The sequence below is a fragment of the Cnephaeus nilssonii genome (assembly GCF_951640355.1).
Source record: "Cnephaeus nilssonii genome assembly, chromosome: 13".
NCBI classification, from domain to species: domain Eukaryota; kingdom Metazoa; phylum Chordata; class Mammalia; order Chiroptera; family Vespertilionidae; genus Cnephaeus; species Cnephaeus nilssonii.
Genome location: NC_137084.1, coordinates 42,863,689 through 42,985,584, shown reverse-complemented (window position 1 = coordinate 42,985,584; position 121,896 = coordinate 42,863,689). Strand labels below are relative to the sequence as shown.

The 121,896-nt window shown below is 54.4% G+C and overlaps 2 protein-coding genes across 9 annotated transcripts; both read left to right on the top strand.

Moving 5' to 3' along the window:
* Nucleotides 1-348: 348 nt before the first annotated feature.
* On the top strand, nucleotides 349-29,227 carry STARD10 (StAR related lipid transfer domain containing 10). 2 transcript variants are annotated; one of them, XM_079789419.1, is made up of 7 exons: nucleotides 349-366; nucleotides 3,812-4,122; nucleotides 24,994-25,141; nucleotides 25,759-25,862; nucleotides 26,446-26,563; nucleotides 28,312-28,364; nucleotides 28,620-29,227. In XM_079789419.1, the coding sequence occupies exons 2-7, from the start codon at nucleotides 3,916-3,918 to the stop codon at nucleotides 28,863-28,865; spliced, it is 876 nt and encodes a 291-aa protein (XP_079645545.1). In that variant the 5' UTR covers nucleotides 349-366; nucleotides 3,812-3,915; the 3' UTR covers nucleotides 28,866-29,227. The 2 variants fall into 2 exon arrangements, with proteins under 2 accessions (XP_079645545.1, XP_079645544.1); XM_079789418.1 differs by lacking the exon at nucleotides 349-366 and adding an exon at nucleotides 3,267-3,442 and having other exon boundaries at nucleotides 28,620-29,226.
* A 1,752-nt stretch (nucleotides 29,228-30,979) lies between these two features.
* On the top strand, nucleotides 30,980-93,995 carry ARAP1 (ArfGAP with RhoGAP domain, ankyrin repeat and PH domain 1). Of its 7 annotated transcripts, none has more exons than XM_079787577.1 (35): nucleotides 30,980-31,115; nucleotides 48,256-48,335; nucleotides 53,768-54,305; nucleotides 65,853-66,016; nucleotides 66,630-66,697; nucleotides 67,308-67,435; nucleotides 67,593-67,703; nucleotides 68,078-68,147; nucleotides 68,440-68,560; nucleotides 68,963-69,165; nucleotides 69,642-69,748; nucleotides 72,479-72,678; nucleotides 74,455-74,540; nucleotides 75,805-75,987; nucleotides 77,102-77,276; nucleotides 78,481-78,615; nucleotides 80,750-80,885; nucleotides 81,151-81,253; nucleotides 82,028-82,223; nucleotides 82,448-82,499; nucleotides 82,589-82,752; nucleotides 82,886-83,098; nucleotides 83,436-83,541; nucleotides 83,924-84,071; nucleotides 84,160-84,246; nucleotides 84,329-84,397; nucleotides 84,697-84,814; nucleotides 86,181-86,294; nucleotides 86,530-86,675; nucleotides 87,176-87,208; nucleotides 90,703-90,785; nucleotides 91,598-91,648; nucleotides 91,834-91,897; nucleotides 93,018-93,167; nucleotides 93,405-93,995. In XM_079787577.1, exons 3-35 carry the CDS (start codon nucleotides 53,797-53,799, stop codon nucleotides 93,420-93,422), a joined length of 4,311 nt encoding a protein of 1,436 aa, XP_079643703.1. In that variant the 5' UTR covers nucleotides 30,980-31,115; nucleotides 48,256-48,335; nucleotides 53,768-53,796; the 3' UTR covers nucleotides 93,423-93,995. The 7 variants fall into 7 exon arrangements, with proteins under 7 accessions (XP_079643703.1, XP_079643702.1, XP_079643700.1 ...); XM_079787576.1 differs by having other exon boundaries at nucleotides 67,590-67,703; XM_079787574.1 differs by having other exon boundaries at nucleotides 67,548-67,703.
* Nucleotides 93,996-121,896: the final 27,901 nt, after the last annotated feature.

Here is a 121,896-nt window from a genome sequence, read left to right as displayed (position 1 = left end):
AGAAGGGACTGGGATGCAGAGCCTGTGGCCACCAGACTGTAAAGGACATGTCGTCCTCAAGGACAAACCAGCCCTGGGGGCCTTAGAGTGCTCTGCTCTGGGCCTTTCAGAGGGGCCTCTGGAACCACCTCTCTACTCTGCTACTTCCTGGTGACATCACACAGGTCATTGCACAATCTTCTAGAACAGTGCCCCCAGAATGCTGCCTCGTTGCCCTAGGCAACCTGGAAAATTTCTCCACCCAAACTGGCAGGCCCAGTTACCCCAGAGGAGGTGGTGGGGGTGGGGAGGAGTCAAGTGGGGGGGGGCCTTCTCCTCATGTCCCAGAGGGAGATCCAGGCAGCCATCCATATGTCTGACTAGATGGTGAGTAGGAGGGGGTACTCAGGAGCAAGTCAAGACTTGGGACCTGGGCAGGGTGGGGGCTGAATCTTGAGGCAGAGAGGGGGGTGGTGACTGTGCCAAGGTTACCCCCAGGGTAGTAAAAGGGGTGTCATATAATGGGGAACAGGAACAGAGTCTTGGGTTAAGAGCTGGTAGACCAAGATTATTTTTTTTAATATATCTTTTTATTGTTGACTAGAGGCCCTGTGGGGTGGTCCCTCAGCCCGGCCTGCACCCTCTCACAGTCCGGGACCCCTCGGGGGTTGTCCACCTGCAGCATGGAGTGGGCCTAAGCCGGCAGGCGGACATTCCCCGAGGGGTCCTTAGCGCTGCCACAGAAGCGGGAGAGGCTGCTGCCACCGCACCATGCTGCACTTGCCAGCCGAGCTGGCTTCTTCTGGCTGAGCGGCGCTCTCCCTGTGAGAGCGCACTGACCACCAGGGGCAGCTCCTGAGTTGAGCATCTGCCCCCTGGTGGTCAGTGTGCATCATAGCAACCGGTTGTTCTGCAGTTCAGCTGATTTACATATTAGGGTTTTATTATATAGGATTATATAGGATAGTAGAGACCAAGATTCTTTTTATATATATATATTTTATTGATTTTTACAGAGAGGAAGGGAGAGGGCTAGAGAGTTAGAAACATCAATGAGAGAGAAACATCAATCAGCTGCCTCCTGCACACCCCCTACTGGGGATGTGTCCACAACCAAGGTACATGCCCTTGACTGGAATCGAACCTGGGACCTTTCAGTCCACAGGCCAACGCTCTATCCACTGAGCCAAACCAGTTAGGGCTAGAGACCAAGATTCTTATCTCTACTTTGTCCCTTCTGGCTGGGCTAGGCCTTTGTTTCTCTATCTGTGCAGCGAGGAGCTGGGCCCAAATGACAGTAGTCTAAGGCAGTGGTTGGCAAACCGCACCTCGCGAGCCACATGCGGCTCTTTGGCCCCTTGAGTGTGGCTCTTCCACAAAATACCACGTGCGGGCGTGCACGTACAGTGCAATTGAAACTTCGTGGCCCATGCGCAGAAGTCGGTTTTCGGCCTGGTCGAGTCTAATTTGAAGAAGTGGCGTTAGAACACTCAAGGGGCCAAAGAGCCGCATGTGGCTCGCGAGCCGCAGTTTGCCCACCACTGGTCTAAGGTATTAGTTCAACCCAGTGGGGGAGTTGAAGGGAATGTTAGGGACCAGATCTTGGGTGACTCCAGGCAAGGGCCCCGCCCCTGCTCCACTGCCTTTCAGGGAGCAGTAAGCAGAGTCTGGTGTGACTTTCTTCAAATGACCCCCCGGGCCCCATTCACAGACCAGAGGTCCCCATATGGGCTCTGACTTGCTGTGTGATTCAGGAACGTCCCTGTGCCTCTAGGGGCCTGGGTTTCTCTCTGTGTGAGGGGCACATGTAAGACCCAGAGCACTCTGGGTAATCATTCCTCACTGCCAGGCTATGGGAAGCAGAGGTGGCTGAGTCCTGGGACTTCTTTTCAGACTCCTCCCCCAGGTGCCCCCCTCCCAGCCTTTCTGGGCTCACTCTCTGCCCTTGAGCAGACAGGACCCTTTTCTCTGCTGCTTGGGGGTACTTGAGACAGCATATGAATATCCTCAGGTGAGGATTAAATAACAACAACAACAACAATAATAATAATATATTTTTAAAATCTCAAAGTCCTATGCATGTCAGGACTACATTTGTGAACCCACAGTGACAATTCCTCATCTTTCTCTAGCGACTTTAGGAGAAGCTGTTCCATCCCAGAGCTCTAGGCTGCTGAGGCTAGGAGGCTATACATTCTGATTCCCGCATTTTACAGATAGGAAGCTAAGGCCCAGGGAGGATAGGGAAGCCAGAGCAGAGGAAGGAACCCTGGGACGGGAGGAGGTTGAGACAGGATGCCCATGTACTCACTGTGCAACACTGGGCACGTAGTGGGCACTTGTGGACCCTGTTAGCTGCCCACCAGGGGAACTCACCACGGGCCCTCCCTCCTTCTCTGTGGTCAAGGGCCAGTCCCCGGGGTCAGAGAATGTTCAGCCTTGGGCCCTCTGCCACACATGCTGGCCTGGCCTCAGGGAAGTTGAACTATTGGCCCCAGTGCACACAGAGCAACCGGAGGCAGAGCTGCACCAGGACCCAGAGGGAAGGTGGCTGGAAGGGGTGGTTGGAGTGCTGGTGGACGTATCTCCCCGCGGCTATGCAGCATGGCCAGCTCTGCTTAGGAAGGGACAGGGAGCCCCAGTGCTCTGGAGCCAGATGCTTTTGAGAGCCAAGTCTAGTCCACGGGAGATGGGTGGACACACACAGGGGTGCTCAGAGCGGGTGGTGATGGACAAGAGCCCGGGGATGGAGCCGTGTTACAGCTCCCAGCTGGGAGTGGAGATTTTGCCCAAGTCCTGCCAGCCTGTGAACCCTGTGGCTGGTGGTTGGTCAGGGATGCAAGCGGCGGGCAACTCTGAGTTGCTCTTGATTGTGGTAGGGTGTGCGTGCCCACCTTTGGGTCCCTGGGGTGTCGTTTGGAGGTGTCTCTGGGCTCTGGGGTCAGCGTGCCTGTGTGTGTAAGTAGGTTGTTGCAGAGGGGTGTACCTGTGAGTGTGGGAGGGGGGTGGAGAGAAGGGGTTCACAGTTAACTTCCAGAATTACTATTCTAGCAATCGCTCGCCCCTCCTATCAGAGCCCACTCTATCTTGGCCTCTCCCCGCCTGGTCCCCAAGCGCTGCCTGGAGACTGGTCCCTCCCGGGCCAGGTCCCTTCCCGGCGGGCGGGGCGGGCGCTAGGACCCTGCGGGCGGGGCGGGGCGGGGCTGGGAGCCGGTCCGCGGTCCCTCCGCAGCCTGGAAAATACCGAGCCCAGGCGAGCGGTGCCCCCGAGCCCCCAGTCTAGCCGGAGGGAGGGCGGCAGGGCGCGCGGGGCGGGGGCGCGGGGCGGCCCAGCCGTGGGACCCACTGCCCTTCCCCTCAGAGTCCCCGCGCGGCCCGGTCGCCGGGGCAGGGGCAGCGGCGGCGGCGGCGGCGGCGGCGCTCGCACCCCGGCCCGGCGGCCCCGGCGGAGCAGTGGGCACAGGTGAGCGGCGGCCCGGCGGCGCCCGCCCCGCGCCCCGCGCTCTCCCCGTGCCGGCGCCGCTGCCCGAGTGAGTTGAGCGGGTCCGGCCAGCTCTGCGCGGACACCGCCCGACTCTCCGCACTTCGGGTCCCGGCCTCCCGGGGACCCCTCGGGCTCTCGCGCGCCCCCCACCCCGGACACGCAGCCCCCACTCCCCGCCTCAGGGCGGTCTGGGGCGCCCCTTGGGTCTGCCCCGTGACTGCCCCAGGCCGATGGACCTCCCCAGGGGCCGGCCCCTGCCTCCCTCGAACTCTGCACCCGCCCAGGACCCCGGACAGCCCCACCCGCGCCCCCAGCGCTCTGACTCCGGTCCCCAAACCGGTCTTGCAGGTCCCAGGAAGGTGGCGTCAGCATCTGCAGCCGCGTCGACGTTGTCGGAGCCTCCGCGGAGGACCCAGGAGAGCCAGACGAGGACCAGGGCCCTGGGCCTCTCCATGGAGAAGTCTGCGGCCTCGACAGAGCCCCAGGGGCCGCGGCCAGTCCTGGGCCGCGACAGCGTCCAGGTGCCCGACGACCAGGACTTCCGCAGCTTCCGGTCAGAGTGTGAGGCCGAGGCGGGCTGGAACCTGACCTACAGCAAGGCCGGTGTGTCTGTGTGGGTGCAGGCTGTGGAGATGGATCGGACCCTGCACAAGATCAAGGTAGGGTTGGGTACCGCACGTGCAGCCTCACTACCTGGGACAGGGGTCTCCTGGGGCTCCCGCAGAGCCACAGACACCTGGTTGGGCATTTCAGTCTCTTGCCAGGAACTAGGTAGAGGCACAGTTTGTTCTGCAAGCCCCATTACACAGATGGGCCAACTGAGGCCTGGAGAAGGTGTGTGAGTCTGGCTCACTCTGCCAGAACCCAGGCTTCCTCTGCATGCCCCTGCCTGCCCCAGGGAGGTGATCTCCCTCAGGGACCCTTCTGCCCCCACAAGCCTTCCCCTCCTAACTGATGTGAGTCATTCAAGGTGGGAGACTGAGCCCTTCTCTTCCTAATTCCTGATTCTCTCAGCCTGAGCTGGGTCTCTTTCCCACGCTCTGCACACTTGGGTGCCAGGGATCTGATCCCTTCCTGCCTGGTGCCCTGCTCTTCCCCCTTCTGTCCCTGGCTGCTCCCTGAGTCTGCTGCAGGGACTCGGGATTGTGGCTGGCACATCTCAGAGGCAGGGCGTGGATGTCCCTGCCTTACGCAGGGCCAAGCTGGTTGGTGGGTTGGGAGAGGAGGGGGCCGAGGGAGGCAAGAAGAGGCAGGGCACATCAACCCCTTGACAGCCATCAACCCCATTCATTATAGCCCCATGATTCTTCTTTCTTTGCCTTGTCAGGGCAGGCTAAGGGTGTGGGACCCCGTGAGCTCATCTCCCTTGGGGGCCTAGATAGAGCAGAGGCTGGTGAAGACTCTGGTCTAGAGGCACCAGTCGCTACCCCTAGCACATCTGGCATTGTGTGAGTGCCGCATTTCCAGGGGGGTAGGGCTCCCTTCAGTGGGCTCCCGGCAGTAGGCTGTGCCCTCTCCCCTCCCTTCCCTCTCTCTTGCCTTCTCCTTCTGCTGTCCTTCTGGAACTGTGAAGATGTGGATTCCTGTTGCAAGGGTTGGTGGATCAGGGCACTGGACTCAGAGGGCCTCCTGCCCTCCCCCCACTCTGCCCCCACCCCCTTGCCTAGGCCCTGCTCTCAGACTTAGCTCAGGCACCGTGGCCTCACACCAGAGCCAGAGATGTCTGACATTCCGTCTCTGGCCCTGTACCTTTCTGCTTCCCTTTGTCTTAGTCATGTACAGCTTTGTCCATCTGTTCCCGTGTAGCCTTCTGGCTCACCCTTTCTGCCCTCTATCACTCTCTGCATCCTGCCTATCTGACTTTCGTTTTCTCTCGGAGTTCCCATATGTCTCCCCCTCTGGGACTCTGCCCAGACCTGAGGACGGTGGGCTAGGGGGCTTCCCTGGGGGCCTGACCTGTGTCTGAGCCTGAGGTGCAGGGAAGGGGAGGGCCGCTGGTATGTCCAAGCTTGGTGTTCACTGAAGACAGGGGATAGGTCCCAACCCAGTTTGTGTCCCCTGCACCCAGCACAGGCAGAGCAGGGATGTTGGCTGAATGAAGGATGGAAGGAAGAAAGGGAGGAACAAACTGAATGAAAGGTGAACAAGGTTGTTTTGAGAACAAGTTTGTTCTGACTGTGACCTGGGAGAGGCTGAAGGATGGCTGCACAGTGGGGTGGGGAAGTGTAGTTCCCCCACTGGGCTGGCTCTCCAGAGGGAAGGAAGGGAAAGATCTGAACGGAGGCTAGTACGCCCATCCTCTGTCAACAGGGTGGAGCTGCCTCCTCCATCTGGCTTGGTTAATGGATAAACCAGTCCCGTCCAGGACTGGGGGTGGTGGGTCTGGGGGCCAGACTGCTACAACGGACCTCTTGTGGCCACATCAGACTTGTCTTGTCTGGTAGTCTTCCTTGGGAGTGGAAGGGACTTGGAAAAACTGGGCTTGTGGGCGATGGTTAAGGCATACCCTCTCCCTGGCAGCCAGGACCCTGTCCCTTCTTCCCTCTCAGACTAAGCAGATATTGGAAGTGCCAGAGGGCTCCTGGCAATCCCTAGTTCATACTTCCCTCCCCCCTCCTCACTGAGATGCTAATGAGGACACTGAGGCCCAGAGAAGGACAGGGGCCAGCCCAGGGTCACCCAGCCAAGTGCCAACAGAGTGGAGCTTGGAACCTAGATTTCTAGCCTCCCAGCCTCGCCCTCTCTGTCTGATTTTTCTCCTTATTGCTGCCCTCTAGGTCTGCTCCCTCCAGTGGAGTGAAGGTTGGGATAGTAGGTGAGCAGAGCTGGGGCCCAGGGAGCAGTCTGGGGTCTTGATTATAGGCATCCTGTACCCCACTCCTGGTCCCCTCAGCACAGTCAGGTGGAGCTCTGGGAGATGGATGGGTGGAGGCCTCTGAGCTGCCCACTACCCACAATGTCAGGAATGCCATTTCTAAGAGCCCCTGCTTTGAACCAAGCATCTTTCTCTGTCATCTAATTTACCCTCAGGCTAGTCTTGGGCAGTAGTAGGCTTATCTCCATGCTACAAAGAAACTGAGGCTGAGAACAGTGCTATTACTTGCCTAAGGTCAGAGGGCAGCTGAGTGGAACCCAGGCCAGCCTGGCTCTAGAGTCTCTGCCCCTCTCCACTTGGGCTCACATCTTAGTCAATGTTATGGCTTTTGACCCCATCAACAACTCTTTGATGCCTTGGTGGCTCAGTTGGTTGGAGCATTGTTCTGTACACCAAAAGGTTGCGGGTTCGATTCCTGGTCAGGGTGCATACCTAGATTTCGGGTTCAATCCCCGGTAAGGATGTGAATGGGAGGCCACCGATGGATGTTTCTCACATCGATGTTTCTCCCTCTCTAAAAATCAATAAACACATATCCTCAGGTAAAGATGAAAAAAAAAAACAAAACTCTTTGAAGGACACAGTGTTCTCATCATCCCATTCTCCTTTGATGCAAGAAAAGCTGAGGCCAGAAAGGGGTGTGGCGTATTAAGGTCACACAGCAGGTCTGAAGCCACAGTCCCAGGGATGATTGGATCACTCCTGGAGGCTGGAACTCAATCACAGGTGTTTGTTGAACTTCCCCCTCCCCCACTCCTGCCCTAGCCTTCTGGGCCTGTCCCCTCTAGGAAAGAGCTGCTGCCCCCTGGACATGCCCTGTGCTTGTGATCACAGGGTGGGGGTGTGGATCCGGATCCGCCTATCTGTCTACCTGATTGATTTTCTCCGCCTCGTCTCCCTTCCCCCTGACTTATCTTCTCCCGCCTCTGTGTCCAGAGGTCCCTGATAGCCACTGTGGCACTGGGCCCAGCATTTGGTGCCAGGACAAAGGGAAGGGGCTGCTGGAGGCCACCTCCACCCTTTCCCTCCCTCCTGGCCTCCAGCCCAGCCTGGCCCCAGGCCTGCATTATGCCCTGGGTACTGGAGAGGAGGCAGACACTGCCTCCTGAGAGGAGACGTCCCGTCCCAGAGGCAGATACTGAACATGCATTTCTGGTCCAAGGCAGAGGGCAGCTTGGAACCTGAACCCAGGGCTCTCAGTGTCCAGGCCAGGCTCCCCTGTGGCTGCTATAGTGATGTGAGAAACGGGAACCCAGAAAGCCTGTCAGTCGTGCAAGCAGTGCCAGCTGGGCAAGAGGCTGGGGTGCTCCTGGCCACGGTGCCCTCCTCTGTGTGTGTGATGTGAACACAGTCCTGGCCCTCTCTGGGCTGTTTCTTTATCTGTGTCATGGAGCTGTCTCATGTCTGAACTCAGTGCTTGTGCTGGGCCCATGGGAACAGAATAAGGAACGGGGGACAGAAAGCAGGAGATGGCATGGCTGCGCAGCCCTGCCCTGGATGCTCATGTGCTTAGGTTCTCCCGTGCTGCTGTGTGGCTTGGCTAGCCATGTGAGAGGCAGAGGAAGAGACCTGGCCCGTGTCCGCAGAGGTTTCCAGACCCAGGAGGAGAGAGGATTGACAATTCCAGGTGACCCCTATCTACTCATGGGACAGATGTTCACAGGCAGACCACTGAGGCAGGGGTGGGCCGGATGGGAAGGGACCTTGAGGGGCTTGGTGGCTGGAGTAAGGCAGGGAGATCTCTTGCGGGGAGTGTTGCTGAGAACCTGAGGTTCCTGTTGCCACAGGAAGCTGGGCGGTGGCAGTGGGGACCTGTCTTCTCTGACTTCCTGCCCTATGGCTCCTCCCCTTTCCCTTTGGGGAAAGCTCCAGTGGCCCCTCACTGCCCTATCTCACTGTCCATCTGCTTCCACACCGCAGCCCTCCGCCTCCCCTCCCTGGGTTCCAAGCTCTCCAGCCAGTGCTCAGGCCTGTCCCCTCTCAGCACCTCATTCTCCCCCGCTTTGAAACGAGAGCTCAGGGGGTCATCTCAGGGATCTCCAAGGGCCCTTTTCACTCTCAACAGTCTGAAGGACTCAGAAGGTCAAGGGGAAGGTGGGGCAGGGCAGGGCCAGGTGTTTTGTCTTTCCACTGTGTCTTCGCAACGGTCCTGTGGCATGAGTCTTACTAAGCCCATCTGAACAGATGTAGAAACTGAGGCTCAGAGCAGGAACTTACTTGTGTAAGGCCCAACAGGAAGTGGTGGAAGCAGGATTAGAACACAGGTCCTTGGGCTCAAGGCTGAGACCTCTAAGGCTGAGATCTTTCTGCTCCCTTGGGCCTGAGTGTCTCCAGGACTCCATGGCTACTCATAACAACTCTCTGCTGACTTGGGTCTCGCTGTGCTGTTTCATTGTGGGAGGGCACCCTGGAGGGGGTCCAGCTGGGCAAGAGGCCAGTCCTTGCTATGTGACCTTGGGGTCATTTCACCTTTTAGAGTCAGTTTTCTTTTCTTTTTAAATATATTTTATTGATTTTTTTACAGATAGGAAGGGAGAGGGATAAGAGAGTTAGGAACATCAATGAGAGAGGAACATTGATCAGCTGCCTCCTGCACACCTCCTACCGGGGATGTGCCTGCAACCAAGGTACATGCCCTTGACCGGAATCGAACCTGGGACCTTTCAGTCCGCAGGCTGACGCTCTATCCACTGAGCCAAACCGGTCAGGGCTAGAGTCAGTTTTCTTATCTGTGGAGGCAGGGGAAGTTAATCTGGTTTTAGGGCTTTGGATTGGGTGAGTTCAGGTGCAGGGTGGGCCTTTGTCCCCTCTGGGGCTCCGTTTCCCCATTTCTACAGGAAGTTGCTGGGAAGGTGGTTTGTAGAGGCTGTGCTGGTCTTAGGCCATGGTGGTAGGGGGTCTGGACATGGAGTAAGGGCAGATAACTAAGGCCTTGTCAACCTGCCGGTGGGGGAGCTCAGAGAAGGGAATGGTCAGATGTGGCTGGAGGCTTTAGGGAAGGCTTCCTGGAGGAGGTGCCTGGGCTGGCCTGAGGCTGTAGGTGAGAGAGTATAGTCCAGAGTGGCCATAGGCAGATTGCTGTCCCTGCCTGGGCTTTAGCTTCCTCATCTGTCAAATGTGGATGGTAGTGCTGCCCTGCCTGTCTCAGGCACTTGATTCATTCACCCATACGTTTAGTGGTCGTTCACTGATAGCCTCTCTGCCTGGCCCTGTGCTGGAGGCTGGGGACAGAGAGGGGAATTAAACTTGAACCCTGCACTCAAGGAGCTCCCAGCTGGGTGCTGAGACAGACACTTGTTACAGGAGCTGTGGAGACCTGGAGGGAGACTCTGAACCAGCCTTGGAGGCCAGGGAAGGCTTCACAGAGGAGGAATGCTAAGGTCCGTGGTCGGCAAACTGCGGCTCGCGAGCCACATGCGGCTCTTTAGCCCCTTGAGTGTGGCTCTTCCACAAAATACTACAGCGTGGGCGAGTCTATTTTGAAGAAGTGACATTAGAAGAAGTTTTTGTTTTGTTAAATATATATTTTATTGCTTTTTCACAGAGAGGAAGGGAGAGGGACAGAGAGCCAGAAACATCGATGAGAGAGAAACATCGATCAGCTGCCTCCTGCACACCCCCTACTGGGGATGTGCCTGCAACCAAGGTACACGCCCTTGACCAGAATCGAACCCGGGACCTTCAGTCCGCAGGCCGACGCTCTATCCAGTGAGCCAAACCGGTCAGGGCAGAAGTTAAGTTTAAAAAAATTTGGCTCTCAAAAGAAATTTCAATCGTTGTACTGTTGATATTTGGCTCTGTTGACTAATGAGCTAGCCGACCACTGGCCTAGGCGATCCCTTGTGAACTGGGTAGAGAATGAGGCATATAAGTTTGATAGTGTTGGGAGCTGTCCTTGTGGAGGAACAGCTGTGCAAAGGCCTGGGGGCAGGGCAGTGCGTTAGAACTGTAGGTGTTCCGTGTGGGGCTTGGAGCTCAGGGGGGGCTGGAGGTGTTTAGGGAGCTAGACTAAAGGCCCTAGGACGTGGGTCCTGGAGGTCTTGAGGTGCCAGGGGAGGGTTTTAGATAATGCAGATGGTAGGAGGAGGCTTTTGCTATATTGTCTGGACTGAAGTGCTGAGGCCTGCAGGAAAGGAGGGACTGTGAAGAATGGAGCAAGGGGTTGTATGGATAATGAATGGGACATGGTGATTACAGAATAACCCTTTGCAATGTGCCAATTGTGGAGTGTTATTGTGGGGTGTGGATGTGCAGCCCCCTTGGTGCCTGCCCTGAGGATAAGGAACCTTGTGAGTGGGAGTGGGGTAGGGTAGGGTGGAGTGGGTGCCTCCAGTTAGTGTGTCCCTGGGATTAGAAGAGTCCCCAGCTCCCAAGCTGGCTCTGTGCCCTCCACGCCCAGCTCCCCAGGCTCTGGCTTTTAAACTTTAACGAGTCCGAGCCCCAGCTCAGTTTCCAGTCGAGAGTCTTTAAAGTTTCAGGAGATGAGAGAAAGGAGGGAGTCCTGGAGACAGATGGGTTTTATTTCTTCCCCTGCGTCCCCACGCCTGGCTAGGCCACCTGGAGCCAGGGCCCAGGCACCATGACCCCACACACCTGGCACTCTTCAGGGATCGGGGACCTCCCTGGGTCGCACTAGCCATTTCCCGAGGGACCAGTGGCCACAGGCCTGTGTGCCAGGTGCCACCGAGATAGACAGGGATAGAAACCCTATTGAGCCATGACCCCTGACCTGGGAAGATTAGAATGCTCCAGCAACAGGTGGGAGGAAGAATGCTCAGACCGGGTGCCTCCCCTTACCTCCTCGGCGTGCTTGGGCTGGCCCCTGGAGCTTCAGAAACACAGGCAGTGGAAGAAAGTAGTAGGCCCAGAAGTTAGTGGTAGGTCCCACGCCAAATGCAGGCTCCTCTTACTTGTCATTAAAGAGAGCCCGGGGCAGGTGGCACAGGGCAGCTGGAGCAGTTCTCTGTGGCTATAGCCTGTTGCCTCCCTGCCTCTGAGCCTGGGCTCCCTGGAGGCAGGTACTTGCTACCTCTGATGTCTTTAGAGCCCTTATGTTCTGGGGCAGGTGAACAATGCCTGCACATGTGCACCCCCAGCCCTGCCCCCATACCGGGGAGTTAGGGGGAGTGAGGACCCATGCAGTGTCCAGGCCATTTCATCTCATCCTGCATCTTCCCCTGGTTCCCAGAGGTTCCCCTCTACCATCTCCTGGAGTCCCCTCTCTGACTTTGGACCGTTTCAGATTGCCTGGGACCTGGTACTAGACCAGGGAGGGGATGACTCTGAAGGCAGAGGCTAGCCAGCCAGAGGGGATGGTGTTCCCTTGTGTGTCTCCGATATTCAGTCATTCAACACATGTTTATTGAGCACATCCTATATGCCAAGTTTTGTGTTATATCCAGGAATTTAGTGGTAAACCAGACAGATTATGCCCTGCTGTCTTGGGTTTATATCTTGAGGGGGAGATAAGCAAAATAGAAGCAAGCAAATAAGTAAATAGGATACCGGATGGTGGTTGTGTGTTATGAGGACAGGATAATCTGTTGGGGGTTGTCTGGCCTTCTTTTCGTGGGCCTTCTGCATGGAGCTGGATTGTGGGTGACTGCATGTCCTTATTGAATGCATGTGGATGCGCCTTTAAGGGTGTGTGTGTGCCTCTGAGTGTGAAACTGTATGCATGTTTCTGTGTCTGGTGTTACTCTGTGTGTGTGAGTCACTCCCCCTCACTGCAGCAGAGTTGTCTCTGATCCAATTATGTCTCCTCAGCTGTCTCCTGGCGCCTCCTGCCCCCTGCTCAGCTCCGACTCTGCCATGGTTTTCCTTCCCTGCCTCCATCCAGCCTCCTGGCCTGGCCTCTGGGCCTATCTCCAGGTCTTAGAGTCTCCCCTGTGTGTGTTTCCTATTCCTGTCTCAGATGGTTACTGAGCCTGCCTTACTGTTGCTACTTGTCTCTTTTCCTCATTTTTTTTTTCCTGTCCCAATTATTTATTCATTCAACAAACTTCTCTTGCCTCCCACTTACTCTGTCAACCACGATGCTGCTGCTGGGGACCAGAGATGGATCAGACTCAGGCCCTGCTCTCAAGTCCTAGTGGGAGACTGATGGAGACAGTGACAGCCCTCTGTGAGCACCCAGGCTGAGGGAGGCCAGGGGCTGGCAGCATGGTGGGTGGTGGCAGCGTCTGGGGGAGGGGGCTGGGGGGCCAGCAAGAGTCAGGCACCAAGCTGAGAAGGTCTTGGTGCGTCCCTCAGGGAAGCAGAGGGATGGGCTGAGAGTGAGAAAGGAGTGGAGGCAGAGCCGGAGTGAGGAGGACGTTGGAGTTAGGATTTGCCGAAGGCAGAGAGAGAGAGGCAGCAGCGTCTCTTAAGCTGGTCAGGGCCGTCATTAGCTCTGGGTTTCAGAAAGCTCCCTGGCTGCAGGGGACAGCTTGTCCTGGGAGCCGTGAGATGAGGATGTGGCTGCAGTACTCGAAGCGAGGATGGTGAGGCCGGTCTGGGTTTGGTGAAGAGGAGCTGTTGAGAAGGTCCTGACTGAGCGGAGTCCCAGGGATGGCAGTGAGGGATGAGTTTAGACCTTGCCTGGGTTCCAGGCACAGGAGCGGAGCAGAGCGGGGTGGGCATTGGGGTAGACAATACAACAGTGGTGGACATGGTGCGTATGAAGGTGTGTGGGCTGTCCAGGGGTGATGCCCAGGCGGCTGTTGAAGATGCAGTGTGGAGTTTATTGGAGGCCACTGTGGTCCCTGAAGCCCAGGGGGGGCGTTTATCCACTTTGCCTTTGTCTTGATGACTGTGTGTCAGGCCTGGCCCTGTTTGGTCTCACTGGTCTCCCATCACCCCCTCCCTTTTCTTCCAGGCCCACCCACACTCTGCTTCTTCTCAGCTCTCCCTCCTCTGTCTGGCTCCTCCATCTCCCCCAGGGCTGGAACAGCGTGGCGGGAGCTCCAGACCAGGAGGTCAGCTTCTGAGATGTCAGCAGGATGTTCCTGCTGCTGCAGAGCTGGGGCTTGCTGCTCATGAGCCTGGGGGTGGGGGTCCAGGGCGGCTGCTGGAGACGGGGGAGGGAGGAGGCGAGCAGCCATGAGTCATTTAGCCCTGGATGGAGAGCAGCAGAGGGCCCAGCGTGGTCTGCCTGAGCAGACTCAGGGAGCTCTGTCTAGGGGAGGCGTAGCAGCACCTCCACTCTCCACCACAATCTCAGAGGGGCCCCTTTTTTGGGGAGAAGATGGGTTGGGCATATCTGGTTTTAGATCTCCTCTTCAGAAGAGAGGGCACAGGACTCATCTGTCATTTTGCAGGTGGGAATACTGAGCCCGAAGGTGGGGGAAGGAGACCCTGTGTTGGGTGCACCACCCCACACGTGCTCTCGGTGTCCCTCCAGCTCCCCTCGCTGCAGGCAGAGCCACAGCCACAGCTCCTAGTGTGGCCCCCCAGAGACAGTCCTCCCCTGGCCAGGTGCTGGCCCACCTGGCATCCCTTGGGTCCCTCACAGAGCAGAGCCATGTTCTTGGGGAACAGCCTTGGGGGTGGACTTTGGGTCACAGTGGGTTCCAGGTTAGTTCCTCCACTTCACCTTTCTGAGTCACCATTTACAAATGGACATAATCTTCCCTCCTAGGTAATTGAGAGGATAGGATTCGATGAATTTGCTAAACCCCTAGCACAGAGCGTGGCACAGAGCTGGCATACCATTCACATTTGTTGAATGGATGAATGGATGAACAGTCTGAGGTACCCAAGGGACAGCTCCATTTCCTCCGCCTCCATCCTTCTCACTCAGGTTACCTCATGGAATTGCACGAGCCCTCTCCTTCCCCCAGCCCTTCCAGGCCGTTTCCAATCCCCAGGATCATACCAGCACCTCTGCCAGGAGCCTCTTCCCCATCCTTACATCTGGGTGCCATCTACTTTCTGTTCATCCATTAGGACTCCACTTAGGCGCCCCTCCCTGTACCTTCGTCCCCAGCTTCCCTCTGTCCCCGCCTTGACTGCCCAGGGTTGTCATGCCTATGCCGCAGCCTGAGGGTGGAAGGGCCCTGAGTCCCCTCTGGCTCCACTCCCAGCATGGCCACACGACTGGAGCATGTCCAAGGTAACTCAGCACCAGCATGGGCAACCTCAGACACCATCTCAGCTGAGTCCCGGCTTCCTTGTCCAGGGGACTAGAACCTTGGGATTCTGGACAACACTCTTAACTTAGAAAAAAAAATAGATATAGTTTCTATATCTTATAGAAACTGTATTGTATCAACAGTCACAAGAATCCAAAAATGAAAAATCAATCACCCAGAGCCTCAATTCCTGAGTAAAACTTTTTTTTTTGGTTCCTTCCAGCTCTCATTCGAAGGTATAGATCATTTATACTACGTTTAGACCAGCAATTTTCAACCGGTGTGCTACAAGAATGTTTAAAACATGCAACACATGACTATTTAGTCAGGGGCACTGACCTCTTTTCCTTTAGATTGCCAAATAAAAAATATGACAACAGCCAATACAACAATAGCCCTCTGGTGTGAATGACTTAAAAATTATACCTTTTTTGGGGTCATATCAGCAAAAAATACACATTTGTTGCAGAATTTTAGTAATTAGTTATGTGTGCTATGAGATGAAAAAGGTTGAAAATGGCTGGTTTAGACTATGGCACTGGGAGAAGTTAATATCCTCCTTTGTTCATTTAACATTGTGTCTGTGGAAGTATCTCATATTGCTACAGGATTATTAATTCACAAACATTTCCGGCAGCTGCTCCCTGCCAGGCCTGTTCTGGGTTTTGAAGCCTGTTCTGGGTTTTGAGGGTTCAGAGCCAGTTCAGCCCCTGCCCCCGGCCCGGGGGAGCCCACAGACCTCTGTAACTGGCAGTAATTATCAAGGTGAGATGTCATTCTTCACCCAACCAGGTCCTGCTGTTGGTGGTGGTCCAGGTTGTTCTCCAATATATTTTGCTAATTACTAATGCAATAATATAGTCATGAATATTATAACAGGACTTTTTTCTTACTTTGTATTTTTTCCCCTGAGTATAAATTTCTGGTCCTGAGTAACAGGAACTAAGTTGAAAGACACGTTTTTATGATTTTGAAAGTATTTGCCAGCCAGGAGAAGCTCCCACAGCCCCTTTGTTGGCTCACCTGTCCATCCTGCTGTTCAGGCAACAGGCCTTTACTAAGCTGTGCCAGGCCCTAGGGATGCCAAGGTGGACGAGGGGCCACAGCATTGCAGACAAGTGGATGCACTGCAGTGCGTGCCGATGGAGGGAGGCACTGGGGGCTGAAGGGTAGGCCCCAGCCCAACCTGAAGAATTTAGGGACAGGGGTCAGCCAGGCTGAAGTTTGAAGACAAAATAGAAAAGGAGCCGGCCAAGGGAGGTCCTGGGAGGACCAATCAGATCTCTCTCCTCCTGCACCACCCCCTCCCTGCTTTCCTGGACCCCTGTGTCAGAATGTCCTGACACTTGTGCTGCTGTTGAGATTTGGGGGAACATGGAGGAAGGTCTTAGGGGTCTCCCTGCTGGGGGCCCCAGAAACCCAGAGGCAAGGGCAGAGGGGCCCTACCAGCTTGTCTCAACACTGGCCCTGTGGGCTTTGGGAGGGGCAGAGTGGAGGACCCTGAAGCCAGCAGGCTGGGGCGTGAGCAGGCCCTGGGAGGAGGGCCTGGTCTGACATGAGGGCAGCATCTGGCTGTGGCTGTGAGGGTGGTGTGTGTGTCTGGGGGCATTCGTGTAGGGTCCTGGTGTAAGAGGGCCACCTGCCCCTCCCGTCCATCTACCCTGAGGAGAGACATGGGGCATTTCTGTTGCTCTAAATGTTGTTCCTTGTCCCTGTATATCTTGCTTGTCCTTTGGGGACTAGCAGGAAGGCGCTCCCCTGGGCCGGGCCTGAGAAGTCAGGGAAAGCTGCTGGGCTTTATGTGCGAGTCTCAGATAATCCTCACAGTTGCACTCTGAGGAGAGGGATATCCTGTTTGACAGATGAAGATACTGGGACTCAGAGCTGAAGTCCTTTGCCCAAGCCAAGGCCACACAGGTAGGATGTGGCTAGAGCAGAGGCCTGTCTGACCCAGACAGCCCCTGGAACTGCTGAGTGAAGTGTAAGCCTGGGGGGCCTGGCTGGGTCTGGTGGGGCAATGCATGACCGGAAGGTTCTCCGAGGGGGCTTCTAGGCGCAGAGCCCCAGTGCTGGGTTTTGGGCAAGTGTGACCCTGCCTTTGAGTCCATTGAGATCTAAGGATGGAGACAGTGACCTCATTCAGAGGAAGAGCCTCTGAGCTTTGCCTCTCTGGTCAGCAAGCCCTCTGAATCCAATGAGCGCTGCATACTAGCCATCAATTAACTAAGACCGTCTCCAGTTGCCAGCATGTTTGTTTTAGCTGGGCCAGTCAGTCTGCTTCCTTGATGAAAGGAGCAGAATGTCCTGACACTTTGGGGTCAGGCACACCCAGGCTCTGGTTCTCTGCTTCACCACTGTTTAGCTGTGTGGCCTGGGTCAGTCATTGTAACTCTCTAGGCCTCACTTTCTGCACCTAGAAGTGGGGATGATGATACCCATCGGGGTGTTGGGAGGGTAAGAGTCCATTTCTGCACAGGATGCAGTTTGATGTCCTTGACCAGTGGTTGGCAAACTCATTAGTCAACAGAGCCAAATATCAACAGTACAACGATTGAAATTTCTTTTGAGAGCCAAATTTTTTAAACTTAAACTTCTTCTAACGCCACTTCTTCAAAATAGACTCGCCCAGGCCGTGGTATTTTGTGGAAGAGCCACACTCAAGGGGCCAAAGAGCCGCAGGTGGCTCGCGAGCCGGAGTTTGCCGACCACGGTCCTTGACTATTGGCAGAGTCGGTTTGACCTATATTTTAGCCCAGGGGTCCATGGTCCGGGTGCTGCTATCTCCTTGGTGGGATAATAAATTAGTGATTTGAGCACATGATAATGGTTATTGAGGTGGTGGCTATTGATTTGATACTTAGTGCCTAGGAGTAATTCCTCTGATTTGAATGTGGTTCTATTGAGAAAGGGCCATTTGCTTAACAGTTATTCCTTTTACGGAACTATTAAAATGCAACATGGTGACAAGGCGGCACAGCCTGAGGGATTGAATGCAAGTGGGCCTCAGTTTCCCCAGAAGTAACCTACTCAGTGGTGGAAGAGATCATCTCCGGGGCCCACAGATCCTGTGGGCAAGGATATTGGAGACCTACTGTGTGAGGTCTTGGGGTGAGGGCCAAACTTGGGTTCAGCTGTCTGTGTCTCAGTTTGTTTTACTGCCCTGGCCTTGGGCCATCAAGGCCATATCACAGCTCTATGCAGGTGACCTGACTTCTTTTCCCTTGTCTCAGGGAAAAGGGTCCTGGGAGATACTGCTGCCCCCCACCTCGCCTGCCCTCTCCCCAACACTTCCCTCCTTCCATGGAGATTCCTCCTCTAATTGCTGAGCAATGGGAAGGACTGAGAGGCACAGGCAAGGGGTGGGAGAGAGGAGAAGGGGAGAGAGACACAGTTTGGACACTGGGCCTTGCTCTGTGCATATTTAGTTAAGCCTTCAGGCCTTTGAACCCCACCAGTCTCGCTGCCTGAAATGCCCGATCTCCCCTTGTGGCAGTTGAGCTTCCTCTCCTTTTAGGCTTCATCACCCTCTGCTCCCACAGTTCCCTTACTTTCACTCCCCATCCCCCAACACTGCTCATTCTCTACTGGGATTTTGTGTCCCTGTCTTTCCTACCATCCACTTGATGGGGCTCTTTTGGGGCAGGGCCCAGGTCTGATTCACCTCTGGGTCCCTGCTGCCCAGTTGCAGGCTTGGAACATAGCAGACTCCAGAAAGTGGCGAATGGATGGACAAAAGGGCAGGGCCAGGGTGAGGTAAGAGAGGTGCCTAGGGCACAAAATCTAAGGAAGCACTTGCAAATGGACCTAGTCCTGGCCTGTGGACGGGTGAATGGCAGCTGGAGAAAGCCTGCGGGAGTAATAACAGCTACTGTTTTTTGAGTATTTTCTATGTGCCAGGCATATTATATACATTACCTCATTTAATGTAATCACAGCATCTCCATCTCTATTAGTATCCGCATTTTTTCTTTTTAAAATTTATTGATTTGAGAGAGAAAGAGAGAAAAAAACATCGATATCTTGTTCCAGTTATTTATGCATTGATTCTTGTATGTGCCCTGACCAGGGATCAAATCCATATCCTTAGCATATCTAGATGATGCTCTAACCAACTGAGCTACCTGGCCAGGGCAGTATCCCTACTTTTCATATGAGGAAACTGAAACTCAGGAGACTTAAATCTTGTGCCCAAGGAGAGGGTTGGAATCTGGGATTGCCAGACCCAAAGACTGCAGGAGTCTTCCCTGATGGCCTTCCTTGATTGTCCAGTCCTTTCTGACCGTGGCTCTGTGGAACTCAGGGTGCTGGAGGGTGGCGTTGGGCCCAGGAGTTTTGGGCAATCCCAGTTCTCCCTGTCACAGGGTCTGGAGGGGTCATTGTCTGTATTTACCCTGAGCCTCAGTTTTCTCAGCTGTGAAATGGCTGCATGTCAGGCTCCCTGTTGTAACCAGGATTTAAGGGCATTGTAGCCCAGTTTAGCTCCTTCCCTTCAGTTCTGGGAGCTCCCAGGTATTCACTGAAGGGACTGACTTGCCCAGGGTCCAATGAATATGGGTTCTAGTCATAGACCTGCCCACTAGGTATTCTCCAATGACTCACCCCTGCCCCACTTGTGCCTCCCAAAGCCTCTTAGTATTACACCTTGCTGATGTGGCTCCTGGCCCTGCAGGCAAGAACATTGCTAGATGTAGCCACACTGCCTCCTGGGGGCGGTGGAAAGAGCTGGGCTAGGAGCTCAGACCCACCCAGACCTCAGTTTTCTCACCTGGGGGGTCACCACAGCCAGGGTTCTTACCTTCCCAGTGCCCTCCTTCCAACCGGGCCCTGCTACTAGCCTTCGTCCCTGAGAGTCTGCCACAAGCTGGGAAGCCTTTGAAGTTTCCATCTGTATCTTGAAGATAAAATGGTATGCAGAGTTTACACTGTGTTGGGGCTCGGTGTGCTCCGCCCACTGTCTGCTGTCTGGAGGGAGGCCTTTGGTTCTGAAGCCACAACAATCCTGATCCAAAAGGCTGAGGGAGAATGGGCAATGTCTGGGCAATGTGAACCCCTTTCAGAGTGTACCCAGCAGTGGGTGCAGCCAGGCCCTGGGGCGCTGAGGCTGGCCTGAGGGAAGAGGCATTCCCAGGATGGACTCTAACCTACAGACCATCATCCTGTTATCACGGCCCCTCCATACACTCACTGTCTATACACCCGTTTGAGGACTTGCGAAGCCAAACCAGCTTCCACACTTGGATTTAGAGACACTCTGGTTTCTTCAGAAGCCACCTTGAGTGCTCCTTGATGGTTAGGACTACAGCAAGACCGGGTTTTGTTTTGAATCCCTGCCAGGCTGCTTTCTGGCTGCCTGATTTGGGCAGGTTGCTTACTCTCCTCAGCTCAGTTTTCTATTTTGCAGCACAGACATGACACCAGCTCTAAATCTGGTTTGAAGAGTGTGTGTTGAATGTCTGATGCAGCACCTGGATCTCCCCATGGCTGCTTAATAGAAGGTTGTTTGGATGCTCCTGGTGATGCCAGACCTCGTGTCTGCCATCTCCTCCCACCATCACATCCCTCCCATCATGTTGTTCACTCACTCATTCATTCACTCACTAGAGGCCTGGTGCACAAAATTCGTGCACAGGGGTGTGTGTCCCTCAGCCCAGCCTGCACCCTCTCCAATCTGGAACTCCTCGAGGAATGTCCTACTGGGATCGGGCCTAAACGGGCAGTCAGACATTCCTCTCACAATCCAGGACTCCTGGCTCCCAACTGCTTGCCTGCCTGCCTGCCTTCCTGATTGCCCCTAACTGCTTCTGCCTGCCAGCCTGATCACCCCCTAACCACTCCCCTGCCAGCCTGATTGATGCCTAACTGCTCCCCTGCCAGCCTGTTTGCTCCTAACTGCCCTCCCCTGCTGGCCTGGTCACCCCTAACTGCCCTCCTGTGCAGGCCTGGTCCCCCCCAACTGCTCTCCCCTGCAGGCCCGGTCGCCCCCAACTTCCCTCCTCTTCCAGCCTGGTCACCCCTAACTGCTCTCCCCTGCAGGCTTGATCACCCCCAACTGCCCTTCCTTGCAGGCTTGATCACCCCCAACTGCCCTTCCTTGCAGGCCTGGTCCCTCCCAACAGCCCTCCCCTGCTGGCCTGATCGCCCACAACTGCCCTCCCTTGCAGGCAATCTTGTGTCCACACGGGGGCAGCCATCTTTGACCACATGGGGGCAGCCATCTTGTGTGTTGGAGTGATGGTCAATTTGCATATTACTCTTTTATTAGATAGGATAGAGGCCTGGTGCATGGGTGGGGGTCAGCTGGTTTGCCCTGAAGGGTGTCCCAGATCAGGGTGGGGGTTCCCTTGGGGCATGGGGAGGCCTGGGTGAGGGGCCTGTGGTGGTTTGCAGGCCAGCCATGCCCCCCAGCGACCCATGTGGAGGCCCTGGTATCTGGGATTTATTTATCTTCTATAATTGAAACTTTGTAGCCTTGAGTGGAGCCAAGCCTCCTGCTTGTTCCATGGCCGCAGACATTTTTGTTGGAATTTATTTATCTTCTATAATTGAAACTTTGTAGCCTCGAGTGGAGGCCTGGGCCTGCCAGGTTGTGCAGAAAGCTTGGCTTCCTCTATTGCCAGGGAAACCCAAGCCTCCTGCTCACTTCGTGGCCGCAGCCATCTTGGTTGGGTTAATTTGCATACTCCTGATTGGCTGGTGGGTGTGGCTTGTGGGTATAGCAGAGTGATGGTTAATTTGCATATTATTCTTTTATTATATAGGATGTTTCATTAGTCTCCTTTTCAGTCTGATATAGTTCTTGAGTTTTCTTGACTGTCATGACCCTGACACTTAAAGGCCAATTCTTTTGTGAAAGTTCCTCATTTTGGGTTTGTCTGATTTTCCTGATGATTAGGTTTAGGTTACACATCTTTGGCAGAGATACCACATAAGTGGTTCCTGTATTCTTTTGTTTTTAAATATGTTTTTATTGATTTTAGAAAGAAGGGGGGAGGGAGAGGAGTAGACAGAAACATGGATCGGCTGCCTCTTGCTCTCCCTCCCCTCTACTGGGGATCAAGTCCACAACCCAGGCATGTATCCCTACCAGCAATCGAACCAGCAACCTTTTGGTGCACAGGAAGACATTCAACCAACTGAGCACACCGGCCAGGGCATGCCTGTATTTTTGACATTTTGTCCTATCAGGTAGCACCCAGTTTAACTTGTACTCTTACTAATGATGTTCACTTTGATTGCTTGATTAAGGTGGGACCTGCCAGGTTTCTCTTACTATGGAGTTACTCATTTCCCCTTTGTAATAACTATTTGATGGGAAGGTACTTTGAAACTATGTAAATACCCTTATTAAATGTTCAATTTATTTATTTATTCATATCTGTATATACCTATTTTACTCAGTGGAATAGAACTTGTTACTTTCATTATTCATGTTAATACACAGGATGTCCCAGGTTTAGCCCATGGTGGGTGGCCGGCTGTCCTAGTTTGCCCAGGTCAGAAGGGTTTTCTGGGATGTGGATTTCAGTGCTAAAACTGGGAACGCTTCAGGTAAACACTGATGAGTTGGTCAACCAAACCAGTGGAAGCTCGTCGCACTGGCTCCTGTGTCCTCTGGCAAGTTCCCTAGCATTCTGTGGGTAGTCCTTTTTTTGCACAATAAGATGTTCCAGGCTCACCTATACTTACTCTGATCTAGTCCCAGAATTACATATTTCTCCAGGGAGATCTGGAACCAGGACCTTTTAAGCGTTAGGCTATACCACACCCTGGGAACTGGAGCAAATGGAACTCATTCAGCTCCTACAGGCCACACTCTCATCTCCTCTGTGCCTGTTCCCTGGCCGTTCTTTCCCCCAAGGCCACTTGGCAGACACCTACCCTCCAGACTGAGCTTCTGCATGGAGCCTGACTCCTCACCCACATCACAGAGCTGACCTCCTCGGTTCCCCCACTAGGCAGTCTAGGGCACCTTCTCATTTTCAAGTAGGTCTCCTTTCTCAACTGGAAGCTTTTCAAGGACAGGTCCCGGGTTCATCTCTGACTCTTGTGAGCTCCACACGGGGCTGGAACTGGGGGTTGTTAAATGATTGGATCTAGTCATACCCCCTCCTGAAGCAGGAAAGCAAACAGAGGGAGAGTGACATGTTCAGGGTCACATGAATCTGCAGGCTGGAGTCTGTCCTTGAACTTCGGTTTTCTTAATTCTAAAATGGGGCTAATACCTCAGACTGTGGCTATAAGAATAAAATGCTGTAATATGTATAAAGCACTTAGGATAGTACCTGGCATGTGGTAAGTGCACCTCTCAATATCTCTGGGGGAAGTTTAAAATATATAATATATATAATTGATTTCAGAGAGAGGAAGGGAGAGGGAGAGAGAAAAACATCAATGATGAGAGAGAATCTTTGATCGGCTGCCTCCTGCATGCATGCTCCCACACTGGGGATTGGCAGGTAACTGGCGAGTATGACCTGATGAAGAATTGGGATCCTGACTTCCTGGTTCATGGATCATTGCTCAACCACTGAGCCACACTGGCCAGGCATGTGGGGAACTTTTTATTTAAAAATTTTTCATTATTATAGAAGCAGTACTATACATTTTAGAAAATTAGAAATACAAACAGCAACCCCCCCCAAAAAAACAACAAAAAACCCCAACCAATAACAACCAAAGCCCACCATATTCTCATCATTCAGAGATCACCACTGCTAACACTTTAGTGATTGTGCTTCCTGAGCTTTTTCTGTGCATATATTTCCCCCACCCCAAATGAGAGCATACCGTGCATTCTATTTTGTAATCTGCTTTTTTGTTTTCAGGGAGCAATCTTCACCATTTTGATTCAGCACATTTTTTGGCACATCTAACACTCAGATCATGGTCATATTTCTCCAGTTGTCCTAAATGTCCTTTATAGCTGTTGTGTCCAAACCAGAACCCAATCCAGGAACACACTTTCCATCTGGTTGTTGTGCCTAGAAGTCTGTCAGTCTAGCCTAGTTCCTCATGACATTAATCTGTAGAAGAGACTGGACCAGTAACTCTGCAGAATATCTCACCCTCTGGCTTTGTCTGGTTGTATTCCCATGGTAACACTTAGCTTCTCATGGTAATACTTAGCTTGTTCCTCTGTCCTCTTTATTTTCTGAAAAGTGAAGTGTATCTAGGGCTTGATGACTTCACTGGTTCCTAAAATACCCAATAGGTAGTGATGTGTCCTTCCTGTGGCCTCTCATATGGTTAGGAGCCCCACGGCCTAACCCAAAATTAGGGGGAAGGCAATGTGGCACCGCCCTCATATGGTTGTGTGTATTCCCCTTTTTAGTAGAAAGCAATGTGTGTGCTTCCCTTGGCACTGTCTGAACATCAGTTCTGGGAGATCTTTTTAATTTTTAATTTTTTAATTTTTTAAAAATATTTTATTTATTTTTCACAGAGAGGAAGAGAGAGGGACAGAGAGTCAGAAACATCGATGAGAGAGAAACATCGATCAGCTGCCTCCTGCACACCCCCTACTGGGGATGTGCCCGCAACCAAGGTACATGCCCTTGACCGGAATCGAACCTGGGACCCCTGAGTCCGCAGGCCAACGCTCTATCCACTGAGCCAAACCGGCCTCGGCCTGGGAGATCTTTTTAAACATGCAAGAAAATTTGTTCACTTGCTGAGAGGAAATTGATCCTGGGGTTTGGGCTCTTGGGTGAAAAAAATCACAGAACAAGGCTATGGACTAAGTTTCACCTTGCTGAGTGCAAATCTGGCGAAAACTCATTCTGTTTTTACTGGCTTTCCAGACGTGTGATCTGGGTTAAATCCCATATCTCTGCTACTTTCCAGCTGGGTGACCTTGGGCAAGTTACTTTACTTAATCTTTCTGAACCTCGATTTCCTCCTTGGATTTCTTGTGTGGCAGAGTTATTGTAAGGGTTAAAATTTTTAAAAAGGTATCTTTGGCTCTTTTCTCCGCTGGACAGAAAGGTCTTTGAAGGCAAGGCTAATAAATAATAAGAAATCCAAAGATGCTTGTTGGATTAAAAAAAAAAAAAAGGAGGACAAGTGGTATGGCCAGGTGATAAGGTACGAAGGAGGAAAGAAATCATCCACTGAGGCATTTGTTTGTTCATTCATGCTTTCACTTCAACATGTATCCATACCAGGTTCTGTGTTGAATCAATTGTGAGCCTGCGACCATGCACTTCAAGGGTCTGAGAGGGCACAGGTATAGGGACTCAGTGTATGGCTGGATAATGCAGGAAGGCTTCCTTGAGAAGGAAACAGGGACAAATGGGGAGGTTTGCTGGGAGCTAAGGTGGGGGGACAGTCTGTGGATACAGGGGCTGCTGTCTCCTGGCACAGGTGGCTTCTGGGAGGGCTGGACAGGACTCGTGGCAAGTGGCGAGTCCATGTTGGCTTTAGAGGTCGCTGTTCCTTCCTGTCCTCCTCCTTCTCCTCCCCCCTTTGCCCGTCTGCCCTCTGGACCCCTGGTACCAAGGCTGTGAACCCTGTGTGACCCTGACAACCCCTGTGTTTATCTACAGTGCCGGATGGAGTGCCGCGACGTGCCAGCCGAGACACTCTACGATGTCCTACATGACATTGAATACCGAAAGAAGTGGGACAGCAACGTCATTGAGACTTTCGACATCGCTCGCTTGACAGTCAATGCTGACGTGGGCTATTATTCTTGTGAGCAGGCCCAAGCACACTCCCCTAGCCTCCTGCAGGCCTCTACCAGGCTTCCAGCTGAGGCTCCTCCTCCCGTTTCCCTCCCTGTGGTCGCTCCCACGGCCAAGGTGCTCAGAGACCTGAGTGCTGAGATGTTGGGCTGCCCTTCCTGACATCCCTGTCCACTCCCAGACAGTTGTGAACATGCACACACGGACACTCAAACACATTATGCACTCCCATGTTCATGTATACACATTCCACACAAACATGTGTACACATGTATACAACCCACAGCCATATGCCGCGTATTCACAGTCACATGTTTTCATGTACGTACATCAAATAATACCGTTATTTTCCCATATACTCACATATACAAACAAGCCAGGCCAGCAAGGTAAGGGCTGTGTGAGGTTGTGAGGAGCATGGGTGGCTGGAGACAGGAGGGGAGAGGGTTGTGCTCTGTCTCTTTCCTAGTTCCAGTTCTTGGACTGTGGTGTTGGGGGTACCTGTTTGGTTCAGGGGGAGTTGGCAGTTAATTAGGCATCCCTGTGTCGCTAGCCTCTGCCATGCCCTCCCTTGCAGTCAGTCAGGCAGGCCAGTGGTCTGGCTGAACTGTCCCTTGCCCTCCACAGGGAGGTGTCCAAAGCCCCTGAAGAACCGTGATGTCATCACCCTTCGCTCCTGGCTCCCCATGGGCACTGATTACATCATTATGAACTACTCAGTCAAACATCCCGTGAGTTGACCTGCCTTCCCGGCTGGGTGGGCAGGGAAGGTGCCAGGTAGGGCTGGGCTGGCAGGCATAGCCTAGGGAGAGGACCCTGGTTGCTACCATGACTTCCCTGTGACTTCAAGCCAGACATGAAATCTGTTGGCCCTCAGATGGGCTGAATTCCATTGGTTGGGCTCTGCATGGTCTCACTAGGAAAGGGGAGAGTGAGGTCAGGGTTCCCTCACTGGGCCACTTTGATCTCCACGACAGGTAGGGCAAGCAGGTATAGCTGGCCTGGGCAAGGACAAGCATGTGTGTGTGTGTGTGTGTGTGTGTGTGTGTGTGTGTGTGTGTAGATATGCGTGTGCATGCCTGTGTGTGCTCCTGAACCCTGACCCTAAAAAGGGTAAGGATGGCCTAGTCTGACTCCTCCTTTTCTCCTTACCCTAGCAGCAGGCCTCGCCTGGAGTGGACACCAGGAGATATGAACTAACTGTGTGTGTGTGTGTGTGTGTGTGTGTGTGTGTGTGTGTGTGTGTGTATACTCACAGAGACACCTCCGTTGCCCCCACCCTAAGTCTGACCTCCCTGTGCCTTCTGTCCCCAGAAATACCCGCCTCGGAAAGACTTGGTCCGAGCTGTATCCATCCAGACGGGCTACCTCATCCAGAGCACGGGGCCCAAGAGCTGCGTCATCACCTACCTGGCCCAGGTGGACCCCAAAGGTGAGGGCTTGGCCCTGGAGCCTACCATGGGAGCCTCTCCTATTTCCCAGGGGATGGGACTTGATTTACTCAGAACCCAGAAGGGTTTTTGTTAGGAGTTGTTTTGTATTTTGGGGCATATTCATCCAAAACATACTCATCATTTGACCCACGGTTTGAGACTTCACAGCGGTTTGAAAAGCAAGGGCCAAGGTGGTAGCCAGTGTCCCACGATGAAGCTTAGAGCTCCCTTCCTAGTGCTCACATTCCTATACTCTGACTCGCTCCCTGGCCGCTCTCTATCTTGCTGGTTCCCATCCTCTGTCCATCCCAGAGGCCTGGATTTTCCAGGCCTCCGTTCTCTTTCCCTTGGGAAGGCTCGGCCACTCCAAGGCGTCTGTGGCCAGCTGACCACATGGCTCTCTGCTGAGATCCAGATCCCTGTGGCCACGACCTCCTAGACATGTCCCCCAGGATGTCTTGTAGGACCTGAGACTCACTGTGTCCAATGCTGAACTCACCAACTCCCCTCCTAACTTGCCCCTTCTCCTAAGTCTTCCCTCAGTTACCTGGGCCAAGAAAATGGGGTCATGTGAGGCTCCCTCTTCTCAGCCCCCAAAACTAGTAACCAATTCTTACTGATTTTACTTCCTAAATAGCTCCTGAATCTGTCATTCTTCTCCATACTAATCCACCTTGTCTGTCCATATAGCCACCCAGAAGAATTTTTCCAAAACTCTTATTTCCTCGTGACTCTCTTCTGCTTCAGGTTCTTCTGAGGAGTGGAGGCTAAGCCCCCTGCCCAGGTTTCCTGCCCCTCCTCATACTTCTTTACACATTCCCGCCTCCCTGTCCAGGCAGCCTAGAAACCCTCCTCCCGTACTCGTCCCTCCAGGACGGCTTCAGATGCCACCTCCTCTATCCCTAATACCCAGAGGAGTCGCTGGCTCCCTGCTCCGTGGGCCCATTCCCCTCTAGCAGAGCATTTGGCACACTGTTGGGCCCCCCAGACAGTGAGTTCCTCTCTGGGTCCCCAGGGCTGGCCCAGGGGTCAGAGGGTATCACTGAGCGAATGTGGAGTGAGTGAATGAATGGATGGATGACTCAAGGATGGGTAAGCCCCAAGCACCTTTACCTGGGAATTCCCTGAACCCCACCGAGGGCCCAGTGGTCAAGGCCCTGGCTCCCCAGCATCTCATTGAATGAGTGTATTGAGTGTCAAAGGCAGAGCAGACACTTGGGAATGAGTGAGATGGGGTGGAGAGCTGGGCTGTGGATTCCAAGTCAGGCCAGGCTGGGGTGCCCAGCCAAGAGGCCTGTGTAGCAGCTAGGCTTTCTGGGGTAGGAGGCTTTCTGGGGTACAGGCAGAGGAGGGGCTAAGCATCAGGACTATTCCCCATAGAGGGATTGGGTATGAGAAGGGATGTTAGTGTGAGTGGAGGGCAGGCAGCCGGCAGGAGCTTACTGGGTCAGGAATTCAGTCCATCTGTAGCCTGTCGTCACCTAGAACCCTGCAGTTTTCTTGCCGGCTGCCCTCTGGGGCTCAGCAAGAGGGGGGCAGGGACACAGAGTTGAGCCTAAGGACCTTGTTCTGAAATGGAAAGAGAGGGTGAGAATGATAAAGTCTTATGGGATTTATATCATCCCCCGCCCCCCGCCCCATGGAGAAGAGGGTGGCCTCCCTGGAAACCTCAGGTTGGAGGCAGGGGACTGGGTGCCTGAGGCTGCTGCTTCCCTTCTCTCCTCACTCCCCTTCCCTGCTCTCACAGGCTCCTTACCCAAGTGGGTGGTGAATAAATCTTCGCAGTTCCTGGCTCCCAAGGTGAGTGGCCTTGGGACTTTGGGGGTATGGAGGCTGGTGGAGAGGATTCCGGGCTGAACGGGTGGAGTGGGGATAGAGACTGGGAGTCAGGGCTGAGGGGCAGAGTTATGAACTTGGGGCAAGAACTCAGGATGCTGGGAGCCGGGGTGGGGGTCAGGGGAGGGGGCTGAGTGGCTGGAGAGCGTGCGAGGGGATGTGGAGAGGCGATCGGTCCTGTGCCTGTTCACTCCTGACTCTGGTGCTGCGGCTCCGCAGGCCATGAAGAAGATGTACAAGGCGTGCGTCAAGTACCCCGAGTGGAAGCAGAAGCATCAGCCCCACTTCAAACCGTGGCTGCACCCAGAGCAGAGCCCGCTGCCGAGCCTGGCGCTGTCGGAGCTGTCTGTGCAGCATGCGGACTCGCTGGAGAACATCGACGAGAGTGCGGTGACAGAGAGTCGCGAGGAGCGGATGGGCGGTGCTGGCGGAGAGGGCAGTGACGATGATACCTCGCTCACCTGAGCGTGGAACCATTAACAGGGACTGAGACAAGACAGGGCACAGCCTGGGGGTGGCTTTCTCCCCTCCCGCACCCCCTGTGCCTCCTGAGGACGTTGGGCTCAGACCCAGGTTGGCACTGTGGCCTTGCTGGAAATAGCCCTAATAAACCATCCCATAGCCTCAGCCGGCTCATCGACTCCTCGCTGTACCTGCTTCCCACCTGTCCGGGGCACAACTGCCACTCTTGGTCCCCTTGCTCTACAGTTTATTTTGTTAATTTTATTGCTTGCCTGACCTTTGCTTCTTTAGGCATCCTCTTTCCTCCCCAGGTGTAGCTGGGGGGTCGGGCTGTTAGCTTTTTCTCCATTTATAGGTATGTTCCATTCCCTTTGTGTCTATTCATTAGTTCACTCTTCATCCACCCACGTGTCCTTGTTGGTGGTCATTCTGCCATTCTCTCCAGACTACCGTTCACTGCTCTAAGAGAAGGAGTAGTTCTGGCTAGAGGACCTGGGTCAGGGGTCAGAGGGTGGGGTTCTTTTGTGTGACCTTCAGCTCCATGGGGAAGCGGGTTTCTATTTTGTGACTTTCAGCCTCATAGCATCCAATCTATGGCTTGGGGGACTGATACTCTGTAGTCATCAGGGAAGGGAGGTGGAGAGGTCCCTGGGTGTCAGGCCACAGGGCTGTGGGCCTCAGAACTGAGGTTGGGGCATCATGTTCTGGAGGAGGGAGGTTGGGGTTGAGGTGAGTGTCATCAGACTTCAGTGCATTGGAGGGAATAGGCCCTGTGATTTGAGCCCTCCCTAGGTCATTTTGAAGATCTCCAGCCTGTGTTAACGAAAAGGATGGGGTTCCTAGTCCCTTGCCAGTGGTCGGGTGCCAGCCCCTTGTTCCTGTGTTCTACCTCAGTGCTCTGAGGTCTGGAAGGATGCCTGGGCCTTCCCTGTTCTCTGTGGCCCCAGCTGCCCTCTATTCCCTTAGGGACATCCCTTCTGTCAGGTTGGGAGAAGGGTGCTGTGTTCTTCCCTCTCCAGTGTTTTTGTACCCGATAGGAATTTGGGACCAGGAAGTTCTCCCCAAGGTCTGGCCCCGTCCTCCACTCCCAGGAAGTGACTTACCTTCACGTTGTCAGGAAGACACAGTAGACTTCCCTAGAGGGGCAGAGTAAAGGTCCAGTAGTGGGTAGGCAGGAGATTCCATAACTCAACCACGACTTGGGTTCCAATCCCAGGTTTGCCCAATACTGGCTTTGCTAATTTTGGGCAATAGTTCAATTCCTAATCCATAACTGCAGTGATGAGCTTTGCCTTCAAGCAGAGGTATGAGGATTGAGATAAAAGGAGGGCCTGGCATGTAGTAGGTGCTCATATTAATGACTCCCAATCTCAGAGTAAACCCCATGCCCCACCCTGGTGAGAGCTGTTCTTCCAAATGACTCCACAGGGGTATTTGGAGAAATGGAAGCATAGAAAAGCTAAGGTTTCTGGCTTGGCTGGCCCCGAAAGTGCCCTGGACACAGGAACCAGGAATGCTTGCCAAACTCTGGGCCTTCATCTGTGTGTGTGCTTGCAGGGTGGTAGCGAATCTCCCGTTCTTCAGGCCACCAGAGGTGCCCGGGAGCCAGAACCTTAGGCTGCAGCCTTCAGCCAAGGGATCTTGAAGCGCTCTAACTGGGCAGGACTCCTCCCAACCACCCAGCCTCTGAGGGAGGTGGCCCGGGGGGGCGGGGGGGGGAAGTGGGATAAACTCAGAGAATGGGGTGGGGAAGGACTTCCTAGAGGAGGAGGTCAGAGACCTTGGTCGTCCTGTGTTTTACACCCTCTTAATGGCCCTGGGCGGTCTGGGCTCCTGGGGGTGTGTGGCTCATCTCTGTGGGCACAGTCACCAGAAGAAGAGTAGCAAGAGGCAGGGAGACGCAGCGGATGGGGGTGGTAGGCTCAGGAGACAGAAACGGGCCTTCGAGCAGGGAGAGAAACGGGAGACCCCAAACCGGAGGCACACAGACCCACCCATCGGCGAGGCGAACTCGGAGACTCTGACTGGGCGGGGCCCGGTCACTGAGGGGGCGTGGCCACGCCGTACCCCGCCCTCGGGCGTGGTCACGCGCAGACCCCGCCCTCCCCTCCCAGGGCGTCACGTGGGCGGGCGGAAGCGCCCGGCGGGGTGGGCGCGCCCGGCCTGAAGCCGCGAGTTCGCTGCTGCGGCTGGAGAGAGTGCAGTGTGGCGGCGCCGGAACCGGGGTCTCCTCGTGGTCTTTGCCCAGAGCAGGTGAGTGAGGCGGCCGGGGCATCCCCGTTCCCGCTCCTTCCCCAGGTGTGGCCCGGAGTTTTCCCATTCCGCAGAAGGGAACGCCGAGGCCCCGCGGCGATGCTGTGCCTGACGCCTACTTCCGCGGGTGTTTCTCCTGGTTGTGTTGTCTGTCCTCCCGTCTCGAGGTGGGGATGCGGGTGGCTTTCCGACGGCGCGCCGTTGGGCCAGAGACCGGAGGGAGGAGGGCGGGCCGGCGGGACAGGGGGCTTCCAGCCCTCAGCCCTTTGGCATGAAGGCTCTCGGGATCCGGAGCTAGCAGCCCTTCTCGGACGCCTTGCTTTTCTCATCAGTGAAAGGAAGGCTCGCACCTCGTTGACCGCGGAGACCCCCACAGCTCTGCACACTGCTACGACCCTATGCCCAGGACCTGGGCAGTGACCTTGGGAAGGCTACTTCCGGTCTCTGCCCCAATTCCCCAACAGTAAATGGTGGCATGGCCTCCCAAGAGCCCCTACCTGGCCCAGTTGTTGGGGAAAAAAAAGGAGGTTTGTGTTCACATTGAATGGGGTCAAGCCTGGAGTGGGTAATGGGGCCTGGAGAGAGCAGACTCGGAGTGCAGCCTGGAGGGCATGGGGTGGGTGTTTGGTCTCAGATCGCCAGGGGTGTTTTTGTTGCTGGGGAACTTAGGTCAAAAGCCATCACAACATGACTTCTGGCATATGCACCCCCTACCCCAAAACTCCTGTCCTAAGATCCTTCCTAGATCCCCAGGCTTGGGGGTGTGTAGAGGTACTCAGGGAAGGATTTGACTGAGCACCAAGGTCCAGACAGGCACCCAGGATGCCTGTCTCAGAGAGCAGAGTGTGCTGGGCTAGGGGAGACCTCCCAGTAAGCTCATTACAGGGTAGAAGGATACCAGCAGAGTCACAAAGACAGGTCTAGACAGGCACTGAGATGGAATGAGGGACTGGAACTCTTGGAGGCCCAAGGGGAGATGACTGAAATGGGCCTCAGCAGTTAAGTGTCAATTCACAAGGATAAGGACCCTCCAGAGGAGGGCACAGCTTGTGCAGGGGCAGGAACTTGCATGTCATATTTGAGGAATGGTGAGGAGATGGGTATGGCACGAAGGGGTAGCAAGGGCAGGGTGTAGAGAGAACTCATCCCCCTGTCCCATGGGTTTGGGATTGTCCAGACTCTGGCCTGGGAACTCTGCCTGCCTCCCCATTTGCCATTTGCTCATTGCAGTAGGGCAAGAGGGGGGTGATCTAGGCAGAGTCCTGACAACTAGGGAGGTGGAAATTGGCAGAGGCCACCAGAGGCCCAGATTGTACCCAAACTTCATTGGGTCATTCCCCACTTGACCCCAGCCTCACCTCCACCACCTGTCGGGTTCCAGTCATGCTTTTCTATACATCAAGCCTCAGCCCTTTGTTCAGGTTGCTTGTCCCCCCCCCCCCCCCCCCCCTCAGTTTTCGCCCTCCAAATCTCCTAGATCCTTTGGGACTTCAGATGTGGGTTGCTTATTGCTGCCCAGCCTTTCAGGCCCGTGTAGTGGCTCAGCTTAGCAAGGGTCTCCTTGGAGCTCTGTGGGGAAGGGTTTGCAGAGGTATGGGAATGTCAGGGATGTGGGGTAGTCCCTGTGCTGCCACTAAACCCTGTGTTAATAAAGTAACAAATCCCCAGACTTCTCAGAGCCTTCATTTTCCCATCTGTAGGATGGGGTGTTAGCCCTGGTCCCATACTCCAAAAAGAGCCTGGTTGTGGGCGTCAGCTGGGCCTGAGTCTAAATCCTGCCCCCAGCAGTGAGTGAGTGAATGAAGAAAAGGCAGAACCTGCGGGAAGGGGTCAGTTCATAGGGGTAAGGGACCTCTGAGCGTCCTAGGGGCTAGTGATGGACTTGCCCATTGGCTGGAAGGAGGGAGTCCCCTCTGCTCTCCAGGGCCCTCTCCCCTCCCCACCCCATTCTCCCTTTGGCCAAGCTCAAAGCCAGCCGGCTGATGCCCAAACAAGTAGCTTCTGTTCCCAGGGTAGGGGGAGGGGAGGCAGGCCCTGGGCTCCAGGCCTCACCCTGCCTCTTCCCCACACCCCCCTTCACTCTGGATCTTAACCCTTGGAGGCCTTGGATGGGCCCTGGGCTACTTGAGGACTGGTACCCCTTGCCCACCAGCAGTCCCTTTAGGGTTCCAAGGGTTCTCTTTGCAGTAGGAGGGAATGTAGTGGACGTGCGTTGGAATGGAGAAGGAAGGAGAGAATGGAGGGGAGAAGGAGGCTAGAGCAGATATGGCCATGGAGAGAGACCACTTGGCCCAGAAGCTTTTTTTAACAGATGGGGAGACTGAGGCCAAGGGCCAGAGACTGGACACAGAGAGCGCTGGTGGGGGTCAGTCTTGACTCGGACTCATAGTCTGGCTCCTCTCTGGGAAAGGAGAGAGAAAGGAAGGGTGCCCTCCTTGATTTAAGTACTACAGTGTGCCTGACACTGCGCATTTGTTACTTTACTAACTTTACATCATTCCATGAGACAAGGCTCACTCTCAAGTAAGAGGGGAAGAAACTCAGAGAGAGCTGAGTAAGGACATCAGCGAGGATGACAAAGCACCGTTGCAGGCAATTTTATGTGTTAACCAGCCAACCAACCTTAGGAGATAGGTTCCAGTCTGCAGATGAGGCACAGAGAGGCAAAGTCACTTGCCCAAGGTTACAGCAAATTAGTGGCAGAAGCAGGATCAGGATCCAGGCTTTCCCCCCGCCCCCCTCCTTGCCCTGATTTCCCTTCCCATAGCCTGACCTCACCCCTTGAGCTCAGTCCAGGGTCCCACTCAGGAAGGGGCTTTCCCCTGGTTGGTGGTCAAGGCAGCAGGGTGTGACCTCAGCCAAGCAGACCCGGTCCCCCTCCCTCAGGAGCAGAGTCCAGTCCCTGGGGTGGCCACTCTCACCCCCTCCTCTGGTCTCAGGCAGGCTGGACTCATCCCTTCCACAGCCCTGTACAGAGGAGCGTTTGATGTTTCAGGAAGGGGCTCTGCGCTAAGGGTGGCTCCAAGGGTCTGAATAGGAGGATATGGGGGCCCTCAGAGATCCCCTATAAGTGCACTCCCCATAAAACATAGGGCTTGCTGCTGACTCCTGAGTGCCCCCAGGCCCGATCAGAGAGGCCACCAGACCTGTACATTCCAACCAAGGCTCTGGGGAGAACAGTCCTAAGCCAGAGACACAGATGACCCCAGGTGTCAGGGATGGTCTGGGGCGGGGGGCAGTACATGGTTGGTCTTCTGCATGACTTTTCTGTGGGATTGCTCTCTGGCTCAGCCTTTGGAATATGGTTCAGAAGGGAGAAGTGTGTTCTGTAATCAGGACATCTGTTCTAAACCATTGGGACCATCAGAGTAGCTGGGAGGGGATGTGGAGTTAAGTGACCAATTTAATAACCAAATTATTATTTAGTAGTAATGATAGTAGTGGTAGCTACTGTTTCTAAGGAGCTTACTATGTGCCTAAATGTTTAGGCACTGTGCTAAACCTTTTATATAATTATTTCATTTAATCCTCAACAATAGTCTTATGGGGTAGACTATTTTACAGATGAAGAAATCGAGGCCCAGAGAGGTTAACTGATTTGCCCAAGATTATCCATTCTATAGTCGAGCTGCGGTCTGAATTTCTATTGTTTCACAGTAAGAACCCTGAACACGGGGTGACACAGCGGCCAGAGGAGATCCAAACCTTGTACTACCCCGGGAACTCCCAGTCGGAGTGACAGGCAGGAACTGGAGGGCCACCTGGTCAGGTGACATTGCTGGGGCCAGCTGTGGGGATGGGATGCCTGCAAGGGCATCCTGCTTGCAGACTGGACTGGTTGCTGTCAAGTGCTGAGCTCCCAAGGGCTCAGCCCTGGGATGAGCACCTCCTGAGGTCTACTCCCTGCTCTCATCCTGTCTGCTCGGCTTTGCTGAATATAGTTCTCCCAGACCCCCTTTTGCTGACGAGGAAACCAACATCAGTAGACGTAAAGTGACTTGCCTGTGGTCTTTCAGCCAAGGAAAGGGAGAGCTGGGACTAGCACCCAGGCAGGGGCTCTGAGGTCTGTGTTTCACCTCCCTGCCTGAGGTCTGGCCAGGGCCTCCTGGGACTTAGATACCCTAAGGTTCCTTCAGACACTGCCCACCTGCCTTATCATAGGGCTCAAGTCTTTCTCCCTGATTCCTCTCAAGAGGACTGAGATCAGGTACAGCTGGGTGTCTGTGACTAATTGAACAAACCTGGAAACGATGGATCCAGAGCTAAGAGGGCAAGAAGCATAGACCAGCTGTGACCAAGAGTGTGGTGCTCAAGGTGAGAGGGGTCCAGGAGAGGATTCAGGGTCAGAGAGCCCACCCTAGGAGAGAGGGATGTGGCCAAATCTTCCAGCTTCTCATTATCTTCACTGTTGTGAGGGTAAAGATTGTGAGCCAAAGGTGGGGAGGGAGAGGAGGATTGGGACCTCTCACAGCTACTTCTTGTTCCCATTCTCAGGGCAGGAAGCCAGAGGACACCTGAAATCTCACCTGCCCAAGCCTCTGGGGGAGCCTGGCCTACCCCCTTCTGGCCATGCAGTGCTGGGGTGGGTCAGCCCCCAGGACAGGGAGCCATAGCATATTTTCCCTACAGGTGCCGGGGTCTCCTCTGGCACCTTCCCTACCACTCCAGAGGACATTGCCCTGCGCCTGGGTGTCCCCTCTCCCCTTCCTGCCTACCATAATTTGGAGCCAGGGCTCAGTCAGGCCTGGGGTCAGGATCCTCTGGTATGTCAGTGAGAGGCCTTGGGCTGTCACTTATTTTCAATGGACTCAGCTTCCCCAGAGCTTCAGGGAGGAAGCAGGAAGCAGCAGCTTCTGGAACCTCCCAGGTTTACCAGCCCCAGGTGTGAACAGCAACCAACCAACCAGGGCAGGTGAGAGGTGAGGCAGGTTGAGGTGGGGGGCTTCTCCATCCCTCTCCACTTCTGCCCTCCCTCTCCCCATGTTGAGCAGCTGCAATTTTAGGATTCTGAATCTGAGGTCCTAGGCATTAGGGATTCAAGCAATTCCCAGCTTCCAAATTTCCAAAAGTGGATCCTGAGTTTAGAGAAACGGAGACTCTGTGCCACACCTTGGCTGCTGGTGCCAGACAGATGAGGACGGGAGAGTTTCTCAGAGCTGCTTGGGGGTGAGTGGCCCACGTGGCTGCCAGGCTCTGTGTGCTCTCTGCACCCACCACCCCAGCATACACACCCAACTGCCCCCTTTCAAAAAGTCTGAGAACCAGGCCCTGCAAGGGACGAGGAAGTAGCCCTCTTGGGGTGTGGGGAGAGGACAGACAGCGGCCAGGCCTCCTTTTCATTTATTTGATGGTGGCGGGGCTGTCCTGGATACCAGGACAGGATTGATGGGAGGCCCCAGGAGGGCTGGTGGCTGGCTGGGTCACGGAGCGAGGTCTGGGCCACACTGCTGGGCAAACCAGGTACTCCTGGGACAGGATGTGGTTCAGCAGGCCCGGGGCCAGCCTTGGAGGGTTAGTGTAGCTAACAGACCTGAGCCCAGGAGTCTGAAGGGGAGACATTGCCCCTCCTCAAGGGGCAGGGAAGCTGGGCCTTGGCTGGAGCCTTGGAGTGTTTCACAGTGCCTCCCCCACCTCCTTCTGGTACCCACCTGGGCCTGTGGGCACAACAGCTGCCCTGAAAGGGCCCTGGGCATAGAGCAGGACCTGCCCCCTCCTGGAAGACTTCCTGGCTGGGTGAGCCCCTTCCAGCTCCGCATTCCACTGGGGGTGCTATGAGTGTGCTTGTGTGTGTGCCCGTGTGCACTTGGACCCAGATGCATCCTTGAAGGTCCTGTGCTTTTGCCTACGTGTGGTGTGATCAGCATTCGATGTCTCACTGGGTTGGGGTAGGAGGTGCTTGGCTCTGCACCCCTTTAAATGTGAGCTTGGTGAGGCTTTCCCCCACTTGAGTGGGGTCCTTCTTCCAGATGGGCCACTTTGTGGGTCTGCAGCTAAAATTCAACAATTTGTTCCCCAGAGCCTCCCTAGCCTGCTGGTGAGAAAGGGGCCTCCGTGAGGGCAAGGTTGGGGACTGAGCCTTACCAGATGACAACAGAACAGCTCTGGAGTGGGGTCTCTCTTGCTTGGTGAAGGGGTGCCAGAGCTCCAGCTAAAGGCCTACCTCTCCCCTCAGACTAAGCCTGTTCCTGCTCCTTCTGTCTTCCTAGAAGATGAACCTGCTAAGCCTAGGGAGGCTGAAGATGCAGGGAGTGTCTAGTGGTTCTGTTCCAGGACATGAACCAGGACACTCATCTGCCTCTACTGCTTGTGGCCTGAAAACCCACATTTCTCAGTGCAGGGTTGCCCTAGTCAGCTCACCTGGAGGAGGGGAGTTGCTTCAGCATCTCTGAGGTCACCTGGGAGGAACTCCTCCTCTCAGGGGTAGGGGCTCAGGCTGGGGGTGCCTGGGCCCTTGTCTTGACTTGTTGTGTGACCCTGCTTAGGTTGTTGAATCTCTCTGGGGCTCACTTTCCCCTTCTGGAAGTAGGAATGGTTGGATGAGGTGATTCCTATATGCCTAAGGAGCAAGAGGTTGGGGGGTTCCAGGCAGAGGGCACAGTATCATAAGCAAAGTCCTGGAGGTAAAGTATCAGACAGTGGGATTAGGAGGAATGAGACTGGAGAGGAGGAGTAAGCTTCAGGAACCAGAGGGTGGAGCCTTTGAACCACATTGGATAATGGGGAGCCATGGAAGGGGTAGACAAGCAGGGGAGAGGCACCTGCCTCGAATCGGGGTGGGGGTGTTGGTCTCAGAAGGTCAGAACCACCTGGAAGTCTGGGTGGTTCTGACCTTCTCTGGGGAACAGTTGAGGGGTGGGCAGCTCAAGGGGGTCTGAGAGTCAGCACTTTCCTGTGTGGGTGAGCCCCCACCACCCAGCAGTGTTTATCGGCCAGCACAGCAGGAAGTGGCTGCGGCGGCTACAGAGGTGGAAAGAACTGTCAGGCCCAGCCATGGAGGGTGCCAAGGAGTCTCTGAGTTGAATCTTTGACTCCTGTTGCCTCACCCAACCATTTCTCTCCCTACCCATGTCACAGGCCCCTGTCCCAAGCTCCTGACCCGGGTGAGCCAGGCCTTTGTAGATGTCCATCCATCCATTCCACCAGTGGCCGGACACGTCTAGCCACTGGGGATAGAGCTGTGAATGAGACAATATCCCGGTCCTCCAGTTGAGACTGACAGTGAACAGTGTCCAATAGTGATACATGGGATGCTGGAAACGATACAGGGTCAGGAGTCTGATGGGGGTACTTTTTAGGTAGAATGGTCATGGAAGGAAGGCCTTGTATTTGAGCAGGTGCTGGGAAAGTATGGCAGTGAGTCGTGTAGATGTCTGGAACAGCTTCCGGGCAGAGGAGCTCCAGTGCGCAGCCCTGAGGTGGAGCACAAGGAGAGGGTGGAGGAACAGCAGGGAGGTGGGAGGTGGGAGGTGGGAGGTAGGCGGTGGGCGGTGGGCGGTGGCAGGGAGAGACCTAGTGGGCCATGCGTGCACTGTCTTTGGCTTTCTGTCTGAGGGAGGTGGGAAGTCACTGGGGAGCGAGAACTGGTCAGACTTGGCATCTATGTTGAAGGCATACATTTATTCCTCCCAAGCTTGCAAGGTGGAGCTGTTGTAATCCCCATTATACAGATGATGAAACAGACTCAGAAAAGTTATGTGAATTTTCTTTCTCACAGCACTAGGAACCCCTGCCTGCCTGCCTGTCTGCCTGCCTGTTGCCCTATGCTCGGTCCCCAGAGGACCCTGGTGCCGTTCATGGCTTCCTGTTGTCTGAACAGTAAGGGCGAGTGTCTTAGCATGGCCTTCAAGGCCCTTCTCAGCCTGCACTCATCCTCCCTCTCCTGCCTGACCTCCCTGCTCCCTGCCTGTTTCTACACTGTCCCCTCTGAGAAGATAGAGTGGAAGGAGGGGCCCAGGTAGCTCTTGGTTCAGATTCTGGCTCCTGTGTCATTTTGGGCAAGTTACTTAACCTCTCTGAGGCTCCGTTTCTTCCTCATCTGTAAAGTGGGCTAAAGCTATCCACTTTCTAGATTGTCTAGAGAATTATATGAAACTAGGGGCCTGATGCATGAAGATTTGTGCAAGAATGGACCTTCCTTCCCCTGGCTGCCGGCACCACCCTTGCTCCGGCCCAGAGCCGCTTTTCCACCTTCCCACGCTGCCCAGAGGCCCAGAGCAGCTGGGGCGGTGCAGAACGCCTGCATCATCGCCATGGTGACGATGCAAGCGTCCTGGCCCCAGCCACTTGGTGCCTGCATATGCAAATTAACCCACCATCTTTGTTGGGTTAATTTGCATACCCACTCCTGGTGGGTGTCGCGAAGGTACGGTCAATTTGCATCTTTCTCTTTTATTAGTGCACATAGGCCATGTAACATGTTTAGCACAATGGCTGGTAGATGTTAAGTCCTCCATAATCATGACCTTTAAGCAGGGATGGCTGGATCAGATAAGTGGGTTAGAATGTTCCCTGTGAGCTGGAGAGGAGAGGCCTAGTAAGGACTCTCTCCTGTCTGTTACCTGATAATATAGTGGAGGACGCAGAGGTCACACATCAATTGCAGGCCTGAGCCTGTGGGGCTGGTCCCTCATCTCCTTCTCCCTTCTGGCTCCTGCCACGCCCATCTGGTCACCTTCACCCCAGCAACAAAGGCAGCTTCCCCTTTCAGATGCCAGCAGCATTGGGCCGCTTATCTTCTGGTTTCTCCATTTCAGGGGGCACAAGTGAGGGGGCAGGTTTGGGGCCCTGTTCTCTTAGGCTTCTAGTTCTGGGGTACAGAGGAACCCTCCAAATCTATCCTCCTGGGTGAGCACATGTCAGGTTCCTGGTTAACTCAGAAAGCATGGAGTCCAGCAGCCTTCTCTTCCCCTCCTCTGTCAGGGCTCAGGGCCAGGAGTGGTGTGTGTGGTGAGGGTCCCAGCATGTGACTGGTTCTGTCCACTCCTGCTGCCTGGGAGTCTGTTGTCAGCCCTGTGTACTCCTATCCCCTTTGTGGTTAGCCTGTTTCTTCCTGTTGTTTTTTTTTTTTTTGCCTCATTTACAGTGTTAAGAGCCCCCCACCCATCTTCCCAAGGCAGTCAGTGGTCACAGAAGATCTTCCTGCAGTTACCTATAGCATCTCAGGCCCCCCCATGGCCAACACCTTACAATCTTAATTTTATTTTATTTTACTGATTTTTAGAGAGAGAGGAAGGAAGGGGGTTAGAGAGACAGAAACATTGATGAGAGATAAACATCATCTATTGACTGCTTTCTGCATGCCCCCTACTGGGGATTGAGCCTGAAACCCAGGCATATGCCCTGACCAGGAATCAAACTGTGACCTCCTGGTTCCTGGGTCAATGTTCAACCACTGAGCCACGCCAGCTGGGCTTGGCCAGCACATTTGATGGGGGAGACACTCGCTGCTCTGCCTGGGAAGTCCCCAGCCCAGTAGGATGTGTCTGTGACTGAGGGGCAGGGGACCAGTCCAGAGACCTGGTGCGAGTGCCCCAGGTCTGTCTCCACAGGTGTTGTGGGGCTGGTGGGGTCACACATTAAAATGGGAGGGCCTGCGTGAGGCCTGAAGAGTGAATGGGGGAGTAGGGAACATGGATGTGGGTCAGGGCTGTGGGTTTAGGGTTCCGGTTAGGAGCTCTGCCTTGTGGCAGGTTAGAGGTATAGGCTAGAGAGTGTCCTGGCCACAGGTGAGGGAGGGGCAGGAGGCAGGGAGGAAAGCCCAGGGGTTCAGGCAGGCTGGGGAGGCCTGGGGTGGATGGGGGTAATGGGGTTAGAGAAGAGGGTGATGTGTCAAAAACATGATAATGAGGAGGCAGTTAGGGGGAAGGGGAGGGAGTGGTCCAGTGTGATCCATTTGGAGGTGGGGATACATAGTAGAGGGGAGGGGGATTCTTATGTCATAGACTTTTTGACAAGGCTATAAACCAAACCATTTGACTTCCAGCTTCATTTATTTGCAAGTGACGGACTTCAGACATCCACACTGCATCCTCACTCACACCTTACTCCCTATCAGACCCTCTGCAGGGTGAGGCTTGGGCTTCAGGCACCTCTGGGTGAGGTTTAGGGGAATGTGGAATGAAGGTCAGGGCAAGGGTGGGGACAGGTGCTCTTAGAGGACAGCCCATAGGCCTTGGAGTCTCGTGTTTACTAAGGACCTCAGTCTAGTTCCCCTTTGAAAGCCCGTGGGCTGCACTCTGCTGCTGCCCTCTCGGTCCCTGGCGAGGGGACCTCATTTGATAACTGTGTCTTAGATCTTTGGGAGGATAAGCCAGTGGGGGGAGGGAGCAAGCTTTGGGTCTCAGTTTCTCATTCTCTAGTCTAGATGGCCCAGGAAACGAGCCGTTCTGTAAAGTAAATTCTCTTAGTAGTCTATCCGTGTTATATTTAAAGTCATAAAGCTACTTTATCATTGACAGATTGAGGAACAAGCTGGAACAAACTCAATCCTAATAGACTTAAATACTTCTATATATTTTTCCTTCTCATTATACAAGTGATACACAACTGTAAAAACTTTAAAAAGTATAGACATGAAGGTTGTAGAAAGTGATAGTCTTTCAAGATTGGGGTGGGAGTTAAGGCTAGGCCTGAAATTGAGGTCAGGGATGTCCAGGGTCACTTAGTCTTTAATGCCCCTTGGTCATTAATAAAGTGGGATTTACTGCTCCAAGGAGGTTGTTAAACTATCCTCCCTGTCACCAAAACATCCGCTGTGTGTGGGTGTGCACATTGCGTGCTGCCTAAGGGCACCTGGTAGGTGGGGACAAGTGGAGAGCTGGGAGAGGAGGACTGAAACCCAGCTGTCCTCTTCGCTTAGCTGCAAGCCCTGGTGTGGGGCTCCTGAGGGAAGAGGCCTTTAGATGTCCCTTCCCAGGGTGGGAAGAGGCATTTTTTATTTGCTCAAAGGCCCCGTGTAGGTTGGAGGCAGGCTTGCTTTATCCAAGAGAGGAGCTGGTGAATTCATTGTGGGATGGGGAATGTGTGGTGCCCAGGGCCACCCCAAAGAGGTCCAGGGGGTAGTGGGGTGTCTAGTCTAGAGCCCTGCAGAGGGACATGGCTGGAGTCTGGGTGTGGTAGTCATTGGTATCCGAACTCCAAGGTGCAGGTTAGAGCCTGGCTACAAGACCATCAACAAGGGCCCCTTTTATCAGGAGCAGCAAGGCCTTGGTGCTAAGGACTGGAGGTGTCTCTTTTAATAGCCCAGGAGTGAGCAGATGACCCATGTGGCCTCTAGTACGCACATGGTGACGTGTCACAGTCATCTGGATGACAGCCATGCTTTGTGGAGGGAGAAACTGAGGCTCAGAATGTGACATGACTTGTCCAGGGCTTTAGGCGAGAAGTGGTGGAGCCAGGACTGGAACCTGGACTTGCCTTGTTTCCTGCAGGGAGGGGCTCTGGCCTGTGTCCCCAGCTCCCCACTAGGTGGCTGAAGTGGCTCTTTAGGCACCTGGGCCCTGGGCCCCCCCACTCAGTGCTCACTAGCCTGAGGGCTGCTCCTTGGCAGCCCCCACCACTCCTGGGATACCAGAGCACAGACCACACCACACATGGGATGGGGCAGAAAATTGGTGCCAGGGTGAGTGACAGGGCAGAGATTCAGGGCTGGGGTTAGGCAGGAGACTCCAGGGTGCCTCCTTGGTACCAGTATGCAATGGCCACCAGTCCCTGAGAGACAGAAAATAGGCCCCTGGGCCCAGGGTGAGTGAGCTGTGCACCTGCTGCCTTGTCTGGGCTGGAGGGAGCTGGCTTCTGCAGGGGGGCGGGAGCCACTTCTGCACCCTCTGGGCTGCGAACCCAACCACCGCCCAGTTCCTCATATCTAAGGGAAGTGTCTCCAAGGCCTCTTGCCTCCATTAGTGGAGTCCTGAGAACGCCCTGCAGACCGAGGGTGGCCCTGCCCATAGGTATCCCCTGGTGACTGGGCTGGGGGGTGGGGTGGGCTTAGAGGGTGAGGGGTATTGGGCACTGGGGGGCTCTGAGGCACTTGTACATAGCCGAGTTGTTGGTGGGGAGTGTGGAGACTGAAGGCTGAGTGTGTGGTGGGGCAGATCTGTGTGTGGCTGCTAGGTCCGGTGGGAGGTATGTATCCCTGGAGGTGGTGTGAGGTGTGCCTTTGTGGTATGGGTGGGGTGGTTTGAAGACAGGGCCTGTCCAAAGCTGGATGGGTGGGGTTCTTGGTTCCTGTGTCGGGAGCTCTGAGGGGTTTCCTGAGGTCTGGGCACTGGAGTCCCTGCCCAACCTGTCTGGTGTGGGGGGCTGTGCAGGGGAGGAGGAAGTGGGGTGGGTAAGCTCAGGCCTGAGGTCTGGACACTGGGGTCCCTGCCCAACCTGCCTGGTGTGTGTGTGGGGGGTGCTGTGCAGGAGAGGAGGAGGGGTAGGTAAGCTCAGGCCTCAGCTCTGGACCCTGGGCCTGCCTTTTCCCTCTTCCGCTCTCCCACACCGTTGGGCCTTCCTCTATGGCTCTGTGTAGAGGGGGATCTGAAGATGCAATCGAGGAAGGGTCTTGGCTGAGGGGACTTGAGTGCTGAGTGCAGGAGGGGTAGGACCTTTAAGGCTGCCCTGCCCTAGGCCTGACTAACTCATGCAAATCCGAGTGCAGTGGATGCTCACATCCGCATGGTCAGCAGACTCTGTGACCACCCAAGGGAGGGTCCCCAAACCTCTCTGGGTGTCACTACTGTTTTCACATTTCCCGTTCCTGCTCCACTGAAATCTCCCGTCTCTGCATCTGTCAGGTCCAGTCCCATCCCTTGGCTTTGCACACTCAGTTTCCTTTGCTTGGCAGGGCAACCTCCTATGTATCCTGCAAGGCCCAGTTCAGGAGTGCCCTCTGGAAGCCTTGCCGACTCCACCAGATAGAAGTGGTCACGTCTCCCGAAGGCCCTGTTGGCCCTAGCAAGTGACCTGGGCAAGTTTCCACCTCACACAGCCTCCATGAAATGGGGTAAAAATGCCAGGCCTTGGGATTGTTTTGAGGAAACTGAGATGAAGGTGGATCACTGGCAGGGGCTGGGCATGAAGTGGGCACTTAGAAAATGAAGGAGACGGGAGTGTACCTGTCCTTGAGCTCTGGGCCACCTTCCTGCTAGACTGTCGGAATTGGTGTCCCTAGTCAGTAGTGGGCAGGGATGGCGCGGGGGAGATGCTGGGCTGGGTCAGAGAAGGAGCAATGAGGTTTTAACTCTGCCCTCGGGGGTTGAAATGGTAGAGGACAGAAGGGTCACAGCTTTTGCTCCAGTAAGAGGGACTCAGGCCAGACCTGAAAAAGGACTGGCTGCCAAGGATTAGAGATTCCAGATGACCCTTACTTACCTCTGGACTGAGTGCCCTGTGGACCCAGTCAGGTCCTGAGCTCTATGGTGGAGGGCAAGGGGCACAAGAAGGGGTGTAGACTCACAAGGGTACCCCAGGCCAGGTTGGAGGTTGGGTGGAGATGGACCCCCACCAATGGAACAACCAAAGATAGAGCGGGAGCAGTTGTGAGCTGCATGGCCCAGTTTCCAAGGCCTAAGAGCCTGAGGGTAGTCTAGGAGAGCTTTCTGGAGGAGGCAGTCTGGAATCAGTGCCTGAAGGTGGGAAAAATTTGGGGGGCTCCCAAGTGCCAAGCTGGTGCCTGATGCAAAAAAGTGAAGTGGGCCAGCCCAGCTGGCTGGGGCTCGGGGCATGTCACGGGCAACTTGGGCAAGTCACTTCCTCCCTGTGGGTGTTTGTTTCTTCATCTGTAAACGTCAGGGCTGGAGTAGGTCGAATGACAGGCCGAGCAGCTGAACTTGAGGGCACTGGGAACACCGAAGGGCTTTGAGCAGGGGTGGGACAGGGGTTGGCAGAGCAGAGAGGTGATGGAGGGAGACGGGGGAGAAGCAGGGGCAAGGTAGAATGGTGGGGTGTTGAAACCTGAGTCGGGTCTTTGGGTGGGAAAGGAGGGGAACCCCCCAGCTTTTGGCTATGTTGTCGCAACAGGATGACGCTCCCCTCTGCCCTGGTCCCTGCTTCCCTGGGGGTGGAAACTCAGTGATGTGTCATATGTCATAGCAGCTGGAGGGCTTAAACCTGGGGTGAGGGATGTTTCAGGATTAGAGTGGAGCAAGTGAGGCACTTGCCTCCAGTGCAAAATGAGGGGGGAGAGTGCGCAAAAATCTTAGTAATCAAGATAAATAATATATTTTTAAAAAGCAATATTAATGAAAAAGTTCAAGATAAACCAAATATCCAAGTTTTATTATTTTTTAAAAATATTTTTTTATTGATTTCAGAGAGGAAGGAAGAGGGAGGGAGAGATAGAAACATCATGATGAGAGAACCATTGATTGGCTGCCTCCTGCACGCCCCACACTGGGGATCGAGCCTACAACCTGGACATGTGTCCTGACCTGCCCTGACCTGCCCTGACCAGGAATCGAATTGTGACCTCCTGGTTCATAAGTCAACGCTCAACCACTGAGCAACACTGGCTGGGCAAAATATGCAAATTTTAAACAAAGAGGTTCAGTACTGGCAATTCTTTCTTTGCCTCAGGCTCTAGTATGGCTCAGTAGGGTATTGCTCCAAACTTTTTTTTTTTTTTTTTTTTTTTTAAGGAGCTGCCTACTCTGGAAAGCCTTCCCTGACCCCTGGCCTGGTGAGGGACATGTAAGCTGTTTCCGCTGGCTGGGTGTCATCTGACCCCCTCCAGCCTGAGGTTCCTATAGGGCAGGTCTGAGGTCTGGCTCATGCTTCCAGTGCCTTGAATGGAGCTGTCCTAGAAGGTTGTGAGTGTGAAGTCCTGGAGCCTGACCTTGATCTGAAGCCTTTAGTGTGGGAATAGGAACTTGAGAGAGGCCCAAGATGGGGTTGGGCCCTTTGCAGGGACAGCAGTGGTTTCCTCTTTTCCAGCCCTGGCCATTCCCTTAGGGTGGTTGGGGTCATCATCAATCAATCCCTGTTGAACCCTTAGAATAGGGCCCAACCTATCGAGCAGGGGCTCAGTTAATGTTTTTCATCACTTTGTGAGAGGCAGTGAGCAGTGAGGTTGAGAGTCTAGAGCTGCACAATCCAACAGAAATATAATTCGAGCTATAAGTGCAATTTAACTTTTTCTGGTGCACATTAAAAAGAAACATGAAGTTAACAATATACTTTATTCAAATAACATGAAGTTAATAATATACTTTATTCAAATAGCCAAAATAGTATAGTGATTCTGTTATGTAATAAATAGAAATTTATTGAGATATTTATATTCTTTTAAAAAATATTGTTGAAAATATTACATGGGTTCCCCTTTCTCCCCCATGATATATTTATATTCTTGTTTTTTGTACTAAGTCTTCAAAACCCAGTGTGTATTTAATGCAGCACACTTCATTACGCAGCCACATCTTGAGTGTTCAGTAGCCATATGTGGCTGCTACTGGCTACCGTCTTGTCTATACTGTATTCAAGCTGCCCCTTTCCTAGCTGTGTGACGTTGGGCAAGTTATTTAATCTCTCTGTGCCTCAACTTCTTCATCTTCAAGTATGAAGTGTGTACTTCATAAGGTTGCTGTGAGGATTAAATAAGATAATAAAAAGTGATTAGGGCTCTGGCTGGTGTTGCTAAGTGGTTAGAGCATTGGCCCGGGGACCGAAGGATTGCAGGTTCGGTTCTAGTCAAGGGCACATACCTGGGTTGCAGGTTCGGTTCTAGTCAAGGGCACATACCTGGGTTGCAGGTTCGATCCCCGGCCAGGAGTGTGCGGGAGGCAACCAATTGATGTCTCTCTCTCACATCAATGTTTCTCATCTCTCTCTTTCTCCTTCACTCCCTCCCTTCCACTCTCTAAAAAAAGTCAATGGAAAAAATATCCTCAGGTGAGGATTAAAAAAAAAAAAAGGGGGGGGGGGCTGTGGATTAGGTACCTAGCATACAGTAAGGACTATTTATGTTGTCTATTATTCTTTTTTAAAATCATCATTTGAGTAGCATTGCCATTATTTTGCCAACTCAGTATTTGAAGTACTAATTACTTAAAATTTATTTTTAAAATACTCACTTTTAAAATATATCCCTAGTTTAGCTTCATCCTAAGAAATAATTGTGGAGTCTACATGAGATAAATACCTGCCTAGTACATTAAAAAGCCACCGTGCAGAGCCCAGCAGTTTGCCATTGACCCTGCCCTCGCGGCAGGAAAGGTGTTTCTGCCCAGGACCTGCCCATTCCACCCCCTTCCTGAACAGAGGCCGGCCTGAGCTTGCTTGCTGGTGCCTGTCCTCGGGGATGGCTTGTTCTCGCCTCTTGGCTGGAAACACCTCTTTTGGCCCCACCCATGGTTAGGAACAGGCCCCTGGGCTCTCTTGCCCCTGCCTCAGTTACAGGTCCTTTGTTCCCACCCCACTGATGGCTCCCAGGCTTAGTGGAGAGAGCCCTGCCTCCCTGGGTCTCCCCAGGGTCCCCCACCTCTCTCTGACAGGCTCTGCGTTGTGGGGAGGAACTGGGTCAGTCATGGAGCTGCATTACACCCTCCCCGTGTCGTCCCTGGGGACAGTCAGCTCCTGGCCAGGCAGTAGTTTCTATCACAGCCCGTCCCCTACACATCCCAGCCACGGGTCCTTGTGGAGGGCCAGAGAATGAGGAGTCTGGCTCCCCTTTACCACCTGTGTGGCCTGTAACCCTGGGCAGGCCTGTGTCTGCCTCCTCACCCCTGCTGGAAGGCCTGGCTTCCATTAGGCTCCCTAACCCTTCCCTCCTCTCCTTTCTCTTCCTCTACCCTCTTCTATGTCTTTCCATTTGTCCAGGTCTCCTTTCGCTTCTCGGGAACACTCCCGGTTTTCCCTCCTACAGATCTTGCACATTTCTCATGAAGTTTATTGGTGTTTTATATTTTGTGATACTATTGTAAATGGAGTCTTTCATTCTGGTTTTTACCTGGTTATTGCTTATAAGTATCGATCTCTGTTATATTACTTTTGAATCCAACTCACTTCCCTCTCTTTTCTTTTCCCCATCCCTCTCCCCCTTCTTCCTCAGCCTTCTTCCCTCCATCCTCCTTTTCCTTATCTCTCATCTCCCCCTCCTCCTTCTGGCGTCCCTCTGTTCCAAGTGGCCTTGCCTCATGGACTTTCTCTTCTGTTCCAGTCCTTGCAGCTCCCACCTCAGGCCAAGATGAGCAGCTGTTCAGAGTAACGGGAGGACCCGTGTCCTGGGCAGCCCAGCAGGTGAGTCGGAAAATGGGAAGGGGAAGGGGCCTGGGTGTGGCAGGCCGAGCCCCAACATTGAGGTCGGGGAGTAGGCTTCATGGAGGCAAGACCTGAGGTCCCATTGTCCATTTTGAAAACTGAGGTTGAGAGGCAGAGAGAGGGTGAGGCCCAGAGACCTTGAGAAGAGCCTCCCGGGAGGGCTGTGAAAGGTGGGAGGGACGGGGACCATCGGGTGGGGGGTGTTTGTGAGTGTGTGGGTGTGTGTATCTGTAGCTGCTTATGTGATTCCCTTCTGTGCCTGGCGAGCTACCATCTTTCTCATTCCCACATGATCACGTTATCTTTTAAACTGTAGTCATATTTTTGAAAAATAGCACAAAATTAAAAAGATAGAGGATTTAGTGAAAGGTAACTTTCCCTCTCTTGTCCTCCAAGCTGCCAGTACTCCTCCGCAAAGGCAGTTTCTTACAAAACCATCCAGAGGTATTTTTGTGTGTATGTGTGCTATATATATGCGTTTCCTTTTTCTTAAATTTATTGAGGTAACATTGGTTAACTGTATAATTAATTTATAATTACATAAATTTCAGGTGTACAGCCTTATATTTTTATGTCTATATACTCTATTGTATGCTCACCACCCAAAGTCTGGTTTCTTTCCCTTGCCGTATATTTGACCCCCTTTACCCAATTCACCTTCCCCACACCCCCTTCTCTGGTAACCACCGTTCTGTTGTCTGTATCAGTGACTTTGCTTTGTTAGTTCATGTGTTACGTTTTTTATATTTCACATGAGTGAAATTGAACCGTTTGTGTCCTTTTTCTTCTGACTTTCTGCACTTAGCATAATACTCTCAAGATTCATCCATGTTGTCACAAATGGCATACTTCCTGTTTTTTATGATTGAGTGCTATTCCATTGTACATATCTACCACATCTTTATCCATTCATCCATGATGGACATATAGGTTGTTTCCATGTCTTGGCTATTGTAAACAATGCTGCAGTGAACATAGGGGTACATATGCCTTCACGAATAAGCGTTTCCATATTTTTGGGTAAATACCCAGAAGAGGAATTGCTGGGTCATGTGGTATTCTTATTTTTAATTTTTTGAGGAACCTCCATACTTTTTTCCATAGTGGCTGCACCAATTTACATTCCCACCAGTAGTGTACGAGGGTTCCCTTTTCCTCCAACACTTGTTATTTCTTGCCTTTTTAATAATAGCCATTCTAACAAGTGTGAGGTGATTACCTCATTACGGTTTTGATTTGCATTTCCCTCATAACTAGTGATGTTGAGCATTTTTTCACATACATTTTCCTATAAAACAGTTTTACATTATAAAATACTTTTTTGCACCTTGCTTTTTCACTTAACAATATGTCGTTGGTATCATTTTATATTAACTTTAGACTGGGTAATTTTAGTTGGGATTGTGCTAGTCATAGCTTAATTAATTCTGGAAGAACCGATGTCTTTATAATGTTGAAAGCTGGCTTATCTAAGACATCGAATGTGTTTCTGTTTGTGTCTTTCTTTGGTCCCTCAGTAACCTTTAAAAAAGATATTTGCATAGTTAAAAATGTAGGTGAGAGAAAAGTTGTGGAGTGGGAAGGCTCCCCATCAGCTAGAGGTAGGTCTCAGGGAGCTGATGGAACTTGATCTTCAGGTTCTTCCAAGACCCAGGGAGGGGCCCAGGCAGTGTGTGCCCATGGTCATGTGTTCTTGTACATTTTTACAAAAGTAAGCTATTCTTTTTTTTCTTTTAATTAAAAGAAAATTTTACATGGGATATAATTGGCACACCACATTATATTAGGTTCAGGCATATAACAGTGTTTCAGTATTTATATATATTGTGAAATAATAAGTAAGATATTTTGTATTCTTTTTTTTTTTAAAGAGAAACACCAATCAGCTGCCTCTTACACACCCCCTACTGGGGATGTGCCCGCAACCAAGGTACATGCCCTTGACCGGAATCGAACCTGGGACCTTTCAGTCTGCAGGCCGACGCTCTATCCACTGAGCCAAACCGGTTTAGGCGATATTTTGTATTCTTAAAGAAAACATCTAAATTGGATAAGCTTTAGGTCCCGAGAAGTCTGGCTTTGGATCTCCTCCCTCCTTGGCCTTTCAGCCTTCATTTTTCTTTCTCAGAGGCAACCAGGCTTAGTGGAGAGGGTTTAAGCAACCTTGTCTCCTCTGTATCTTTTCAGAGATGTTTTCTGCATTTACTAGTAGATGCATACTGATCTATTCCCTCGTTTTTCTTTCACATAAAAAGCAGAATGTTATATATATTGTTTTATAGTGTTCTTTAGTCACTTAACAACATATCTTGGAGGTCTCATATCAATTAGAAGGAGTTTCCTCATTTTGTACAGTTGCTCAGTATTCCACTGTATGACTACAGCATAATTTAGTTAACCATTCTCTGGTTTGTGGATGTTTTGGTTATTTCTAACCTTTTGTTCTTTCACACAGTGTATAGTCATAACCGTCTATGTATGTCTTTGGATATGCACCAGTAAGACTGCAGGATAAGTGTCTAAGGATGGCTGGATCAAGGGCAGAAGCACTTGGGGTTTTCACACCTGCTGTGGCCTTGCCCTTCCAGAGGCATGCTAGCCTGCCAGGAGAGGAATGCCTCACCCGTCACCACGTAGTATGGGGAGGTGTCATTCTTTTCACCTGTGTAAGAACCATTTATATTTCCCTTTCTGTGAATTTCTCTGTTCATATCCTTTGCCCATTTTTTTTTTTTAGGTTATTGACCTGTTTCTTTATTTTTAAAAAATATTTTTATTGATTTCAGAGAGAAAGGGAGAGAGGGATAGTAACATCAATGATGAGAGAGAATCATTGATTGGCTGCTTCCTGCACACTCCTACTGGGGATAGAGGCCGAAACCCGGGCATGTGCCCTGTCAGGAATCGAACCATGATCTCATGGTTCATAGGTTGACCTCAACCACTGAGCCACGGCGCCTGGGCCTGTTTCTTATTTTTAGGCGCTTTTTAGTTTTTAGGAAAGTTAGTCCTGTGATGTGAATGGCAGATAACTCCTACTTTGTCATTTCTCTTTTGGCTTTGCTTATGGTGTTTTTTTTATAACGCAGGAATGTTTGGTTTTTATATAGTAGAATATTTCACTTTTTTTTATTCTTCTAGGTCTGTATCACTTCCAAAAGGCTTTTGCTCTCTGAGATGATTTTTAAAATCCTTTTATGTTTCTATTTTTTTATAATCAAAACTTTGATCCTTCTGTAATTGATCCAACTTAGTTTGTTTCTAGACTGCTCCCAACAACTTAATAATCCATCTAGTTTGAATTCCTTTTATTGTATACTAAATTCTTATATGTAAGAATTTTTAAATGTTCTGTTCTGATTAATCGATCTGTCAAGATGCTGGTAACATGTACAGTCATCCCTCGGTATCCATGAGGAATGGGTCCCGTGGATACCAAAATCCACAGATGCACTAGTCTCTTATTTAAAGCAGCAGAGATTAATGCATGCAGTCAGCTCTCTGCAACAGTGGATTGAAAATACGGAGGGCTGACTGTACTGTTTTAATTACCATGGCTTTATATGTTTTAATATGTGGTGAGGCGGATTCTTACTCTTTACCTTTCCTTTCCCTCACCCTCTGCTTCCAAAATTTTTCTGGATCTTCCTGTTTGCTTATTTTTCCACATTGACTTTCAAGTCAGCTTGTCTAGCTAAATAAAAGATCCTGTGTGTACTTAATAGGGTTGTGCATATTTATAAATGAGAGAGAGTTACTACTATCTTTATGCTGTCTTCTGTCTGGGAGCATACTGTGTTTTTCCATTTGTCCAGGTCTTCTTTTCGCTTCTCAGTAACCCTCCAAATTTCCCCTCCTACAGATCATGCCCATTTCTCAGGAAGTTTATTGGTGTTTTATATTTTGTGATGCTATTGTAAATGGGGTCTTTCATCCTGGTTTTAACCTGGTTATTGCTTATCAATATTGATTCTGTTATATCACTTTTGAACCCAATCATTTTACTAAATTCTTTTATTTTTTGTAATAGTTTCTCAGTTGAGCTAATTGGATTTTCCAACTCAGAATTCATATTATTGGTAACTAATATATTGTTTATATCTTCCCAATTTTTATTTATTTATTTAAAAATTTATTGATTGATCTTAGAGAGGAAGGGGGAGAGAGAAACACCGATTTGTTGTTCCACTTATGCATTCATTGGTTGCTTCTCGTGTGTGCCCTGACCAGGGATCTGAGCCTGCAACCTTGGCGTATCGGGACAACACTCTAGCTAACCGAGCTCCCTGGCCAGGGCCTTCTTCCCAATTTTTATTCATTTTTGGTCTCTAGAACTTGCAGAGCAATGTGAATAACAATAATAGTAGTGAAATGGATATCATTGTCTCATTTCTGACTTTAATGGAAGTTTTTCTATTGTTTTTTTCATTAAGCAAGATGCTGGTGTTTGGTTTAGTTAAGTATCAATCTACTTTTATTTTAATACGATTTTTATTTGTTTAAGTAACCTTAGTATTGAGTTTTATCATACGCCTCTTTTGTGTCTGTGGAGATGATCAGATGACTTTCCTGTTTGATCTGTTAATCATCTCTTCGAGTCATCTATTTATTGCTCTTGCCAGGCCAGGAGCTCTTGAGTTCAGGGATGGGACCTAAGTCCCCATTGCCCAGAGCAAGGCTATTTTGAATGAACAAATGAATGAATGGCCTTTCCTATACATTACTCCTTCCCCCTTTGGTAGTGGGAGGACCCCACAGGCTGTGTGATGCTGGGTGGACTCACCTCCTGGGCATTCTACTTCCTCCTGGGGCATGCAAGTGGGGTGAGGCTCAACCCCTAGACTAGGCCTGCTGGGGGACCAGCCTTTCGTATCCCTCAATCCTACCCATACTTGCTAAGCCCCTGGGCCTAGCCCTCAGCTGGGAACTGGTGCCTCAGAAGGAATTGGGCCTTTACCTAGGTCTTGCAGAGGGAGGAAGTGTGTGTGTGTGTGTGTGTGTGTGTGTGTGTGTGTGTGTCCGTGTGTGTGTGTGTGTGTGTGTCCGTGTGTGTGTGTGTGTGTGTGCGTGCACACCCCATTGGCCAGCCTCGCAGCTGTGGCTGAGGCTGTGGATAGGGGTGAAGGGTGGTACCATCCCTGGAGGTCCTGGAAGGCCCCTTAGAGAAGCCATGAACTTGGTGTTAGGCAGCCACAGGGGTGGGGTGCCTGGTTTCAGGTAGAGGGAAAAGCCTATGTGTTCAGAGACCTGGCAGTAGTTGGCCTTGTCTGGCACATGCGGCATAGGGGAGAAAGCTCAAAGATAGAGCTTGACCCCATGGCATGGGAGAGCCACAGGAGGAGGCTGGTTGGGGAGCCACACCTGGGCAGCCATGCTGCTGCCTCTGACCCGTGCCCGTCTATCTATTCCAGGTCTGGACAGAGCCCTGCTGGCAGGAACCATGACAGAGGCTGGGGATGCAGCACTGTCAGTGGCCGAGTGGCTGCAGGCACTGCACCTGGAGCAGTACACCGTGCTCTTTGAGCATTATGGACTGGTGCGGGCCACAGACTGCCGAGGCCTCAGCGATGCCCGCCTGGTGGACATGGGTGTACAACTCCCTGGCCACCGTCGCCGCATCCTGGCTGGCCTGCTCCGTGCCCATGCACCTCCAGCCCCAGCACCCCGCCCTACCCCACGTCCCGTGCCCAGGAAGCGTAATGTCTTCCGCCCACTGCCCGCACCCACCACCCCACCTGAGCCACTGCCCACGACCAGAGAGGATGAGGGACCACCCACTGTCCCACCCATCCCACCCCGGAGGAGCTGCCTTCCTCCTGCCTGCTTCTCTACCCCTTCCTCAGCTGTCCCAGACCCTGCGCTGCCCCCGCTGCCTGCCAAGCGGCATTTGGCAGAGCTGAGTGTTCCACCCGTGCCCCCTCGCACTGGGTCTCCCCGTCCACCCGTGAGGTGAGTGGATGCTGTCCACGGAAGGAGGTACATGGGCAGAGGATCCTAGAGGGTGGAGGGGGAGTTTGTGGCTTTTGGCACTGCAGTAAGAAAGGCACTTTAGTGGAGGAACAGCATGTGCAAAGCTCAGAGGTGGGAAGCACCTTCTAGTTTACTCTGGGCAGACACTGTACTTAACTGTTGGGTGAGTGAGGGTGAGGCTTGTGGATGGTGCTGGTGGGATGTGCTGTGAAGGCCAGGTGGACAGCCAGGAAGGTTTTATGCAAAATGATCTGATGAAAGCTGAGTGCTAAAAGGGTCTGGCTGCTAATGAGGTTGATGGGGGAGGAGGCACAGGGCCAGGTGAGGCCCCCCGCCTGCCCCCCCGACTCAGGCAATGTGAGAGAAATAGGCAGATTGGAGCAAGATGTTGTTTCTGGAATGGACAGGACTTAAGGACAGCCAGGGTGTGAGTGGAGAGGACATGGGGAGCCACAACAGCGTCCAGGTTTCCATCTTGGGTGGACAGTGGTGCCATCACTGATCTGGGGACCCAGGGATACAGGGATAGCAGTTAGTGTGGGAGGAAGTCTAGAGTTCAGGGTGGGGCTAGTAAGTAGGAGATACTGGGGGGGCGGGTCAGGCTGTGTTCTGGAGTCAGTAAGTAGCGTGTGTAGGAAACGGGGAGCCTTGGGTGACGAGCTTGTGGGGGAGCAGGGACTGCCCAGGGCCTGGTGCTCGTGCTCTGTCTCTCCCCTTTACACTGAGGGATGCTTCTTAGGCCTCATCCTACTTGCCCTTCCTCCTCCTCAGAACTGTTTTCTCCCCTGGCTCCTGGTACTCCTTGTTTTCTTGAATTTCCTCCTATTTTTGTGGACATTCCATTTAAATATTCTTCACATGTTTGTTCAGGGGTGTAATGGAGATTTATTGTAGCACTCAGATCTAGCAGCCTAATCTGGGAAGGCTTCTTGGAGGAGGAAGAGATGTACAGAGAAAGGTCTCCTGGTCCCTATTATGGTTGGGCTCTGTGCTGGGTGTTTTGCTTACATTATCTCATTTGATCCTGCAGCAAGCCTTCTGGGGGATTTGTGTCCCGTTTTCAAGCAGAGAAACAGCCTCCGAGAAGGGAGGGGAACACTGGCTAGATACATGCCAAGTACATACTCAGGGAGTCCCTGTGAGGAGGATCTGGGAGGTTTTCCCTATCCAGAGAGAGGCACTGAATGAGGGGCCTTGAAGGCAAGCTAGGACTGTGCTGTTTTGAAGTCTGATTGGTAGAAGCATAAAAAGGGTTTGTGCCTTTCCTGGGTTCATACAGCTGGGGACAGTACTAGGGTCCCCCAGGAGCCTGGCTTGCCGTTTAGATAGGCGTTTCCTGGTGTCATTGCGCCCTCTAGTGGCCATTGTTCTCCATGCAGGAGTAATTTCTATTTCCTTTAATGCCATCATGGGTCGGTCTCTCTCTCTCTCTCTCTCTCTCTCTCTGTCTGTATGTGTCTGCCTGTCTCTGGGGTGGGGGGTGTGGAGGATAGGATTGGGTAAACAAGGACAGAAGATAAGTCCCTGTTTACAAGGAGCTCACAAAGGCTGAGGAGGCAAAACCCACCGTGGGAGAGTGGAGGTCAGGATTTTTGCTTGGGAGGCAGGCCTAGCTAGCTTTGTGACTCCCATTAGGAGCTGCTCTTTGTGTTTGTTTCCCCCTCCGGTACCCTCCTTGGCCTTTCATGGTCCTTCTGGTGCTGACAGCTGAGTTCAGGAGATTTGCTGGGTAGAGCTAAAGTCTGTGCACTCCCCAGGGTACCAGCCTCTGCTCTCAGAGCCTGTCTGAACTTAAGCCCTTAGCCAACCTCTGGGGGAGGCCAAGCTTCCTTGGTTAGGAATCTGGCCCCTTGTAGTGAGCAGATCCGAATTGTGGGCATCTGTAGTCCTAGTGCTCCCAGGATGTGCAAAGTCATTAAAGCCCATTAGTAGAAAAATTCATGGCAGCTCAAATATGTGTGCCAGGCGAAGGCCGGGCAGGGTAGGAGCCAGGATGGGCCCTGATTGGCTACCCCATCCCCTTACAGCTCCTGTGAGAGGCATGGTGGGAGATTTCTCGATTGGCCTGTCCTGTCTCCCTTGCAGGAGTCCCCGCTTCCCGATCTGGCCTTCCTGTTCTTGCTTGCACCCTCCAGTGATGGGTATCGCACTCTCTCAATCTTAGGGTCTCTTACACCAGATCCTGTGAACATTACTGGCCTGGCTCCAGCCCATTACCAGGCTCCCTAGCGGGACTTGGGATTTTCTGCTGTGTCTGCATGTGTGTATTCTTGAGATAGTGACTCCTTTGTGCAAGGTGTCAGGGCAGTAGTGTGTCTGTATTTACACATCCGCACAGGTTCTAAGGGGGGTGATGTGTGATCTTAATATGCCATTTCAGTGGTGACTTGCAAGTTCACCAGAGCCCTGTGCACATACATGTGCCTGTGCGTGCTGGAGTGGTGAGGACTCCAACAGCTCGAGTCCGTTTTTGAGTGCTCATGCGGTGGGTGGTGAGTTGGCAAGTGTAGTATTAATGCGCTGTTAGGTATGAGCCAGTGTGTGTACATGTGTGTGCGGGTGATGTCAAGAGGAGTCCACTAGAATGTCACCTGTAGGGCTGAGAGCCATGTGGTTTTGTTTATCGCTGAATCCCTGTCATCTGGAACAGTGCCAGGCGCCTAATCGGCCCTGAGAAAGTGTCTGTTGTGAGTGAATAGAATGTAATGTAAATATCTGTGTTTTCCAATGGTCTTAGGCTCTACAGCAGCGGTTCTCTGAGAACCGCTATCAAGGTCACCTAAGACCATCGGAAAACACAGATATTTACAATACGATTCATAACAGTAGCAAAATTACAGTTATGAAGTAGCAACGAAATTAGTTTAATGGTTGGAGGTCACCACAACATGAGGCACTGTATTAAAGGGTCGCGGCATTAGAAAGGTTGAGAACCACTGCTCTATACTGTTGCCTCAGTGCCCACTGGACACTGAACAATATAGGGTTAAGGCCCTGAGCTCACCACCCTAGATCCCTTCCCACTGCCCAACCCATGCCACCCCAGATGTCTTGGAAAGGGAGAGGCCTTCAGAGGAGAAAGGCAGAAACCCAGCAGGGATGGGGTCCCTTCTGCCTCGCCCCAGCTGGGTCAGGACTCTTAGAACCAGGCTCAGTATTCTGTTTGGCCTCGGAGGACGCCACTTTTACCCCAAAGGGTCTGCACTCCTAACCTTATTTAAAACTGTAATAGGGAGCTTGCTGACGAGTCCAGAGATGCTGAGAGATTTGCTCAGAGTCACATAGCCCAGCAGATGGAAGCCGATGTTCAGACTCTGCTCCTGGCCTAGGGCCCAGTCTACCCAGCTCCAGGTCTCATAGATGTGAACCCTCTGAGCCTGCTTCCCTGAGAATGTCAGAGGGGTCATTTCTGATCAGGGTTCCAGGGTCACTGCACAGAGTCTCTCCTGGGTTGATCCGGGCCTCAGTTTCCTCCTCTGATCCTTGTATGCCTGGAGATACCTTGGAAAATGGAATATTTGCCAAGAGAGGGCAGCTGCCAGCTGGAGTTACACTGCAAGGCCCCCTCCCTGTGCCCTTGACTACCCTGCAGCTCAGCCAATACACATCCTTCTGAAGGCTGATCACTTGTTGCCGTGGCAGAATTTGCTCCCTTTAAAGAGCCTCTTTCCCAGTCTCTCTGGGCTTCTTTGTGGCGGTGGGGAGGGGCCAGCCAGGGGCAGGGCTTCCTGGGTGTCCCTGCAGTGAGTCCCTGCTAGATGGCACTGGGGTGGTTTGCCTCATTCCAGCTTGGGATGGGGGGAGTGGCGGCGGGGGCGAGAGGGGGGGCACTGGGGCGGGGAGGAAGTGTCTGCCCCGGGGGATTCTGGGTGACTTTTCTTTCTTTCTCAGTGTTTTCAGGAAGTGTGTGTTTTGGCCAGGGCTGCAGGGGTGGGGGAGGCAGAGAGTAGGAAGCCAAGGGAAGCCAGGGCTGGATGCAGAAACACACACACAGACACACACAGGCACTCACTCCAGTTATACACAGAAACACAACACACAGACAAGTGATCAGAGATACAAATCACAGGCGCCACCTGGACCCAGATTTAGATTCAGACATACCCAGGAATCAGGTGCCAAGAACTCTGCGAGACCAGCCCAGGTTGGACACGGACTGGCTGGGCAGGCACACAGCACACTTGAGCATACGCTGGTCCCGCCTGGTCAGAGCTGTGGGAGTCCTCAGGCTCGGGGACCGGCAGGCATCTGAGGGTGAGCAAGGGGCAGCCTTGGGCTGGGCTTCTGGGGGGAGAGGGAGGTGGTTAGGCGCCTCCTGAGGGCCTGGGCAGGCAGGAATCCCTGTTCGTCTGCCTGTCTCTTCTGGGCTGTGTTTTCTGTTGTGTTCTCTTCCCAATCCCACCCCCCCCTTTTTTCCTCAAATTATTCTTTCACCTTTCCCACATTTTCTGTTTGTTTGTTTGTTTTCTTTTACACTTTCCTTTTCTCCTTTTTTCTCTTTCCTCCCTCTGCCTTGAGATTTCCAGTTTTCCGTCTCCCCATGGCCTCTCTCCGGGGTCAACTGAGAGCCCATGGCACCTGTTTGCTGGGCCACACAGACTGCTTCCCTATGGGGTTTCTGCCCCTTAGGTACCTGGTGCTGATCTCCTTAGTTCTAGCTCCCCGCACCCCACTGAAGACTCTCTCAGCAGGCGTAGGTGGGCTTCTCTCAAGTTCTAGTTCAAGGGTGCAGTGACTCTGGGCAGCTCCTACCTGAATACCCTTTCCTCCCCTCCCCGCGCCCCCCCCCCCCCCCCGAGTCCAGGGTGATAGGAAGACCTGCCAAGGACTGGCATTTATTTGGCCTGGTTCTTATCCCTCCCTCTGGAGCTGGTAGTGTGGTTGGTGGCCTATGTTGTTGGGGGCAGGGCTGGCCTCCCCTCCCCCCAATTGTTGTGCTTTTCTTATGAACTCAACAACTCTGTGCTTGGGTCACTGGGGATGTAGAGATGCTTCTGACCAGGTCTTGTCTGTGCATCCAGTCCTGCCCTGTGTCCTCGGCTCATCTTCCGTAGGGCTTAGCAGACATCTGCATCTTATCCTGCCAGGCCAGCCCTGGGTTGGGCAGTTGGGGTGGAGGGAAAGGCTCAGGACAGTGTGAGCTCCCTGAGGGCTAAATTTCCTCCCCGTGCTCCCCTCTAGAGCCAGCACAGGGCCCGGCCTGGGAAGCGTGTGTAGCTGCCATGGGACCCAGGCCTGTGTCTCCTCCTGCCCATACAGCAGGACTGGCCTAGGAGGAAGCTCTGTGTTGACTTGGTGGTAGATGAGCCATGAAGGCACAATAGGCTGTGTGAGCTTAGAGAGGTGGGCAGTTGGGTGGACTTCCTGGAGGAGGAGGTGTGTCCTGAGCACAGTGGAGTTGATGATCTGGGTCATAGTGGGATTAAATGAAAAAAGGCCCCCAGCAGAACGCCTGGCACATAGTCGGTACTTAGCAAGCGTAGCTCTTGTTCCAGAGAGAAGTGTTAAGGGCTCGGTGAAGCCTTAGTTTTGAGGGTGGATGCCAGGTTAATTGGGCACTGCTCTGTGGAGGATTGAGGGAGCTGCCGACCTTCTCCAGTGACCTGGAAGTGAGAGGTGGTGGTTATTCAGTCATCAGGCACACTCACTGAGGTCCCCCTCTGTGTTGGGTGAGGCCGTGGCATGGAGAGGGATTGGCCTGAGGGGACTCACAGCATGTGCAAAAGCTACAGATATTACATCTAAGCAAGTGAAACGCCAGGAAGGCCTTTCTGTGCTATGGCCCGAGCAGAAGTAAACAGAACAATACATGCTGGAGGGGGTGACCTTTGGGTCTCATAATGGAGAAGGAAGGACAGGAGCAGCTGTGGAGGAAGCAAGAAGCATAGGACTGAGGCCTTGGCCTTGTGTAGCCAACGAATGAGGAAGCGGGCAGCTGGGAAGGCCTTCTTGTGGGGACAGGATAGGAGACAGATGTGTTCAGATTGCTGGGCCTGACGCCACTCCTTGGCCCTGCTGGTGAGAGTGCAGGAGCTGGGATTGACCTGGGTCCCTCCATGGCCTGTGTGACACTCTAGGGCCGTGGTCGGCAAACCGCGGCTCGCGAGCCACATGCGGCTCTTTGGCCCCTTGCGTGTGGCTCTTCCACAAAATACCACGTGCGGGTGCGCACGTACAGCGCGATTGAAACTTCGTGGCCCGTGCGCAGAAGTCGGTTTTCGGCTATCAAAGGAAATTTCAATCGTTGTACTGTTGATATTTGGCTCTGTTGACTCATGAGTTTGCCGACCACTGGCCTAGGGGGAAGGTCCTGACTGTAAGACTGGGGCTCTTCTTCCAGCAGAGCCTTCACAGGAAAAGGACTATGTGCCAAGAAGGCAGGAGCAAGGGGGGCCCTCATGAACCTCCAGACTTCAATCTAGCCACCTCCTCCGGGAAGCTTCTGGCTCACCCCTGCCTGCCTACCACAGTTCTCTGTCAGTTCAGTGAAGCAAACATTGACAGACACAACTACACTGAATGATTAGAAGGGTGGAGGCTGGAGGAGCCCCAAGGGGCCTCATCCCAGCCTGGGACATAAGAGGAGGCACAAAGTGGAGGAGGAGGATGTATGATTTGGGTTTCTTGAAGGAGGAGTCGGAGGTGGCTGGACAGGAAAGGTATTCCAGGTGGAAGGAACAGCATATGTAGAGACCTGGAAGTATGCGTTTATGGAATGCAGCTCACTCAAGGGTGGCTGGAATGTGAGTGGGGGATGAATTCAAGGCCAGCCTGAGATATTCAGACTGCCCCACTCTGCGGCCCACCTGCCCCTATGGTGAGACTTAGTTCCTTTTGCCAGAGATTGATGTAGACAGAAAGATATGAAGGGGGAGAGTCAAGGGCCACCCTGGAGGAGAAGGAGACTATGAAGCAGGTAGGTTTCTGGCCCGACCTGTAGGGCCTGAGCCTCCTTCAGCCATAACCAGGGTGAGAAAGTTGTGCTGATGACATGTGGGGGTGGCTCTCCTTACTGAATGATCAATAACCCCGGAAGCAGATCAGAGAGGAAACTGAAGCTCAGAAATGAAGTGACCTGCTTTGCGAGGTCACAAACTGGTGAGTGGTCAAGCTGGGATTTCAGCCCAGGTCTGTTAGCTAGAGCGACCACACACACGTCATTTTCTGGCACAGCCCCTATTAACACCTGTTGGCATGGCATAGTTATTAATAGTGCCTCTCAGCAATATTCTGGTGTATGCAATTATATGGTCCCCCTACTCTTACCCATTCTGGCTTGGGACCCTCACATGTGTCCCAACCCCTCCGTGTAAAGTAGGCTGTGTGTATTGGCCCTAATCCAGTAAGACAAACCTTAAACATAGACTGAGAGCCCAGGCTGGGGTGGATCAGCCCCTGCCCATGAGTGCCCAGTCTTGCTATGGCATAGTGGGGAGAGCAGATGGGTCCACATGTCACTTGGATAGAGGAGAAAGGGACTGACAGAGCAGGGGAGCCACGGGTGGAGGCCGGGGAAAGCAACTCTGTATCGATATCTCAGAGGCTGCCTAGAGGCCAGGCCTGTTGAGCTGTGTTTGTGTTTTGTGTACAGATGGGCTTTCCATGGACAGATGGTAGGGAGAGGGCAGTGAGGAAGAGGGAGCCATTTGAGCAAAGACGTGGCAGTAGGACACTGAGCAAGCACATGCTTAGGTTGGGGCTGATCTTCTGGTCTATGGGTCACAGGTCAGTGGGCAACATCCCAGCTGGGCCTCAGCTGCAAATTGGAGCTGGGGCTGTTCTTGGGCATGCAGGCACTGAGTGGCTAGGATTCCAGCTGGGGCTGGAGCACTCTACGGACTCTGTCCCTTCCCCGGGGGTTTTCCCACATGCTGTGCTTTCCTGACACCACTTCTCCTTTTCTGGGCTTGGCCCTGACTCAGCACAGCCTGGTTCCTGTGGTAGGCAGGCAGGGGTGAGCCAGAAGCTTCCCGGAGGAGGTGGCTAGAATGAAGTCTGGAGGTTCATGAGGGGCCCCTTGCTCCTGCCTTCTTGGCACATAGTCCTTTTCCTGTGAAGGCTCTGCTGGAAGAAGAGCCCTTTGCACCTGTTACCTCTCCCTTCTTGCCATGGTCACAACAGGTATCAGAGCTGTGATCACATTCCCTCTTGGACCAAACATCAGCTCCAGAGCTGCCTAGATTCTGAGTTGGGGTGGGGCGTGAGGAGGTCAGCCTCAGAGAAGCCCTCAGATCCTGGCTGTGGCCTCATTTGCCTCACACTGGTGATTGAACTTGCAGGCGGTGATGCTAGACTACCTGGGTGTAAATCCCAGCAATGGGATGGAGGTCGAATTACTTTGTGTCTCTTGCCTCAGTTTCCTCAGCTGTAAAGTAGAGAGAACAGTAAGCCATACCTTATAGAGCCCTTGTGATGAGTAGCTGAATTAACTCATATGAAGTACTTTGAAGACCGTTGGGAATACACATACACACACAATAAGAATTAATTAATCCAGGTGTTCACTTATTTCCTAATGCCTGCTGAGTGCTGGGCTCACCATGGTGCATAGGGTAGTGTGGCATTTGCCTCAGGGAGCCCACATGCTGGGGAGGCCTCAGGCTGGGCAGATGGTCAGGATGGTGATGGGGGAGGACTGAGGGCCGGAGGTGGTAGGACTGAGGCTGCTTGGGCTCCGAGGATGCTGTGTTGCCACCACCTTCCCTTCAGTGCTGGCTCTCAGTCCTGGGGAGGCTGGGAAACCAGGCCCACTCAGCCCTGCTTGGCTGGAAGGGGTGGAACCTGTCCCCACCTCCTCTGGGCCAGTCTGACTGGTCCCGGCCCGACAACTTGGAGTTCTGCTCTCAGCTGATCGGGCCAGACCCTCAAGGGCCTCTTCTTAGAATCTGGGAGGCTGTGTGTGATAGATTGCTTTGCCTGTCAAGAGGTCAAGGGCATTGCACCTGACTAGCTGTGCCAACACCCTTGGGCCTTTAAGGACTCACTCAGTCTCTTGGTCATCATTCGCCCTTTCATTTGCTTTCCTCCCAGCCATCACCCATCCATTCTACCTATTCACCCATCCATCCATTCACCCACTTATTCTGTCTTCCATTCATCCGTCTGTCTGCCCACCCACCCATTCAACATGCTCTTGTTGCTGACTCAGCCACACCCTATACTGGGCTGTGAGGATAAAGAAGTCCAATGCTGCCCCTGCCCTAAAGAGACTCAGGGTCAAGTTGGGGACACAGCCTGGTGCATACCCACAGGGCATCTTCTCAGGTCCAACTGAACATTCATGCCCATAAGACTAACATAAGCCCCTGTGGCATCAGATTCCCTGAGAAGCATATAGGGAGAGAACAGCTGGCCACCAGGGCAGTGGCAGGTTTTCCTTCGCTGTGGGGTCCTCATGGCAGTCAATGCCACTGTTCACACAGCTGTCTAGGAGCCATTCTCTATGACCTTCTAGGGGACAGCTCAGGGGGCACTGAGACTCACAGTGGGCAGGTGTGGGAGCCACTCTGGCTTAGAAAGTCTTGCCCCAAGGGGCCAGTATATCTTCTAAAAACCCTACTGGTGCGGGTTTAGGTCTCTGCATGGGATGTGCCCAGTACAAGCCACCACATTCAGAGGAGCCCAGAGCTCCTGCTTCTTCACTGTGGTGAGCACGTACAGTTTCTCCCCATCCAGTGCGGTTCCCTCAGGCCACCTTCGCCAACAGCAGTGTCACCTCAGAACATGGCTGCCATGCCGCCTTTGGCAGGTTTCTAGGGGAACAGAGTGAGGAAGGAAGCTAGCTGAAGGTCAGGTTCTCACACAGAAAGGAAGAGTTTCATTCATTCTTTGCCCACACATGGAGAAGAGACAGAGTACATGGTGATACGGCAATAGCCATATGTCCTCAGAAGCACGTGGACTGTAGATTCAGGGGTCAGTTCCCGGCTGAGATGCCAGCACAGTTGTCTAAAGCTCATATGGAAGGAAACATGGGCAGGCGGGGAGCATGAAGGAGGCGTCAGGAAAACTTTCAGAGTTTGGAGTTAAAGGATAAGTAGATGTTCCCCAGGCAGAGACCAGGGAGAAGGATATTCTTGGAGGAGGCAACAGCAGGAGCAACGGCTGACATCATGGTCACACCCCAGCCCTTCCTTGCTTTTGTAGTCAGTCACTGCCAGGAACGTTGGGCAATAGACCAGGCTGAAAATAACCCGTGGGGAACGTTGCCCACACACTCTGGTGCTCCTCCTCAGCCCCTGCTGGACACTAGCAGAGACAGTGGGTGGGGCCAGGGCTGAAGGCTCAGGCACCTTGTTCCAACTGGTGGTCCCTGTACATCCTGTATGTTGGCATCCGACACTCCTTGTCTTGGTTAATCCTCCAACCACCCTGCCAGTTTGGAAATAGAGTCCCCACTTTACAGAAGAGGAAACTGAGGTTTGCTTACCCTGGGACACAGGACCTAAGACTGAGGCAAGGTTCTAACCCACATCTCTGGTGCCAGAGCCCTTTGAGGGACTGTCAGCCTGCAGGGAGCAGTCTGGTCTGTGCTGAGACAGACAGGAGCACTGTGGCTGTGGGAGCCCAGGGGTCTGCGGAAGAGAGTCGGGGAAGGGGAGCGATAGCAGAGGTGGGGAACTGGTGTGCTCTAAGAGGAGTGTGGTGGTATCAGGTGAGTTTGCGCAGTCTGGGGCATCTAGGGTTGGTGAATATCTGTCTGGGACAAGAGAGAAGGTGGTCTTGAGCCAGAGACCCACGACTTGGGACCTCCGGACCTGGTTTCTGAAGCTCTGATCTGCTCCCTTGGCCTCAACGCCCATTTCATTTCTCCCTCAACCATTTGCCAACATATGACTTCTTATCCTTAGAAACTCAGCTCAAGCCTCACCTCGTCCAGCTTTCCCTGACTCCCCAGGCTAGGATGTACTAGTAAGCCACCCACGTGCCATTCTGTTTTTGTTGGTGTTTTTAATCCTCACCCAAGGATATTTTTCCATTGACTTTTAGAGAGAGTGGAAGAGAGAAAGACAGAGAGAAATATTGATGTGAGAGAAACACATCGATTGGTTGCCTCCTGCACGAGGCCTGACCAAGGCCCAGGCCAGGTAGGAGCCTGCAACAGAACTATGTGCCCTTGACCGGGATCGAACCCAAGACTCTTCGGTCCGCAGGCCTACTCTCTATCCACTGACCCAAACCGGCTAGGGCACGCCATTCTCGTCTTCATTCCTCTCGTAGAGCAGTGCCTGTGGCTAAAAGCTAGAGCTCTGGGACCCGTGACCATGTCACAGCGCTGCAGCCAAGGGAGGTGCCTGCTTCCTTTAGGCTTTGGGGAGCTTGCAGGGTGTGGGGCAGGGGAGTGGGGCAAGGAGGTCTGTGTGGAGGAGGGCTCCTATCCGAGTTTTTGGAATGAATGAGTTTTGCTGAGCTCAGGTGAGCTGGGGCCCAGTGGGTTGAGTCCTGGCTCTGTCGCATAGTGATGCTGGCCCAGTGCTCAGTGGCACTGAGCTAACCCCTTACTGCCCAACTTTGGTCTGTTTCTAGCCTTCCCTACAAAGAAGAGGAGTTACTGTCATCACCACTGTCATCCTCTCCTCAGCCAGAACCTGAGGAGTCCCCGGCCACCTTCCCCCGGGAGCCTCCCCAGCCCCCATCTCCCAGCCTCCCAGAGATTCCCCAAAAGCCGCTTCACCTGTTCCCAGAGTTCGGTGAGTGCCATAGCCAGGCCTGGGGCTCCGAGTGGGTGGCCTGGGCTCTGGCCCTCAAGGAGTCTGAAAGGATGCAAGGTTTGCATCCCCTGTTCGGTTGGGCCCTGCCACTGACCCCCAGTGTGGCCCTGGACGGGTAAGCATCATTCCCTTCATTCTCAAAATAGGGGCAGCACCCACTTATCTGACCTACTTCTCTGACCAGGTGCGGGCGGGCACATGGCAAACTTTCTGAGTTGCCCATGGTTTGGGGAGGAGGGGGCTTGTTTTCCATGGTCATGGTTGGTTTGCCCCTGAGGATTGTCCACTTCTCTTGATTCTCAATTCATGTTGCTTTTGTGAATAGTTCCCACCCCTGATCCCCAAGCTTGCCACCTCTTCAGACCTCCCTGTGGTGGCCAGGCACCCCCTAGTGACGTCCTGTGAGGCCCCAAGAGTATAAATAGCACTTCCTGTCTCCTGTGCCTTCTTTTGAAAGCCAGGCCAGGTTGGGAGTGGGGGTCTCCGGCTGAGGATGGCCTTTGTGAAGCCAGGCCCAGGGGCCCAGGAGGGGAGGCCAGGCTCCTTGCTTCTAAGTCTCCCCTCCCCACCCACCCCGCATTTCTCTCCCCAGATGACCCTGACTACGATGAGACCCCAGAGGAGGGGCCAGGAGCCCCAGCTGGCGTGATGACCAAGAAGGTGGGGCAGGCGGTGGTTAGGGTTTGGGCTGTCTGCTGTTAGTGTGAGGCCAGGCTGCTCAGCTGCCTGCAGGCCCTGGGGACCACCAGATGGAGAATGGGCAACCGTTCCAGGAGAGTTCCCTTCCCCTTCATTGTCTTGCCATGCACGGTCAGGGGTCAGGCACAGGGTCCCAAATCCCATTGCTGGGCCAGAAATCTGGGGGGTTTGGTTTGTGGCTCCAGCTCCAATCTTCAGGTGCATGTGGATGGCTGTGGGTGGCCTCTTCTCCCCTCGGTGTTTGAGCATGGCTGTTGTAGAGATCCGTCCCTCTGTCTTTGTTTCACTTTCTGTGTTCCAGTGTCACCCTCTCTGAGTGTCTTCACTCTCCACCCCTGAGTCTTTCTAGTTTTGTTTTGTTTTGTCTTTGACCTGCCTGGTGTGGCCCTGTCTCCCTCGGCCCCTGTGCAGTCTGCCAGTGGGAAGAGGGGAGTGTGAGGAAATGAGGAGGTGTGCTAAGTTGTGTGGGTCCGGAATGGAGTGGACAGAAGGGAGTGTGGCAGCCCCTGAGTAGGTGTTATCTGGGGCTTGAAGGAAACATGACACTGAGTGGATCTGGGGCCGGGGGCAGGAGGAGCTTCCAGTGAGCCAAGTCCCACGTGCCGTACGTGTGGCCAGTCTGCTGAGCGAGGGAGAGGAACTGTCGGACGACCAGGGGGATGAAGAAGAGGATGACCAGGCCTACGAGGGCATCCCCAAGTAAGTGTCCACCTCTTTTGGGTGGTTCTCCCATCCAGCTCCCCATCTTTCAGCCCCTACCCCACTGGAGCCCCCACCTCGGCCCCCTTCATTCCCTTTCCTCTTCCTCCAGTGGTGGATGGCACACCAGCCACCTGAGCTCATCCTTGTCCAGCAGCCTCCTGACCCCCCAGCTCCCACCCCAACCCATGGATCGGCTGCCCGGGGGTCCCACCCCCATCGCACAGGTCATCAAGTCTGGCTGGTTGGACAAGAACCCACCGCAGGGGTGAGTGAGGCCTTATTGGGTCCTGCTGGTGCTTTGCATGGGGTGCATACTGTTCTATACCGGTGTCATGGATCTGAAAATCAGAGGGATCAAGGTTATTCAAGCAGGACTCCCTCCATGCAGACTAACCACGGATGATCCCCACGAGACCTATGTTTTATTACCCTTAATATTGGGAAGTCCTACTTTGAGTCCAACTTCAGTCACTCTAGCTGTAGGTAAAGTCCATGTTCTCAGTGACCATTTGGGATTCTCCCTCTCTTGGACCTGGCTGTTCCTAACTTTGTACACGGCTGGCTGAGGGGGCGAGGGTAATCCTAGAGCCCCTCCCCTAATCCCCAATCCTTTGCTCTGTTGTCCCTCTGCCTCTCCAGGTCTTATATATATCAGAAGCGATGGGTGAGACTGGATGTCGATTACCTGCGATACTTTGATAGTAACAAGGTAAGGCCCCTGTTGGTCCTGATGCGACCCCCTGTTCCAGCCTGGCCCGACATGGGACCCAGGCAGAGTCCCTCCCCAGATGAGTCCTCACCAGAGCTCCAGTCTGACTCCTTAAACCATGTTCTTCTGGCCCATCAGCCAGCTGTGGGCTGTGGTCAGGGTCAAGGTAGGGGTTGTCGCTGACCTCCTATGGGAAACGGGGCTGTAGCCTTCATTTCAACTAAGGTTGAGGGAGTCAGGGGGTGCTGGGCCTCTGGGGACCCTCCACAGTACAGCTCCTCTCTCTTCCCAGGATGCCTACTCTAAGCGCTTTATCTCTGTGGCCTGCATCTCCCGGGTGGCTGCCATTGGGGACCAGAAGTTTGAAGTGATCACGAACAACCGGACCTTTGCCTTCCGGGCAGAGAGTGATGGTGGGGAGTGGGACCGGCAGAAGACTAGCAGTTTGGCTTGATAAGGGCGGGGAGGACCAGGGCAAATCTGCTTCTCCCACCTAAAACCCAGAGAGGAGTCAACCCTCTGTGAGGAGGGGGACAAAAGGGGGTACCCTCTGAGGCTCTGTGCTTAAGATACCCACCGAGTCCTCAGAATCAAATTCCACTTACGGGGGAAATGGGCTCAAATAGGCAAAGCAGGCTTGCCCAGTTTAAGCCGTCAGCAGGGATTGGAGCCTGAGGTTGGCTCCCCGGGATTGGTCCAAGTCAGAGAACTCAGTATAGTCAGAGATAGGTGAGCCAGTCTGGGCAGGCTTTCTTGTTCTTAAAGGGCCCCCTGCCAAGCTGAGCTCTGGCTTACTCCTTCCCCTTTGCCCACAGCGGAGAGGAAGGAGTGGATGCAGGCCCTGCAGCAGGCAGTGGCTGAGCAGCGTGCCCGGGCCCGGCTGTCTAGTGCTTCTCTGTTGGGTGTTCAAGGTTCAGAGCCACCTGACCGTGCTGGCAGCCTGGAGCTGCGCGGCATCAAGAATAAACTGTATGTGGCTGTGGTTGGGGACAAAGTGCAGCTTTACAAGAATCTGGAGGTATGAAGGGTGGGCCAGGCTGCTAAATCTCTCCCCTGCTCCATGCCCACTCTGGTCCTTTAACCCCACCCCATGCCCACCTGGTTCCTCAGCCTCTCCCTTGTCTACTTGGTCCGTTTGCCTTGTCCCATGTCCACCTGGCCCTTCAGCCTCTTTCTTGCCACCTGGCCATTTAGTCCTGTTTTTTTTGCCCCTTTTTCTCTCCCCTTGTCCAAGCCAGCCCTGTCTTCCTTTTTGTCTTTAGTTCTGATTCCATCCCCTGCCTGGTCCCTGAGTATTACCCTCCCATCCTATTGCTACATGGCCTCCGAGCCTGGGTACCTTTACCCAGGCCCAGATCCCTGATCTCACTCTTATCTCCTTTCTAGCCACTTTCTAATTCCTAAGGTACCACCTCCCCCTCCTTTCTACCCCTTCCTGGGCCTTGAGCTCCACCCTCCAGGCCTTGCCCTCACTCCTTCCCACCTGCCTGCCAGGAGTACCACCTGGGCATCGGCATCACCTTCATCGACATGAGCGTGGGCAATGTGAAGGAAGTGGACCGGCGTAGCTTCGATCTCACTACCCCCTACCGCATCTTCAGGTGAGCCTCCATTGCTCACCTGCGTCCTCACTCGCTCTCACTGTTTTCATCTTGTGGGAAGCTGCCCCTTCTTGTGGGGTGGATTTCTCCTCCCTGCCCTGCCCTGCCCACCCTGCTGGTCCTTGACCTTCGCTTGCTAACCTCCTCTGACCCCTCCCTTTTAAGAAATCTCACTTTTGCCCTACCCGCCTCTGGCTATCACTGTCCCCCTTCCCTGCCAACTGCTCCCAGAGTTGCCCATACTGGCTTTCTGCACCACCCACTCACCCTGCTGTCCCTCTGGTCTGCCCTGACCCTCGAAAGTGTGTGTCTGACGTCTGTACTTGCTTGAGATAAAAGGCCGCTCTTCCCTCCTGTCTCCTGGGACCTGTCCTGGGGACAACTTCCTGAACCTCCAAGACTCTACCATCTTGGTTTCCTGGGCCTCAGCTGTGTCTCTGTGGTCTGTGTCTGTCCTCTGTCCCCTCCCTGAGCAGGCTTGCCCACTCCCAGGCCTTTAGTCGCCACCTCTGAGGCACTGTGTAATTTCTGGTTCAAATCCGTGTGTTAGTCAGCTCTGCTGCCATGACAGAATACCACAGACTGGGGGCTTCCACAGCAGAAGTTTATGTCCTCACAGCTCTGGAGGCTGGCAGTCCAAGGTCAAGGTGTTGTCTGTGTTGGTCTCTCCTCCTTGTTTGCAGATGGCTGCCTCCTCTCTGCGTCCTCACACCGTCTCTCCTCTGTGCGCGTGTGGAGACAGAAAGCTGTCTGCTTTTCCTTTCAGTCTTCAGATTAGAGCCCCACTCTTTTTTTTGTTTTGTTAAATTTCTTTTTTTTTTAATTCTTTATATTGTTTAAAGTATTACATAAGTCTCCTTTTTTCCCCATTGACCTCACCCCAGCTGCCCCCACCCCCTAGCACATGCTCTCACTCCCCTACTGTCTGTGTCCATTGGTTATGCTCTATGCATGCACACAAGTCCTTTGGTTGCTCTCTTACCCACTCACCTCCCGCCTTCCCTCATAGGTTGGACAGTCTGTTTGATGTAGAGCCTCACTCTTATGACATTATTTAACCTTGATTATCTCCCTAAAGGCCCCCTCTCCAGATGCAGTCACATTGGGGTTAGGGCTTCAACCTATGGGTTTTAGAACACAATTCAGTCTGTAACATCTAAGGTGATATACACCACTGTACCACTATATGACGGGGCAGATCACTTGGCTTCTCTGTGCCTCAGTTGCCTCCTCTGTGTGTAGGATCCTGGTGATCTTTGTAATGCTGTTATCTGACATGATGTGCAGTAACTGCTCAGTCAACATTAGCCTCACCAACACCCTCCCCCCGCACCTCCAATCCCCTTCACCTTCCCTGTCATCATTGCCTTTGTTCTTAGCTCAAATCTCTGTTTCTAGCAGGGTTTTTCTCATGAGGTCTAGGTCTGCATGTGTAATAGTTTTATAGACATCTTCCCCCTTTAACATCCTCCTGAACTCATGGTCCTTCCTGGGCCCCCTCTCTTACACTCCTGTCTCTCCTACTCACCTCTGTGTATACCCATCATCACCCCTGTCTTGCCTCCATTGCTCTCACCTCCATCTGGTCCCTCCCTTCTGCCCCTCACCATCTTGCTCTGGGCCTATGAGCCCTCTGGCTCCACACATCCTCACCCTTTGGCTACCTGTCTCTGACTACCAAAGGGGTCTTTTTTCCTTTTTCTTAAGGTTTTATTTATCCATTTCTTGCATTTGAGGTAATTTTTGATGACACCCTTGGCCTGAGATTCTTTACCATCACCCTTAATTACCACACAACTGCAACCAACCACTTTCCGGAGTTTTCCTTCTCTGTCGGTGTTACAGGGCCTGCCCATTCACGAGTTCCTTGTCTCAGCCTTAGTTCAGTTGATCTGGTGTTCAGCACCAAGGGTGTCCACCAACCTGACATACGTAGGCTCACACAGTTGGATGCAAGCACACGAAGTCGGGCTTAGCACCTGGCTAAGGCCTTGGCAGCTTCGCAGATTCCACTGCTAGGCCTTCGTGGATGAGGGTGGCTGGTCTTCAGCGCCTCTCATAAAGCAGCATTAGCAATCCATTACATCTGCAGCAGCGACACCTTCTTGGGCCATGGCGGTGGATTACGGGTAGAGCCAAATCTTGAATGTACACACTCGACTTTGGGACAAAAGGGAAAGGAAGAGCCCGAGGAGAAGACATCTCTTTCCCACACCCCTCCCCACTGAAACCCTCCAGTGCTTTTCCATTGTCCTCTGGGTGCATTTTGACTTCTGCCTGGCACAGGCCTGTCCCTATCTGTCTCCCTGCCTCCTCTCTGCCAGTCTGCCCATCCTGCCCACAGGTCCTAGAATCTCCCATGTGCCATCCTGCCCCTTTGCACATGGTGTTCCCTCTGTCTAGAGTGCCCTTCCACCGCTTTACCTGGCTAAGCCCTTGTCATCTGTCAAGTCTTAGCCCAGGTATCATTTCTTCCCAGCAGCCTGCTGTACTCCCTGGGTGGGACAGAGCCCCTCGGGACTCCCCCGGCCCTCACACATCTCTCAGGTTCAGTGTGCCCTTGCCTTTGTCACACCCGTCCTCCTCACTGACCCAGGATGACTCCCTCTTCTGACGATGAGCTCTCAACACCTTGCTTCTCCAACTTCATGCTGTGCCCCTTTATGCTGCCCCCAAATCCTTCTGAGCCCTTGTCCACCAGCCTCCCTCCTCCCATTCCTGTGTCTCCAGCTTCTCAGCCGAAACAGAACTAGAAAAGGAGCAGTGGCTGGAGGCCATGCAGGGAGCCATTGCCGAGGCCCTGTCTACCTCAGAGGTGGCCGAGCGCATCTGGGCCGTGGCCCCCAACCGATTCTGTGCTGACTGCGGGGCTGCACAGCCTGACTGGGCCTCCATCAACCTCTGTGTCGTCATCTGCAAGCGCTGTGCAGGTGTGTCTGGGGGTGGAGCACGGGGCCAAGGCATGACAGAGCTGGTGTGTCTGGTGGCAGGTGGTCTGTCTGGCTGGAGGGACTGGAGTGAAGATAGCAGTCAGAGATTGTTTAAGATGCACCTGTGTGCCAAGCCTCTCCCACTGGGATTGCAAGGCAGACATTTAACTTCTCACATCATAGGTGGGGCACTGAGGCATAGACAGGGAAAATAGCTCGTTTGGGGTCATCTGGCAAGTAAGTGAGTCTGCATTTTAGCCCAAACCTCTTGGGGGCCAGCACCCCTGCCCCATCAGAAGAGTGGAAGGAGGTCATGTAGGAGCAGCTGGTAGGGGCCAGGTGGAGGGAGGAGCTGATGTTTTATCCAGAGGGGGATGGCAGGCAGCGGTGGGGAGGACTTGGTCAGATTTTTGCAACAGACTCTGGCAGGTTGGAAGCTGAGTTAGAGGGAGTGACACTGGAGACTAATAAGGAGGCGGCTGCTGGAGCTGAGAGAGAGGAGGAGGAGGCCTGGTCTGGGGAAGCGATGGAGAGTATTCCAGAGATGTTTAGGATCTGTGGTGTAAAATTTCCAGTGGCAGATTAGATGAGGAGGATGGGAAAGAAAGAGGTTGGAACTCAAGATTCATTAATCTACTCAATCAGCATTTACTGAGGGTCTATGATGTGCCAGGCACTGTGTCAGGTGCTGGGGATTTGGCCCCCTTAGGAGCTGACAATGCTCAGGTGGGGATCTGGGGGAGGAACAGTTTGGGGAAGTTTCCGAGCTCAGTGAAAAGCCCTGAAGCCTGTGGAACATCTAGGGCAGACGTCCAGGAGATCTGGGTGCAGAAAAGGAGCGACTGGGTTGGAGACCAGCTTAGGAAGGCATCGCTCATGGAGGTTGAGGGTGCCTGGGGGCTGAAGCCTGAGCCAGGCAGTTCCAGGCACTCCTAGTGCCCCCAGCCCCCTCTCTTCTACAAGGGTCCTTTGTGGGTGCTGTAGGGAGCAAGGTTGTATTCCGTTCAACCCCGACTCCCCCTCCCCTTTCACTCCACAGAGATTTATGAAATGCTCACTATGTGCCACTTTGGCCTTGGCTCTGAGGTTAGACCCTAAAGCAGACAATCGAGGTTCCTGCTCTCAGGCAGCTTACTTTCTAGAGGGGAGAGACCGAAAATACATACACAAACCAACAGAAGTGCTAGGCAGAAAATATGTGGTAAGCCCTCTCCCCATGTCAGCTGAGATTTAAATGTCAGGAACAGGTCCTGGGGAGTTGGGGGAAGAGAATCCAGGCAAAAAGAACAGTGAGTGCAAAGGCCCTGAGGCAGGAGTGAGCTGGAAGATTAGAAGAGGGAAGAAAATGTGGCTGAGTGGGATAGGGGGAAGCATGAGATGAAGTTGGAGGAGAAGCAGATAAGGAATTTAGATCTAATTCTGGGAGCCATTGGAGGGGTTTGAAAGGATTTGTGAGGGAATTTGCATTTTAAAGAGATGGCGGTCGCTCAGAGTGGCCTGCAGGGAGCCAAGACTGGCCATAGGAAGCCAGCTGGGGGGCTGCTGCAGGAGCCCAGGTGATGACTGCTGGACTCAGTCCTGCGGTGCATGGAGCAGTGTTCTGTAGCTCGATTCTGGAGCTGTGTGGCGTGGAGCTGCAGGGCTAGCCCCTGGGTCCTGCCTGTGGCCTCTCCCAGTCTGCCCCTGGATGAGCACTGGGGGTTGGAGTGGGGAAGGAGGTGAGTGCTCTATGCAGGAAACGGCCCAGAGGACCCAAGTCTGGCCCTCTGTCTACAGGGGAGCACCGTGGCATGGGTGCTGGCGTCTCCAAGGTACGGAGCCTGAAGATGGACAGGAAGGTGTGGACAGAAACACTCATCGAGGTGGGGAGGCCCCTGCTTTTCACCTGTATTGGGGATCTAGCTGCTGCCTGGGTCTCCTAATCCCATCTCCTCCATCTCCCAGACCCTAGCACTCTAGAGCTAGAAGAGACCTTTGGGACCATCTAGTGGGTGTGGATTTTGGAAAAGCTGATTCTTGGCAGTCAGCAAACTGGCCACTGAGCTAAGAATGTTTTTACAGTTTTAAAGGGTTGTTAAAAAAAAAAAAAAGACTATACAACCGACACTTTGTGTCCTGCAAAACCTAAAATACTTCATTTCATCTCTACTCACATGTGCCAGTGGATATGAGATATATGTTTAGGGGCACACACTCACATGTACATTTGTGCCTGTGTACTTGGGGTTCCCAGGTACTGATTGTGGTAGTTACAGGGGAGAACCTGCAACAGAAGGCTGGACCGACAGCCCAGCTCAGCTGCAGACTCCAGAGCAATTTGGGTGTCACATCCCTTGTGAGTTAGGGTTAGAGTCCGCAGTTTATAGATGCAGAGATAGAAGCCCAGGGGGACAAAATGACTTGCCTAAAGTCACAGAGTGAGTCAGCAGCAGCAGGGACTGTTTCTGCATTCTAGCACCCCACACAAGACCTGACAAAGAGGCAAGGGGAGGTGGGCAGGAAATGGCAGTGGAACAGATAATCAGCAGAGTGAAAGAATGAAAAACTAGTATCCTGAATGCTAGACCCCTGCAATCCTCCAGAATCTGCCCCTGCCCCTCTTTCCCGATAGGAGCCCAGGTGGTGATTGTAGGGCTCTGTCCCGGGAACAGGGGTGTGTCTGGATTCTGGAGCTATGTGGGGTGGAGCTGCAGACCCAGCCCCTGGGGAATGTCTTAGAAGAATATTGGACAGGATATGGTTCCAGAATCCCTGTTCACCCCATTGGCTGTCAGCTGAGCCAGCCCTCCCCCAGCTGTGATAGCCTCAGGAATGCAGAGTTCCAGATGTGGGACTGGGTGTGGAAGTAGCAAGGCCCCCAACCAGAAGCCAGGCCTGGGATGTTTACCTTCAGACTGTCTGCCTCTTGTCCTGTCACTGAGCTGAGGATCTGGGCTCAGGCCCAGGGTTGGTGAGGGAGCACCCTAGGCCACCAACAAGCAGCCTGCCCCTCAGCTTCCCTGATGGGAAAGTGGGTGGGTGGCCTGGCTCTCCCAGCCATAAGCCTGACAACCTCAAAACCAAGATTTTGCAGGTCACGGGGCCCCTGGTCATAGGCTGTCTCTAACCTCTTGTCCACACCTGTAGCTCTTCTTACAGCTGGGCAATGGCGCCGGGAACTGCTTCTGGGCAGCCAGCGTGCCTCCCAGTGAGGCCCTGCATCCCCACAGCAGCCCCAGTGCCCGGCGGCAGCATCTGGAGGCCAAATACCTCAAGGGCAAGTACCGCCGTTACCATCCACTCTTTGGCAACCAGGAGGAGCTGGACAAGGTCAGTTCACTGGGCTTCTGGGGCCCCTTAAGAGCAACCCCTTTTCCCTACACTGTTAGGGCCCCTTGAGACCACCCCCTTTCTTCTTGTCCCCACATTTCTCACCATCGTAGTCCATCTTTTCCACCAGCTCTGAGTGATGAGCTGGCCTATGGAGAAACTAAGGCCCGGAGGGCAGATGGGCTGTATCTAAGCTACAGGGAGAGTTGAGGCAAAGAAAGGAGGAGCCAGGCCTGACCCTTGGACTAAGACCACATCCCCAGCATCTGTCTGCCTCCCTCCCCTGCTGATTCCTCTGTCTCCCGCACCCTGTCCTGTTCCTTCTGTATCCTGCCAAAAGGAGTGAACTTGATGGGGATGCTATTTCCTGTCAGGCTCATGAAAAACAGCTGGTCGCTCTGACCACCCCCATCCATACCCCACTCAGATGAGGCCCCGTATAGGCCCCAGGCCCTGACAGGCTGGGAGCCAATCTCTGGGTCCTGCTGGCTCTGCCTGAGTGGGAGGTAGCCTGCTTCAAGGCAGGGGCATGCCACTTGTGACCTCTTGTCGGCCTTCAGCCCCTCCCCCAAAAGCCCCACCCCGGAGGCTCAGTCCAGCTAGAAGCCCAGTGGGAGCCAGGCCTCCCCCTCCCAGGAACCCAGGCGTCCAGCCCCCAGTCCAGCCCAGTCTGACTTGCCAGCTAGGAGGGGCGGCAACTCCCATTGGTCCGGAGGGCTGGGCAGGCGGTGAGGAATTCAAATGTGGGAGGAATTAGCTACAAAGCAACCCCTTCTGCCCTTCCACAAGGCAGAGGGAGCTTGAGATCCTCCTGAGAGCAGGCTTGGCAGCTGACAGGGTCCTGGGTGAGCCCTGGGTGCTGGGCTCCTGGTCTCTGCTGGGCAGCCCCTGTCCACCCTCTCTCCCTGGGCTTTCCTCTTCCTCCTCCTCTCTTCTGTTTTTCTTCCACCGTCTTCTCTCTTCCAACTTGAGGCTGGGTCCCCCTAGACCTGGGTGCCTCCTTCCTCATCCATCCTATCTCTCCCCCCCACCCTCCACCCCCCGCTCCATACTCTCTTTCCCACGGGCCCCACACTCCTGCTGAAACTGACCCTTCCCTCCTCGCCCCTCCCAGGCCCTGTGTGCCGCAGTCACTACCACAGACCTGGCCGAGACCCAGGCACTCCTGGGCTGCGGAGCTGGGGTCAATTGCTTCTCAGGGGACCCAGAGGCTCCCACACCCCTGGCTCTTGCCGAGCAGGCGGGGCAGACACTGCAGATGGAATTCCTTCGGAACAACCGGACCACGGGTGAGCAACTGATGGGGGGCGTCCTTGAGGGATGGGGCCTCCCTGCTGCTGGGGTCTGGGCCTTTGGAAGGGATGCCAGTGGGGGGTCTGGGGGCTGTGTATCTCCTTGTGAGGTTTGATTACATACCACTCCAGCTGTAATTGCAGCTCCTTGAGGGTCCTGGTACAACAGTGTGTGTGATTTGGGGTGTGTTTGGATTTGCATGTAGTGTCTATTTGTGCATCTGGCTGCTGCTTTATACATGTGTCCCTTTGTGTCTCTGTCTCTGCATCTGCATCTTTTTGTCTTTGTGGGTCTCTCCCTGACCTGTAGTGTGGGCTTTCAGTGCTGCATCTGTGTGCCCGCGCCTGTGCGTCTCTGAGTTGCTGTGGATCTGTTTCTGTGCACCTGGGAGTGTTGAGGGCTTTGGGGTTTGTGCAGACTGTGTCTGTTTAGCTATGTCGGTTTTGCTGTGTGTGTTGGGGGTGGTGCGGTGGTGTGGTATTGCATTTCTCTATGTGCAGGTGACCTACAATAGCAGCCCTGTCCACTGCTCTGCCTGGGTCTCTGTCACAGACGTGTTGGGTCCCATTTGGATCCCACTCTTGGGGTGGATGAGGAGGAGACAGTGGGGTTGAGGGCTGCTGGTCATGGCCCAGGACTGGCCTCTGGGGCCACATCCTAGGACTGAGGGTGGAGCTCCTCGGCCAAGGCTCTGGGCTCAGGGCCACGGGTGGGTGGGGCGTGCTGGGCTGGAGAGAGCCCAGGTGTCCAGGGAGACACAGGAGACCACCCAGCTGGCTTGGGCTTTGGGACTGAAGCAGCCAGGCTGCTTCCTTAGGCTTTGCATCATCAGGGATAAACCTCCCTTTGGGGATTGTTATCGAGTTTGCCCAAGGCCCCCCTCATTCTAGTGTGCTGGCCCTTTGCCTCGACAGGCAACAGGGAGGGTGGGGTGGGCCGGGCTGGGGAGTCAGGGAGACTTCCTGGTCCTGGAGCTGGGCCTTGGGAGCAGGGTGGTATTTGCACCTGAGGGGGAGAATTGGAGAATGGCTGGGGCAAAATCCTGGATGTGGCAGTGAGGTCCTGAGGGTGCTAGTCAGGGGATCCAGGTCTGGTGACTTAAAGGCAAGCTTGGATGCCCAACCCAGGTATGGGTGATGGGCTGCCCCTTGGATGGCAAGTATGACCAGCCTTTCTACACCCCCTCCCCCTTCCCCAAAGAGGTACCTCGGCTGGATTTGATGAAGCCCCTGGAAAAGCACTACTCAATTGTCCTGCCAACTGTGAGCCACAGTGGCTTCCTCTACAAGACCGCTTCCGCTGTCAAGCCGCTGCAGGACCGCCGTGCCCGGGAAGGTGGGTGCCTGGGAAGGTGCCATTCTGGCATGGTGGCAAGGCCAGAAAAGCCAGTGCTTGCCAGGTTGGTGGGCCCATGAGGGTGCCATGTGCACCCTGGCACAGTCAACCCGGAGGGCTTCCCGGATGTGGTCTCTGGTACACAGTAGGTGCTTAATAAATGGCATGATCAGGATGTAAGTAGGGCACAACACTGTAGAGCACAGCACTGCCTGTTTCCTTTGGACTAAAGAAGCCTTTATTGAACACGTATTGGTATGGACCCTGTGCTGGGCATCTGGCATTTGGAGTCGGTGGATATTAGGAAGTTTGAGGACTAAGCTTAAAGCACCGTCCCTCTCTTATCTCAGTCTTTCATTTGCTCACCAACTCTGAGTATATACACGGTCCTTACCCACCCTACAAGGACCTCCATGTCCTGCTGCATTACCTCCCTGACCTCGCTCCTCTCACTCACTCTACTCCAGCCTTACTGGCCTTGCTGGTTCTCAGACATGCATATTCACTCCCCCCGGGGCCTTTGCACTCACTGTGCCCTGTACCCAAAATGCTTTTCTCCAAGTATCTGCATGGTCAGTCCCTCACTTCATTTGGGTCTCTGTTCTTAATGTCACTCCTTAGAGACTTCATCCTGAACCATTTTATCCAAAATAGCACTCCCTATTTACCCTGCTTTCATCCTACTTTCCTACCATTTATCTGACATTAATCTGTTTATAGGTCTGTTTATTGATTCTCTGTGTCCCACTGAAACATAAGCTCCTCTTGGTCACCATGTAGCCCCGAGCCTAGAAGAGTGCCATGTAAACAGTGGGCACTTGGCAAATGTCTGCAGGCTGAAGGGTGACTGAGACAAGGCTGGTCCTCTTAGAGGGAGCTCAGCCTTGGGGGGCAGGTTCTGGGACGTGTCACCCTCAGAGGCAATGCCATGTTCTTGTAGATAGGATGAGAGACAGAGTCCACTGTGGGAACACTGTCACGACCATTGCTCACCGCATCCCTCAACATCCCCGGTTGAGGTCCTCCAACTCCCAGAGAGATTTCTTTGGAGCTCTGTGCTGTACATCACCTCACTCCCCCTGAGGCACTGTCCATTCTACCTCTCTGCCTGATGGTGTCATTTATGTAGCTGCCTGAGTCATCCTTTTTTGTCCTGGGTTCCAGGAAGCCCTGAGCCAGTGTGAAGCTCAATGCTTCATGAGTCTGAATGACCTTGACATTCTGTTCTTTCTCCTACCTTTCCTGGCCCAGATTCCTATTTCTCTTCCTTTATGGAATCTTGTCAGACTCCTTGGAGGCAGAGTATAGAGTAAGGGGTGCTGCTGGCAAAGGAAGGTGGGGCACAGGAGAGGGAGGGGCCCATGGAAGGCTTCTTATGGCATTTGGACTGGCTTTGAAGGATGATGGGTGTAGGGAGGGAACGGGATGAGAAGAGAAGGGAGGTGGGGTATATGCCCAGAAAGGGGGCTGGAGAGGTGGGAACAGGCAGACCCAGCAGGACCTTGAATACCAGGCCGAGGGCCACAGCCTTTGTTCTGAGGACAAGGGCGGTGGGGTGGGTAATGGAAGTTTTGAGCTGAGGAAGGACAGAATCTGGTTTTGCTAGAGCACTTTTTTTTATTTTTTTATTAATCCTCACCCAAGGATTTTTCCCCCATTAATTTTTAGAGAGTGGAAGAAGGAGGTGGGGAAGAGAGAAAGAGAGGGAGAGAGAGAGTCATTGATGTGAGAGACACATCGATTGGTTGCCTCCTGCATGTGCCTCAACTAGGGCTGGGGATTGAACCTGCAACCCAGGTACATGCCCTTGACTAGGAATTGAACCCGAGACCCTTTGGTGTGCAGGGCGGCACTCGAACCACTGAAAACACTGGCCAGTGCTAGATCACTTTTGACTCTTGGAAGAAGCAAGGCTGGAAGAGCAGTGAAGAGGTCACTGCAGTGGTCCAGGGGAGAGGCTGGGCTGGCTGGGTCACAGGGCTGCAGAAAGGAAGGTGAAATTGGGGGAAGCTTGTGAGTTAGAATGAAGAGGACATGGACCAGGTAGGTGTGGGAGCCCAGGGAGGATGCAGAGGTGGTTTTCTGGTGAGGGTGGGTGGCTCTCTCATGGTTCCCCTGACCAATTTCTCCCCAGAGTTCAGCCGACGCTGGTGTGTCCTTAGTGACGGGGTCCTGAGCTACTATGAGAATGAGCGGGCAGTGACCCCCAACGGGGAGATTCGGGCCAGCGAGATTGTGTGCCTGGCAGTGTCCCCTCCTGACACCCATGGGTGAGCACCCCTGGGCAGAATCACAGACTGTTATTCTTAGAAGGTCTAACCCCCACCACCACCCCATTGGGAAGAAGCCCAGAGAGGGGCAGGACCTCCTCAGAGTCACACAGTCCCCTGAGGCCCCACCTAGGGCTTTCCCACCAACTCTTAGGGGGCCAGGTGAAGGGCACTCACAAGGGCAGTCATGGGGTGGGGCAGAGAATAGCAGTGATGTGGGGGCAGGGCTGTGGGTGGGGCTGAATCCTGGCCTGTGTATCTACAGCTTTGAGCACACCTTTGAGGTGTACACGGAGGGAGAGCGACTATATCTGTTTGGACTGGAGAGTGCGGACCTGGCTCGTGAGTGGGTCAAGTGCATTGCTAAGGTGGGCCTGGTTAGCAGGAGGGTGGGAGGGAGTCCTACAGGGCGTATGGTGGGACCTCCTGGCAGATCCCATATATGCCAGCTCCCCCAGGATATATAGGGCAGGCTCTCAGGCCAGGGCCTACCATAATCTGCAGCACTCTGGGGGTGGTCAGGAAACCTGTCTCAACTATGTGGGCCTTGTACTCGTAGGTGCTCAATAGATGTGTAACAATGAATGGCAGGCAGAGCCGTCTTAGGATGGACAGTGCTGCCTCCAGCGGTCTCTTTGTCCTGGAGAAAGGAGGCAGGGAGCCTGCAGAGCCAGGCTCCCTCTGGGGTCCCTGTGCTATGAGGGCCTGTGACTTTTATCATTCCCTTAGTCATTGCTCAGTAGTCTGTGGGGCTCCTGGTGGTCATTTCTCAGAGCCCTGGGGACCCAGAAGAATGTCTTGGTCCTGGCTCATGAGGTGCTCCATGCTGATGGGGAAGACAGATGGGGTCCAGGTAGCAGTGACAGTATAATCAGTGCCACAGCAGAGGACAGGGAAGCTTTGGCGCCCCGGGGGCGCAGAGAAGGACATCCTTCTCTGGTGTCAGAAGGTTTTCCAGAGAAGGGCACATCTGAGTGGGTATGATATGGGGCATCATACACCTGAGTTCATTCACTCTGCTGGGTTCTGCCCTGGGGAAGAGAGAGGAGGCAGCTGGGTGGGCAGTGGGCATGCACCCACAAGCCAAGGTGTCTGGGCAGGTAGTGCTGGTGGCCGAGGCAGTCTCTGGTCTTCCCCAACAGGCGTTCGTGCCTCCCCTGGCTGAGGATCTGCTGGCCCGGGATTTTGAGCGACTTGGGCGCCTACCCTACAAAGCTGGCCTGAGCCTACAGCGGGCCCAGGAGGGCTGGTTCTCTCTCACCGGCTCCGAGCTCCATGCCATCTTCCCAGAGGGGCCTTGCGAGGAGCCTTTGCAACTGCGGAAACTGCAGGAGCTTTGTGCGTGGATCCAGCCCTGGGGCCCCAACCTGCAGGGCACCGGATCCTGGGCTCCCAGGCTCCCAGGCTCCCAGCCCCTCCCTGGAAGTCTGAATGCTACCCTGTGACCCCATATGCTGGCGGGTGGGTCCCAGGGGTGTGTGTGTGTTCAGAGAGCCTCAGGAGGGAGCAAGTTGGGGACCATGAACAAGGCCCAGGCCTCACTTCTACTGGCTCCTCCACAGCCGTCCAAGGGGACAGCGAGAACCAGGTGTTGGTGCTGGTGGAGAGAAGGAGGTGAGCCCTGGTCTCCCTGAGGGGCTCTGAGAAGCCTGGGAGGGGTGGGGCAGGGTTAGACCCCAAGTGACTGACTGTCCCGGGCCCAGGACACTGTATATCCAGGGAGAACGGCGACTGGACTTTGTGGGCTGGCTGGGGTCCATCCAGAAAGCAGCGGCCAGCTCGGGGGATACGCTGTCGGAGCAGCAGCTGGGAGACTCGGACATCCCAGTGATAGTGTACCGCTGCGTGGACTACATCACGCAGTGTGGTGAGCCCTGTCCCAGAGGCCAAGCCTCACCTTCCCAGAGTCCCTGTGAAAGTAGCTGGGAGGCCCCACCCCATGACCAATGCCTTAGGCCCTCAGTTTTGTCCACCCCCAGCTCAGCTCCACCCCTCTCCAGGCCTGACCTCCGAGGGAATCTACCGCAAGTGTGGGCAGACTTCGAAGACACAGCAGCTGCTGGAGAGCCTGCGGCAGGATGCTCGCTCTGTGCACCTCAAGGAGGGCGAGCAACACGTGGACAACGTCTCCTCGGCGCTCAAACGCTTCCTGCGAGACCTGCCTGATGGGCTCTTCACTCGAGCCCAGCGCCTGTTCTGGCTGGAGGCTTCAGGTGGGCCCTACATCCGTGCCTAGTGAGATCCAGGCCAGTGCTGCTGACTTGTCCATACCTGTCTCAGGATTCCAGCCCCTCCCCAGTATGCACTTGGGCTCTACATGCCCCAGCAGGCAGCCTCCAGGCCCCCTCGCTCCTGTTTCTCATTCCTATTGTCATTTTATACGTTGCTGGCAACTCCTGAGTGCCTAGTAGGATTTGCCCTGGAGGGGGCAGGGAGTACTCTTCCCTGGGGTGAGAGGCAGGCAGAGCAGCCAGAGGGTTGGGATGGGGAGGTGGTTATGGGTGGAGGGGGCAGGGAGGGTCCTGATTTGATCTATCTCCCCCAACCCAGAGATTGAGGATGAGGAGGAGAAGATCTCCAGGTACCGGGGGCTCCTGGCACGTCTGCCGCCAGTCAACCGGGCCACGGTGAAGGCCCTGATAAGCCACCTGTACTGGTGAGGAGCGCTCCTATTGGGAGGCTCTGGGGGGATGAGGTAGAGAAGATTCTTCTATCCCAGCCCTGCTGACTGCCCACTTCTGGGAACCAGGTAGGCCTGGGAACTGAGTGTTGAATTATGAGGTACCCTAATCTTGGACACTTTGTCTCCCAACTTCCTGCAGTTGGGAGAATAGAGACCTTGGCCAGGTCTCCAGCTTCCCAGCCCTACTCTTCTCAAGGACCTAAGACATGGCCAAAAAGTGTCCCCACTTCCCCTTAATTAACCCTGCTCTGACCAGGATCTTTCCTGGGCTCTCTCCAGTCATAGACCGGTCAGGAATTGGGAAGGTGAGGTGGGCCGGACTCCTCACCCAAAGCCTCCGTCCTTCCCTGTCCAGCGTCCAGTGCTTCTCCGACACGAACCAGATGAACACACACAACCTGGCTATCGTGTTTGGGCCCACGCTCTTCCAGACAGATGGGCAGGACTACAAGGCTGGCCATGTGGTGGAAGACCTCATCAACCACTATGTGGTGGTGTTTAGTGTACGTCCCTAGTCTGTGGGGGTGGAGGGCATGGCTGAGCCTCCTGCACAGCAGTGACCATCTGTCTCTGCTCCTGCCCCCTTCCCAGGTGGACGAGGAGGAGCTGAGGAAGCAGCGGGAAGAGATCACTGCCATTGTAAAGATGCGTGTGGCTGGCACTGCCAGTGGGACACAGGTGAAGGACAGGACCTGGGGTGGGGGGCCCAGGCCATCCACCTGCACCCACACCCCAGGCATCCAGCCCTGTCTCCTTACAGCACGCCGGTGACTTCATCTGCACTGTGTACCTGGAGGAGAAGAAGGCAGAGGCTGAGCAGCATATCAAGGTGGGGGCCCGGGACCTAGAAGCCAAGTGGCCGAAGAGTCAGGCTGGGCCATACACAGGCTCAGATGGCTGTGGGAGCAGGGCTTCTATCCCAAAGGGAGCCCTGGTTTGGGACCTGCATCTGGGTGGTGCTTGGCCTGTCTCTTCCTTGCCTCCCCACCCAGCTCATCAGGATGACTCAGAGACACCCCCCTGCATCCCAGGCCTCCAGAGGACCCTGAGAGGGGAGGGCTGGATCACACAACAAGGTTGTGGCGGGGCAGGGGATAGGTTAGGTTGATCTCCTTTCGGTCATCACAGATCCCAGCATCCATGACAGCTGAGGAGCTCACCCTGGAGATCCTGGATCGCAGGAATGTGAGCATCAGGGAGAAGGACTATTGGACCTGCTTTGAGGTCAATGAGAGGGAGGAGACAGGTGGGTGACCATCAGGATATGGTGCCAGTGTGTCCTTGTCTAGGCTGCAGCTCGTGTGTCTTCCCTTACCCTGAAGTGTGGGGGCAGTGGTGGTGAAGGGGGTTTGGAATGACAGATTGTTGTCACACTATGAACTCAGTAATGGTGGTAATGGTGCTGGTGGGGCTTGAGGTCACGGTTATAGTGCTGCTGGGAGGGACAGTAAAGGGGTATATGGTGTCAGCTAAGACAATGTTTTCTCAGGTGTCAATGAGAATAGTGTTGCTTGCTGTGGTAATGGTGCTGAATTTGATCATGGGATTGATCATGTGACCTTGGTGGTGGTGAAGGGGACAGTGGGTGGTGATGACCATGGGGTGGGTGGTGGTATAGGTAAGGAGGGTTGTGTTGGTGTTTTGAAGAGGCTATGATAATGAAGGGGGGGTGATAAAGGCATTTTAGGGTGAAGGGTGACCTTGATGGCAGTGGATAGTGAGGTATCTCTGCATTTTTACTGTTATTTGTGGAGTTCTAGGCCAACATGCAGTCCCTACCTCCTAGGGGTTAGTCTGGTATGGAACAGAGATATTAATCCTGTGAGCATGACAGTAAATGTACAACTACAGCTGTGTTGGCTGCTGTTCAGGAAAGGGCCACCACACCACCAGAACTTACAACAGGGTCTCTGGCTTTGGGGTCCCTGAACTAGGATGTGAAGAAAAGGGGTAACTTGGTGAAGAGGGGGAACAGCATGGGCAAAGGCCCTGGGATGGCCAGAGACAGCGCCCTTTCAGTGAGCTTGAGATAAGGGCCGTGAGGGGTTGTGGCACGGCGGGGGGGGGTAGGGGGGCAGGGGGCTGTGCTGCAGAGGGAGAGGTGGCCGCTCGGGGCCTGACGACAGTGCGAGGCCAGCGAAGGGTTAGTGACGGGGAGTTTGAAAAGCTGTCTCCTTGCTGCTGGGTGGAGAGAGCTGGGGGAGATGGGAGTGAGAGCTCATGCAGGGACCACTTTGAAGGCCACAGTATGAGTCTGAGGAGAAGATGGTAACATGGCCAAGGAGAAGCAATGGAGCTGGACAAAAGCAGGGAGACTTGACCTGTGGAGGGAGGAGGGGTGGTTTTGGCTGGGCGGCCTGGCGGGTGGGGCTGTGTTTCCTCACGAGGACAATAGGAAAGCTCACCGCTTGGGTTTGGACACGTTGGGTCGAGCAGCTGTGGCGCCAGCAGGATGTGTCATGCCTGAAGCTCGGGTGTGGGAGGGGGTCATGGTGATTGTGGTGGTGCTGGGTGGCGGTGAGAGTGCATGTAGGTGTTGTGTGTCCATGTGCCAGCCCTCAGTGCTGTCACGCCACATGACCCTGGTGACGGTGGGTGTGCCCTCTCCCCAGAGCGCCCCCTGCACTTTTCGGAGAAAGTGCTGCCCATCCTGCACGGGCTGGGCATAGACAGCTACCTGGTGGTGAAGAAGTACCAATCCATGGAGGCCATGCTGCTGTACCTGGGTAGGTGGTGTACCTGGATGGGTGGTATACCTGGGTGGGTGGTGTCTACAGGGCCAGGCAGGACCTGGCGGTGTGATGTGTGGTGGTGCTCAGGCAGTGGGCACCAGACGGGCAGGCCTCTTCAGAGGCTGGGGTAGGATGGGGCACTTTCCTTCATCTCGGGACCCTACCCTGGGTGTCTGGACCCCCGGGTAGGAGCTTTGTGCAGTCTATGCCCACTCCAGTCCTTCCCCAGCCAGCCATGTGGGTGACACCAAGCATGGCATGATGAAGTTCCGTGAGGACCGCAGCCTCCTGGGCCTGGGCCTGCCCTCAGGTGGCTTCCACGATCGCTACTTCATCCTCAACAGCAGCTGCCTGCGGCTCTACAAGGAGATCCGGGTAGGTGGCCCTGCTGGGTTCTGCCTTGCGAAGGGCCCTGCACCTGAGTGTGCACAGACACGCATGCACAGGTGTTCCCTTGGGTTTGCCAGTGGGAGCGTCTCTATTGAGGGGTCTTGGGCCAACACAGCAGTGGCCCTCGGTGGCTACTCTGCTCTGTTCTAGAGCCCCTCTAGGCCCTGGTACCTGGATACCATCACATCAGGCCTGTGCTTTCCCACCGGTGCCCATGCCTTGTTATGACACACACAGGAACATGCTACATGGTGACAGCCCAACTTGTGGCCCAGGCATGTCTTGTTGCTGCACAGGTCACATCCCCTGTGGGCCCACTCTGTCCACTTGCTGGGTGTCTTCCCAGACCAGACCCTATCCTGACAACCTTTTCTCCAACATCTTTTGCACGTACATGCCACATCCCACCACACACCACAACGCACACCGTCCTGGCTCTGGACCTGGGCCTCCTTCTTCTGTAACCCTGATCCTCTATCAAACAGAGCCAGAGGCCGTGGAGCGGGGCCCCTGAGACCGTGAGTAGCTGTGGGCCAGCTGCCAGCTGCCTTACACCACCTGGGGGCCAAGTGAGCCTGGGGGGAGCATGAGGACAAGCCAGAGCTCCTGGCCATCTCCAGGCATGGTTCCCTGCCCCCTCCGCCTATCAGCATCGGCCCTACCCTGGGCTTGTGGCCTAGGTTCCTGCCCTTCATCCCCAAACCTCTCCCAGAGTCCTTTTCCTAAAGTAGGAGTCCCCCATCCATGTGATGCTCTAGAATTTTCCAGAGGACTCCGTGTGGAGGTGGAGGAGCCAATAACAGAGGCCCCTAGATTTGAATTAGAGTACTGGTCCTCATCTCCTGCCACCGATGGAGCCACGCTCTTTTTAACCCTAGAGAGGGTTCCGGGGCTATCAGAATGGCCTTGCTACCATCCTGATCCTAAAACTCCAGGGAGGGGAGGGGCTACAGAGGCTTGTGGCCTGGTAGAGGCTGGCCCAGTTGCCAGCCCTTGTTTGCACACCCCTGGGAGAGGAGAGCTCATCTAGCCCTCCCACAGGGCTGCCCTAGATCTAACGGGGTACTTCTGCCTGGCAGAAGGCTCTTGCCCAGATTCAGCGAGAATATGTCTTGTGACACCTCTGTGGGTGCCAGCTGTGCCTCGGGGGCCACAGAACATAGATGCCCTGCAGAGACAGGCAGCAGAAATGTGTTCCCAGCCTAGGGGACTAACCTGAGCTCCCACACCACCCCCACCAGTGTCTCCAGCCCTTCCTGCCGCTTCATCTCCTGAGAACATCTGGACAGGCCTGGCTGCCATGAGGAAGCAGAGTAGATGGAGCAGGACCCTCACCTCCCTTTCTTTGCACATTATCTTTCTATTAATGCAGCCTTGTGGGGAATGCCTCCTCTTCTATCCTTTACCTCCTTCTCTGATTGCATCCTTAACTTCTGGGCCTGTCCACCCCTTCAGTCAGTCCCCGTTGGTTCTGGGATGTTATTTCCCTGGCCCCCTCCCTCTAAGGGAAGTAGCCCCGTGGAGCAGACCAAGCCCATCGGTGTGGACAGTGTGGCTGGGGCACCTGGAAAAGCAATGGCTGATCCCTTGGCATGGAGGGGAGAAGACAGGAGAGCTAGGAAGAGGGAACAGATGCAATGTTTGTCAAGCCCTTCACATACTGGGACATGTAACCTCATGCTGCCCGGGGAGGAGGGTCCTGTCCCCATTCCACAGGTGAGAAACAGGTTTCGAGTGACTTGCCTCAGGCCATCTCTAGGTGGTAGATAGATAGATTCACACCCAGATTTGTTAGCATCAAAGCTTGAGCTTTTTATTCCTTGAAGTATCATAGGAATCAAGGACTCCGCAGCTGGGGCGGGTGAGTGCAGGGTGAGTGGTGCTCTCCCCAGTGGCCGCCAGCGCCTCAGCCGGACAGAAGCCCCAGGGAGGTGTGTTTTGGCTACCGAGGTGCTGGTAATTTTGGTATTTGCTGGTTTATTGAGCAACAGGACAGAATATTTGGGACAATCCCTGGCATTTAGGATATGTGAACCCTCTCCTTGTCCTAGGAAACCTTTCATTGTTAAAGACCCCGAGGCACCTGGGAAAGGCACATTCTAGAAAGATCTTGGTTCCAGAGAGGTCTTTGAGCATCAAGGGGTAAACTTCCTTCTCTGCTAGTGACCTCAGACCTCAGAGATGCTGGAAACATGAGCTGGTTTATTAGAAATGAACTCCTTGGGGACCAATGATTACATTGACTGCGACTCACCTTGCCTGCCCCCAACGCTCCTCCACCTTCCTGTCTCAGCCATGCACATGCCACCCATGCACCATGCACACCGGAGCTCGAGGCAGCCGAGGCCTGGGGTGGTTTTTCAGATTCTCACGGAGCCACAGCCTGGGTTGAATTCCTCAATTCCTATAATTCTCTCCACGCCCAGACTGGAACCATCATTCCCATCATACCCACAGCCCTGTTCCTTTCCCTCTTTGCTTCCACTTCACTTCCTCTCATGCCCACAGCCTGACTTCTGAGCCTGAAGCCTGCTTTCCATTCCCTCAACCTGATGCCTTCCATACCTGCAGCCCCAGTTTCCCCACATCCTTTCCTCTGTGAGGCCCAGAGCCCACGGCGCAGGCTGCGACTGCAGCCCAGTTTCTTTTACAGCCTGTGTCAGTCTCTCCAGTCCTGCCACCTGCTTTCTTTCAACCTGCAGTCTGATTTTTTCAATTCTCTCAGCTCATGCATGTAGGTTTCCTCCTTGTATTCTTCCCACACCTTGTTTCTCCCATATCCACAGCCTAATTTCCCTTCCACTGCCCAGGTTCCTCCCTGCCTGCAGCTTGGATCATCCTGTGCCCACGGCCCAGTTGGTCCCAGGCTGTCTTGGGCAGGTGCTGTGTGTAGGAGACATAGGGCTTCTCCATCAAGGCCTCGGTCATCGGGGGATTGGGTGAAAGCAGGATAAAGGGTCCTAGTGAGCTGCTCTTAAGCCACGACTTATGACAGCACTGAAGTCTCCACTAATCCCTAGGCAATCCATCCTTTAGTGACCTCACAGGGAACCCGCCAAATCCTGTAATTGTTTCTCTCCCCTGGCCATTCCCTAGTTCCCTCTTTTTGTTCTTGCAGAGGAGCCATGCCTGGGGGTGCCTAGGAGCAATGGTGGGGAACATGGTGGGGTTGGCTCAATCTCTGACCCCCAGTTTTGGTTGTAAGTGAGTCCATCTCCCCTGCCATTCACCCTGGTGCCACTGCTGGCTCCAGGGGTGCCTGGTGGGGACAGGGCTTCGAGCAAGTGGCTCCCAGAGCAGGAGGAAGACTCATTAGCTTGATCTCCAACCAACCTCTTCCTTGGGGGGTTATTGCTCCCATCTCCCTGCCTCTGAGCCAGCCTGCTCCTTCCACGTCCAGACCGATATGCAGAGGTGGGGGCCAGAGGTGAGCCTGTCGATGTCCTGGTGTCCCTCCCCAGGACATCGGTCTCTCGCTTCCTGACCTAGACCATCGGGACGTTCTTCCTTTGGTCTACCGAACGGCTGTTCTGCTTCAGCTTGACTCATCAGCCTTCCCCTCGTGGAGCCAGTGAGCGATAGCTGCTGGCCCCACGGCCTTCTGTTCACACCGTCAACCCTGGAGCCTCCATGGGGCAGGGAGGGGTGAGGGATAAATAACCTGAGACAAACATGAGCAACCAACCAGATCACCCACGCTTGTTCAGTTTGGTGCCAGAGGGTGATGTGCAGACGTCTCTCTCTGGGACTGGGACTCACTGCTCTGGATCCCACTGGAACGGCTGCCTAGGGGACTGAGGGTTGACTGTCTGATGCCGCTGCAGGGAGAGAGGCCTGGGGGGCTTCATTGGGCTGATTGTGAACAGGGGGGGCTTTGTCAGGAAGGCTTCCTGGTGCTGGGATGCAGAGGGGGCTGGGTGAGGGAGGAGGGAGGTACCTAATGGGGAGAAATGCCCCAGTGTCCACCCGACTGACTGAAGTACCCTCTCCCTCTTCCCTCCCCCATCCCCAGAGTCACAGACCTGAGAAGGAGTGGCCCGTGAAGAGCCTCAAAGTCTACTTGGGAGTGAAGAAGAAACTCCGGCCACCCACCTGGTGAGCTCGACCTGGGGAGATGGGTCTATAGCTGGGGCCTGTGGGGGCTCAGAACAGATGGGGGGAAGGTACATCTGGGGGCTTTGAACTTGACGGGTGGCTTCGGTGGTTCTGAAGGTGTGGTCTCCCAGACCAGCAGCATCAGCGTCACCTGGAAACTCATTAGTAACTCCACTTCTGGGGTACCACCCAGACCTGCGGGCGGGTGGATCCTGGGGGTGGGGCCAGCAGTCTGTGCTGTAACAAGCGTTCAGGGAACTCTGATCCTTGCTCATATTTGAGAACTACTGGCCTGGATTGAAACCATTTTACTGACTATCTCTGGGACCTTTCTGACGAGATCGGGCGCGTTCAGGGTGGTATGGCCATAGACTCTCTGGGACCTTTCTGTGCCTCACTTTGTACATCTGTAGAATGGGGAAAATAATACGACAGTTGTTTCAAAGGGTGGCTGTATGTTTTCAAAAGTTGAAAAGTGATGCATAGCCATTAGTATTGTTATTAATTTAAGAAGCTACCAGGCTCGGTGTTCTGACTTTCTTGACTCTTCTGCTGGCTGTGCCTGGTTTTATCTGAGGCACTAGGGCAGGACTAGGATGGGGTAGGGCTGCGGATGGGGGAGCCAAGGGCCTGGGAGGCTGTGAGGAAGGTAGGGGCTGTGAGAGGAGAGGCAGTAGCTGGGACCTGCTACCCTTGCAAGAAGGCCCTAAACTCTGCTCCCAGCTCTGGCCCATGCTTCTGGGCTCTATCCTGGGAACCTGGGCTGTGAGGCCGCTGGGGGCTGTCAACTGACCCCACTCACCCCTCTGCAGCTGGGGCTTCACTGTGGTGCACGAGACAGAGAAACACGAGAAGCAGCAGTGGTGAGCGAGGGCCCTATCTTGAGACCCCAGGCCGAGGAGAGATGGTAGCCTGTCCCCCTTGAATGGGTCCCCCTCACTGTCCAGATCTGTACCCTCCCCTGAGACCCTGGGCTGGGGAGATGGGCAGGGTGTTCCCTGCTTAGCCCAGCCCTTGGCAGCATCCAGACCTGTGCCCCACCCCGCAGGTACCTCTGCTGTGAGACGCAGATGGAGCTCCGGGAGTGGTTCGCCACCTTTCTCTTTGTGCAGGTACCAGGTGCAGAGGGCAGGGCTGGGTGTTGGGGGGAAGGGGGTCCCGGGGAGGCATTCATTGTGGTGAATGGGATGTTTGCTTCTTCACTGTTCAGGCTACCAATTGTTCAAGGAAATTTCGAGTTGTTTTTAATTCATTTTGTTTGTTCCTTTACTCATTAAACCCTTCCCAGTGCCTGCTCTGGTCCATCCTGGAGCCGGGCATGCTGGAGACAAAGGGTGCAGACACCTGTCCTTGGGTGGGTGTGTGGGGAAGGCAGCAGGGAGAGGGGGTCACGGGAGCTGAGTCTTTGTGGATGAGGGCACATTCAAAGAAAGGTAGGGGGTCGGGGGTGGCTTCTAGGCAAAGGGAACAGTTTACGCAAAGGCACGGCAAGAGAGCTACAGACTGTCCAGCGGGGCGTAGAGGGAGAAGCTAGGAGTGCCAGACATGCACCAGAAGGGGAGTCGGGAGCAAAGCCTCAAAGACCCTGAAGGCCACGGAAGCTGAAGTTGACCTAGTCGGCAGTTTTAGGGAGAGTATTAAGCAAGAAAGAGTGGTGTGGGTTTGAGTTTGAGAGGGCTCATTCTGGACGTGGCCTACAGGGGAGGATGGACTACCGGGCCGGCCTGGAGGTGAGGAGGCCAGGGAGGTGGCTGCTGCAGGGGGCCAGGTGGGAGCAGGCTGGGGACTTCGAGCAGGGCCGAGGGGTTGGACTTAAAACAGGTTTTAGCTGAGAGCTCAGAATTGTTTAGGAAGAAGAGAGACAAAACTGTACCAGGGCCTGGGCTGAGTTCTTTTAGTAGTCAAGGTCTAAAGAGAAACGGTAGATGCTGTAGTTTTCTTGGTTCCTGGTGAGAGGAGGCAAACTGTTTTATTGGTGCTTCGTTCCCAGAGCAGCTTGTTTGTGGACCGGGAGATGAGAGTTGTTGGGTAACATAATTGGCTGGGTTTTGCCAGGAATACAGTCATGTTCTCCTAACAGCTGCTTCTCATATCGGCTGGGATCAAAGCTGAGGGTGTCACCTTGGATCATAGCTGGAGTCATTTCTGGGAAGGGTGGGCGGATCTGGAGCTGAGTGTCTGGGCCAAAGCTGAGCCTGGGTCTCAGCATCCCTCTTCTCCCCTGCTCCCCAGCACGATGGCCTGGTGTGGCCCTCAGAGCCCTCACGCGTGTCCCGGGTGGTCCCTGAGGTCCGGCTGGGCAGCGTGTCGCTGATCCCCCTGCGTGGCAGTGAGAACGAAATGCGCCGGAGCGTGGCTGCCTTTGCTGCGGACCCCCTTTCTGTGAGTGGCTCTCCGTCCCTGTGGGCAGGGCTGGGGTCTTGGCTGGATGCTGCCTTCCACCTGACTTACCTCTTTGCTTCTCCTTCTGAGTGCCCTGGGGCTCTGTTCCTCTGTCCTCAGTAGGAGTCCTGACAGGCCCCTTTGGTCCACTTGGTTCATGGGAGCCCCTCTCCACCTCGGCCCCTGGGAGCCTTCACAAGGTGCTTATGAAATCTGGGCTTCTGTGTCTTCCCGCAGCTCCTGAGAAACATGTGAGTGCAGGAGCCAGTCCCTGGCTCTGGGATTCTTGCTGCCTGGAAGCCTTCCTGTTCAGACACCCTCATGCCCTGCGTGCCTGCCGTGAGCCAGCAGAGGGCGCATGAGGAAGCTGCACCCCCACATTCCACATCCAGACTGCAGCATGGGGATCCCTGGCTGGGGTGGGGGCAGCAGGGCCTGTCTGAGGAGGAACCCCGCACCTGCTCTGTCCAGGTGCACAGCCCTCCTGGCCTGGTCTGCTCTCCCCCAGGGTCACCCACCCTGAGTTTGAGAGGTTGGAGAGATGGGCATCAATCAGGAACTCTGGAGGGACACCATCCTTCCAGAGCTCGAGGCTCTGGGGCCCCCGCTGGAAGGGAGCCTGCCGCCTTGCACAAACAACAGAAAGCTGATACTCTAAAGGAACACTCATCTGGGGGTGGGGGCCGGGGGAGCTCTTGGGTAAGTTTCTACAGGGCCGAGAGGTGGACTTGGGGGTCTTCAGCCCCTCTTCTGGTCTGGGCTGCCTGGGAGGTGCCTCTTCCCCACTTTGGGGACCTTTTGATACTATAAATATATCTGTGTATTTTATTCTGTGGTGCTGAGGCCTGTGATTGGTTGGGGGTTTCTGGCGTTCCGGTGCAGGAGGAGATAGGAGCCCCGAGCTGAGTGCTGGAGCCCTGAAGCCGGGCCTGGGCTCTGCTCTCTCTAGGCCCTGCAGCCACTCTCCCCTCCCCCGGGCAGAGCCCCAGCCTGGCTCCATGCCATCCGACTGTACTTCTGTGCAGCCAGGGTGGGCAGTGCTGGTCCCGATCCTAGCCAGGACATACCCCCATCCAGACTGGCCCCTATTCCTGAGCAGGAGCCTGTGTGTGGCATGTGTGTGACTCAGGGAAGTCTCCCACCAGCTCCTCTGAGACACAAGGTCACAGGGTCACAGGAGTTTTATTAAATTAGGAAGAAGGGCCTCAGGGTACTCTTGGCCCCTGTGCATACCCCTCCAGAGGTAGGCCCTGCCTTGCATAGGGAAGCTGCCCTCACTAGGCACTGCTGGGTCATTTCCTCCAAGAAGACAAGGCCCTGGCAAGTGGAGGAGATAATGAGCTGCTCAGAAATGGATTTGGGACTCCCTGGGAAGATGCCAGACACCACATTCCCGCCTCTGCCTAGTCTCATTACCGGCCTCTCTCCAGGGGCCCAGCGGGCAGACAGGCTGACCTCTCAGCCTCAGTCTCAACCATTCGGGCTAGGCAGAGAGATGGAAGATATGTCACATGACCTCTGACTCATGTGATTCAGCTCCATGGGGAGGCCTGGGTTTGGGTAGGAACCTTGGGAACCTGGACTCCAGGTCCCTTGTTCCTTGCGAATGGGAGGTGGATGCCAGGAGACTGGAATGGGTCCAAGGCTGGGGCTAAGCCCCTTGAGTCTTGGACTCTTATCTTGCCCCAGGTGGGCTTCTCCAGGCCAGGCTGACCATTCCATCTACAGCCAGGACAGACCCTTGTCCAGGTGCTCAGGGGCTGGAATCTTCCCTGAATCTGACCTTGGACTGAGGCTCAGAGAGAGGATGGATGAGACTGGAGTCTGCCCTCTTCTAAGTTGCCAATGTCACTGCCCTGGCCAAGGGCCTGGCTGCAGTGACTGCATGGGGCCACCAGGGAGCAGCCACAGCTCAACATTGGGTCTCAGAACGGGCTTGGTAGGTCTCTAGTGTGACCATCCTGGCCCAGGCCTTGCTCTTTTGGAGTGGGGGGTGGGACCTGTCTCTAACTTTGACTCCCAGACTGGTGATATTCTGGGAGGCAGCACAGTGCAGGGATGTGCTTCGATTCCTGGGATCTAGAAGCCCGGAGGAGGAGGAGGAGGAGGGAGCAGCCCTTTACCAAGCACCTATCGTGTTTCAGCCCCTGTGCTCTATGCACTATTTCCTGGCAGAGGAAGAAAGTAAGGCTCAGAGAGGGGAGGCAACTGGCCCAAGGTCACACAGCTCTCCCAGGTCTGGGCTGAAGTCCATTTCCACTGCCCTTCTTTGGAGTGGTTTCCCTCCTGCACTCCTCTCCTTATTCCAACTCTGCTCTCTCTCATAAGTGGCCCCACTTGTTCTCTGGGGAAGAGGATCTGAACTGTCAGGAGTTTAATGTACTTTTGCTAGGAATCACGAGCCATTAGGGCCTCAACCTTAATGAATTATGGCAATGACAGCGGTGTTGGGTGGATTAGGAAACTGTTGGTCTTTGTCACAAGGATTCCTAGAAATGGGATGTCTTGAGAGATTTGCCCACATATTATTTGGGTTTGGGTTGGGGGTGGTGGCTGAGGAGCTCAAAGCTAGACCTGCTGAGGGGAGGGGAGCAGCTCTGGAGAGGGAGGGCCTCCTGTAAAAGAAGGTGCCCCTGAACTGGCCTTGAAGACTGGTGCACATGGGGTAGGTGGGACTTGGAGTGGGGATGGGTTGAATTGTTGGGGGAGGAGGACAGGCCTTCAAGAGTCAACCCAAGTCTGGGCCTAATTTCAAGGGACCACAGGGAGCCCTGGGAGAGAAAGCTGTGGCAAGTCCAAAAGTATTGTGGATGGAAAGGTGGCCGAGAAGAGAGATGGGGGAAGGGTTGGGAGTGGGTGGTGGGGTGGGATATCTGTCTCATCTCCTTGCTCAACCTACCCACTCTACAAAGCATTCAGCAGCTATCAAGAGCCTCTGGTCCTCAGGAGACCCTTGGGCTCTGCAGGAAATCAATGGGGTAGGGGAGGGGAAGATGGGCCCTAACCCCTCCCCTCTTCCCCCTGAGCTGGATTGGAAGGAGGGCCTGGAGCTGAGGTCTTCTGTCCTGGGCCCATGCTCTGGTGGCTCCCAGGCCCCCTGACCACAACTGGTTCTTTTGGAAAAGTGTGGGTGTGGATGCCAGCTGGGTGGAGCCGACACTCCCATCTACAAGCTGTGGAGCTTTGACTGAATTCCCAAGGTTTCTGGTCCTCGACATTCTCATCATCTGTACTTTGGAGATATTAATAGTACTGACATGCCTCACTTTATTGTGCTTCACAGATACTGTGTTTTTTACAAAGTAAAGACAGACCCTCCACCAGCAAAAAGATTACAATTTACTTTATTATATTTTATTGTATCGGTTTGGAACCAAATTCACAATATCTCCGAGGTATGCCTGTACCTACTAACGGGAGGATAAATGAGCCAATAAGTGGAAGTACTTAGCACTATCCCTCAATAATCCCCTTCCCAAATATGTCTGGGGGACATCATGGCCAGAATCCTCTCCAGGCCCATATATTGTCATTCAATGAGCATTTCTTGAGCATCTACTGTGTGTAGAGCTTTACTGAACGCTGAGTGGGAGCAGATGAGTAAGTGGTGTGGGGGAAGGAGGGAGCCCGTCTGTTGGGGAGTATTGATCAGGAAAGACTCCACGGATGAGGTGAGGCTGGAAAACAAGTGTATTACTGCAGATGGAGTTGGGGGGAAGGCATCTCCAGGAGAGGGAATGGCATGAGCCACAGGCAAAGTGATGTCACTGCAGTGAGCAGCCTGTTGCAGTTGGCGCTTAGTTGGCCCGGGAGCCCTCCAGCCCTATCCCCCATGCCTCTGGTGTGGGATTCTTACCTGTATTATCTGTTTCTTACATATGACCAGAACCCCGTCATATGTAAGAAACAGATAATACATATGGAGTCTTCCCCCCACCAGAAAAATGAAGTTTCTATTCCTTTAGCCAGCTCTGTGACCTAAGTGACCCAAACCCTGATCTTGAGAATGTCTGTCTGTCTCATACATGTAAGTACAGCTTGCATGAACCTCCCAGTCTCTCTTCCGATTGACATCTCCTTCAGGAAGCCCTTCTGAATTGTTCTTCGTTCCTACTATACGGAGTGCACTTAAGGTGTGTGTGTCCGCCCAGGTCACTTGCACCCAGCTAGGAACTGGCCCCGGAAAGATCTGAAGGGACAGTTTCCTGGTCATCCCCAGCTGCTCCAGCCCTAGTGTGTCCCCTCCCCATGCCACTTTCAGCCTGTGGGAATTTATGTACTTTCTCTGCCCTGGTTACAGCTCCTGTTACTGTATTTATCACCCTGGAGACACAGTGGCACAGGCACACACATGCCACACACACACTTTCCCTGCACACACGTGCCTGCACACCTCAGCTGCACTCACACACACACACACACACACACACACACACACGCACACACACTCTGCACGTGTATGAACTCCCCCCCACACAAAGCTCTCTAGGAAAATTGTCCCCATCCTTCCTGCTGCTCCTCCTCCACTCTGTCCTCCCACCACCACCCACCTCCAAACGCTGGGACCAAAGACATGGGCTGGACGGCGCCTCCCACCACCTGTCAGCCTGGGAGGCACTTCCCCCTCCTTGACTATAGTGTGTTCTCTTTCCTCCCCGCCTGCCTTTTCCCTCCAGCCTGTCTCCCCAGCCTTCTGCCCTTCCCCACTCGGTGCCACTTTCTGTATATCTCTTCCTCCACCTTAGTCACTCTGAGTCCTCTCTTTGCCACTCTGTTGACCCTCTGAAGTGGAACCTGTCCTTCCTCCTTGTTCTCCCTCCTCAGGGGCTCAGGGACCTCACAGGAGCTGATGGAGACAGAGGGACAGGCAGAGGGGTCCTGTCACTTTCTGTTACTCCTCCTGAGCGAAGGGAAGGCTGTGTGCCTGGCACCATGGAGACCAGTGTCATGGTAACACAGCCTGGGTGGGCACAGCCTTCCTTCTCCTGCGAGGAGCCCCATAGTCCCCTAGGAGGAGCTGCATGAGGTCCTGAGGAGGTCCTTGTGCTGCTGCCCAGCACTGGCTGCCACGCCTGCCTCCAGCTCATATCACCCCCCCCCTCCCGGGCGGGACACCCCCACCCTGACCAATTCTACTTGCACTGCAGCTCCTAATGCCTTAAATCACTAATGGGGCGGTGGGGGGGGGGGGGGGGCGGCGAATCCTCTCCAAACACCCGAGGGCTCATTTATAGACTAAGGGCCAGAGAGAGCAGAGGTTTGTCAGGGGCACACAGCAAGTCTGGCCTAGCTCCCGGGTCAGTAGTCACTGGCTCAGAGAGGTCAGTGCAACCTGGGACCCTGCTCCCTGGGAGGTCTCTAGCCAGTCCTTAGTGTCGTAATAATAATGATGCAAATGATCATGCTGATCAGCCAATGGAAGCACCACCACATACTACGGGGCTAAGGCTTTTCATGTGTCGTCGTTTCATCCTTATAACCAGCCCTACGAGGGAGATACTCCTTTTGTTTCCATTTTATAGGTGAAGGAAACTGAGGCACGGACTTACCAGTGTCAGCTGACTAATAGGTGGTGCAGTTGGGACAGGAACACAGGTCCTTCCCAGATGCTACAGGTGAGCCAAGGCTTCACGCCTAGTGCCCGCCCCCACAGGCAGTCTTTTTCTATGTTAATGGCAAATGGTCTTTCAGCTCTGTCATTCCTTCTGGAGGGAGTTCACAGGGGAGGTCTGGGGCTCAGCCTAGGTCTGGCCTTAGGGTTTCTGGAAGCCAGGAGGTTATTTTTCTAAGAAGATGGAGGGGGAACAGGCCTTCCTAGTGTGGTTAGACATAAGGAAGACCTCCCTTGCAGTCTGGCAAGGCAGAAACTAGCTCACAACCTCCGGGACCTTTTGGGATCGAGTCAGCCCAGGCTGGAGCCTGGGGATGGAGCAAGGAGACCCTGCCTCCCGGGCCCAGCCTCTCCTTGCCACCTGACCTTGATGGAGTCACACGTCAGCTGCCTCGCTCCTGGCTTATGTAATTATTCAAATATAGTAGCTGCCTTTATTTCACTGAGTCACCCCCCCCCCCTCCCCAGGTGCAGAGAGTTAAGGGGGAGGAGGTAATTATGGATGAGTGGGTGGCTCAGGGTCTCCTGGCAAGGAGGATGCTGCTGTTCTGGATTGGAGAGGTGGTGGGGGGGCTGGGGTGGGGGCCGAGGGAGAGTAAATCCGTCCCCAGAGTGTGCGGCCACAGGGGCCACTTTTGCCCTGACCTATCCCTTCTGAAATCCCACATTCCTGGGGCTTTCTTCCCAGGGTCAGAAGCTGTGTTCACAGCCTTTTCTCCTGGGCCTTTGGCCAGCTGGAGGAGGGGGTAGGAGGAGGGAGAGGTGGATTAGGAAGAGGAGAAGGTAGTCTGGTGGGGCAATGGCTAAAGTCCCTGGTCCTAAGCCCTTTACTCTGCCCTCTCTCACCTCAGTTTCCCCATCTGGAGCATGAGGGATTGAAGTCTGCTGCATCTTCTGCTGCCCGATTCCTATCCCTGGAGAAGACCTTGCCCTTATGCAGAAGGCATTTCCAAGTGTCTGGTTGACTTACCTCTCCTCTTCCTTTTCTCTGCCCACCCCAAGTCTGCCCATCCTCGCTGGGCCCTTTCACCCTCCCCCGCCCACCCACAGGGCAGTGTAGGCAGAAAGGGTCACTGGATTCTGGGCTGAGGAGCTGAGCTCTGCTGCCTCTTCCCTCCCTAAATTTGCCATCTGTTCTACCACTTCATCTGCCTGCCCAGCAGGAACGGGAGCTCACTACCCCCACCTGGGGGCATCCCTTCTCTCAGGGCGGCTCTGACTGATCTGGAACCTCAAGCACTCAGTGCCTGGGCCCTGAGCTCTGGGGCCCCAAAGCCACCTTCCTGCGGTGTTGAAGAAGCTGCTCCACCTTAGAGCTGTTCTGGAGGCGTGGTGGCCTTTTGTTTCTTTGTTAGCAAAGGCTTTGTCACCGTGATGTAATGGGGTGCTTAGTGTGGGGATGCAGGGAACTATGCCAGTCCCTTGCCAAGGACATGGTTCTCCTCCAGCCGTTGTCCTTGGAGCTACAGGTGGCCGCTTCCTAGGCAAGGAGGAGATGGAGAAGCACTGTGAGATGGCTCCTCGAGCCCCACTCACCCCCCCCACACACACCCCGTTGCCAAGACCCAGATGTGGGCCCATTCTGGCCCCCAGCCAGAGGGAGTCACCCAAGGGTTTTGAGTCCAACCCTCCGTGAAATTCATGTTCTGCCAATTACCAGCCTCCCCTGGAGAGCTGAGGGCTGTTTCACACTTTATGACCTCAGTCTGCCCCGGGTGTGTGTGGATCCCCACAGAGCAGGTCTGCGAGGCCCCCTCCACATCACCTGTCCCCCCGCATCCACCTGCAGCCTCTTAGGGCTTGCTCCCTTCTGATCCTGGATTGATCTCTGAAGTACGCCATGTCATTTCCACACTCAGCCGTGTCTCCTTCCTACTCTCCTCCATCAGCATTTCTCACTTGTACCTGGTGAGGCTGCTCAAAGGCTGGGGACCGGGGCTGAGGTGAAGAGGACTTTGGCCTGTCCTTGAGGACAGTGTGACCCAGTAGCAGAGATGGGCCTAAGCAAGGGGGGTGGGGGGTGGGCAGATGGCAAGCTAGGGAAGAGAGAGCAGCCAGGGCTGCCCAGTCCAGAATCCAGTGGCCCCTGCTGCCTACCCTGTCCCTTGTGGGTGGGGGCAGGGTGTGTGCTGAACTGGCCAGGAAGAGTGGGCCAGCATTTGGGATGGGCAAAGACGGAAGAGGCGAAGGAAGTCAGCTTGGGAGGGGAAACAGACTGTGCAAGTGAGGGAGGAAAGCGCTGGTGTGTGCTTAGGGACCAGAGGCTGCTCCATGTGGAGCCAAGGATGGGAGGGTCAGTCAGGGTTGATCATGAGAGACCTCAAATGCCCCGCTGAGGTGCTGGGGCTTTATCCCAGGGACCCAGGGAGCCATGCAAGGGTTTTGAGGAGTTACATGACCAGCCAGATGTCTTAGAAAGGTGGCAAAGGTGCAGGGTGGAGGTGGAAGAGGGGTTGAACTGGAATGGGGCTGGAGAATGACCAGTTGAGGAGAAGGAAGCTGGGGCTCCAGGAATGAAGGGAGTGGGTGGCTGTGAGAATTGCAGAGGGAGAATTGACAGGCCTTCGTGACAGATTTGATACAAGAAGTGGAAAGGGAAGAGGCAGAGCGACTTTGAAGTTTCCAGACTGGGGACTAGAAGTTTGCTGATGTCTTTAGAGACAAAGCAGTGTTGGATGTTGAATATTTCAGCGCGAGCGGCCTGTGGGATGTCCCCAGAAGAGATGTCCAGACATCTGGTGCTCCAGAGAGAGGGCTGGGCCAGAGGGCACCCACAGTTGCTGGTATGTTGGTGGAAAGCTCCATGCCCCGTGGGGTAGGGAGAATGAGGAGAACAGGCCTGGTGCTCCTGTGGGGAGCACCCATCCATATTGAGGGGGTGAAGATAGGATGAGGCAGCGAGCAAGACAGTAAGTGCCATCTGGACGGTGGGAGGGGACAGCCTGGCAGGAGGGAGTGGGGGAGGCGCTGAGAAGCACCTTTGGTCAAGAGGAGGTAGCGCGAGCCTGTGGATGGGGTGGAGGCTGGATCCTCCAGTCGCTCTGGGCAACCACCCGCCTCCCAGAAGCATCCTGCTTCCTCCCACCTCCCTCCACTTCCCCAACTAGCAGGAAAAAAGGAAAAAAAAAAACAAAAAACACCCAGTGCAGAATCTTGAAGGGAAGGCGGGGGAGGGTGAGTGGGTGAGAGGTAATCAACCAAAGACCTTGTATGCATATATGCATAACCCATGGACACAGACAATACGGTGGTGACGGCCTGGGGCGGGGGGGGGGGTGCTGGAGGGAGTCAATGGGGGAAAGAAAGGTGACATGTAATATTTTCGACAATAAAGATTTTAAACATACACACACCCCATCCCCACCACCCCACACCACCCCATCCCACACCACCTCATCCCACCCCACACCACACCACAACACACCATCCACCCCACCCCATCCCAAACCACCCCACACCACCCCATCCCACACCACATCTCACCACTCCTCACCATACCACACCACCCCACACCACATCTCACCACTCCTCACCATACCACACCACCCCACACCACCACCACCCCACACAACCCACACCACACCACCCCACACCACCACCATCCCAACCCACACCACCCCACACCAACCCACACCACCCCACTCCATCTCACACCACCCCACCCCACCACACACCACACCCAAAAACCGGTATCTGCCGACCTGCCGCAGGACCTGTGGACCGGACCTATACGGATCAGCACCGTGGAGAGCGTCCTGGGCGGGACCTGAGGCCGGGCGGGCCTTGGGTTCCTGCACCCGCTGGTCTGGCTGGCAGTTGGAGGTAGAGAGGGAAGAGCAGGTCTGTATAGTCTCAGGCTCTCTCCCCTTTCTGCGCCTTCCTCCTCCCAGCGTTACCCTAAAGGAGCTCCCACCCAACTTTTGGGGCTTTACTCTCTCAGCCCCATCAATTCAGCCTCTTCAGGGGAGGGATGGGAGGAGCGGGACAGACTATGTACAAGGAACCTTTCAGACATTCCACAAACCCCTGAGCTTGAAATTTTGGCCTCTTTCAGATGAGAAAACTAAGTTAAAGCTCAGAGAGGTTAAATGACTTGCCCGGGACACATGGCAGAGCTGGGATGTGAACTTCCACCTGCTGGCTCTAGGTTCTGGAGTAGCCAGTAGTCCTGGATCTCGCACCTCGTTCCTGCAGACACCTGACTTCTGGGGCAGCTGTGGGGTTTGGTGTGACAGTGGGATGGGGAGGAGACCCTCCCTCCCACCTGACTTGTTTCCGTATATTCTCAGATGGTTTCCAAAGTTGAGGCCTCCACCATCGTTTCCTGAGTGGAGGTGGGGCAGGAAGGGGCTGAGAGCCAGGTGATGCCTCGGCGCACCTGCTCCCCCTCACCCGTGCCCAGGAGCAGCCCTCCTTTGAACTCCTCTGACTCAGCTTCTTACCGCCAGGCGCCTCAGGGCGTGAAGGGGAGCTGTGAGCACCAAGACTGGACGCAGTCCAGGGCTTTGGCTTTCTGAGACCGCAAAATGCCTTCCCCGCCAGCAGGAATGGAGCAGCGAGGTCCCATGATGGGTCAGGCTGGAAAAACAGTTTGCCCAGAGCTCTCAGAGATGAAACATTCTACCTTCTGGGGCCACAGCAGGAAGCAAAAGCTCCCTCCCATGTTCTTTCTTGACACTTCCTAGGCCAGCTGCTTTCTGTAGCACTCACTCAGCCTGGCCGGGTCTCCTGAACAAGCTTGGTCTTTCTGTCCACCCCCCACGACTGTGCACCCCCGTGCCCTTGAGCAGGGGTCAGGTTTCCACTGGTCTCATGGGCTTCTCTGTCTGCAGCCTGGTGTGTGCAGTGGGGTTATTCCCCCCACAGCAAAGGGAGGAGTGATTACTGGTGAGGGTTACATGTAGCTCCTCTCGCCTGCAATACGCCCCCTTCTCCTGGGGTCCCCTCCTTGCCTTTAAAGATCCTCTCTTCCAGAAATGTTTGCCAACCTCTGACTGGGTCAGGGCCCCCCTTTGAGCACAGAAGACCTAATGCTTCCCTCTGTCACACTGCAAGTTCCCCCTCCCCTTGCCTGGGTGCTTCTCCAGGGCAAGAAGCAGTTTGAGTCATACCCGATGACGTTGGCCAGTCATAGGTGTTTGAGAATGAGGGAATGAGTGAATGAGTGTGTAAGTGGTGGAGCCAGGACTCAAACCCCAACCTCCTGCCTCAAAGTGTGGAGCTTTCCCTTCTGTGTCCAATAGGAGACTTGCTGAGACAACTCCCTGCCTGTTTCATTGTCTAAATGGCCCCATTCCGTTGGGTTAGGTCATGCTCCTGAGGAGTCCTCTCTGGGGATGGAGGCGTGGCAGGCCCTCCCTGGCTGTAGTCTATTGATGATGAAGGCTGTGTGGGGATGCTGTGGCTAGGATGCCCACAACACCTAGTAGGAGTTCATACTCAAGCATCTTGATCTCTGTTGGGCTCTGATCCCTCTCTCCTCTCCTTCACATATTTCTGTCCCCTTTCCTGTTTCTCTCTCAGCCTCTTCCTCTATGTGTGAGTATTTCTTGTCCTCTTCCAGCCAGAGTCTCTCTCTACCCCCCTTCTCTCTCCCTCTCTCTCTCTCTCTCTCTCTCTCTCTCTCTCTCTCTCTCTCTCTCTGCCTCTCTGTGCCTCCTCCCTCTCCCCTCCCCCTTCTGCATTATCAGAACTCCAACCTCCTCCCAGAGCCAGCCAGCCAGCCTAGCGGCAGAGGCAGAGGCAGCAGGAGAGGCGAGAGCAGCCGGGAGAAGCCAGGGCAGCAGAGCTGGATTGGGGTGTTGAGTGCAGGCTGAGTCGGGGACAGGCTGCTGCTCTTGGTCCCCGTGCCTGCTGGACGAGGCGCCCTGCCCGGAGCCCTGGGCAGGGTGGGAAGGGCAAAGTGCCACCTTAGTCTGGCTGGGGAGGCAGATGATGAGGAGTGATGGGGCAGGCATGCGGCCACTCCATCCTCTGCAGGAGCCAGCAGTACCCGGCAGCGCGACCGGCTGAGCCGTGAGTACTATTGAGGGGTTGGGGTCTGTGTGAGTGGCTGCAAGAGGTGCCATGGACGGGGTCCTGAGAGTCCCTCCAAGGAGCTGGGTTTGGTATGGAGCTGAGCCACGTGGGATGATCGATCCGGCTCCTGGGCACCTGGTTGCTGGAATCGCAGGGAGGGGGGCTTTGTGTAGGGCAGGGATGCCTGGTGTCAATCTAGGGGGTGGTGTGGTTGCGGTCCCACAGAAGAGCTGGTGGTTGGGGGATGGAATCATTCCTTCAGGGGCTGGGGTTGGGGGAGGTCTGCAGTGGGTGGGGGTGGGGTGAGGGGTTCCAAGGAGCTCGGTGGCAGATAGGTTAATTCAGGACCTTGGAGAGGGACTGTCCAGACACCGTGTGTGTGTGGGGGGGGGGGAGGGGGGGCGGGTTACACAAAAATGAATGAGTGGCTCTGGAGCAGGAGAGAGTTTGGAGCAACTGCCCTCCATGGAACTGGGATTGGGATTCAGAGCCGCCAGTTTAGGCAAATTTACCCCAAATCACCTGTCCCCGTCAGAGCACAGTGCTCTTTGGAACGAGGCCCCTGTGCACAGCCTCGTGTTTGCCCACGTGCGGGGGATGCACGTGCAGGTGAGTGGAGGAGGTGCCCTCCACCGTCTGAGGGTTGATGAGGCGGCAGGTCCATGCCAGGCTACCTGAGGGTATATGTATGTTTGTACATGTGCGGGGTGCAAGGGGACATGTGTGGAGTGCAAGGGGACATGTGTGGGGTGCAAGGGGACAAGCGGGGTATAAAGAGGCCTGTGAGTTCTGGGGTCTTTGGTGGTTGTGAGCAGCAGGGTGTGAGCATCCCAATGTGATTGTGAGAGATTGAGTGCAGATTGGTGTGTGTGTGTGTATAGGTGTGTGCATGTGTGTTAGTTTGAATTTGTATGTTGGCATGCATGTTAATATATGTACTGTTGTCTACAAAATAGACGACTCAATATTGAGCATGTTGTTTGATTCCATGTGCATTCATGTGTGTGGCTTTATTTGTTAGTGTGTGAATATTAGTATTACTCTGTGTGTGTGTGTGTGTGTGTGTGTGTGTGTGTGTGTGTGTGGCTGTTAGCATAAATGTGCTGATGTGGGTGTATAATCAGGGTGCTAGTGTGCATGAGTATGTATATTGGTCCTTGTGTGGCTGGTACATGTGTGTGACTATATGTGTGTGTTTAACTGAGTGTGCGTGGATGGCTGTTTTCTTTCTGGGGTGGTTGAGAACACAGCTGGGACACTGGGACACCGAGGCAGGGTGGGGGTGCTGAACACGTGACCACCTTCATGAGTCCAGGACAGTTCATTTTACACCCTGTGGGGAGATGCAGGGAGACATAGGCAAGAATGGCTCTCCCCTCTGTGGCCTTCTAAGCTCCCTAGACAAATAGCTTGAGAATAGTTACGCTGTGAAGACCAGGATCAAGCCAACAGGTGGAGAGTGGAGTGGGTACAGCATGAGCAAAGGCCCTGGGTTGGGATGGGCATGTGCAGCAGAAGACTGGAGGGTAGGCAGGAACCACATCCTGCAGCACTTTGAGCTCCAGACCTCTTGGGTTTTATCCTGAGGGACCTGGGGAGTCCGGGAAGGTATTATGCAGTGGAGAGGCATATCAAATTTGGGTTTTAAAAAGCTGCCTCAATGGTGCTGTCAGAGTTGAATTGGGAGAGAGATGGCCAGGAGGCCAGTGTGGAGGCCAGGCCAATGCAGGCATCAGTGAGGTCTGGGTCTGAGTGGGCCAAGGTGCAGATGAAACCAAGGCTCCCTCCCTGAAGGGAGAGACGAGGGCTTGGAAGAGCATGGGGAAGGGAGCATGAGGCAGCTCAGGTTTGGAGGCGCAGGATAGCTGGAAGCCTCAGACAGGTAAAGGAGTGGAGAGACCCCTGCAGGGTTTCTAGCCAGGATGCAGAGGTCAGAGATCACAGGGCCATCTTTTCCCAAACAGGGAAACTGAGGCTGTGGCTTTGTCATCCTCCTCTGGCTGCAAGGCTGGGGCTGGAACTCTGAGCCTCAGTCTCCTCCTTCAGGCCCTACATGGGACCTCTTGTTGGCTTGAGTTGGGTTGGCTCAGTGAGGGTTAATCGCCTTCAGGCTCCCCACCCCCCCAGCTCCCCCTGCCCACCAAGAAACTCCTGCCACTCTTCCTGCTTCCCACTCCAGCCTCCTGTCCCCAGGGACTACTGATGGCTTGGCTGGGATCTGGCCAAATGGGGGAGGCAGAACTCCTGGCGGTACCCCCTTCAGTTTTAATGGACTAGGAGTCTCACCCTCAGCGTGCTGCCCTGGGGCCTGGCCTGCATGCCTCAGGCTTCTGCTGCTTGCCGATACAGTCTACCCTCTCAGCACGCTTCTATTCCTGCATACACCCATTCATTTATTCAGTCATTTATCCAACAGGGACTCCCCAGTGCCTGCTTGGTGCTGACTGGGCTGGTCACTAGGGACACAGAGAGGACACCAACCCAGACCCTGCCCTGAGGGAGTGCCCAGTCTGATGAGGGAGGCAGAAGGGGAAACTTAGAAGCCTGCCATGTGGGCAGTGCTTGCAGAGGTGAGCCCCAGAACTATGGGGCCACACCACGCCAGGGGCTCAGAGGAAGAGACATTTGGGCTGAATCTTGAAGAATGGATAGGAATTGCCCAAGCAGGGAAGAGCAGAGGGAACAGCATGCAAAGGTGGGTCGATGTGGGGAAGTGTGGCATGTTCAAGGGGCAGTAAGAGTTTGGGTTGGCAGAAGCATGCAGGGCATTGAGAAGAAGAGAGGGCAGAAGGGGCCAGACTCTGTAGGATCGCAAGTGTCAGGTCAAGGGGCTTGGACTTCCTTCTGGGATTAGGGAGCTGGAGAAAGGCTTTTGAATAGGGAGCCTCCCCTAGGAAGCCCTCCTTGGTTCTCTCACCCTCTGACCCCGTGACCCACCCTGAAGTCTCTTTCTCTGATGCTACCGGATCAAAACTACAGCCTAGACTGAGACTTCCCCCGTGATGCCCCCGTGTGTGAGCTCCTTACCCAGCCAGCCAAGGAGTTCCTCAAAGGCAGGAGCTACCTCCCTGTGCTCCCCTACTCACAGCACAGGGCTGGGCCCCAGGCTCAGAACAGCCTCTGAGTGGGAGAGGACACGAAGAGCATCCGGGCCACCGTCTAGAAGTTGCTTCATTCCTCTCTGCAGCTCACTCGCAGGTCTGCCCAGCCCAGCTTACATACCCCTAGGGACAGGATGCTCATCCCTTCCCTCTGGGGCAGCCCTTCCCTTGTAGTGGTTATATCTGCCCTGGGCTCATCCACAGGGCCTGGCTGCTCCAGGGTACCTGCCTGGCCTGGTGTCATTGCTCTATCCTGGTCACTGTCCTTCCTCCAGGGCCAGGCGGAGGCAGAATGGTCCAGGAGTAGAAGGAAGAGTAGAATGAATACATCCTGGGCAGAGGGAGATGAACAGATGGTAAAACTAAAATTGGACAGTCCCTGAACCCTCTCTAAGAATAATGATAACGAAGGCGGCTTGGCCAGAGAAGGGAGTGAGCATAGACAACACCAAGACCTTCCTACCAGCAGGATGGGCTGTCGGATCTCCTGGCTTTGCAGGTGAGTGATGGCATCCAGCGGGAGGGGCCTAGAGGGATTCAGAGAGGCAGGGGGGTAGGGATTCAGTCATTCCTTGGTTCACTTAGCAGCCATTCACTGGGTTGCTGCTCAACCAAACATGGCGGCCCCACAGAGCCAGCGACCACGCAGAGGGAAGCCATGGTCTTTCCCACCTCTGCCCATGTCAGGGGCAGGCATTTAAGAGGGGGGCTTTGGGGCTGGCCTTAGTAGGAAGGGTCACTGCTCTAGGCAGAATTGAGGGCTAGCTCCAGGAAGAAGGAAGGCCACGTGCAAGGCCTTGAGGAGAACTGTGCTTGTGTGAGAACTGTGGGAGTTCAGTGACCTGGGCATGAAGGGCAGCAGGAGAGTGAGGAACTGAGTGTAGACCATAGGAAGCATTTTCTGTCTACAACTTCTTGGTCTCTCCTAATGCCCCCAGCAGTTCTGCCGAGGGGCTCCTCCTTGCTTGAGAATGGGGTGTTCAGTGAAAAAAAAAAGAAGAAGAAAAAGACCCTGGAAATGGGGGAGGGGCAGTGGCTGAAGAATGTGGGCCCCTTCCAGAAAGGGCCATGCAAATGAATGCAAAGTAATATGTAAATCAGCCAGCTTGGGCTTGGCAGCTTTGACCTGGAAGATGAGACATCATCCCTTTACTCCTGGCCTCACACCCCCTCAGGTTCAGCCTTTGCTGCTCTGAGCACCCAGCTTGCCTGAGCCTCAAGATCGTGGCCTCCGGGGTTTGGGCCATGGGCTCCGTTTCAGCACCCCCATCCTCTCAGGAGTTGATATATTTAGTATCAGGGATGTTTCAACACATTTATCTCCCATTGTTCAGCTGCCCACTCCCTGGGAAAGGCCAGGTCCCCAGTGACGTGACCCAGTTTTTGAAGTCCCTGAAGTCACCCTTCTCACTGCCCGCCCTGGAAAACAGGAGGCAACTGGGCCTCAGTGCAGCAGAAGAGATTTAAATCGGACATTTGGGAGGACTTCCCAACAGTGTAGCTGATGTGTTGACCCTGGCGCTTCTGGACTCTCACTCTGGATGCCAACCCTGGGTTCAGAGGAGGCCTTGAAAATAGGATAGAGAAGGTGGCAGACAGGCAAAGGTTCAAATTTCAGCACCATTACTTTGTAGTTGCATGGTCTTGGGTAACTTATTTAACTTCTCTGAACCCCATGTGAGCAGTGGCATGGGAATAATAAGACTTACCTGAAGAATCTGGAAGAGGAGAGCAGAGTGCCAAGCATGGAGCAGGTGCTTATAAAGGTTAGCTGCTGCCATGATGAACCACCCACATGCACCTACACTTTTAGAAAGATTCAGTGGGGCCCAGAGGGGGAGAGGCAAGAGCTGAGAGCCCAGAAGCTGTCGTTGTGTGGGAGACAGGAGGTCTGAAATGGAGCCGTGGTGGTGGGAATGGTGAGAAGTGTGGATGCTCTGTGGGAGGGGCCTAGGGGCCTTAGAGTCATGTGACCACCTCCCTAGGCTGCCCTGTCCGGTCTGAGACTAATCCCCAGAGAATACAATGAGGAAAGGGTTTGTTAGAAAGGATTTTAGCCCTAACTGGTTTGGCTCAGGGAATAGAGCGTCGGCCTTTGGACTTAAGGGTCCCAGGTTCGATTCCGGTCAAGGGCATGTACCTTGGTTGTGGGCACATCCCCTGTAGGGGGTGTGTAGGAGGCAGCTGATCGATGTTTCTCTCTCATTGATGTTTCTGACTCTATCCCTCTCCCTTCCTCTCTGTAAAAATCAATAGAATATATTTAAAAAAGAAAAAAGAAAGGATTTTAAACCTGTGGCCACGCCCATGACAGTCTGTGAGTCATGCTGGGAGTGGTAGTCCAGTGTGACTTTGCAGTTAAGACCACTTAGTCCTGCCCCTTCTTGGATCCAGCTCCACTGCTGAGTCTGGCTGGGGACAGGCCCTGGGGAGTGCTGGGGGATGTGGGGCCCAAAGGTGAAGCAGCCTCAATCCCTTCCCTCAGGAATCCCTCAGCCTGCTTTGTGTTGGGAGTGCAGGTGGGGGCAGGGATAAAAGGATTAAGCCATAATTATGACTCTTCACCAATTCACACACAAGTTTAGAGCCTCCAGAGCACTGTTTTCACATCCATGATCTCATTTAATCCTCACCACAAACACAAGAGACTGCTGCTTTCCGGATGAACAACAGAGGATCTGACAGGGGAAATCATTCGCCCAGAGGTAGTCAGCCAGTGACTGATGGAGCCAGGCCTGGAGCACAGTCTGCCTGTCCCCAAAGCCCCCGCTCTTTCCGTGAATTATCATTCCAGGTGGCAAGGGCCAGGCCTTGAAGGACAGGCAAGATATGGACACGTAGGTATCTCAGCAGAGGAGCAGCTGAGCTAAGGCCCAGTTCAAGGGACAAAGGGCAAGGGCTGGGCTCCTTGGGATATGAGGCTAAGAGATGGACTGGCCAGTTCAGAGAACTGACTCCAGGCTCAGAGTTTGGACTCGTCACTGTGGCCCACTAGGATGTGCCCAAGGGTTTTGAGCAGCAGCAGAGCCTGATTAGAGCTGGGCTTTGGGAAGATTGATCTTGCAGCCTGGGCTGAATGGATTGGAGTGGAGAAACGCAAGACAGGCTGAAGCTTCTAAACTCCATCCTTGGTGCCCCCAGCATTTTGCTCCTTCTCCTCCTCCACACTTCTTCCTCCTCTTCCTCTTCTTCCTCTCCCTTTTACCCTACTCGCTTCCACTCCAGCCTGGGGAGGGATGAGCATGTACCATAGAGCTGTTCTGTAATGCCACATGTCTCCAGCAGGGGTTGCTGTCACATACCATCCCTTCCAGCCTGGATCTTCCCTATGTGTGAAAGGCCGGAGAGAGGGAGGGATGAAGCTGGACAAGGAGCAGAGATGAAGGGAGGAGAGAGCGCAGCCCATTTTTCTTCACTTCCACTGGGCCAGGGGTGGGAGGGCCTTGCTGAAATTGATTAGGGGGGGGGGGGCAGGGGGAGGAAGGCTGAGGAAAGGCTGGGCCTCAACACAGCAGGGACAGACACACTGGAAGGATTAAACCAGCAGACAAGAAAGTTTCTCCTCACAGTTCTGGAACAGGCTTAGATTTGGACAGGGATTTAGAATGACATTGCAGCTGGGGTCTGGTTTCTATTAGATTGTGAATTACTGAGATGAGGGTGAGATTGGTTGGTTTCTTTGTGTTTCTGTGTGTGTGTGTGTGTGTGTGTGTGTGCGCACGCCTGAATGTGAGCTTCCAGTTGTGCATGTATGTATATAGATCTGAGAGGGTGAGATCAGTGTTTGTATAAAAGTGTGGACATCTTCATATGTGTGAACATGTGAGCGTCCATTTTTATGCCTGATTTATTGTAAATGGTTATGTACATGCAAATGTGGCTTGTGTGTGTATACCTATGTGTAGTGTTATGCGCATGTGTTCCAGTAAAACTGTGTGTGGGTGTGGATCTCTGGGCACATGGTGTCCATGTTTGAGTGTGAGGGCCTGGGGGAGTGAATGTGTGTGAAGGCACATGCACCTGCTCCGCTGACCCAGCAAGGCCAGGCCCCAGGTCTGGTGACTCAACACTTTCTCTCCTGGGTCCTACCTGCCTGAAGGGAGAGATAAGATGTGTGTGGACTTGGGCTGAAGGGTTGTCATGTGTGGGGCTGGCATTTCCTCCGGGGAATCTGGGAACCCTCCCGTCAGTGAGGACCCCGAGAGGATCAGGTGGTCTTTGTGTTCAGGCTCAGGTGGAGTCAGCCGGGATCTGGGGCTGTTAGGTTGAGATGCTAGACATGGCTGAGGGGTGTCTAGGTTTCATTCTCCTAAGAACGCTTCATGGTCCTACCAGCACCCCACTAGAGTTTCAGGGACTCCCAGCCCAGTCTTTTTGTTGTATAGATGCAAATATTGAAGCCCAGAGAGGGGTAATGATTAACCCAATGTCACACAGCCGGGTCCAGGGCCAGATGTCAGGGCCTGGAGCAGAGAGAGGGGTGTGTCTGGCATCCCTCCCTGCCTCCCTCCTTGCCTCTCTCTCCCTCTCTCCCTCCAGGCTCTTGAGCAAATGGGGAGCTCAGAGTAGAGATCTATGTCTTGGCATGAGTCCACCTCCCATACCTGGGCATTTCCACTCCTCCCAGCCCTCAGATGCAGCCTTTGAAGTTTGGACCAGAGCTTCTGCCTGCTGTGAGATTCCTCCTGGGAACTTGTGAAGTCTGTCATTTCATGGAGCAGGGAGACTCCATGGAGAGGAGCCAGTAGTGGGGTGGGACCAGGCGAGGGGCCTCCTCTAGAAACCTCAATTTCCTCATCTTTGCATGAGATGCTTTCTCAGGGTTCTATTATCCTAAGGCTTTTCCTGTAATCTCTCCTGGAACTCAGTACTGAGACAGCACTGGGGCGGTGGGAGAGTCCTGGAGGCTCAGTTGGCTGAGTGCAAGGGTGGCAGGCAGTCCCCGAGGGAAGGGGCTGCCTTGGGAGGAAGGGATGAACTTCCTGTCTGGGGTGGGAGGTGTGAGTGGGCACTGGGCAGCCTGGTTAGGGAGCCTGCAGACGAGACTCCTGCCCTAGGAGGAAAGTTGGGTGCAAGCTCTCTGAGGTCCATTGGAGCTGTAGCTGCCACGGAGGGGCCAGAGAGGGACATGCCTCAGCCCACTCAGCATGGGAGGTTTGAGCCCAGAGTACCCCCCCTCCTCCCCCACCCCGCCCCGCCTCCACACACACACACACACACACACACACACACACACACACACACACAGCTTGGGCAGTGGGAATGTGTACGGTTAGCCTGTCCAGCTGGAAACAGGGAGGCCCCTTCCCTGGGAAGCTGAAGAGAAATGTGTCTTCCTGGAAGCTTGGAGCTGGAGGCAGGGGCTGGATGTGAGGACGCTCTGGTGGAGATGGTGGGGGCGGTGAGAGCTAGGACCGGGCAGCTCCGCAGCGTTGTGGCTCAGTGCTGGTGCAGCAGGAGCAGACGGGCAGGCGGACAGCTTCCTGTCTGAGTTGTGCTGAGTTGTGGGGGGCTCTAAGGTGGGAGGCCTGTGGCTGGGGGCACAGACGTTGGCTCTGGATGGAGCAGGGGTGGAAGCGTCCTGGTGCAGGCAGCTGAGCGGGAATTGGGTGGGAGAGGAGAGAAGCAGGTGGCTTGGTAGTGCATCCTTCCCACACCAGAGAACTCAGTTAGCTTACAACTTTATGTGGGGTGGCGTTTGGGGGCTGGCTAGAGAGCGCTAAGGCTTACTGAATGCCCTTTATATTTTAAAACCACCTTGTTTAATCACCTCAACTACCCTCCAAGGAGTTAGCCCTACTTTGTAGAGGGGAAATGGATGACACCCTCACATGGTTTAATTGAAAGCAGTTTAATGAAGCAACTATTCCGGAGGTGGGGCAAGATAGGGAACCGACTGAGCATGTCGGGTACTTAGGACTAGCATCCGAGAGGCCGAGGGGAAGAAGAGTGCTCCAGGTCAGAGCAGGTGGGGGGGTGAGGGGGTGAGTACCCCAGGTGTGAGTGCTCTCTGCCCTCCCGCCCCCATTGGCAGAACCCAACTGAGGCCAGAGGGCAAGGGTGTGGGGGGCATGAAGCATGTCCCCCACCTCCGGGCAGAGCACAGCGCAAGGGCGGATATCTGGAAGATCCGGAGGGACAAACGGTTGATGGGAAACTGAGACGGTGCCAACTGCCCAAGGTCACACAGCTGGTGGGTCTCGGAGCAGAAGCCAGGCCCTGCCTCTGAATACCCACGTGGTCGTGTTCTCCGAGTCCTGGTGGCGTTGCCCTGGAGCTCCTTCCTGCCGTGCCAGCCCTGCTCCGTCTGGGCAGCACTGGGGCTGCTGGAGAGGGCCATTCGGGCTGTGGGGATCTTTGGGTTCAGGACGCTCTCAGTGAAGGATTGGAGGAGCCAGCGGGGAGGCTGGTGCGGAGACTCAGGTGAGAGGCAAGAGGGCTGCGTGGGGGTGGCTGAGGACAGGTGAGATACGTAGACAGAGAATCCGTGGCAGCCCCACCCGCTAGCTCACCCACCTGAGCTGTGGCCCTGGCTCCCCAGTGTCCACCCACCAGTGCAGGGAGGTGTGGCCACTTAGACCCCCTCCAAGAGCAGCCTTCCTGCCTTTGGGCCTGTGGCTTCCACACCCCAGAGCACCACCCATGGCCCCAGAAGTCACCCCCTCAGACCTCGGCCCCAAGAGCGGAGCCGTGTCCCTGTTGCCTCATCCCTTATGACCTGTCCACTGCCAAGTCTAATGAAATCCTCCTTTTTAAGACCTTCGTCCTGGAGTTGGAGCTCAATCCTTCTTGCTGTTTAGAGCCTAGGCCTTGGCCTCCCTGGGAGACAGTCAGTGAGATGTCCCCTCCTGGTGCTGGGTGGTTAGAGGCCTTGGCCCAGCCAGCTCATCCGAGTGTTATGTGCCAGTGGGAATCCACTTTCCGCCTCCACGGGGCCCCAGGCCGCTGACTCAGTATCAGTTAATTAGCATCTCCCCACTTAGTGCTTGACGGTCATTAGGTACCATTGTGTGCAACTGGATCCCAGCTCCATCACCCCCTGCCCCAGGCTTCTCCTCTGCACCCCACCCCCACCCCCACAACACCACCACCACCTGAGCTCAGGGATCAAGTGTCCTGGCCACAAACATACAGCTCCAGGCATGAGAAAACAAATACACATAAACAGAAAAACTCAACAGACACAGGAGTGCACACGCAAAGAAGCAGACAACAGCACACCCACAACACATACAATACACACTGAGAAACAGGCAACGATGAATCTAAAAACTGACCTAGCAACAATGAACTGCAGCACCTGTGCACACAGCCCAGGTGTACACACCCAGGTGTGCAACACAGATGTGATTCAGCACACGCATGGGGCACACCTGCAGTACACTCACACTCAGCATAGGCCCATCAGGTAGCCAGGCCCGGCTAGCTTTGGTTTCCCACCTGTGCAGCATCTCTCACCTCTGGGCCGTTGCATATGCTGTTCCCTTTGCCCGGAACACCCTTCCTTGATGCCCCCTCCCTTCACCGGGCTGATTTCTATCGTTCTTCAGGTCTTGGTTTCCCTTCCATGCTCCTCAACCTTGGAGCACTCCCCAGCCACATGGCACTCCCCGGTCTTTGACCAGTTTTGGGATGAAGGCTTTTGCCTGTGCTTGGTGAAGTGGTGACTGTGGCTGTGAGTAGGCAATTAGGGCCAAGAAACTGGGAAGAGACAAATTTGGGGGGAATGAGTCAGGAATAGCAGTAAGAAGCCCTGGCTGCTCAGGGACTGAGCAGGCATTTAACCCACAGGCTGGCATAGCTGGGTGCCCTCTGCCTCCTTTCTTTTGTGTTTCTTCCAGGCTTGCTGCCTGACCCAATTCCCTCCTTCCCAAAGCCGCCCTGCCTCTTGCCACCGTTCTGAGCTCACACACGCTCACTTGCCTTCTTTGCTTGGGGGTACCCTGCCTCTACTGCGGAACCTAGTGCAAACCTCACTATTCAGGCCCGGGGTCAGAGGCACCTCCTCCGTGCATGGCTCCCTGAGGCACGCCATCTAGTAGTAGTAGAGGTGAGTGATTATGAACACAAGCCTTGGGGAATGTTTCCTGGTTCAAACCTCAGCTCCCCCACTTCCTGGCTGCGGGACCTTTGTTTCCCCACCTGTAAAAGGGATGATAGTAGAGCTCACCTCATTAGGGCTGCATGAGGACTAAATGAGACAAAGTTTGTAGCGCGCACCTGGTGCACAGCTCGGCCCCTCTCCGACTGGGCTGCGTGAGAGAACTGGGGAGAGCTAATGAGATCAAGGAGGTGTAAGCAGCCCCAGGAGGTGCCCGGCGAGCTCTTGCTAATTGGAACTGAGTGAAACCCACATGTTCTGTGTGGCACCTACTACGTGCCCTCCACAGCTGGGTCTTTGCACCTCCCCTGGGTTTCTGCACGGCTGCTGATTCTGCACAGCTGTTAGTGACGGGAGCCCAGAAGGTGGGGGTGGGACTTCTTTTTTACATTTTATTTTTTGTATCCGTTTTTATTAAAGTATAATTTACATACAATAAAATCCCCAATGTAAAGTGTGTGATTGAATGAGTTTTGGTAAATATATACGGTCATATAATCACCTTTTCCATCAAGAAAGGAATATTTTATCATCCTCCCTCCCCCCAACTTCCCTGATGCCCTTTGCAGTCAGTCCCCTTTGGGGTGTGACTTCTCCCAGGCTGTGCGAGGTGCTGGGTTTTCCTGGAGCCGAGGAGCTGGGCACAGAGAGAGGAGGCGCCTCTGACAAGCTGGGGGTGCCAAGGGGCTGCTCTCCCGTTCTGGGCCTGGTTCCTGTGGGCAGGCAGAGGCGGTGAGGTACGGAGGGGAGGGGTGCTCAGGACATGGGCTCCCGAGGGTAGGCTTTTGGTCTGAGGGCTCGGGCAGCTGGGAGTGGTGGCCTCAGGAACCCGCAGAGTGGGTGACAGAGTGGAGAGTCGGGGTTCCCACAGCCTGCCTCTCCTAGGATCGGGTACACCCCATGGCCCTGGTGGGCCTGGCCATGGGTTGGTCCAGACTAGAGCAGGGACCGGTCCAAGATGACTCCACTTCCCTCCCTATCTCCCCACTTGGGGCCATACACCCCTCTGTGGATTAGCAAGTCCCCGAAAAGAAGGGGAGCACTTTTGTTCCCCAGTTCTAAGAACCAAATATTAAACCAATTATGTAACTAGCAATAAATTACTTAAAGTAGTGACTCACTCAGTTTAATGAGAGCACAAGCAGGGAGGGATTAAGGTATTTTTAGAATACACCTCACTCCCTCCTGTGGGGGAGGCCTCTGTGCAGGGTGGGGGTGGAGGAAGGTCTGGGAGCTCAGGGAAGCACCCCAGGTGTCTGCAAGGAGAGGACAGCTGATCCTCCGCCCCACTGAGGCCCCCACAAAGAGAGGCCCGAGTTAGAGCAGCAGGAGGGACTCAGCTCAGACTCAGGGAGCACGTCCCAGCGGTGCTTATTGGAGACCTGGGCGGGTAAACCAGATTCGGAAAGCTGGAGGGCAGGGACTAGATCTGTGGCCCCCAGGCCCCACCCAGGAACTTAACAAGAATGAGAGGTGGGGGTCAGACACATGTGGGTTTGAATCCTGCCTTTACTGGTTACTAGCCGTGTGGCCTTGGGCAAGTTCCTGTCGCTCTAATCTTAAGTTTTCCTCACTGTAAAATGGGCATAATAATACCAACCTTCATCCATATTACCAGAATCAAGTCGATGTGTGTAAGGCAAACCCCGGTGCTGAGTTTGCAGGACCAATCTCCAAAAGGGCAGGGATGTTTCGTTTTGTTCACTATTGTGTCTTGAGATCCATTCACAGGCCACTCACCATTAAGTGTTCAGTAAGTACGTGTTGAGTGAATGCCTGTTAGCTTCATCCCCATTCTCCCGCTCCAAGTGGCTTCCTTGTTTTGAGGTTCCGGGAATGAAGGAACTGGGTCAGAGGAGGACGGGGTGGAGTCTGGCCTTTCTGCCCCCTGAGGAACAGGTGACTTCCAACAGAAAAAAACACAACTGTGCCCTTCACAGCCCCGGGTGGTGAAGGGAGAGCCAGCAGTCTGTCTGGGGAGACCAGGACCCGCGCCCACCAGCACTGGGAGCTTAGAGGAGGGGGAATGGGATGGGGCAGCCTGGAAGTCTTCCTGGAGGAGGAGGAGCAGACAGGATTGGCTGGGAGGATTTAGGCAGAAAGAACCTGCGGGCATCTGTAAAATGGGGTAAAAGTTCCAACCCTGGAGGTTTTCTGGGAGGATTGAATAGGTTGCTTTTTAGGAATATCTGGCACATGCTGCCTGGAAGGGGCACAATATGGGCTTACTTCCCCCACCTTCCCTCCACCCCTTCTCCTGTGACATTAGAGGGGCATCCCCCTGCCCCACTGGGGACAGTAGGGCATGGACACGTGCTCACAGACACTGGGGTGGGGCCTTTCTATCCAGGCATTCACCGACCCCCGTCTCTGTGGTTGGACTGAGCTGGACACACAGTAGGTGCACAGGACAGACTGGGGAGAGGTCTGTGTCTCTCCTCCCAGGGCTTTAGGAGACTGAGGGAGGACACAGCTGGGTGGAGAAATGGAACTTAATCCCTGACCCTCCCCCAGGCCACAGCCCCACGACTCCGGCTCCCACTGGCTGCTCTCATCAGCTCTGACCAGCTCTCTTCACACCTCGCTGGCCTCCCAGGGCTAGGGTGATGAATTAGTGATGACAGCATCGCAGCATCGCTATGACGACCAGGCATGTTCTTAGCCTCCATTCAGGGTGCAGGCAGAGGCCAGTGACCCCTTTGGCTCTGGGCCTTTGTATAAATGTGTGTGACAAGAGCTGGGGCCCAACGGGGAGTGGGGGTGAGATGAGCGGGGGATGGGGGATGGGAGCTCCATCTAGAGTGAACTAGAGTTCATTCAGATTGTTAGATCCAAATGGCCGTGGGGGACAATTGTCTCTCTCCCTCCCTCCTTTCTTACCGCTTTCTTTTCATTTCTCCCTCCCTTCTTTCTTCTTCCTTTCATTTTCTCTAAGTGCCATCCCCGTTGGAGGCCCTGAACTGCCCACCTCTTCCCCCACCCTGGGAACCAGGCCAGCCTGGCCCTCACCCTTGAGAGCTCAGTGAGATGGGGACCCAGACACTGCAGGGAAGGCGTGTGGTGCTTCTGGCCCTGTCGAGTGAGGAGGCTCTCCAGCGGAGAGACAGAGGTCCACAGGCGAGACACAAAGAGGGACGGGGGTTGACAAAACCCAGAGCAGCCTCAGTGTAGGATGGAATCGGGGTTCCTGGGAGGGAGTGGGTGCAGTGAGTTTGCAGTTTGTCTCACAAGGAAAGAGGAGCCAATGAAGATTGTTGTTGTTGCTTGTTTGATTTTTGGGATGGGGAAACAGAGGCCCAGAGAGGTAAGTGACTTGATCAAGCTCGCTGAGGTCATTAGAGACTGTGGGCCCGCATGGGTCCTACTAGACCTACACAGGACCTCCTGCCAGGATTTTTCCAGGTAACGGCTACTCCAACAGGGGGGAGGGCCCATGCCCTCAGTTTTAGTTTGTAGGTGGGTTTAATATATATATACTAGAGGCCCAGTGCATGATTGAATCATGCACGTGTAGGGTCCCCTACACGCTTTCGCTTTTCGCTTTTCGCAGTGGAGCTGGGTGCCTGTCCGCTGGTGCCAGAGCAGACAGGCACACAGCTCCCCCACTTTTGATGGTCCGCGGCCGCTGAGGGGGGCTACCCTGCTGTTGAGAGGCGCAGGGGGTGGGAGTCCCGCCCCTTGCGCCTCTCAACGGCCGCTGAGGGGGGCTGCTGCGGACACCTGGCTACCCTGCCGTTGAGAGGCGCAGCTGGGTGTCCGCGGCAGGCCCCCTCAGGGGCCGTGGATCTGGCCGTTGAGAGGCACAGGGGGTGGGAGTCCCGCCCCCTGCGCCTCTCAACAGCAGGGTAGCCCCCCTCAGTGGCAGCGGATCCGTGCCTCTCAATGGCCGGATAGGCCACCCCGAGTCCCGCCCCCCAGCCTCCCGCCGCCCAATCGTGGGCGTAGCGGAGTGATGGTAATTTACATGTTACTCTATTATTAGATAGGATATATATATATTTTATTGATTTCACAGAGGAAGGGAGAGGGAGAGAGAGAGAGATAGAAACTTCAATGATGAGAGAGAATCATTGATCAGCTGCCTCCTGTACACCCCACACTTGGGATGGAGCCTGCAACCCAGGCATATGTCCCGACCGATCAAACCGGTGACCTCCTGGTTCACAGGTCAATGCTCAACCATTGAGCCTCGTCTGCCAGGCTTTGCCCTCAGTTTGAATGAAATTTGCTAATGGCCCTTCACTCCTTCTGACACTGGGCATGCGTGTGGTAATGGTAGTGGGGGAGGTTTTTTCAGGGAAGGACCTGGGAAGTCAGAGCCTTGGCTAAGGTCAGCAAGGGATTGGGGTCATAAATTGATTCAAACTTGGGTCTTTGGGCTCCCAGCCCAGACGCTGTGCCACGTCCCCTTACTCCTCCCCCTCGGAGATCTTTGGCTGCATTGGGCACCCACAGGAGGGAAGAGCATCTCTGAACCCCTCACACCCTCCCGGGCTCCTCTTGTCCCTGGGCCTGATATTGGATCTGCTGTGGCTGGAACTTATCTGGGCGGAGAGAGACATGAGGAAGAACCTGGTCCCGAGGCTACAGTGACTCACTCAGGGCTACTGAAAGGGTCAGTGCTGGGCTGAGCCTGGCCGCCTGGCCCTTAACTGGCCCACACTTCCCCCGCCTCACAGCTGCCCCCTCGCCTCTCGTCCATCTCGCTGGATAGCATTGCTGGGCCTGCCAGCTCTGATGGATGGCTCCACAGTTCAGCCCCCCTCCTATTCCTTTCCGGATGCTGGGCTGTTAGTCTCCTAATCACCAGTCCTGCCTGTGGCCACCAAGCCATCCATCTCCCTCACACAGCCTCGCCCAGCACCGGTGGTGTTTTTAGGGAGGTGCCGTGGGTCTCCCTTCTCTGAGGCCGAGCTGAGAGTGAGGCTGCAGCCCCTATTCTAGGGCAGCTGAGGGTTAGGGAGCAGCCTACACCCCCTTGCTGGAGTGCCAGAAATCACTCCTGGATCTTCCAAGGATACCTACACACACACACACACACACACACACACACACACACACACACACACCTCACAGTAACAGTAATAAAAGCTTTCATGGATCAAAAAATACTGTAAGCCAAGCACAGTGCCAGAGCTCTGCGTTTATAATCTCATTCTCCCTATTAGTTGGTAATTATTGGTGACCCCACTGTACAGATAAGGAAACTGAGGCTCAGAGGGTTTGTGATTTGCACAAGGTTCCATATCCAGGAAATGGAGGAGCTGGGATTTGAACCCAGGTTGTATGGCTCACATTTTGTATTTACAGCTCATCTGCCCTACTGACCTATTTATGCATGCACACATGCACACACACGTGCACATACAAACATGTGCATGCATGAACACGAACCTTGGTGTCGGCCCTTGCACTTCCCATCCACCTGGACCAGGTTCCTGAGGAGGAGGAAGAGCTGAGGGGTCACGGCTCATTGTCCCCAGGCTGCTCCTGGATTGGCAGTGACACCAATCAGCTGGGGGGCTGCACGGAGGAGGCAGCCTCCAGGCAGCGGGAAGAGGAGGCTGGGAGGCAGATCGATAGTTCCTGCAGCGCCGCCTTCCAGGAACTGGGGCTCGGGGGAGTATGGCGCCGTGGGTCGATCTTCTGGGCTGTGGCCCAGGCCCGGCGTGCAGGGTGTGTGTGTACAGAGTGAGGCTGGTGTGCAGCAGCCTGCTGTCCCCTGCCCCTCCCCCCGCTCTCCCTTCCCCCTTTCTCTCACCTTCTCCCACTGCCTCCCACCACGGGCACTGCAGCTGAGAATCAAACTACCAGTTCCCAAGCACCTGTGTGCACCGACTGCAGCTGTGAGGTGGGGGGAGGGTGGGCAGGGAGGCCAGGGGGCCAGGAGCTGCAAAA

Coding starts and splice junctions, on each gene's coding strand:
- STARD10 (XM_079789419.1), top strand. CDS start 3,916: ATGGAGAAGTCTGCGGCCTCGACAGAGCCCCAGGGGCCGCGGCCAGTC. Junction 4,123..24,993: donor GGACCCTGCACAAGATCAAG/GTAGGGTTGGGT, acceptor GTTTATCTACAG/TGCCGGATGGAGTGCCGCGA. Junction 26,564..28,311: donor GGCCCAGGTGGACCCCAAAG/GTGAGGGCTTGG, acceptor CTGCTCTCACAG/GCTCCTTACCCAAGTGGGTG.
- ARAP1 (XM_079787574.1), top strand. CDS start 53,797: ATGACAGAGGCTGGGGATGCAGCACTGTCAGTGGCCGAGTGGCTGCAG. Junction 74,541..75,804: donor GGACAGAAACACTCATCGAG/GTGGGGAGGCCC, acceptor CCACACCTGTAG/CTCTTCTTACAGCTGGGCAA. Junction 82,753..82,885: donor GGACTACATCACGCAGTGTG/GTGAGCCCTGTC, acceptor ACCCCTCTCCAG/GCCTGACCTCCGAGGGAATC.